This window comes from Acomys russatus, chromosome 20 (assembly GCF_903995435.1).
Source record: "Acomys russatus chromosome 20, mAcoRus1.1, whole genome shotgun sequence".
NCBI lineage: Eukaryota > Metazoa > Chordata > Mammalia > Rodentia > Muridae > Acomys > Acomys russatus.
Window position 1 is genome coordinate 23,372,408 of NC_067156.1, and position 130,152 is coordinate 23,502,559.

The 130,152-nt window shown below is 46.8% G+C and overlaps 3 protein-coding genes and 1 non-coding gene across 6 annotated transcripts; 3 read left to right on the forward strand and 1 right to left on the reverse strand.

Annotated features, from left to right (window-relative positions):
• The first annotated feature begins 3,360 nt into the window (after nucleotides 1-3,360).
• On the forward strand, nucleotides 3,361-63,782 carry Kdm3b (lysine demethylase 3B). 3 transcript variants are annotated; one of them, XM_051163772.1, is made up of 24 exons: nucleotides 3,361-3,566; nucleotides 19,200-19,367; nucleotides 20,941-21,054; nucleotides 22,238-22,343; nucleotides 23,246-23,370; nucleotides 25,857-25,931; nucleotides 30,496-31,095; nucleotides 35,564-36,809; nucleotides 37,552-37,753; nucleotides 40,598-40,812; nucleotides 42,066-42,218; nucleotides 44,538-44,645; nucleotides 46,997-47,124; nucleotides 48,355-48,634; nucleotides 49,411-49,667; nucleotides 52,881-53,147; nucleotides 53,827-53,998; nucleotides 54,325-54,415; nucleotides 54,548-54,678; nucleotides 55,509-55,628; nucleotides 56,799-56,938; nucleotides 59,124-59,300; nucleotides 59,956-60,090; nucleotides 62,650-63,782. In XM_051163772.1, exons 1-24 carry the CDS (start codon nucleotides 3,375-3,377, stop codon nucleotides 62,728-62,730), a joined length of 5,283 nt encoding a protein of 1,760 aa, XP_051019729.1. In that variant the 5' UTR covers nucleotides 3,361-3,374; the 3' UTR covers nucleotides 62,731-63,782. The 3 variants fall into 3 exon arrangements, with proteins under 3 accessions (XP_051019729.1, XP_051019730.1, XP_051019731.1); XM_051163773.1 differs by having other exon boundaries at nucleotides 56,802-56,938; XM_051163774.1 differs by lacking the exon at nucleotides 30,496-31,095.
• Nucleotides 63,783-65,689: 1,907 nt separating this feature from the next.
• Nucleotides 65,690-74,041, forward strand: Reep2 (receptor accessory protein 2). Its single transcript, XM_051163568.1, has 8 exons — nucleotides 65,690-65,900; nucleotides 67,564-67,636; nucleotides 67,982-68,058; nucleotides 72,174-72,294; nucleotides 72,480-72,593; nucleotides 72,808-72,955; nucleotides 73,058-73,188; nucleotides 73,271-74,041. The coding sequence occupies exons 1-8, from the start codon at nucleotides 65,869-65,871 to the stop codon at nucleotides 73,337-73,339; spliced, it is 765 nt and encodes a 254-aa protein (XP_051019525.1). The 5' UTR covers nucleotides 65,690-65,868; the 3' UTR covers nucleotides 73,340-74,041.
• A 20,405-nt stretch (nucleotides 74,042-94,446) lies between these two features.
• Egr1 (early growth response 1) lies at nucleotides 94,447-97,793 on the forward strand. Its single transcript, XM_051163189.1, is given in 3 exon segments — nucleotides 94,447-95,019; nucleotides 95,021-95,045; nucleotides 95,727-97,793. Coding segments are annotated over 3 exon segments (1,611 nt in total). The 5' UTR covers nucleotides 94,447-94,740; the 3' UTR covers nucleotides 97,034-97,793.
• Nucleotides 97,794-104,013: 6,220 nt separating this feature from the next.
• On the reverse strand, nucleotides 104,014-104,143 carry LOC127204885 (small nucleolar RNA SNORA33). The gene has a single exon (XR_007832569.1). It is a non-coding gene; the product is annotated as a small nucleolar RNA SNORA33 (small nucleolar RNA).
• Between the last annotated feature and the right edge of the window lie 26,009 nt (nucleotides 104,144-130,152).

The window sequence follows — 130,152 nt, forward strand, 5'->3', positions numbered from 1 at the left end:
AAAATGACATTGATGTTGCCCCTTGTTTTTACTTCGTTTTATAGCTGGTTTTAATTTTTTTCCTTATTTTGGTGTGTGTGCATGTGTGTGTGTGGTGCTGGGGACAAAAAGCAAGGGTCTTGTACACGCTAAGTGAATATTCTCACTCAGCTCTATCCCCAGTTCTAAGGTTCTGTTTTCTGTTAATTTTCTGAGGTCAGATGTGTCTATCACTTTTGTTGCTGGACTCATAGGATCGAAGTGTAGATTTTATGAGGGCAGGGATTGTTTTACTCAGTGTTGTGGACTCAATTATTTTGTTTGTGTGGTTGGTTGGTTTTTTGATTTTGTATCTTTGGTTTTTCAAGACAGGGCTTCTCTGTGTAGCAGCTCTGGATGTCCTGGGCTCATTTTGTAGATCAGGCTGGCCTCAAATTCACAGAGATCCACCTGCCTCTGCCTCCCGAGTGCTGGGGTGGCCTTAGCTGTTAAAGTGTCTTTTATTTGCCTGATGTGATTGTTAGCTTGTAGGCTTTCTGCCTCCATCTACTAACCTAGGCCTAGCCCTGGAAGCTTCTGGCCTCCATACAATGTAATCTAGGCCTAGCATGTTTTCAGCCTCTGAGACTTACTGTTGAATAAGCTCACTTTTTCTAGCTCTTTCTGAATTCTGGCTGGCTGGTTCAACTTAACTATGGCTCAAGCACTTCTCCTAGCTGACTGATTCAAACTGGCTTCTCTTGGCTTCTGACTGAATTGCTCTGCTTGGCCTCAAACTCTAGCAATCTCTACTAATCTAGCTCCGTCTTATTCTCCGGCTTGTTCTGTATTCGCCTGTGTCTAGATTGTTCTCTCTCTGCAACCTGTCTTTGTACAACTGTCCCAGTAAAACTGCCTCCTTCCCCTCTCCCTCTGCGTTGCTCCCCTGTGTCCTCTTTTCCTGTCTTTTCTGGTGTGAGTTGGACATCTCTGGCTTATTCTGTCAAATCTTTCTAATAATTTGTCACTTTGTCTGCCTCTCAATTAGACAACACTTCCCAAAATCAGTGCTTCCTTCTTCAAACTAATTTTACCTTCATTGTTTGAGATGAAAGGTGTTTACTAAGGGTGGGTATGTATTCCAGCCAGAAAGATTAAAGGTGTGTACATGTCTGCATTCCAGCTGGATCACACAGACCTATGCATGTCATCTCTTGCTGTAGCAGCCATGTTTCTGGATTAAAATTCCTCTACACTCAACACTTTGGAAATTTCCTGGCATACAAAAAAAAAAAAAAAATCTACCTATTTTACCTGTTGGATGAATTTCTCCTTTGCGTGCCCCATCCCTAAGCTTAAATATAGTTGTCAGCGGTGTTGTTGAAAACCAGCATTAGATGCTGGGGCAGTGATTAAAGCTCCATATGGGAAGGAAAACTTTTAGTTAATTTTGGTAGAAAAGATGCAAGGCAGATAGGTCCTACATGGATTCACCTGAATTCCTTCTGTGAATAATTTGTGCTCTAGAGCCATGTGCTCTAAGGGTTCTCAGCCCAAGTTTAAGGTTTGCTATGGGAGATAGAAGTTACAAGGATTAGGGGCTGGGGCATGTTTTTTTTTTTTAACCTCAGAGGCAGATTGGTCTACATAGTAAGTTCCAGGCTACCCTGGGGCACAGAGTGAGACCCTTAAAAGGTTACAAGGACTAGGAGGGAGTTTTTGTTTCCTTGGTGTTCCACTAGGGTCATCCCAGTATTTGCTTAAAAAAAAAAAGTAGGTCAAAGATATAGATAAGGTCATAGAAAGGGAAATAACTAGGTAGTCAACCTTTGGACTGATGAAAAAAAAAAAAAGCCACTTTTAGAGCAACAGTCATGGTTTACTACCAGCCAGGCCTTGCCTCTTTCTGGTTTGTGTCCCCTTAAGTCTGTGTATTCAAGAAAGTGTTAGAAACAAGGTAATCTAATATCAGCAGCATTAAATGCTTGAGGCTCTTCACTAATTATTGTGATTTAGTCTAGCCAAAATGTCAGCAGCCTTGCCCTGTACCACCTCCTTTTCTAATTGGGATTGAAGATTATCTCATACCTGAAATAGTTCTAATACATGTTACTGTACTTTCTTTGCCTGCAACCCCATTATTTCCATAGCAAAATCAAACCGTCTCTTTCCCATTTCCCAAGTTGAATAACATCTAAGCTTAATAACATTGGAAGACTGGGGCTAGAGAGGTGGCTCGGAGGTTAAGGGCACCTGCTGCTCCCTGCTTTTGCAGAGGACCAGGGTTCAGTTCTCAGCACCCAATGACAACTGTTTTCTAATTCCAGTTCCAGGGATCTGGCGCCCTCTTGTGGCCTCCACAGTGGCACATAGTCGTATACATGCAGGCAAAATTCTGAGACACATAAAAGTTTTGTTTGTGAGTTTTTTTGTTTTGGTTTCGTTTTCGTTTTTTGTTTTTGTTTTTGTTTTTTTGAGACAGGTTCTCACTATTTCACTCTGGCTGGCCTAAATCTCCCTAAATAGATTAGGTTGGCCTCAAACTCTGTCTGCCTATACCTCCAGAGTACCGAAGAGCAAGTGCCACCACACTTGGCTAAAATAAATCTTCAAAAACCAGTAACGTTGGCCCATTAGAAAAGGGAAGGAGCTCTATGGGTTCAAGGCAGAGCACTTAAGATATTAAAAGCCAATGAAAATCACCATAAGCACACCCAATGGATGTTCGCTTTGGCCAATGGGAAAGGAACCTATCAAGTACTGATGGGCCAATGAGAAGGAAGATAGTGTCCCATATGGATCAATGGGGAATGTTTTCTAACATGACAGGGGAGGGTAACTCGCTTTAGGATAGGGGAAAAACCGTTAATAGTTATAGGGTTAGTAGTCAGTCCAAAACATCCGTCTTCTATGTCCCTTGCCGCATGTCCCCGCCCTCTTAAAAGTCTTTGGTATTGTCTAAGGAGAGTAGTAAGCTTACACTCCTGAGCACCTGACTCCCTGACTAGGCCTAAGGATGGTGCTACTGGGGGGGGCGGGGTGGAGGGGATAAAGGACCCGCCCAATTCCCCGCCTCCCCACCACCCCCAGCAGAACTTGCAATTCCCCTCCAGGCCGCAGGGGGCACTGCAGGCCCCGGGGAGGTTGGGGCGGAGTGCTGCGAGGGGCGGAGAGCTGCTGCCCGGCTCCGGGGCGCTGGGGGCGCTGTGAGGCGCCCTGGCTGTGCCTCCGCTCCCGGCCACGGGGGGCGCTGTGCGGCGCCGGTGGTTGGTGGTGGCTGGTGGGGGGGTGGGGGGAGCGGCGGCCGCGGGTGGTGCGGAGGGAGGCCTTGCGGGTGGATCGGGCGCTTGGCGGCTGAGGTGGTGGGAGGCGGCGGCGGGCGGGCGGGAGCAGCGCGGGTCCGGCCGGCCCTGGCGATGGCGGACGCGGCGGCCTCCCCGGTGGGCAAGCGGCTGTTGCTTCTGTTCGCGGACCCTACGGCCTCAGCTTCGGCCTCGGCCCCCACGGCGGCGGCGGCGAGCGGAGATCCTGGGCCTGCGCTGCGCACTCGGGCCTGGCGGGCCGGCACGGTGCGGGCCATGAGCGGGGCGGTGCCCCAGGACCTAGCGGTGAGTGGCGGCCGAGGCGGGCACGCGAGGCCGGGGCTGCGGGGCCTGTGGGGGGGGGTCCTCCCCGGGGGCCTTTGTGAGGGGGTGGCGAGGCGGGGGTGACCCAGTTCCGCGCCCCAGGCTCTCCTCAGCGCCCCCCGCCGGCACCTCGTTGCCCGGGCACTCGGGCTCTGGCCGGCGTGGCTTCCGTGTCGGGGTGCGCGCCCCACATTCTCCTGGGGGGCGGCCGGGGTGCGAGGAGCTGCTGCTGTCGCTGCTGCTTCTAGCCGGCAGGCCCCGCCTCCTGGGCGACCCTGCTTCGCGCACTCCCCCCTCTACCTTCCCCCCCACCCCCACCCCCCCACGCCCTCGGAGCAGGTTCTCGAACCCTGGCTTCCAGGGATCCGCAGAATTCGGCTAGAATTCGAGGACCTGTAGTCCCCAGGCCGTCTCGGGGGACTCGTTTCTAGGTTCCCTTTCTCCCGGAGCCCTGAGTGCGGCTGGACTGTGGGCGGGAGGTACCGATGCTGCACTTGGAGCTGCTTGGGGCTTTTTTTTTTTTTTTAATCTGGCACTTACTTCCTCCTTGTTTGAGCAGTGCTGGGCCTGGCGGTCCCCAGAAAGGCCAGCTCTGTGGTCTGATTTCGAAAGCGCTTTTGGCGCTTCTAGGTGACAGGGGCTGTTGTCTGAGCAAAATTTTTTGCTGAAGTTTGAGGTCTGTGCTGGTAGCCGAAAGAGGCTACTGAGTGACCCTTTTGGCTTCTAACTGGGCTTCTCCCCTAACCTCGAGAGGGGTTTCGCTTTGAAACTTTGTTTTAGGGTTTGGCCGCTTCCCTCGGTGTGTTTTATGGTGAAAGTTGTTCGCTAAGAAGTTGACTAGCATTCGAGACCGTGAGCTTTTATTTTTGTTAGTGTGGCGGCAAAATGCTACCTTTGAGTTTTGTCAGGCCCCTTTAGTTCCGCATTCTGACAGCGGCCCTAGCTTCACTGGTGAAATAAAGCAATGAAAAATGGCGAGGGAAGGGTATTTTGGGATTATCTACTGATCAGTAAACAGAAAGTGAATATTCTCGATGAATTTGATTCTGTAGACTTTTATTCACTAAACAGGAATGTATTTTTGTGAGATTTAGGATTTAGCTGATTGCTGCTGGTTTCTTTCTAGCGATCAGGTCTGTCTGATTAGCAATCTTTGTTCGTTCGTTCGTTCGTTTGTTTGTTTGTTTGTTTATGACTCCTGACTCAAGCTTTACCTCTCCTGCTTCAGTTGCCTTGCCTTGATCATTCTCCCAGGTGTATTTACGAAGCTTTAGTGGGGGGAATTTGTAAAAAGATACCACAAACGTAAGGGGTTCCGGATGGTGAATAAGATGGGAATTTAACTCTAAATTAATCTGCCCTTTGAACGGAAGATAGCTCGGTTGGAGACTTTTGTTTCTCAATTTAAGTCACCCTTTAAAGCAAAGCATTCCCAAGATCCACCCCGTGTGCGTTCTCTGGCCCGAGGCATTGTCATTCCAGGCTTCTAGGTTGGGTTTTACTTCCCAGTTCTTTGAATAGCTGTCTGCAGGCTCCCTCCATCAGATGAGTTGATGAGCTCTGCACCTGAAATGGCTACCCATTCGCTTTGTTGTTGCTGATCTCCCAGAGGAAGGAGGTTTTTGGAGTATGCTGAGTGCTGGACACCACTAGGGCTAAATACTTAATAATTTTACCATGTGACCAGTGGGAATGGGTTTTCCAACCAACTAAAAACTTGCGGTGATTCTTTGGGAAAAAAGCAAGATGTTATTAACTGTGTTGAGGTCTTGTATGATGCGAATATAGAAGCAAAGGTGCCTCTAGGTTTGGGAATATATTTGTGCCTGTCCTGAACATATCCAGTCACAACGAAACTCCGGGCCGTTAAGGCTTTTAAAACCATCTTGCAGAACTGTTCTGGCAAGCTTTTACAGTGAGGTTCTGTTAATGACAGTGACTATCGAGGGATCGGAATTTGCATTTTGTTTTCCTTTTTCATTGAGGAGAATGCCTTTGGACTCTAGGCATGTGGACTTTTCCAATTTGCACCACACAGTGTAGTAAACACAACTATCTTCCAATCAAAAGTGTTCTTCCTGTACTGAAAGGTGGAGTTTGTCAGCAGCTGGCCTGTGATTGGGCAGATTTTCTTTCAGTTATGTGTAAAAGGTTTTCAGGCGTGCTTAGTTTTGAGTAAAGCAAAGCAGGGCGCCCCCTGGTAAGGATGAGTAATTGAGGGTTGGATGAATGAGTTTCGGAAGGGATTGAAAACACATGTCTCAATTTTAGGCTCCATTAATATCCTCTTTCTAAACACTTTTTGACCCAGAAATATATTTAAGAGTATACGAGTGATACGTTTAATGAGCTTTTTAAAATTTCATTACCAAGGTCATATGCTGCCTTAAGATGTGATGTGGAAAAAAAAATGAAAATCCTTACTCTTTTGGGGAATTTTGTTGATGAGGGTCCTAAGAGTGGGTTTGCCAGTGAACTTCTCTTTTGACAAGCAACTACTGACACAAACCCAGCTTCCCCCCTCTGCTTCTCTTGGAATAGTGGCTTTGTTGTTCGAAATCGGTCTTTTGTGTTTCTTTTTTAATTATGTTGCAAGATTAGTGCATTTTTGCATTTATTTTATTTACTAATCTAGTTGTACACGTCTGAGTTCCAACGTCATTATTGGTCCAAGTAAGTCCCAGAGTCCTTGAGACCATAACATATATAGGGGCAGTAGACACACACACATACAAATATCATGGATTTTTCTTTTGGTTATAAGTAAAAGTATTTACAGAATGTCAGGGCTATAGACCTGAGACCACAGCAATTTTGACCCTGTCAGCTTCAACTTACCAAAGAAGAATATTATTTTCTTCCTGTGTAAAATGACTTCTATATATACTATACATACATGAATGAGAACAGAGATAGGGTTGGAGCACAGTCAGTGGTGTTTGTCTAGCATGCACTGCAGAAACTGGTGGCAGTGGGTGCACACCTGGACAATTCTTCTCTACAGAAGTTTGTTCCCTCTTTTACACAAATGCCATCTTGCTAGACAATATCTGTCACCTGCTCTTAAAAATAACAAACAAGAAACTTATTTTATTTTCTGTATTTGAGTGTCTTTGCCTGCATACATGCATGTGCAACTTGTGCGTGCCTGGTTCCTGAAGTCAGAAGAGGGTGTGGCCCTCTGGGGTTAGAGTTACAGACAACTATGGGCCACCATGTGGCTCCTGGGAACAGAACCTGGTCCTCTGCAAAAGCAGCCAGTGATCCTAACCACTAAGCCATCTCTCCAGCCCTGCTTTCTTTGGCTGTCTTGGATTTGCTTTGTAGACCAGGCTGGCCTTGAACTCACAGAGATAGGCCTGCCTCTGCACCACTGCTGAGACCAGCTCTCACACTTTTGTTTTGTTTTGAGACAGGGTTTCTCTGTGTAGCCTTGGCTGTCCTGGACTCGTTTTGTAGGCCTCGAACTCACAACAATCCACCTGCCTCTGCCTCCTGAGCGCTGGGATTAAAGCCATGTGCCACCACGCCCCGGCTCTGCTTTCTTATTTTAGTTGAACGTTATATATACTGTAGACATCACATAGCTATGTATCTTGTAAACACTTCCAATTTTCAACTCTTTCACATGCTACATAAGTACATTGCCACTGAGCAACACTCCCAGATCGTCATAATTTTTTATAACTACTTCATATTTCGTGGAATGGGTGTGCCATTATTTGGTAAATTTTTTTTTCCTCTTGGTAGACATCACTTTGTTTAAAGTGTGTCATGCCCCTGCTCCCCCCCACCCCCACAGCACTGAATATGCTGATCTAACCTTGGTGTACTTGTGTTTTGTTTGTTTTGTGGTCCAGGTTTCATTTTTGTACTTTAGGCGTCCAAGAGTGAGATTGTCAGGTTCCGTGTATGTACTTTTATTTCATTAATACATGGATATTTTCCAGTCACCAACAGTCTAGTCCTTGTTTTCCTTCGTCTTTACTGTTGCCAGCTCAGGAGGTGAGAAATAGTGTCTAACATTTTCATGACTACTGCTCTTTTTCGTCCATGTGTCCTCCCCTTTCCTTCCTTCCTTCCTCTTATGCATCTCTTGCTCACTTGATAAGCTAGCTGCTGCGTTTTCATTCTGAGATCTTATGTTACTAACTTTTATTGCCCTTCTAGGACATTGTAATCATTTACACTTTTTTTTTTTCCTTCTTGAGACAGGGTTTCACTCTGTAGACCAGGCTGGCCTTGAACGCAGAGATTCTGCCTTCCAAGAGTGCTGCAATCAAAGTGTCACCTTTTGGTTTGAGCCCAAGTTTCTCTCTCTCTCTCTCTCTTTCTTTCTCTCTCTCTCTAGCTTCTTGTTGAGAAAGAGCTTTCTATGTCTTAAGATTTTATATTTTTGCCAGGTGTGGTGGCGCACGCCTTTAATTCCAGTACTCGGGAGGCAGAGGCAAGCAGATCACTGTGAGTTCAAGGCCAGCCTGGTCTACAAAGTGAGCCCTGGACAGCCAAGGCTACACAGAGAAACCCTGTCTCAAAAAACCAAAAAAAAAAAAAAAAACAAAAAACCTTTTTTTTTTCTTTTTTTTCTTTCTTTCTTTCTTTTTTTTTTTTTTTTTTTTTTCTTTTTTGGTTTTTCGAGACAGGGCTTCTCTGTGTAGCCTTGGCCGTCCTGGACTCACTTTGTAGACCAGGTTGGCCTCGAATTCACAGCGATCCGCCTGCCTCTGCCATTCCCACTATGTATGTATTCCTGGTGTGCTTGGAACTCATTATGTAGACCAGGCTGGTGAACTCAAGTACTAATTAGTATTAAGGCAGTTCTCCAGCACTCACTGCTTATTTTAATCTTTGGATCTTTTACTCACTTGACAATTTTTAAAAAAGATTTATTTATTTATTACATATACAGTGTTCTGCCTGCATGTATACCTGCACACCAGAAGAGGGAACCAGATCTTATGATAGATGGTTGTGAGCCACCATGTGGTTGCTGGGAATTGGACTCAGGACCGCTGGAAGAGCAGACAGTGCTCTTAACCACTGAGCCATCTCTCCAGCCCCCTGACAATTTTTTTTACTGCATATAATATAGGCGATCTGATCTACCCTTTTTTCTTGCTAAATAATTGTGGCATCACCAATTTTATTAACCAACTAAAGGTTTGTTGTTGCTGCAGTATGGTAGAAGTAAGTGGTGCTGTAAGTGTAGCGTTGGTTTGTTTTGGCTATCACAGCTCTCTCAGCTTTCCAGACTTGCAAAGGGATTAAAGTGTATCTGCCTAAATGTTTTGACTTTTAACCTTTCATTTCTGCTAAGAATACCTCTAATAGTATTCCCTTTGTTGTGATTTGAGATATAATAATTGTAGCATTGTTCTGATCATTCTGACTAGTACCATGTGACTTATATCTGGAAGTCTTCTGTGAGGAATGAACGTGTATCTATCCCCCCCCCCTGCAGGGTCTCACTATATATCCCTGACATGGAACTTGATATGTAGATCAAGCTGGTCTTGAACTCAGAGATCCGCCAGCCTTGGCCTTGCAAGTGTTGGGAATGCAGGTGCGACCCACCACTGCCTAGTTTAGAGCTTGAGATAAACTGGTCATGGTGGTGCATACTTCTGATTCCCAGCATGTTGGAAGACACTTTAAAAGCAATGAGATTCTGCTCATTTGATGAGAACGTATACTGTTTAGTTGGATCTCTTAAGAACACCCATCATCTTAATTCCACACCTTTTTTCTCCATATGCAACTTGATTGTGTAGATCAGGATAGCCTAGAGCTCAGAGACCCACCTGCCTCTGAGCTCTGGGATTAAGGAAGAATCATCACTCTTGGCTTCTCTTCATTTTGCCTGATGTGGTGAGTCAGTGTGAGCTACAGTGCACTGTAGGCCAGCAAAAGAAAATGAATAATAAGGCTCTTGCTATGTGCCGGGGGAGCCTGGAATTTGAGAAGCCCTTGCTTTAGCTCCCCAAGTGCTGAGATAGCAGGTGTGCCTTACCTCTGCGCCCCACCTGTTTGAGAGCTGTGCAGCATGCCGGTCCCCAGGTCCCCATCACACTGTATATGCAGCAGCTATTTCCTCTCCATTTGTTAAACAAGCACAGTCTCCTTTGCTCTGTTGAAGTTGTTGGTTATGGTTCTGGTTTGTTTTTTGAAACAGGGCCTCACTGTGTAGTCTTGACTGGTCTGGAGCTGACCTGTTTATGCCTACCCATGCCTGGCTAGGTTTTGTTTTTGTTTTTCAAGTCAGAGCCTTGGCTGGTCTGGAACTGTGTAGACCAGCCTGGCCTTGGCCTGGTGTTACAGGTGTGTGCTACCACTCCAAGCTAGAGCTTTCTCTTCATTGCTCATATCAGGGATTCCTGTCACTAACTCCTCATCTGCCGACCACTCGGACGCACTTGTATGTTCTGCCAGCTTGTTCTGGGTGATTTAGTTTCTCCTTCACAAACAGACCCGAAATGGGAGATAAGAACCGGTTTCTGTTGTTGGTGGTTTTAACAACAGCTGTGGTGGATGGGTGGGTGCCAGTAGGCTTTCCTGCTGTAAGGCCTGAGGGACACTGAACACCTGTTACTCCTCAGTGTTCCATTGCCTTTGATAGGTTGGTGATGTTTAAGCCTTTGAAACCCATCATGCCCACTTGCTAAGGTGTCTTTTACTCTTGTTCTCCAGATGGGTGAAGCCCCCACCCCTGCCCCAATTGTTCAGTAGTGACTCAAGTGGTGTGGCCTCTTAGATTTACAAGAGCATAAGCTCCATATCTTTAGAGACTTTGTAGGTAATGGGGCTCTAGGGGGCTGACTCACTAACCATATTCTCTGGAGACTGATTTGAAAATCCATACAAGGTTATTAATTTACAGTGGAGGATATACCTACAGAGATGAGAACCCTGTCATCTGCTCAGTAAGGAGGCTCTTTGCCTTGTAAAGAATTAGACAGGGAAAAGTGAGTGTGCCCTGCAGATATTTATAGCAAGCAGCCCTCATTTGGTGGTCCTCTACTTCCCCAGTGCTTTCTGTTCCATTGCTTAATCCCTGCTCCCTTTTTGAGATAGCCTTGATATGTAGCCCAGATGAACCCTTAACCAACTTCGGCTTCCTGATTGTTCGGATTGCAGGTGGGCACCTGTATATGCAGTTTTCTTTTTTCTGGGTTCCTCCCCATTCCCCCCCCCACCCCCATTAGTCACTGAGATCCACCTGCCTCTGTCTTCCAATCTGCTGGAATTGTAGGTGTGCACTACCACACCCGTTTTTTTTGTTGTTGTTGTTTTTGGTTTTTTTTGCCCAGCCTAGGCAACAGGATGTTATTTTAAAAGATAAGTAAAGTGGTGGTGCACTCCTTTAATCCCAGCACTCGGGAGGCAGAGGCAGGCAGATCACTGTGAGTTTAAGGCAAGCCTGGTGTACAAAGTGAGTCCAGGACTGCCAAGGTTACAGTGAGACCCTGTCTTGGAGAAGGGGGAAAAAAAAAAAAAGATAAGCAGACAGCCAAAAAAAGCCTATAAGTAAGTAAGTAAATAAATAAATAAAAGATAAGGCGTGTGTGGTGGTACAGCCTGTAATGTAAGCACTTGGGAGACAGAGACTAGTGGATCCCTATGAGTTCGAGGCCAGCCTGGTCTACAAAGCGAGTCTAGGATATCCAAGGCTACACAGAGAAACCCTGTCTTGGGGAAGGAAAAAAAAGATAAACAGACAGGTGGGTTTCTATTAAGTTTTAAGGCCAGCCAAGACTGCATAATTGAGATCTTGTCTTCAAAAATAAAAGGGAAAAAGAAAAGAAAATCAGGGTGTGGTGGTGCAGGCCTTTAATCCCAGCGGGAGGCAAAGGCAGGTGGATCTCTGAGCCAGCCTGGTCTACAAAGCAAGACCAGGACAGCCAGGACGATTACACAGGGAAACCCTGTCTCAAGAAACCACAAACAACCACAACAAAAAGATAACTGGGTCTGCAAAAGGATCATTTCACGTTCAGACCAGATTTCACTATATTATGAATTCAGTATCCATATATTGACCTCCCTCCATCAGAACTGGCTGGGGCTGGGGGTGTAACTCGATTGGTAGAGTGCTTGCCTAGCAACCGTGAAGCCCTGGGCTCCACCCCAACCCCACATAGGTGTGACGTAGTTCTGTAATCACAGCACCAGGGAAGACCAGACATTTAAAGTCATCTTAAGCTGCAGATTGAGTTGAAGACCATCCAGGGCTACATGAGACCCTGCCTCAAGAAAAAAAAATTTTTTTGAATATATAAGTTTTTGGCTAGGTAATTGAACTGTGTGTATCTTTTCTGTTTTGAATGTTAATGACTTTGTCAATAATTTAGTATTATCTTTTTTTTAATTTTTAATTTTTTGTATTTTGAGACAGGGTTTCTCTGTGTAGGCTTGGCTGTCCTGGACTGGCTTTGTAGACCAGGCTGGCCTCTAACTCACAGTGATCCGCCTGCCTCTGCCTTCAGAGTGCTGGGATTATAGCCATGTGCCGCCAAGCCTGGCTCATTGTTGTTTTTCGATACAGGGTTTCTCTGTAGAGACTAGGCTGGCCTCACAGAAATCCACTCTGCCTCTGCTTCTCTAGTTCTTGGATTAAAGGCATGCACCACCGGGCCCAGGTTTTTAGGTTGACTGAATTTAAACTTTTTTTAAACACAGATTTATTTATACATGAGTGCCCTGTTTGCGTGCACACCTGCAGGCCAGAAGAGGGCACCAGATCCCGTTACAGATGGTTGTGAGCACCATGTGGGTGCTGGGGATTGAACTCTGGAAGAGCAGCCATGCTCTTAACCACTGAGTCAATTCTCCAACTCTTTTTTTTTTTTAAAGAATAACAGCATTCATTATTTGTATAAAATCATATTTGGAAATCATCCTTTTCTTTTTTGAGATGGGGTGTCTCTGTAGTTCCAGGTTGTGGGAGCTTTCTGTCCTGCCTCAGCTGAGATGACAGGCATGTTCCATCATGCCCACCTTGGCTACAAGATGTTTTGAGGAGACTTCTTTGTATTTAGTGTAATCCAAACCATTGCAGGAGTGATATCACCAGATTATTTACATGTTTAAGATTTTTAGATATATTTTCTTGTTTTATTTGAGGCAGGGTCTCAACCTAAGCTGGCCTAGAACTCCTTATTAAGCTTGGAATTCACAATCCTGCTTTAATCTCCAGCTTGATAGACCTAGAGGGTTACAGGCGTATATCACCATGCCCAGCACTTCTCTTTTAAAGCTTATACCAATTTATACCATGACCTGTAAGTAATACAGCTTGTTTAGGGGAATGAATGTTAATCCTCCAGGCAATCCTTTGAGGCTTATTGTTCCTATTTATAGGCAAAGGAAGTGAGACTCAAAGAGGCTGAAGTATAAACACGGGGGAGTTGGGGTATAAATCCTTACCTAACTTTGATTTCACAGCTCCTCAGAATGGTATGCATGTTTGAATTTTATTCAGATTATCACTGTTACACCTAACTACTTACATTTAATATACTCGGTGTTAGATGGGTATGGAAAAATATCTTTTGAAAATTCAAAGAAAGTAGAAAGAGAAAATTATTTACTTAAAAATAACAGTGTGTAGACATGCTTCATCGCCCACTTTAGCTGTCCACATATCCTAGTTTTGTAAAATGGTACATAATTCATATTCAGAGGTAGGAAGAGGAATTACAAGTCAGGAATCTTTCATTTCCTTTACTCTCTGACAGTCATCATCACATCCTGTTCTGGTCTATTAATTTCTCAAGTGTACTTTACATTCACATAATCTGACTTTTTAAAAATTTATTTCTTTGTAAATTGTCTTATAGTTTCTACTAAAAGTTTATCTTTTAAGCCTAAGTTAATTTTTCCCTTTAGAGTTAATTACATAAATAAATGAATACACTTTTGGTTTGGTTTGGTTTTGGTTTTCTTCGAGACAGGGTTTCTCTGTGTAGACTTGGCTGTCCCGGATTCACTTTGTAGACCAAGCTGGCCTCGAATTCACATCCATCGATCTGCCTCTGCCTCCTGAGTGCAGGGATTAAAGGCATGTGCCACCATGCCTGGCCAATGAATACACTTCTTGAAGAAGAAGAAGAAAAATCATCTGATAAAAATCACACATATTATACCCATAAATACTATTCTCAGCCTTAATCAGGGAAACCTCTTTTCAATGAACTGCAGGGAATGTGCAGAGTGTTGTGGCTGCACAGGGTGCTCAGAATAAACAATTATGTTCACCCAAGTGACATGACACCATCGCTCTGAGGCCAGAGACCACGTGGAAGAAGGGACAGAGAGAATGTGAGAACGAATGTAACATCGGCCCAGGCAATCCTGAACTCACAGGGCCTGAGATACCTTGCACTGGGTCTGTACCAGAATAGGCCCAATCAGCAGTCAGTTGTGGATAGAGGCGGGCCTTCCCCGTGCTCCTCAGGGCTAACTATTGGAAAGGTTTTGGTGGCGGTCATTGCTTTCAGTTGTATACCCACTGGTGAGCCAACCAGTCTTCACTAGCTAGTGCCAATCCAGGGGCCACATAGCTGGCCCTGGTTAAAATAAATGGATCACAAAACAAAAGTAATGAGACTGGAAAACAGACTGCTAGGGAGAAGGAGTGTGATAGGGCTGGTGAGGAGATAGAAGAGGATGGGGAGAGTGACCAGGCTATATTATACACACGTGTGAAATACAAAGACAACCACATGTGGACCTGTTCAGTCCCAGTCTGCCTACTTGTAACTACCCACCCTCCAAGAATCTGCAACTTGCTTTAGCCCATGTCTTGGGAGTCTTTCACATTAGTCTGTTAGGTATCATTCTTTACAAGTTACCTTTCTTTGTTTATTTTGGTTTTTTGAGTCTGGGTTTCACTGTGTAGCCCTGGCTGTCCATAAACCAGGCTGACCTCAAATTCACAGAAGTCTACCTGCCCCTGCCTCCCAGTGCTGGGATTAAATGTGTCCCCCACCAAACCCGTCTATATTATTTATTCCATATTTGTTGTATTTTAGTCATCTAATTATAAGATGCTTTGTAATTTCATTTGATTTTTTTTGTTTAAACTGAGTTTATTTTGCCAGACATTTTGGCATTGTCTTTCCAAACTTATTTTGTGATGTCTCTCTTGTTCTTTGAAGCTCTATGAACAAGCAACATACCCTTAGAATCATCTAGGGACCGTGCTCCTTAGCTAGACAGTGAAAACAAAAAGAATGAATAAATTGAATAATTCATCCATCTAAAATTCAAAACAAATATAAAAGTGAAAAAAGCAAAAAAAAAAAAAAGTGAAAAAGAATAAAACATAAGGACAAATGAAGCTGAGTGTGCTGGCACATGTCCTTGTGGTAGCACTCTGTAGGTGGAGACAAGGCAATGCTCAAAGCCTGCCTCACATAGGTAGTGCGTCAAGACACACCAACTGCCATGAGTACTGACAACATTTTTAAAAACGTATTACACATACAGTGCTCTGCCTACATGTACACCTGCACACCAGATCTCATTATATATGGTTGTGAGCCACCATGTGGTTGCATGGAATTGAACTCAGGGTCTCTGGAAGAGCAGCCAGTGCTCTTAACCACTGAGCAATCTCTCCAGCCCTGGAGTACTGACAACTTTGTAAAAATGTTCAAATGTACACCAGAAACAAGGGAGGCTAATCCAGGCATGGTGGTGCACACCTTTAATCCCAGCACTCAGGAAGTAGAGACAGGTGGATCTCTTAAGTTAAAGACCAGCTTGGTCTACAGAGACAGAGTTCCATGATAGAAAGAGCTACTCTGAAAAAACTAAAAAAAGGGGGCTAGAGAGATGGCTCAGTGTTAAGGGCCTATACTGCTTCCATAGAGGACCTGGGTTCAGTTCCCAGCACCCACATCGTGCAGCTCACAGCCATCTGTGACTCTTGCTCCAGGGCATCTGTCTGATGGCCTTTCTGGCTCTGTAAGCACAGGCGGGTCCCCCCTCCCCCCCCACAGAAATTATAAATAAGAGGCTGGAGAGATGGCTCAGAGGTTAAGAGCACCGTCTGCTCTTCCGAAGGTCCCGAGTTCAATTCCCAGCAACCACATGGTAGCTCACGTCCACCTGTAATGAGATCTGGTGTCTTCTTGTGGTGGGCAGGCACACGTGTGGGCAGAATGCTGTATAAATAATAAATAAATCTTTAATAAAATAAAACTTTTATGATTTTTACTTTATATTTTTATTTGATATGCATTAGTGTTTTGCTTGTATGTATGCCTATGTGAGGGTGTCAGATTCCCCTGGAACTGGAATAGCAGACAGTTGTGTGCTGATGTGTGGGTGCTAGAAAGTAAACTCCGGAAAAGCAGCCAGTGCTCTTAACCACAGAGCTATCTTTCCAGCCCCTAAATACATCTTTTTTTTACAAAGGAAAAGAGAGGTGGTTATGAACACTTACTGCTCTTGCAGAGGATCTGAATTCATCCTCCAGCTCCAAGGGAATCTTGACAGTCCTGGCTTCTTCTGGCACCTGCACTCACGCTACTCACGCCCCCCCCCCCCCCAACCTACTGCTTGTCTTTAATTTTGTTTTCCAGATAGTTTCTGTGTACAGCATCCCTGGCTGTCCTTGAACTTGATTTGTAGATCAGGCTGGCCTTTTCCAAGAGCCAGCCAGTCTCTGTCTTCAACTGCTGGTGTGTTGCCACCACACCCTACTAACACACCTACCTTTTAAAACGTAAAATTTTGAGAGAGAGGAGAGAGAGAAATGGAGATTCTGTCTCAAAAAAAATGGGCTGATTTTTGCCTGGTGGTGGTGGCGGCGGCGGCGGCGCACACCTTTAATCCCAGTACTCGGGAGGCAGAGGCAGGCGGATCGCTGTGAGTTCGAGGCCAGCCTGGTCTACAAAGTGAGTTTAGGACAGCCAGAGATACACAGAGAAACCCTGTCTCGAAAAACAAGGGGAAAAGGGGGGAGGCAGGGATGGAGAGAACCAGTGGTTAAGCGCACTAACTACTCTTCCAGAGGACCAAGGTTCAATTCCCATCAATCATATTGGAAATCAGCCATCTGTAATTTCAGATCTAGGGGATCTGATGCCTCTTAAGGCCTCTGTGGGTACCAGACATATATGTATTGCACAGACATATTCAGGCAAGATAAAGTATATATTTTTAAAGTTAAAAAATAACCTGGACAAGCTGGGTGTGGTAGCCTACACCTGTAATTCCAGCACTCAGGAAGGCAGAAGCAGGATGGTCTTTGTGAGTTCGAGGCCAGCCTAGTCTACAAAGTGAGTCCAAGATAGCCAAGGCTACACAGAGAAACCCTGTCTCATAAACCAAAAGAGGTAGGGAGAGCCAGGGCAAGCTGGGCAGTGTGGTACACGCCTTTAATCCTAGCACTTGGGTGACAGAGGCAAGTGGATTTCTGAGTTCCAGGCCAGCTTGGTCTACAGAGTGAAGTCCAGGATAGCCAGGTTTACACAAAGAAACCCTGTCTCAAACAAACAAACAAAAAATGTGCTGGAGAAACGGCTCAGCATTTGAAAGCATGTGCTGCTCTACAGAGGGTCCAAACTTAGTCTCCACCACAGCTCCTTACAGTTCAGCTGTCTTCATGTGCACCTGTATTCATGACTGTCTTAGAAAAGGGAAACACTATCAGTTAAAGGAACGTCTTGCCAACAGATTGTATTTTGTCATTCTCCTGTGCAGTGTTTTCATCCTCCCAGAACACCAAATCTTTCATGTTTCTGTGCTGATACTCCCTGCTAGAAAGTTTCTTGTCAATGGAAGAGTGTGGCTTGTCTCTGAGGAGCAGTTTGCTTTCCCCCCTCTCTCTGAACTGACAGTGGACAGATGCCTGTCCACTCTAGCAGCGCCACAGGTCCTTCATAACTCCAGCAGGCTTTCCGTGCCTCCTGCCTTATTTACTTTGATATTCTTGGCCCTGGCAGGTGCTGCCCATGTTTTTGAGTGAGTGAATAAAGGAACAACAAAGACGTTTGGGGTGAAGGGTGGGGGATTTTGTTTGAGGTTCTCCCTGTGTGGCCCTGGCTGTCCTGGAGCTCTGTAGACCAGGCTGGCCTGGAAATCAGAGATCCATCTACCTCTGCCTCCTGAGTGCTGGGACTCAGGGCGTGTGTGGGCCACCACTGCCAGGCTATCAACCATGGTCTTGTCAGTTGTAGTAAAAGTGCTTTTCAGAGAGAGGCAGAATCCAAACTGATGATGACAGGACAGACATGAAGTCAAATTACTACTATCAAAGTTCATCAAAATTGAAGTATTTTTAAATTTTTATTTCTTCATTTATTTATGTTTGTTTTGTTTGTTTGTTGTAGCCTTGACTCTGCTGGGCTCACTTTGTAGACCAGGCTGGCCTCAAACTCACAGAGATCTGCCTACCTCTGCCTCCCTGAGCTTGTTTGTTTATTTATTTTGAGACAGGTCTCAGTACATAATTCTGTCTGGCTAGTCTGGAATTTGCTGTGTAGAGCAGGCTAGAATCCAACTTGGAGATCCACCTGTTTCTGCCTGCTAAGTGCTGAGATTAAAGGCATATATTCAGCTTTTTTTTTTCTTTAAGTTTTTAAAATTATATTTATTTTTAATTTTATTTGCAATTGGAGGGATATTTGCACATATGTCAAAATGCCTATGTAGAGGTCCAAGGACAGTTTGCTGGGATTGATTCTCTTTGTACCATACATGCCCCTAGGGATAAAACTCATCTGCCAGGTTTGCTTACCCCTTGAGCTGCCTCAGGGTTATTGATTTTTGAGTTTATAAAAATCTGATGGGGGGGGGGATGTTTCGAGACGGGTTTCGAGACAGGGCCTCTCTGTGTAGCATTAGCTGTCCTAGACTCCCTTTGTAGACCAGGCTGGCCTCCGAACTCACAGCAATCTGCCTGCCTCTGCCTCCCAAGTACTGGGATTAAAGGCGTGCAACACCATGCCTGGCTTCTTTCATTGTTGCTTTTTTTTGGGGGGGGGGGAGAGATGAGGTTTCCATATACCCACCTGGCCTTGAACCCACCTGCCTCTGCCTCCTGAGTGCTGGGATGAAATATGCCACCATGCCCTGAAGTTTTGTTGTTGTTGTTGTTTTAAGGTTCATTTTATTTTTATTTGTATGGGTGTTTACCTTTTTTTATGTCTGGTGCTGAAAGAAGCCAGGAGAGGGTGCCAGGTCCCTTGAAGCTGGAGGTGAGGCCTAGAAACTGAACTCAGGTCCTCTGCAAGTTTCTTCACCGCTGAGTGTCTCAGCCTCTCAATTTTGTTAGTTTAGAATCTTTTTTCCTGCCTAGTGTGCACAGGCTGAGTTGGACCCCAGTACTGCATAAAACCAGGTGTGATGACACAGGCTGTAATCTAGCTGGGGTAGTGTGGGACACACGGGCCCTGCCTCACAGAGCTCTGCGCCAGTGAGGTCAGTCTCTTGTGGCCCACATTGTGCAAGGAGAGAAGTAATTTTTGCAAGTTGTCCTCCATGTATTTACTCTGGCACTTGCACGCATAAGTTTATAGAAATGTTCTCAGTCTGAGCCACCTCAGGAAAATTGGTTTTATGTATTATAAAATATGACATTCAAACTGTCTTTAATACCTCTTGCAGATCTTTGTAGAGTTTGACGGCTGTAACTGGAAGCAGCACTCCTGGGTTAAGGTTCATGCTGAGGAAGTACTTGCACTTCTGTTGGAAGGCTCACTTGTTTGGGCTCCCCGGAAGGACCCAGTTCTTCTACAGGGCTCTAGAGTCTCAGTCGCACAGTGGCCAGCCCTGGTAAGTAGCTTTTATTTTGTATTTTTACTTATTTATTTTATTGGGGGCTGGGTTGTAGACAAGCTCTCATGTGCCCCAGACTGGCCTCGAGCTCCTCTCCTGCTTCTACCTTCCAGTGCTGGGATTACAGATGTGTGCACCCAGCCCTGCTTAGACTGCTGGTGATCAAACCCATGCACAAAAAGGCTTCCCTTTTTCCCTGTTGTTCTATTTCTTTGTTTTTATGGTGTTGGGTATCAAATCCAGGGCCTCCCGGGGCCTTTTGCATGCCAGGCAAGTGCTAATCCCACTAAGGCATGTCCTGCAACCCAGTGAATGAATCACTTTTATACGATAGGAACAATTTGACTTTCTTTTCTTTTTTGGTTTGGTTTGGTTTTTCGAGACAGGGTTTCTCTTGGTTGGTCTGGGTCTGGACTCTCTTTGTAGACCAGGCTGGCCTCAAACTCACAGATATCCACCCACCTCTGCCTCCCAAGTGCTGGGGTTAAAGGAGTGCACCACCACACCAGGTCCGACCTTTTTCCTTATATACTTAGAAATATTTACCTTATAGCTATTCTTCAGAAATTGCAAAATATGCATGCCCTATCCCTAACAGACTTTTATTTTTGAAGTTACCAAAGCAAAAATTAACAGATCTTTTCTTCTTGTATTAGGAAGAAAGGCTACTTTTTGTTGTTGTTGTTGTTGTTGTTGGTTGGTTGGCTGGTTGGTTTTTTAGGGCACAGTTTCTTTGTGTAGCCCTGGCTGTCCTGGAACTCACTCTGTAGACCAGGCTGGCCTTAAACTCAGAGATTGCACCCGCCTCTCAAGTGTTTGGATTAAAGGCATGCCTGGCTTGCTCTTAGCTTTTGGTCTTACACTTTGAGATAGTCTTTCTAAGTTGCCCAGGCTGGTCTCTTGGTATGTGCCTGTAATAGCAGCACTTGGCAAGCAGGCAGGTCATGAATTTGAGGACAGTGGGTTACATAGTGAGACTGTCTCAGAAAACAGATACTAGAGTGCCTGGTCATATGGTGTGTGTATTTAATTGTGTGTGTGTGTGTGTGTGTGTGTGTGTTCATTCTTCCTAACAATCTCGTAAGTGCTAGGACTATAGGCATGCACTACCACACCTCTAGTACAGCTCTTTTATTTTTGAAGCCCAGCAAGATTAGTCAGATCCCCAGTAAACGATGGCTAATTTCTTATTGCACTTGCCCTTTTTAGACATTTAGCATTAAAGCCAATTATAGGTGCCTCACACTTATAATTCCAGCATTTGAGTGGCTGAGGCAGAAGGATTACTACAAGTGTCATACTGGCCTGGTGTGTAGTGTGAGGTATGACTCCCAAACCAAACCAAAGTTAGAAAATGTTAAGGAAGCTGTTGTGTCGCTTGCTTCCTGTGGCTCTTTGAGGAGCAGAGGCTGTGCTGGCGTGTGCCCAAGGTCTTGTCCTTTAGCAGCTTCTCTCTGTTCACTGGGGTGAGAAGAGAGAGCAGAGGATGCTTTCTCTGAAGTTAGAGATTATTGAGCTGTTGGCTATTTTCATTTTCATGTTCTAATCAACTTCCTATTATACTTCACAGACTTTTACTCCCCTAGTAGATAAACTGGGTCTGGGTTCTGTCGTGCCAGTTGAATTCCTTGTGGATCGAGAGCTTCGTTTCATGTCAGATGCTAATGGGTTGCATCTGTTCCAGGTACTTGGCACTTGCTCTGTCTAGTCTTGGGCTTATGATTTACCTTCTTGCCAATTTCCTTGTCAATTCAAGTATGGGTATTTAACCTTTTCTTTTAGCATTGCTTTCCTTCCTTTAATAAATTACCCTGTACATTTTGAAGTTTTCTGCTTCTTCAAAAGTACATTTGGTGACTGAAGTGTCTTTTCTGCATATCCACCCACCCACTCTAAAGTAATCCAGAACTTAAAACTGCCACAATTTTGAGAGTTTCTTCGGGGGGGGGGGGGGGAATGGCTTCTCAGCGTTAGAAAGATGGCTCAGCGGTTTAAGAGCACTTGTTGCTCTTCCAGAGGACTTGAATTAGTTTCCCAACACCTACATCTTGAGCCTGTAACTCCAGCTGTAGAGGAGCCAATGCACTTTCCCTACACACATCTGTACACACACATAAAATAGATATGTGCATGCAGAAACAGAAAGGGGTCTGGGCCTAGTGGGGCTCACTTGTGCTTTAGTAGTAGGTGAGCATCAAGGAGTAACAGCTGGCTCGCAGCAGCATCAAGTACTAAAGGTAGATAGATAGATACTCTCTCTATATATATATGTAATATAATATATATAATCTACTTACAAAGCAAAAAAGTAAGTGGATGGTTTAAACAAACTATTATGTGAGTTGTGGATTCATTAAGAAAGAAGCTACTGGCTGGAGAAATGGTTCAGCACTTAAGAGCACTAGTTGCTCTTTTAGGGGACCTAGTCCCAGCACCCTCTGGTAGCTCACAATTATCTCTAACTCCAGTTCTTGAGGATTTGGTGCCCTCTACTGACCTCTGAGAGCACTGCATGCATTGTTGTGCAGAAACATGCGGGAAACACTCATAAAATCTAAAATAAAAAAATTTAAAGAAAGACACTTTTTTCTCATTTGTAAGGGCTATCTGAAAGCTTAAAATTGTAAAGGTTTTACTCTCTCATTGAGAGAGCAGAACAGTAGTTCCTAAACTACGTTCTACTGATGTTAGTTTTGCTGTTGTTCTTCCCTGTCAGGGTCGTCCCTCTCAGCATCCTTGCTTTATTCAGTCTTTGTGCTCCTGTGTGTATGTGTGATAGAGAACTCTTTATGTATGTGTTTTCTCATTTAGTTAAGTTTTATTGCCGTTTGTTTTAACATCCACGTGTTTGCTTTTATCTCTACCAGATGGGAACAGATGTTCAAAACCAGATTCTTTTAGAACATGCTGCATTAAGAGAAACAGTTAATGCTTTGATCAGTGACCAAAAGCTACAAGAGATATTCAGCCGAGGTAAGAACAAGTGGTCGTCTGTCGTTGGACTCTAGATCATGTGGGTGGTCAGTGTTGATGGAAAGAGTGCAGTACCATGCAGCTTTAAACATTTTCACTGGTCGTCTTTTTGTGAATAAGTTTTGAAAATCAGTGGTTAGCTAGAATTCTAGAATCAGTTGAAAACAAAGCTCCTCATTCAGACCACTATGGTCAGTGACCCTAGGAATTCTACTCTGTGACTTTCTGCCATGGGGTAGAGGATTCAATTTATAATTTTTTTTTCTGGTTTCTACTAATTAGTAGTCCCAGCAAATACAGCACCTCTAGACCTTCTTCCTGCATTTCATAGCACAAGTTTTATCGTGTTTATCAAGGAGTTAAACCACATACTAAACTAGATATTAAGATAGAGGTTACTTGTGCTGGGCATGTTGATGCACGCCTTTACTCCCAGCACTCGGGAGGCAGAGGCTTGTGGATCTCTGAGTTCAAGGCTAGCCTGGTCTACAAAGTGAGTGCCAGGACAGCAAGGCTACACAGAGAAACCTGTCTTAAAAATCAAAACACAAAACAAAAAGATAGAGGTTACTTTCTACTGGGCATGGTGGTGTACACCTTTAATCCCAGCACTCAGAAGGCAGAGGCAGACGGATAGCTGTGAGTTTGAGGCCAGCCTGGTCTACAAAGTGAGTCTAGGACAGCCAAGGCTACACAGAGAAACCCTGTCTCAAAAAACGAAAAAGAAAGAAAGAAAGAAAGAGCTTATAAAACTTATTAGAAAAAATATGTGTTTCATTTTTATACTACTGAGTATGGAAATCTAGAGTTGCTCTACACAGAAAATGCCAAGTGTTTTCTTCATGTGGTTATGAAATATAGCTCAGCCCAAAACTTTCAGTTCTAATTGATCTCTTCTTTAGGTCCCTATAGTGTTCAGGGTTACAGGGTCAAAGTATACCAACCAGAAGGAGAAGAAGTATGGCTCTATGGTGTTGTAAGCCATCAGGACTCAATCACTCGTCTCATGGAGGTGTCTCTAACTGAGGTGAGGCTCTTATTCTGTAAGAGGTACAGCCTTACTTCAAATGACATAGAGAAAGTAAGTGCTTCAACATAGAATCCAGCGAGAGTGCTGGGTTCTACTTCTGCCTCTGTTTTCTTCATGTTTGAGCCTGAGAAACGACATGTAACCCTCACTATTGCAGGGACTTTTGGGACTCGCCTTTTTCTGGGGCAGATTCTTCAGCCACAATCTAACTACACAGCTTCCCGGCCACTGTGCCCCGAAATGTTGCTCTCTTTCCGCACTGCTTCCTTCCCATCCATACTTCTGTTTCGTCCTGCCCGTCTGTTTCCCCCTTCCTTCTCCTGCCCCAGCTCAGCTGCCAGCTCTTTATTACACAAAAAGCCACATTCCAGTCTGAACCAGTCAGCAGCAGGACAAGCCTGAATCCATCTCTTTGGGTTGCCCTTTGCCAGGGATGAGGGCTACATGACCTACTTGATGGCAGCTGGCTTTGCAACATGATAGTCTCAGAGAACCATGTTTTGGGCAGGTGAAGAAGGGCAAGCATTTCTCTATAGAAAGCTGGTAATGCGTTCTTGAGAGGAGAACACAGATAGTCTGCCAGCACTTAGCTCCCTGAGGGCGTAGCAATTAGCAATTGAGCACACACGGATGCGGGCTGGAGGGATGGCTCAGAGGCTAAGAGCACTGGCTGTTCTACCAAAGGTCCTGAGTTCAATTCCCAGCAACCACATGGTGGCTCACAACCACCCATAATGAGATCTGCTGCCCTCTTCTGGCCTCCAGGCACACATTCAAGTAGAATGCTGTATAAATAATCCCAGAAAGAAAAAAATAAAGATTATGTATGTGTTTAAAAAAAAAAAGAGAGAAGAAAATACAGGGATACCCTACAAGCCACAAATGTGGGGAAAGGCCATCCCAGCACTCCCTCACTGTGAGTTAGATATTATATGTAAAACTCCCTGACTTTTAGCTTAGGAGAATGTCTTCAAAAGTACTTGTAAACTGAGTGTTGCTGAGCATGCCTGTAGTTCCAATACTCCCACTAATGAGTAAAGACCGTTGCCCAGGTTCTTTGCTCAAATTATGTAGGCTTTATTTTCTGTTAGATGGCTATCTCCCTAAGGGGGCGTTTGAGAAAACAGTATTGAACATAGGAGAAGGTAGGGTTTATAGCATCCAAACCCCCAAAACTTTGGGGTTTCCAAGGATTGGGGGCTTCCAGAGGAATTTTGTTTAGGTAGGAACTTGGCTGAAGATTTCAAATTATTTAGCGGAGCATTTTATCAGATTATGGGTCAAGAATCAACTCCATAGGGTGGGGGTAGGTCACAGTCCTGAGACAAGTTATACTTGAATGTTGCAGCTAACAGAAACGGACTTGTTATGACCAAAGACAGTGTTTTGTTTGTTTGCTTGCTTGTTTTGTTTTTAAATTTCAAATACTATACATACATGTAAAGCTGACAATGAAAACTGTCACTTCCCTAAAAAGGTATCACTCCCACAGTGGTGCCACCAGTTTGATGTTTTCCATATTCTTGTTAATATTTTCTATGTGTATGTTTATAATATGTTTTTATTTATATCAAGTATAGTTGTATAATTTATACTTCAGTGATTGGTATGATGTGTTGCATAAGCACAATTTATTTTGAACATAATTTTATGTTTCATATTTATGTATAAATGTGTAAAATACTTTTTTAAACACTTAACTCATCTTTTAAAAGTACATGTATATTTTAAATGGATATATCATAATTTAGGCTAAACATGGGGGACTTTTAAATCATGTGCAATATTTTCACTAACACAGGTATGGGCACTTAGCATACTTAAACATATTTTCAAACATGTTATTTATTAGAACGAACTCCTTAGTGTGAGGATGGAAAGATGGCTCAGCAGTAAAGAACACATGATGCTCTTTCCCCCCACCCCGCCCCCACCCCACCCCAGGCAGGGTTTATTTTTTTCTTTATAGTTGAGTGCCTCTTTTAATGATTGTTGGCCTAGAGATACAGAAAGGCTATTGCTAAAAAGACATGCTTAGATCTTGAACTCTGAGTCAGTTCTTTAATTCATTAACTTAACAAATACATTGTTTGCAAGATTCCAGATGTTATTTCCAGGACTGATATTGGAGTTTGTTTGTTTGTTTGAAGATTTATTTATTATGTATATATGCCTGCATGCCAGAAGAGGGCACCAGATCTCACTATAGATGGTTGTGAGCCACCATGTTGTTGCTGGGAATTGAGCTCAGGACCTTTGGAAGAGCAGTCAGTGTTCTTAACCGCTGAGCCATCTCTCCAGCCTGATATTAGAGATCTTAAGAACTCTTCTTAGGAAGTTTTCCATCTCATAGGGAAGTTAAAATAAACAAATGCCTATATTGTTAAGGAAAATGTGTAATACTATGTCTTTGTTGTTAAGGTGTTAAATCTCTCTCTCCCCCTCCCCTTTTCCCTATGTGTCCTGATTTCCTGCTGCCATAGACTGGTGAGATCAAGTCAGTAGATCCCAGACTCATCCATGTGATGCTGCCAGACAGCTCGGCACCACAGAGTGAGGTATAGTAACAGTCTCAGTAGATTCATGAGCTTGTAGTGATTACTCTGTGCTGTGGAGTCCTTGTTGATATATTTTCCTTGAGTTGCTCAACTCAGGCCATTCTTTTCTGTTTTCTCTATGATTTATCTAGTTAGGAGAGGACATGCTTTATGAAAGACTTAGTTTGAGCAAACCCTTTTAGTTAAAGCACTGTCCACTAGTTGTAAAATTCATGACCTCTTTCTTCTTTAATTCTCCCAGAACAAGTTAATAGATAGTTAAAACTTCAATAAACAATGAAAATAATAACAGCCTACCTAATAATAGGAAATAAAGGAAAAGCTGTCTCCGCTTTACCCTCGTCAGGTCCTAGTGAACTCCAACGTAGTCTGAAATTCTATATTCTGTAGTGGAATCAAATCAAACAAATGCCTAGCTCAGGGCTCTGCACACAGCGGTTTGCTTTATAATCACTATGAAACAGGCCAAATCTTGGTTCATTCAAAATTATTATAACAAACAAAAATGTTTATGTTAAAAATCTGCCTGAGCCAGCCAGGCATGACAGTGAACTCCAATAACCCAGCACATTGCTGGTGAGGCAAGAGTATCAGGAGTTCAAAGCAAGCCTGGTCTACTTGAAGCCCTGCCTCAAAAGATAAAACACTATTCATAGTCCTTAAAATATTAACTTCTCTCCATCTTGCTCGATAAGTATACAGCCCTTCCTTTTCTATTGAGATGGGATCTGTGTGTATCTAGTACTCACCCTCTGTAGACTGGGCTGGCCTCAAACTCAGAGATCCGCCTGCTTCTACCTGTCAAGTGTTGGGCTTAAAGGTGTGTGCCACCATGCACTGCTGTGCAGCCATTCTTGTTGAAACAAGATCAGAAGGAAAGGAAGGAACCAGATTAAATTTGATAGTTCTTTAGTTATGTTACCGTGAATAGGATAAGCCTTGCTGTATGTGCATGGCTGAGAAAGCCTATTATTTAATGATGTATTGAGCTCTGCTTTTGTTCTTTTATATATATTTCGTTTGTTGCCTTAAGTGCTTATTATATGATTGGTTGCTCAGTTGGTTAGATAAAATTGGAGAGCATGTACAGGTCTCACTGCCCTGTGCTGTCTGCTCGCGCCTGATAGCGCAGCATAAACACATAGGTTGTTTAGGGAATAGCAGGAAGCTGCTCTGAGCCAGCTTAGCATTTTGTTCAGATGAGTTAGAAACTGGATCTGTGTTTTTTAGCTGAAGATAATGGTCCTTTCCCTTTTGACTTTGTCGTGGTATGACTATATTTTTGACCAACAAAGTACAGTCACTATTGGTACTGTGCCAAGTTTCATAATGCCCCCCTTTAGACATCCAAGATCAGTCATCTCATATCCCTTAAGTGTGAGGATGAGTGAATGGACAATAAAGACTATATCTCAGTTGACCATTCTTTCGCATTTAGACTGAAAACTTGCAAAACAGATAGTTTTACATGAGGATGAAATGAAAACAGTGTTCAACAAACACTTGAATAAAGGATTTGGGAAGCTTAGATAATATTACCAGAAATATAAGTACTTAGTCATAATGAGGTAGTATTATTACTATCATCATCATCGTCGTCATCATCATTATTACACCTGTAGAACCTTGGGTAATATCAGAAGTATGGGAGAAATGGAAGTAAATCTTAAGCTTGCTTTCTTTTTCCTTTATTTACTCATTTAATTCTTATAGCCTAATCCCAGCCCCCTCCCTCCTCTCCTCCCAGTCCCACTCAGTCCCTATTCCTCTCTCCTTCTCAGAGAAGGGTATCAACTCACCCTGGCACCTAAAGTTGCAGTAGGACTAAGCATATCCTCTCCCACTGAGCCCTGACAAGGCACCACAGCTAGGAGAAAGGGATTCAGAGGCAGGCAACAGAGTCAGAGACAGCCCCTACTCCTTTTGTTAGGGGACTTACATGTTGACCAAGCTGCACCTCTTTTATATATGTGTAGGAGATCTAGGTTCATGCACGTTCTTTGGTTGGTGGTTCAGTCTCTATGAACCTCCATGGGCCCAGTTTCGCTTATTCTGTAGGTCTTGTTGTGGTGTCCTTGGCCCCTCTGGCTTCCTCAATCCTTCCTCACACTCTTCCACAAACCCCCCCCCCTCCCCCAGCTCTGCCTTTTGTTTGGCTGTGGGTCTCTGCATCTGTTTCCATCAGCTGCTGGATGAAGCCTTTCAGAAGACAGTTGTGCTTGGTTTCTGTCTGCAAGCAGAGCAGAATATCATTAATAGTGACAGGGGTTGGCTCTCTCCCATGGGGTGAGTCTCAAGTTGGGCCAGTCATTGGTTTGCCCTTCCCTCACTCTCTGCTCCATCTTTACCCCTACACTTCTTGTAGGCAAGATAAATTTTGGGTGGAAGGTTTTATGGGTGGGTTGGTGTTTCCCTCCCTCTACTGAGAGTCCCACTTGGCTACAGGAGGTGGTGACTTAAGGCTCTTTAACTGTACTCCAACTCCCGCTGCTAGGGAGGCTTCTCAGAGACTCCCAGGAGCCTCCCTTATCCTAGAGATGCACCCTCCCCCCAATTTCCATTCTCTCTCCCAGTCATGCCCTTACCCCCAGCTCTCCCCACACCTGTTCCCTACCCCTTCTCCCAACCAAATTGAGTTTTACAAGAGGACTAGAGAGATGGCTCACAAGTTAAGAGCACTGGCTATTCCTGCAAAGGTCCTAGTTCCCAGCACCCACTTGTTGGCCCATAACCACCTGTAACTCCAGTTCTAGGGATCAGATTCTTCCTTCTGACCTCCACAGGGGTAGGGGTGTGTGTGTGCGAGCAAGTGAGAGAGAGAGAGAGAGAGATACATACATACACTCAAGTATACACACATAAAATAAACCAATCTTTAAAAAAAGAAATGAGTTTTACAAGAAAATGAACAGGGAAAAATGAAGGCAGCAAAAAAGAGAAATTAGCAAGAAGAAAAAAATTGTTTTCAAGACATGGTTTCTCACTGTAGCTTTTGCCTGTCCCACCACTTGCCCTGTAGACCAAGGTAGCCTCCAACATAGAGATCCTCCTTCCTCTGCTGGGATTAAAGGTGTGTACCACTCCACATGGCTCCAAGAAAAATTTGAATATCTAAAAAGTTGACATATCAAACACCACTGCTAAAGATCTGGCTCTGTAAGTACTGAGGGTAGTGAAGGTGGATTTATTAATGGTGGTAAGTATTAATCACTAGGCACAACTAGGTGATTACCACCTCAAGACTTCTCAGAAAAGGATGAAAATTGCCCCGTCTAAGCCATAGCTTATCTCTTGGTGTCTCAGATAAGTCACAAAGAGTCATTGGCAGTACGAAACAGTAGAGAGGAGATCTGTGGTCTGGGTCCTGCTGATATGTTATTCCCCGCCCCGCCCCCATCCTTGGCCAATGGTTTGAATAAGGTCTGGAAATTAATTGAGTCTTTATGTGCAGTTCAAACCTATCAGGTTTGTTTTTCCTTGGGTCACAGTTCACATATTTTGGGCCTAGTGGTTTCTAAGTGGAGGATATTTTATATTTCAGCACTTAAAATGCAAATTCTGTTACAAATAGACAAGGTAGTGTCACATGCAATCCTCACAGTGGTGGAGCAGAGGCAGAAGCTCTGAGTTTGAACCTAACCTGGGGTCTACATATAGGGACTTGTAGGCTGTCCTGGATGATGTAGTCACAACACACACACACACACACACACACACACACACACACACCTCAAAATAAATATGAATAAAAAATTTTAACTTTTAAAAAAGGTATTTGTTTTATATGCATAGATGTTTTGCTGTATGTCTGTCTGTGAACCTGAGCGTGCCTGCTACCCTTGTGTGTCAGAAGAGTCCATCAGATTCCTTGACATGGAATTCCAGGTGGTTGAGAGCTGCCTTGTGGGTACTGGAAGTCAATCCAAGTCCTCTAGAAGAGTAGTGAGGGCTCTTCCTTGAGTCTTCTCTCCAGCTACCACCACCACTACCTGACCCTGAAAATGTCTGAAGGGGTGCTAGAAAGATGGCTTAGCACGTAGGAGCACTACTGTTCTTTCAGAGACCTGGTGTTTATCAACCAGAACCCACATCAGGCAGTTTACAGATGCCTATAGCTCCAGTACTAGGGTATCCTACTCCCACTCTGGCCTCTTGAGGGCACCTGCATACATATGGCAGATATATGGTACACACATACACATAAATGAAAAAAAGTTATTTCATTACCGGACAAATATGCTCCCAGCCTAGCTCTGACATTTTGTTTTGTAGTAGAAATTCCACAAGTTGTTAAAACTCTCAAAATAAAAATAAATCCCTGTGAAGTAGTGTGTCTTATGTGCAAGGGTTTGCCAAAGCAGCTAACCTATAGTTGCTATGATCTTGAATGTGTGTGTATATAAAATGAGCCACCGGAAGATTGGAACTGTCTGGTGTCTTAGAGCTGGCATCAGAGCTGTGCCTGCTCTATCTGCTTCTAGGGATGGGAAAGCACTAATGGCTAATGGTTTTCACAGGATGAAAGATCCCTTACAATAAACCTTTTTTGAATTTTGTTTTGTAGGGGGGTACCATAAAAGCAGTAAAATCTTCCAAAGGAAAGAAGAAGAGAGAGAGCATAGAGGGGAGAGATGGCCGGAGGAGGAAAAGTGCTTCGGACTCTGGGTGTGACCCTGCTACAAAGAAATTAAAAGGAGACAGGGGTGAAGTAGACAGTAATGGGAGTGATGGAGGTGAGGCAAGCCGAGGGCCCTGGAAAGGAGGCAATGCCAGTGGAGAGCCAGGGCTGGAGCAAAGAGCCAAGCAGCCACCGTCTACATTTGTTCCCCAGATTAACCGCAACATTCGATTTGCCACTTACACCAAAGAGAACGGCAGGACTCTGGTGGTGCAGGATGAGCCTGTGGGTGGGGACACAGCTGCACCTTTCACCCCATATTCTTCAGCCACAGGTCAGACACCTTTGGCCCCAGAGGTAGGTGGAGCTGAAAACAAAGAGGCAGGAAAAACACTGGAACAAGTTAGCCAGGGCATGGTGGCTTCAGCAACTGTAGTCACTACCGCCAGCTCCACCCCAACCACGGTGAGGATCTCAGACACTGGCCTTGCTTCAGGGACTGGGCCGGACAAACAGAAAGGCAGCTGGTCGCAGGCCTCAGGAGAGGTGAGTTGCTTCAGGGCAGACTTGGAAGATTTGGGTTAACTCTTCCACCCTCCTTCATTGTTAATACATTGAAAAAACTTATCAAATGCCCCAAGGAAGAAAGATTTCTGATTCAGACTTGAATTTACTCTGACTGGGCCATTCCTGCTCATTTGGCAAATTTGTATTTTTTAATAACTTTATCAGCTCTTAAAAGTCACCTGACAGTTGAGCTAATTCAAAACCAATAGACAATTTAATTTAATGTGATGTGAAAAAGATCTGGTGGGGGATCTTTTTCTTTCAGCAGTCTGTTTAGTTCACATTGTGGCTGAGCCTCTAACTAGGACTCTGAGAGGCAAACTTGATGAATTACAGTGTTGATGACAGTGAACCCCGTAGTGAAGGCTGTGTGTGCAAGCTACCGCTACCCTGTTTTCAGTTCTTCATTTTCTGTGATTTTTTTCCTTGTGGGTAGTCTGCTGCCTATCATTTGATGTTTATATGGCCATATTTTTTTTTTCTTGCTAATTTTGTCCTTTTAAAGAGCACTACTGTAGCCAGGCATGGTAGCTCACACCTTTAATCCCAGCACTTAAGGAGGCAGGCACAGGCAGATTTCTGTGAGTTTGAAGCCAGCCAGGTCTACAAAGCGAGTCCAGGACATCCAAACCTATGCAGAGAAACTCTGGTCTGGAAAAACAAAACAAAAACAAACAAAAAAAACTAAGGGGGAGAAAAGAGCACTACTGGAAAATCTGATAGTCACAGTAGTATCCAGTTTACTGTGTGCTTAATTTGAGATACACACACACCCTCACCACCACCACCCAAAATGGACAGCATAAAAATCAGTTTCCCAAGTTTGGTCACCAAAGTATAATTTATGATATTAGTCATATTTTTCTCTCAGATGGGCTATTAACTTATGGTAGAATATGAAATCCTTGACCTTTAAAAAACATAGCAAAAGTTGGGGCTAGAGAGATGGCTCAGCAGTTAAGAGCACTGGCTGCTCTAGCAGAGGACCTAGCTTCCATCCACGGTACCCACATGGTAGCTTATAAGTGATTGTAATTCTGGTTTTAAGGTCTTTAACACCTTCCTCTGCAGGCCTATACATGTGGTACACTGACATAATATCAGGCAAAATATCAGAGACATAAAATAAAAATAAATAAATCTTTAAAAAATATATATTAGATGGATACAGATATATTAGATGTGGTGTCGTGTTTCTGTAGACTCAGTTACTGAGGAAACTGAGGCAAAGGGTTCAGTTGAACCAAAGTTTTGAGATAATTGGCCTGGGGACGTAAAAGAAAACCCAAACAAAAAATCGTATATAGAAAACTACTGTGTGCTAAGTACTGTATATTACATATGAAAACCAGACATGGAGGTGTGTGTATACCTGTAGTCCTGACACTCTGGAGGTCAAGGTAAAGAGGGCCAGAAAGTCAAGGTTGTTCTTAACTACTTAAGGAGTTTGAGGCCAGCCTGGACTACTTGAGACCCCATCTAAAAAGAGAAATCCCTATTTGGAGGAGAAGCTCACATGCTAAATAAAATAGAATCCTTTCAAGTATAGGAGGAATACCAGATGAAAATGGCATTTGGTTGAGGGGGAAGCTCAGTGGAGAGCACCTGACTGCTACGTATAAATAAAGCCTAGAGTTGTCGCTAACTTCAACAAAACCTATGACTTACCGGTTTCATCTGGATTCTTCCCTTTCCTAGAAAATGTAATTTTTGTTTTGTTTTTAGAGACAGGATCCCCCTGTGTAGCCCTGACTGTCCTGGACTCACTTTGTAGACCAGGCTGCCCTTCAGTTCACAGAGATCCACCTGCCTCTGCCTCGTAAGTGCTGGGATTAAAGGCATGCGCCACCACTCCCAGCAGCAAATGTAATTTTTAAATGCTTAGTATTCAGGGATAGGGAGGAAAATGAAGTGTCCAGGCAGAAGAGAAGGCCTATAAATGTAAGCTGCTTGTGGTTTTCCTGTGAGGGAGCTAGTATTAGCAAAACAACCAGGTGCTCTTGTGTAGATTTCTAATGCTATACGTCATCATTGTAGTGCCTGAGTGATTTGATGTTAACCACTTTGTCAAGGGTAGTTGAGTGTAAGTGGACGTCTACAACAAACCAAATTTTTTGTGCTACAGAAGAGATATTTGTAGCAAATACTATTCTTGGAGCAGAGAAGTTGAATAAATGTAAGCCATGTGGGCTCAATGGGTATTTCTGAGGGCTAAGTCTATAGTCTAGTGGTAGCATGCTTGCCTAGTGAGTTCACAGTCCTGGTAGGTCAGTCCCTAGTCACCGCCCCCCCCCCACCCCCACTGAGAAGTCTGATGGGTTGGGAACTTCCTGGACTAACGTTTCATCCTGCCTTCTGGAATCAAGTACAGCCATGCACATTTCCCTTCCAGTGGCTAATCTGAAATAGACGTCTCCTGAAAACTGAGTTATAGCAGTTATCATCACTTTCTTATAGGGAAAGGATTTGGAATTTAATCATCTGAAGGAAAATGAAGGAACAGCCAAATTACTTGTCACTCATGTGCTATTTGCTTTAGTAGTGAGGAATGAGCTGCTTGAGCAGAGTCCTTACTGCTCTGCAGATGTCAGGCTCCTGGCCAGATGTTGCTAGTAAAACAGGGGAGCCTCCATGCTGCCAGCCTGGTTTTTTTGGGGGTAGGGGGTGGTGGCTACAGTCAGTGCTTTTATGGCTAGTGGGAAGAAATGAATGTTCTAACTCTAAAATGTCCTAAAGTAGTCTTGTTAGCAGATGCCAGCTATAGACAAGCCATCAGAATTTTAGGCTTCTGTGCTACTTGGAAGAAAACTTATTGTAACCATTAAAACATCCACAGTGTTGGCGGATCACTGTGAGTTCGAGGCCAGCCTGGTCTACAAAGCGAGTCCAGGACAGCCAAGGCTACATAGAGAAACCCTGTCTCGGGAAAAAAAAAAAAAAAAAAAAAAAAACATCCACAGTGTTACAAGGCTGCAACCCTTTCTGGCTTCAGAAATTTTCCTCACATCAAAAAATACACCATAATTCATTTATGGGATAACTTTTATTTTCTGTATTTTGAACGTATATCATCCTTTTTAAAAATAATACATGATTTGCAAGCCAGGTGACAGGATCTAAGTATTAAGTAATTTAAACTAAAAATGAGAAAGGGTTCCTATGAGTGTGTCTGTTTATATATATTGGGTCTAGGTGCCTGATGCACATAAAAGTATCCTGCACTCACTCACATACAAAGTTAAGCATTTCAAGGTAAAGGAGAACTGTCAAAATGTTTCTTTTATTCTAATTTGTTATCTTAAATGTTTGTGTTTGGCAAATATTTCAATGTACAATTTTATTTGGGGAGCCTTAATAGAAGCTGGTTATTATAAGATACAGCCTCATGTAATTTAGTATCTTTATGGTTAGTGTTAATTGAAGCATCTATTCAAGTTGACATGAGCAGGGCATGTGGTACACACCTTAAAATCCCAGCCCTTAACCAGGCGTCGTGTCACATGCCTTTAATCCCAGCACTCAGGAGGCAGAGGCAGGTGGATCTCTGTTAGTCTGAGGCCAGCCTGGTCTACAGAGTTCAGGACACCCAAGACTACACAGAGAAACCCTGTTTCATAAAAAACAAAAATAAGAACAAAAACATCCCAGCACTAGGAGGGCAGGCACGGGGATCTCTGAGTTGAAGGCCAGCCAAGGCTCTTTAGACCATGTCTCGAAAAAAATGAACTAATTAAGTTGACATCAGCATGACATTAGTTGGTGGCTGATTCCAAAAAGATCCATTTTAATAAAATTCTTTGTGTACAGGGAGTTGAAGTGAAAGGAAGTAACTTTGTAACATAATCTCTTTACAACAGCTTTAAAGATTGAGGATGAGCCATGTAGCTTGTTGGCAGAGTGCTTGCCTCACACAAAGTTGACACACACCTGTCCTGTAACCTCAGCATTTGGAAAGCAAAGGCAGAAACATTTGAAGTTGAGGATCATTCTGGACTGCATAGGAGGTTTAGGCCAGCCTGGGCTGCACAAGACCTTGTCTCAATACCTTCTATAATAACCATTGAGGAAGTAGATTGATGTTGCAAAGGTCTCTAGTTACACAACAAAGAACCCTTTTCCTTAATGGAGTCTCTGTTCAACAACTGTAGATACTAAGTTGGATACATCCTGGTATCACACTGCCTTCCAATTAGATAATATGAACTGAGTGGCAGATTGGAAACCTGCTATCTCTGGCTCACCTTGCTAAAGTAAAGATGACTTCTGTGCTCTGTGTTCAGTTTCCTTCCTACCAGTGCATGTAAAAACCAAGTGCAGGAGCTCTTGAAGGAAATAGAGGAACAAAAAATTGGTTGGCTTTTAGAAACATTGCCTTAGTGATTGCTATGACAAAGATCAGAAGGTTCTAGCCAGCAGCACTAACTGAATTTAAAAATCTTCCTTCCAGAACTCAAGAAATTCTAGTCTGGCCTCTTCTGGATTCGGAGTGTCTCTCTCAAGTTTATCACAACCACTGACTTTTGGAGGTGGAAGGAGCCAGTCCAATGGAGTTTTAGCCACAGAAAACAAGCCCTTGGGCTTCTCTTTCAGCGGTAGCTCTGCCTCAGAGTCTCAGAAGGACTCAGATCTCTCCAAGAACTTGTTTTTTCAGTGCATGTCCCAAAATTTACCCAGTAGCACCTACTTCGCCACGGTTTCAGAGGGTATGGCTGATGATTCCTCTAGCAGGGACTCGTTCAAACAAAGCCTCGAGAGCCTGAGCTCAGGCCTGTGTAAAGGCAGATCTGCTCTTGGAGCAGACACGAAGCCAGGTCCCAAGGCTGGCAGCTCTGTGGACCGAAAAGTGCCTGCAGAGTCCATGCCCACCCTTACTCCAGCCTTCCCACGGAGTCTCCTAAACACCCGCACCTCAGAGAGTCATGAAAATCTATTTTTACAGCCCCCCAAACTATCCCGAGAAGAGCCTTCTAACCCTTTCCTGGCATTTGTGGAGAAAGTTGAACATAGCCCTTTCAGCAGCTTTGCAACTCAGGCATCGGGTAGCTCTTCCTCTGCTACCACTGTCACCTCAAAGCCAACACCCAGCTGGCCTGAGTCTCACCCTGCAGATTCTGCATCTTTAGCAAAGAAAAAAACCCTCTTTATTACAACTGACTCCTCCAAGCTGGTATCTGGTGTTCTGGGCTCAGCTCTCAGCACTGGGGGCCCGAGCCTCTCTGCAATGGGGAATGGCCGTTCCAGCTCACCCACCAGCAGCCTCACCCAACCCATTGAGATGCCTACTCTCTCCTCTAGCCCCACAGAGGAGAGGCCAACTGTGGGGCCTGGCCAGCAGGACAATCCTCTCCTCAAAACCTTCAGTACCGTCTTTGGCAGGCATTCAGGCAGCTTTCTGTCCTCCCCAGCAGAGTTTTCACAGGAGAACAAAGCTCCTTTTGAAGCTGTAAAAAGGTTCTCATTGGATGAGCGAAGCTTGGCTTGCAGACAGGACTCAGACTCCAGCACCAACAGCGACCTGTCAGATCTGAGCGACTCCGAGGAGCAGCTGCAGGCCAAGAGTGGCCTAAAGGGGATTCCAGAGCACCTGATGGGAAAGCTAGGCCCCAACGGGGAGCGCAGTGCTGAGCTGCTGTTGGGCAAGGGCAAAGGGAAGCAGGCCCCAAAGGGCCGGCCTCGGACTGCTCCCCTGAAAGGTGATCCTGCTGGGGCCATAGATGGGCTCTTCTCTAGCACTAATATCAAATGCTTTGGTGGAAAATTCTTAATCATAGCATTACAAAACAAAGGGGCTTGACACATTCCCTTTGTCAAACCTGGTTCAGGGCAGTGTTGTTGGGTTGTCACTATAAGGGTCACCTGGCCACAAAGAAAAGTCTTAATCTTGTTGATATTTTTTCTAACATCAGGAACTAAGTTTCTGTGTATGTCCCATTCATTTCTACTTAACTTTAGGCCGTCTATAAGTTTACTTCAGGGAAATATGAAGAGATAGTCACTGTTGTCATAGCAACCTTTTGTAGATTTGATGAAGGAAAGAGATTCACAACCTCTGTTCCTCCCTCAAGACATTTATCACCTGCCGGAACCCAGTAACTAGGGTGGGACACTGCCCCGAGTTTAGCGTTAGAAGCAGCTCTTTCTTCCGTGACTGATATGCTTGTGGAGTCCAAGGGGCTTTGAGCAAAGGTAATGATCATTTCCTGAGGAACCAGAGCCAGCTGATGGCTGCCTTCCTCTCCACGTGTGGTTTTCACTTACCTGGTTCACTTGATCCAAGTTCCCCATGGTTCCTAGTTCCCAGCTGAAGCCTGCTTGCTTCCTGCACTCTTCTCTGGGTGCCTTCCTTAGGAGTTCCGTAGCTCAGGTCAGGATGTGTGTCTTCTCTCCAAGAGCATCAACCCGCTCATGAAGGCCTCTCCTCCCTCCTCACCGCAGTTGGCCAGTCGGTGCTGAAGGATGTGGGTAAGGTGAAGAAGCTGAAGCAGTCTGGAGAGCCCTTCCTGCAGGATGGCTCCTGCATCAACGTGGCCCCTCACCTGCACAAGTGTCGCGAGTGCCGCCTGGAGAGCTATCGCAAGTTTAAGGAACAGGAGCAAGACGACTCTACTGTAGCCTGCCGCTTCTTTCACTTCCGGAGGTACCAGGCTCTTATCTTAATTCACAGTTTGCGTTAGTTTTAAATGTCTCCAGCCCTCTTTTTTCTCTAGACTCACAAATGTGTCTTGCTATCCTCACTTTTCCCTAACCGTCGCTCTTTTGCGGGAGGGGGGGGCCGGACACGGACAGTGTTGAGACAGGGTTTCTCTGTGTAGCCTTGGCTGTCCTAGACTCGAGATCCTCCTGCCTCTGCCTCCCAGAGTGCTGGGATTACAGGCGTGCGCCAACCTTTGTTCTTAAGAGTCCATGTTGAGGCTCTGTCAGCAGTCAAGTCTCTCAGTTGGATTTTGAAATGACATGTGGCTTTGTCCTTAAACAACAGAAGTTGAACAGTTTTAGCTGTAGCCCTGTGCTGCTGCTGTTGCAAGTTATTCTCAGGTCAGCTGCATTTGAAGTTAGTATGAGCAAGACTTGGTTTCTACTGTGGACCCGCCTTACCACCTACCTTTCAGCGCTAGAGTAATCTGAGAGATGGGGAGTAAGATCAGAAGATAATGTGAGGCTTCTTTTTTCCTTCCTTTGTTCTTCTGGTTATGTGCGGTGTGGTTCTTAGACTTGGCCATGTCTGCATGGTAGCTCCGCAGCTCCTGCAGTGCCTGGGACTGGAAGAAAAGAGAAAACAAACAAACAAACAAAAAACCAAGTTTGTTTGTTTTGAGATAGTTCTCTTGTGCCCCAGAAGGGCCTTGAACTCCCTATCAAGGCAAGAATGAACTTCTGCTCTGATCCTCCTCCCTCTGCCCCCTAGATACTAGGTTGCAGGTGTGTCACACCATGCCCAGTGTATTTAGTGCTGAATCCAGAGCCTCCTGCAAGTTAGGCAGGTGCTCTACCAGCTAAGCTAAAGCTGCTGGGTCCATATTTAAAGGACTATTCCAGGAGCCTTGGCTTTTATGCTTGTAAGTGCTTGAAGGTGTGACGCATAATTCCAACACTCTGGAGACAACAAGGGAAATCATTGACTATAGAGTAAATTTGAGGCCAGCCTGAGCTACATGAGAAAGAAAGAAATCATACAACAAAAACACTCAGGACCTCTGGAAGAGGAGACAGTGCTCTTAACTGCTGAGCCATCTCCAGCCCTCAGTCCCATAAATAAATAAGTGTAAAAAACAGGAATAAGAAAAACAAAGTTTCAAGCCGGGCGTGGTGGCGAATGCCTTTAATCCTAGCACTCGGGAGGCAGAGGCGGGCGGATCAGTGTGAGTTCCAGGCCAGCCTGGTCTACAAAGTGAGTCCAGGACAGCCAAGGCTAACACAGAGAGACCCTGTCTCGAAAAAACAAAAAAAAAGAAAAACAAAGTTTCTACATAAATGTTATAAGGAAGGAGGGAAGGAAGGAAGGGTAGAAAAGTTAAGCGTTTGAGTTGGGGAAATGGACAGGATATGTAGAGGGATACTAAGCTTGATTGGGAGCTCATTGTAATAGCACAGCAGATGGAGAACCTGGGTCTGTTTGTAGGAAGCTGTGGTAGTGAGGAGGTGGGAGGAGGTTGTAGATAGTGTTCTCTAGTTTCTGTATATTCAGTATGATAATAGATAAGGAGACCAGGCGTGGTGGCACACACCTGTAATCCCAGCACTCAGGAGGCAGAGTCAGGTGGGTCTCTATGAGTTTGAGGCCAGCCTGGTCTATAGAGTGAGTTCCAGGACAGCTAGGGATGCCTAGAAAAACCCTGTCTCAAAAAACAAAGCAAAAAGCCAGGCAGTGGTGACGCACACCTGTAATCCCAGCACTTAGGAGGCAGAGGCAAAGACAGGCAGATCTCTGTGAGTTCGAGGCCAGCCTGGTCTACAAAGCGAGCCCAAGACAGGAAGGCTACACACACAGAAACCCTGTAAAGCAAAACAAAAGATGAGGGGGAGGGTACTACTGCAGCTGTGAAGAGAAGACATGAGACTAGCATGCAGCAGGCCCACTGACTGCTGTGACTGCCGGCAGTAAGAAGGGCCACCTAAGGTTTAAGTGTGGTGACAGAGCTGTCTGTTTTTCTCTGTTCACATTTAGTGGCATGGTTGCAGGTCTGGAGCAGATGGATGGGAACGCTTATGACAGTTCTTAATGGGATCTAACAGGAGCTTTTTAAAGAATGGAGACTTACTAGTGTTAAGACTTCTAGCAGAGACCACATGAGTTTGTCCTCTCTTCTGGTTCCACACACAGAGATTTAAATAACTGAATTAAATACTTACTCAGGCCTATAACATTTATATAGAAACTTTGTTTTTTCTCATTCCTGTTTTTCACACTTATTATTTATGGGGTTGGGGGCTGGAGAGATGGCTTAATTGATAATCACTGACTGCTCTTACAGAGGGTGCATGTTTGAGTCTTAGCATACACATGGCAGCTCCCTGTGAGCCCAGTCCAGGGGACCTCGTGCCTGTTCTGGCCTCTGGTTTTTTGTTTTGTTGTTTTGTTTTTTAAGAAAGTGTGTGTGTGCACGCATACACTCAGCCTTTGGCAGACACAATAACTTGCAGGAGTTGGCTGAGGGTGAAACTCAAGATTGTCAAGTTTGGTAGCGAGTGTCTTTATACGCATTGAGCCTTCTCACTGTCCTTGTCCATCCCTCCTTTCCCCTCCCCTGTCCTTAAGGGTATAGTGTAAAAACTAAGTATATTTATATTGTATTAAGTGCTATAAGTAACCTACTGGTGACTTAAAATAATATGCAAAAGTGTATAGTACAAATACAGTATCATATGAAAGACTTGATGGGCCACAGGTTTTGGTAGGCGGTGGGCAGCAGCTAGGAAGTATGATTTTTCCCTCAGATCCCAAGAACAGTTGTATTTCACTTGTCTCCCATTTTCCTCTTAGGTTGGTCTTCACTCGAAAGGGGGTGCTCCGTGTGGAGGGATTCCTAAGCCCTCAGCAGAGTGACCCTGATGCCATGAACCTGTGGATTCCCTCTTCCTCTCTAGCAGAAGGAATAGACCTAGAAACCTCAAAATACATCTTGGCCAATGTTGGGGACCAGTTCTGCCAGCTTGTAATGTCTGAGAAGGAGGCCATGATGATGGTGGAACCACACCGTAAGGCTCCCTCTGCTGTTTACAGCTGCTCCTACTTACACTCTTGATTTCCTTTCACTTATAAGAAACATTGAGAGCCTGGAGTGGTGGCACACCCCTTTAATCCCAGCACAGGGGAGGCAAAGGCAGGTAGATCCCTTTGAGTTCAAGGACAGCCAGGGCTACACGGAGAAACCCTGTCTTGGAAAACCAAGAAAGAAAGAAGAGTCGGAGGTGCAGAAAGACAAGACAGATTGGGAGAAGGCATCTGCTATGGATGAATTAAGACTAATAAGACTTTCTTTCCTAGTAGCCTGTAATCAGTTAACTGTTTCCAACAGATTCATTTTCTCAGTCTTTGACAATTAGTAAACGAGAAACTCTTATTGTTCCTGTCTTATTTTCATACATCTGTCATTAGATATCCATTTGGGAGGAAGCCATGCTGTTTACAGTTTGCTTTGAACAAATTTGCATTGGTACCAATGTTCTATGGTTGTTCAGAGACATGGTGGTCTTTAATGCTTTATTTCTCACAGAGAGACAATGAAAATATACTGCATACTATTTCTAAACCAAGGCAAACTATATACTATGAATTTATACTTTTTTTTTTTTTAACTTCTTTTGTGGTTTTGTTTTTTTTTTTAAGATTTATTTATTATTTATACAGTATTCTTCCTGCGTGTACACATGCAGGCTGGAAGAGGGCATCAGATCACATTATAGATGGTGGTGAGCCACCATGTAGTTGTTGGGAATTGAACTCAGGACTTTTAGAAAAACGGCCAGTGCTCTTAACCTCTGAGCCATCTCTCCAGCCCCTTTTGTGGTTTTTCTTGTTGTTTTGTTTTGTTTTCATTTTTCAAGACAGAGTTTCTCTGTAACAGAGCCCTGGCTGTCCTAGACTCACTTTGTAGACCAGACTGGCCCCCAACTCACAGAGAACCACCTGCCTTTGCCTCCCAGGCGCTAGTATTAAAGGTATGCACCACCACACCTGCCTATACTTTCAGTTTCAAGAGAAAAATTCTCTTTTGTCAAGTTCTCCATACTTAAAGATTTTACACGGTCTGTTTTATTTTTTGAGACAGTCTCACAGAGATCTACCTGCCTCTGCCACTCAAGTGCAGGATTAAAGGCATGCGCCATCACACCTGGCTAAACTTTAAATTTTTATTGTTGGACAAAATGCCATGCGTTCCAGTCAGCAATTCGGGGTCTTAGGTTATTAGTCCCAGGAGTCACTACTGATAGTATTCTTCTCTCACCAGAGAAAGTGGCATGGAAGCGAGCTGTGCGGGGAGTGCGAGAGATGTGTGATGTATGTGAAACTACTCTCTTCAACATCCACTGGGTTTGTCGAAAATGTGGCTTTGGTGTCTGCCTTGACTGTTACCGGCTCAGGAAAAGCCGTCCAAGGAGTGGTAAGTGAACCCTGTCTCTCCCAGAAAGTGTCTGGTAGGCATGTATTTATGAGTTTTGGAAACTGGAACAGGAGTGGCTTTATGCCCCTCCTTAAGCAGCTTCATTTGTCTTTGTCGTAACAGATTGGTTTTTATTATTTTTCATCATATAAATGTTTGTTTCTGTGTGAGGTAGGTGCACAGACAAGTGCAGGCTTTCACAGAGGCTAGAGAAAGGTATAGGGTGCCCTGGAGCTGGAGTTACAGACTGATACGGGTACTGGGAGCCAAACTCAGATCCTTTGCAAGAGCAGTATGTAATTGTGACCACTGGGCCATCATGCCAGCCCCTGTTGGAACGTCTTAAAATTCCCAACCTATTTGGGAAGCCTAAAATCAAGGATTATTCCACTAGGCAAGTACCCTGCACCCTGGTCTACAGAGTGAGTCCAGAACAGCCCAGGCAACACAGAGAAACCCTGTCTCAAAAAACAAAACAAAAAAGTACAGGCCAGTAATTTAATTAATAAAATTGTGTGGCCACCCTAGCAGATTTTATGCTGTGAGCTGTCATTTCTCATTCCTTCCTTGCCCTGGCCTTTGGATCCAACTAATTAATTTCTGTCTCTTAATTTGCATATTCTAATCATGTCATATACATAGAATCACAGTATTTGGCCTACTGTGACTGGCTTCTCTGAACATAATGCTTTATGCCCAGGTTTGTTTATTTTATAGTACATATCAGTTGATTGCCTTGTAATGTCTAGAGATGTCCTGTTGTGTGTATATTATATGTACATCTGGATTATGTTCATTTTTGCCAATATGAATAGTCTACTATGTACAGGGTTTTGTGTAGACAAAGGCTTGTTACTGTCTTGGTTATATTACTAGGAGTAGACTTGCTGGGTCAAGTAGATAGCATTTGTAGATAGCATTTGTATGGTAGATAGCATTTGTAATGCCAGTACTTGGAAGGTAGAGGGAGGAAGATTTAAGAGTTTAACACTAGCCTGAGCTACATGGTGAGTTTGATGCCAGCCTGGGTTACATGAGGTCTCATCCCTAAACAAACAAACAAACAAACAAAAACGGGTAATACAATATTTCTGTATTTAACTTTACAAGCAATGGCAAATAATTTGAATATATATCTCCAAACAAAGCAAAAACTGAAAAGATAGTCAACATCACTAGTCATGTAGTGGGGGAAAAACCCAGCTGGTATTATAAAACTAAGGCACTTTGGAGTAGGCTCTGGAAGTACCTCCAGAGGCCTTTATTTAGCCAGGGTGGTGACCCACACCTGTGATCCCAGCATTTGGGAGACAGGCGCATAGGATTAGGACCAAGGTTATCTGTTGTTCAGGGTTTAAGGCCAGCTTGGTTATATGAACCAGTCTCTAAAACAGAACAAAACAAAACAAAACAGAAAGCTTATTTTATCTAGTCATTATTTTGCCGATAGAGGGCTCACTGTGCTGCCCTGGCTGGTCTCAAAGTTGTGGACCCAAGTGAGTCCCCCCTCTGCTCCCCCCCACACAGGTGTGTAACACCACATCAGGATCCAGAAACAGAAAGAAACAGTAAGAGTCTTGTATCCTAGTTTCCCACATTTTGGCATCAGGCAACTTGGATTTGTAATCTCTGAGAAAAGGAGAGAAACAAGGGGTTTCTACAGTGGCTGGTGCACTGCCTAGAGCAGCTTCTAACTGTGGCACAGAGAAGACGACCAGATCAGTTTGGCAGCCTAACTGCCTGACAGATCAAAATCATGAGTCAGACAAAATATGTAGAGGAAAGAGCAGAGGGCCATAGCAGGAACCTGTACACATACAGCATTCATTCACAGACACATGTGAAGTCACATTTTAAAAATCTACTTGTAATCAGCCGGGCGTGGTGGCGCACGCCTTTAATCCCAGCACTCGGGAGGCAGAGGCAGGCGGATCGCTGTGAGTTTGAGGCCAGCCTGGTCTACAAAGTGAGTCCAGAATGGCCAAGGCTACACAGAGAAACCCTGCCTCGAAAAAAACAAAAAAAAAAAAATCTACTTGTAATCTTGCAGCAAACACCTCAGGAAAAGAAAGCAGGAGGATCCTAGCAAGTCTGAGGCCAGCCAGAGACATATGAGGCCCTGGGTCTGCTTTAGATAATGTGTTTATTTTCTTTTTTATAAAAGTATGGCACAGTAGAATAGATTGTATTTTTAGTATTTAAGTAAGCTGTTGTTTTCTTTAGTCATGAGAAAATTGGCCTTTATGGTTCTAAAACTTCCACTCACTGGAAGACATCCATGTGTGACCCCATAGAATAAAAATTTAATTTCTGTTTCAGAGACAGAAGAAATGGGTGATGAAGAAGTTTTCTCCTGGCTAAAGTGTGCAAAGGGGCAGTCCCATGAACCAGAAAACCTCATGCCTACACAGATCATTCCTGGCACAGGTGAAGAAATCCCTGTTTCAGATTGGGTGAAAAAGTGTTGTTGCTTACTTGTTTTGATTTTGTTGTGGTGAGTATTGAACTCTCAGCCTTTTACATGCTAGGTCAACACTTCTGCTGGCACAGAGCTTCATCCCTAGCCTGAGTGTACTGGGATGTGTGTAGGTGTGTTTGGTATGTTGTGGTGTGTGGGTGTTGACACACGTGTTACAGACAGGACCTCCCTTTGTAACCCTGGCTCACCTGAAACTCAATGTGTAAAACCAGGCAGGCTTCAACTCACAGAGAACTTCTTGGCTGTTTTGTTTTGTTTTAGTCTTTTTTAAACTTTTCTCTACTATGTGTGTGGGAGTTTCGTCTGCATGTGTGTCTGTGCCTCAGACACCCTGGTGCCCATGGAGGCTAGAAGAGGGCATCAGATCGCCTGGGACTAGAATGACGGGTTGTGAGCCACTGTGCAGGTGCTGGGAGTGGGACCCTTGAACTATGTAGAGCAGCTAGGCCTTTTAACCTCTGAGCTATCTCTTCGCCATTGTCTTACTTTTTTTCCCTTAATTTTTCAAAGATTTATTTTTATGGGCTGGAGAGATGGCTCAGAGGTTAAGAGCACTGACTGTTCTTCCAAAGGTCCTGAGTTCAATTCCCAGCAACCACATGGTGGCTCACAACCATCTATAATAAGATCCAATACCCTCTTAACCGTATAAATAATAAATTAAAATTTTTTAAATTTAATTTTTATTTTATATTATTTATATCTGTGTGGTATGTCTGTGCAGGTACCCTTAGAGCTCAGAAGACTTCTGTGAACTGAACTCAGGTCCCCTAAAAGAGCAGGAAGTACTCTTAACTGCTGATTGACCTCTGCAGGCCCTGTTTTAGCCTCAAAAGCACAGACTGGCCTGGAACTCACTATATAACTAAGCTTGAATTTAGGATCCTCTTGCCTCTTACTCCCAAGTACTGGAAATATAGAAGTAGGCCACCATACTCTGTTGTCTGCATGCTGTGATAACCCCAAGGCTTTGTGCAAGATAGGCAAGTACTCTGCCAACTCAGTTCACATCCCCAGCCCACAGAAAGTGGTTTTATGTACTAAAAGCAGGTCTTGAGCTTGGGACTGGTAAGCGACTAGCAAGGCCAGAGTGAAAGAAAGCAGTCACTAATTTGATTGCTTCTTTTCTCATTGCTATGACAACGTAGCCAGGAAAAGTCACTTAAGCACTGTGCTAAGTCAGGGTCAGAACAAAATGCTGGTGTCCTACTTACTTCTCCTTCTCAGTCAGTTTTGGGCCTCTAAGGGTGGGTCTTCCCTTTCCAGTCAAGCTGACAACCAGTGATGACAAATCATCACACTAGACATGTAGTAAGACTTCTGGTTTTAGATTTGTAAAAACCTAGCTAAGGGTTGGAGACACGTGACGGAGTGGTTAAGAACACTTGTTACTCTTGCGGAGGAACCAGGTTCAGTTCCCAGCACCCACACTGGACACTCATAACCACCTGTAACTCGAGTTACAGGGATCCAGTTCCGTCTCTGGGCTTCAGGACAACCAGGCATAGTACACATACATGCAGCCATTCAAATAAAATAAAATCAAAGCAAGTAAATAAAATGTGTTTGCCTGGAGGTGGTGATGAACACCTTTAATCCCAGCACTCAGGAGGCAGAAGCAGTTGAATTTGAGGCCGGCCTGGTCTACAGAGTGCGTCCAGAACAGCCAGGGTTACACAGAGAAACCCTGTCTTGAAAAGGAACCAAAACAAAATATAGCTGGGCACTGAAAGGCAGAAGTAGACAGGTCTCTGTGAGTTCAAGGCCAGCCTGGTCTTCAGAGCAAGTTCCAAGACAGCCAGAGCTACACAGAGAAACCTTGTCTCAAAAAAAGATATATATATTTTTTTCTTTTAATCCTACTGAGACCTACCATGATGCTTCACAACTATAATCTTACTCCTCAGGAAGCTGGGGTAGGTAGAGGATTACAGTGGGCTGGAGATCACCCTAGGTGCCATAGGATGTTCCAGGTCAAGCAAGCAACAATAAAAATAAAAATAATTTAAAAATATAAAAAGCTGAGGACTTGACATTTAGCTCAGTGCAAGGCACTGGGTTTGGTACTCAGCTTCCAAGGGAGAAATGGGATATCCAGCTCAGCATAGACAAACCCTCAGTCTGTGAAGATGGCCACTAGCTTGACAGGAATGACTGCTCATATTTGGACTCCTCCTCAGGAGTCCAAAGTCACTTGGGCCCGTGGGTCCCTGTCTCAAAACAGAGCAAGTATGTTATTTAGTGCACCATGACACACGAACATGTTCCAGTGGTACTTACTGCCCTGTTTTCCTCCTAGCGCTTTACAATATTGGAGACATGGTACATGCTGCCCGGGGAAAGTGGGGAATTAAAGCAAACTGCCCTTGTATTAGTCGGCAAAGTAAATCTGTTTTGAGACCTGCTGTCACCAATGGGATGTCACAGGTAAAGTGTGGGGGGCCACAACTGAGAGGCTTTCTTTCTTTCTTTTTCTTTTTAACTTTGAGGTTTGTTTTGTTTTGTTTTGTTTAAAAAGAATTTATCACAAAAGGAGCAACACTAGGGTAGAAGGGTAAAAGTACAGGGATGGTCCAACCAACACTTAGTGTGTATGGAAATGCCTTAGGGACCTGTTACCTTGTGTATCAATTAGAACAAAAGCAAATGCTTTCAATTTAAAAAGAAAAATTAGTCCAAACACCTCGGGATTCTGAAGTGAAAGAATTATGAGTTTTGAGGCACCTCTGAGCAATATCTCAAGACCACAGCACAAAAGTAAAACAACAAATAAGCACCCATAGTCTACAGCTTACATTTGAAACTCTCCTAGCACCGCTAATGTGGGATAGGTTACTAGAAGCCCAAGCATGGATGCTGAGGGACCTGGAGATGTGTCTTCAAGTAGCATTAGTGCACTGGAGCATTCTTTGGAAGTCAGCAGTATAGTAAAGTCATAAAATGATGAACATTTATTGTGCCAGAACTGTGCATAGACTGTCTCTTTTCATCCCCCAGAATGGGGTCACCTGTTCTTCTTTCTTTCTTTCTTTCTTTTTTTTTTTTTAAGATTTATTTATTATGTATACAGTACTCTACCTGCATGTACACCTGCAGGCCAGAAGAGGGCACCAGATCTCATTATAGATGGTTGTGAGCCACCATGTGGTTGCTGGGAATTGAACTCAAGACCTCTGGAAGAGCAGCCAGTGCTCTTAACCAACGAGCTCTCTCTTTCCAGCCCCTATGGGATTTACTTTGGTTTTTTTTTTTGAGACAGGGTTTCCCTGTCTACCGTTGGCTGCCCTGGACTCACTTTGTAGACCAGGCTGGCCTCAAACTCATATTGATCTGCCTGCCTTCCGAGTGCTGGGATTACAGGTGTGCACACCACCAGCTTAACTTTTAATAACTAGTTTTCTGCTGTAGAAATTATCTAAGACATACTTTAATTATGAATTTCAAGGCTTATTCACTTGGTTTTCCACAGAACCAAACTGCTGGCACATCGTAGACTCAATAAATGTATATGGAATTAGAGAATGGATGAAATGCCATTGTTTGAGGTAGTCCAGGTTGTTTCCTAGGCCTGTGTAGTATTGGCATGTGCAGTTTGCTCTGCCCAAGCCCAGCGCTCTGCAATCCTCCTAACTAATACTCTAACTTTCCGTGCTCTAGCTGCCCAGTATAACCCCTAGTGCCTCTTCTGGAAATGAAGCTACCTTCTCGGGCGGAGGTGGAACTGCAGCGATAGCAAATCCAGAGCCAGACCAAGTTCCCAAAGGTGCTGGCACTGACAGCAGATCTGAGGAGCCCCTAAAAGCAGAAGGTTCCGCATCAAATAGCAATAGTGAACTAAAAGCCATCAGGCCCCCATGCCCTGACACGGCCCCTCCCTCCTCTGCCCTGCATTGGTTGGCGGATTTAGCAACTCAGAAGGCTAAAGAAGAAACAAAAGGTAAGAAAAACCATCTGTGCCCTGGCTATGGAAAGTATGTCGGGCTAGTCTGTGACTTTTTTTTTTTTTTTTAAACTGACAGATTTAGAGAGGTGCTGCTTGCTTTCTCTGGCTGATTGCACACATAAAGGGTGGGTTCTCTTCCCTTTTTGTTTTGTTTTGGTTTTGGTTTGTTTTTTGGTATTTTTTTATAGAAAGTGGAGCGTTCCTGGGTCCTTACCTAGACCTCCTCAGTCAGAGTTAAGCAGTTTTGAGTGAGTTTCCCTACTTATTTGCTTCTTCAGCTAGAGTTGGCAGCTGGACTTAGAGCAGCAGTTTTATTTGGAAGCAGGGCCTCCGCTGGCCTTGGAAGGGGCAGCCATTTTAAATGGGCTGGACAGCCACCTGGGAAGTACTTCTTCAGTGCACATTCTTTCACCCCACTGAGAACCATTGCCTTAGAATTTCTTGAGAGAAGACCTGATCTCCATTTTTTTTTTAACAAGTATCACAAATGATTTCTGTCCGAGAGTTCTAGAGACCCACTTAAATCGTCTTAGAAGATAAAAAGTAGATGAGAAAAAGGCTTTTGTGATCCAAACTTAGAAAAGAAGAAAGTAGAGAATTTTTCTGTATCCTTAAAACCTGATGTTCATAGCTCCTCAGCCTTGACCCAGACCAAGCCTACATCGGGGAGGCAAGGCAGGGCAGGCTTCCCTTCTTCCTGCCCAGCTGTGCTGAGGGCTGGCACCTGCTGGCTGTTCCCCCTTGTTAAAGCTCACTCCTTTGCTTTACAGAAGCAGGATCCCTAAGGTCGGTGCTCAATAAAGAGGCTCATTCACCTTTTGGGCTGGACTCATTCAACTCCACTGCAAAGGTCTCTCCATTGACTCCAAAGCTTTTTAACAGTTTGTTGCTGGGTCCCACCGCCTCCAACAGCAAAACTGAAGGCTCTAGCCTTCGAGACCTCCTTCACTCTGGGCCTGGAAAGCTTCCTCAAACCCCCCTGGACACAGGCATACCCTTCCCCCCTGTTTTCTCTGCATCTTCAGCGGTAAGTGTCCTGTCTACAACTCTAGCCTTTAGTGTTTTTCCATGAGAAAACCATCACGGATCTAGATGTCAGAGGGTATCCTGGTATGCTCTTTACATGGTCAAGCTTACAAGATCTTTCAACATTAAATTCTTGGGGTATTGGCAGTCATTATAAATAGTAAGCCCTGGGTAATGTGTTTTGAAGTCTGTTAAAATTGAGGCTCAGCAAGTAAAAATGGTCAATGTGATTGGTGACCTGCATTAGTCCCCAGAGCCCTCAGTGAAAGGAGAGCCTAATCTGCTCCTATTAACTGTTCTCTCACCTTCACATGGTGCCATCGAAGAGCAAACCTAGCTCTTTCTGTCTCACTCACACACACTTTTCTAGTAAAGGAAGTCAGTAAAAATTGACCGTTCACTGGGCAGTGGTGACACATGCCTATAAAATCCCAGTACTCAGGAGGCAGAGGCAGGTGGATCTCTGTGAGTTCAAGGCCAGCCTGGTCTACAAAGGGAGTCCGGGACAACCAGCCAAGGCAAAACCCTGCCTCCAAAAACTTTTAAAAAGGGAGGGGGCGCGGAGAGATGGCTCAGTGGTTAAGAGCATTGCCTGTTCTTCCAATAGGACCCGGGTTCAATTCCCAGCACCCACATGGCAGCTCACAACTGTCTGTAACTCCAAGATCTGACACCCTCCCACACCAATGCACATAAATTAAAATTAAAAAAAAAAAAAGAAAGAAAGAAAGAAAAAGAAGGAAGGAAAGAAAAAAATTGAAATGTTCTATTTTTGGTCTTCAACAAAAAGGCTGTCATATTGATCTATTTGATTTTCTTTTAAACACTAGGTTTTTGTAAGCTGAGCGGTACATTCATAGCATGCAATTAGAGGCATGCGCCACCGGCTCGCACCCACTTTTTTGCTGTCCCTGGATATGGCTTCCTTTGTTGGTCTTATATTTGTTCCTTGCTGCTAGAATCCTTGTATGTCCACAAGGCTTGCTTCATCACTTCTTACACATTATACTTTGGTCTTGTTAGACAAGGTATCATGCAGTCCACACTAGCCACAGGCCTGATGTGTAACTATGGATGACTACACACCTGATTCTCCCGCCCCTGTCTCCCAATTCTGATAGTACGTGCCTGTGCCACCACACCTGGGTTTATGCCACACTCACCTACACATAATAGCTTTCCTAGCACTTATTAGAATGGCTGTTTTATGTACTATATTTCTTTTGCCTGTACTAAAGGCATTTTATTCACTAGCACATCTCTAGTACACAGTGTGCAGTAGTCATCTCTGGTAAGCACTGATGGAATCAGTACAGGAGGGAATGGAGGGGCTCAGGGGTTAAGAGCACTGGCTGCAGAGGATCTGGATTCACTTCCTAGTGCCCACATGACAGCTCATAGGCCTCTCTAACTCCAGTTCCCGGGGATTTAATGCCCTCTTCTAGCCTCTGAGGCCAACAGGCGTGCATGTGGTGCACAAACAATATGCAGGCAAAACACACATTTAAAAAAAGAGGAAATAAAAAGGTCTTCCAGATTCCCCTTTCTCTCTTTTACAAGTAACCATTTAGTGTGCATGTTGAGGGGTGGCGGGAAGCATGGGAGTCAGTTCTCTCCTTCCATTGAGTCAACAGGAATCAAATTCAGGCCATGAGATTTGAAAGCAAATGTCTTTTTACCTCTGAGCTGTCTGGCTGGCCCAGCACCACTTCTTGAGTGTCGCTTCAGAAATGTTGTATGTATATTGCTTTCTCCTGATTACACAAGTTTGCTCTACAGTGTAATTTCCTACTTTTCAGTGTATATCTTGTAAACCATTTTAAACAAGTACATAAATATGTTTCTGAGTCTATTCATGATTAATGGGTGCAGTCCGAAACCAACCATAGGTGGTTGAATGTAGGTTTTTTCTTTTTAGATAAGTAATTTCATTTCCTTTCTTGAATTTTCTTTTCAGAACATGACATGTTTTTTGGTGTGTTGAGACAGAGTCTTGCTATGTAGCTCTGGCTGGCTGGGAATGCTGGGTTGGCAAGGCTGGCCTTGAACTCACAGAGGCCTGCCTGCCCTACGCCCGGCTGTATGGCAAGCGGTTGGTAGTACTTCCCATAGAGGCTCTGTGACTTGCCCGGTGCCGCTTTCGTCTCCAGTGAACCTGAGCTTCCCATGAGCTCAGGCAGGAGCAATGCCAAGTGGGCGATAGCAAAGAGCTGAAGCAGTGTGTGGTTCTCAGTGCTTAAGACAGTGCTCTGCGGCAGAGAACTACGCTTCTCTATTGCTGAGTGGGCACTCACTTACCTCAGAGCAAGCTTGCAGGATTCGGTACTCTCCTCATACCTTGTGAGTCCCAGGATAGAATCTGGTCATTAGACTGATCTCTCTCACCGGCCCAGAAAGCCACTGCCTTGTTAAATCTGTTCATCTCCATAATTGAGTTATTTCTTGGGGACACCATCCAAAGAGAGCTTTTATGGGGGGGGGCGCCAATTTCAAGACATTGTCTCTCTGGGTAGCCTTGGCTATCCTGGACTCACATTGTAGACCAGGCTGGCCTCGAACTCAGTGATCTGTCTGCCTCCCGAGTGTTGGGATTAAAGGCGTGCACCAACACCACCCGGCTAAGAGAGCTTTTTCTAAATTAAATATTTTAAATCAACATTTTATGAACTCTGCAGTCTACATGCATATGCTTACCACAGAGTTCAGTACTGATGATGTATTTTCCAGGTTGGGAGATACATGTACACATTTCCTCGCTAGGCTTGGAGGCCCACATCTTTAATCCCAGCACTCAGAAGCAGGTGGCCAGGGCCACACAGAGAAACCCTGTCTTAAGAAAACAAAACAAAACAAAAAGATCTTTCTGAGCCAGGTGGTGGTGACTGTGGCCCACACCTTTAATCCCAGCATTTGGGAGGCAGAGGCAGGTGGATCTCTCAGGTTGAGGTCTATAGACCAAGTTCTAGGACAACCAGGACTACATAGAGAAGCCCTGTCTTGGAGGGAAAATCTTTCTGTACTTTCATAAATGTAGGAAAATACAAAAGGTTGAGAAATTTAAGATAGTAAAAACTAGTAATTTCCTGTCCCTCTGCAATTACAGAAGGCGTCTTATTAGTGTTAGTGGGATTTAATGAGATAGATTAGAACTCGGACATACTTTAATGTTCTTATGGTGCTTGAGTCGAGCTTATCTGTGGGTTTGTCTGTGAAGGGAGCGAAGAGCAAAGCCAGCCTACCCAACTTCCTCGACCACATCATTGCCTCAGTGGTAGAAAATAAGAAAACCTCAGATTCTTCAAAGCGGGCCTGCAACTTGACAGATACCCAAAAGGAAGTGAAGGAGATGGTGATGGGGTTAAACGTGCTAGACCCCCACACATCTCATTCCTGGCTCTGTGATGGGAGGCTTCTGTGTCTCCATGACCCCAGCAACAAAAACAACTGGAAGATCTTCCGAGAATGTTGGAAACAAGGCCAGGTAAGTAACACTAAGTTGTTGGGTTTTTTCTTTTCTTCAGTCTGCTGATCGCCTGGCAGGCACAGCTACCGAGATCACTCCAGACCTGTCTGGAAGGTCTTTTGCCAGGAAGACATATAGTAAATTCATTGGAGATGTCCTTGCTATTTCAAGTTGACCTGGCTTTTTAAAATTCAAGGAGATCCCTAAGAAGCCTTTGTGTGCGTTTCACTGTGTGGCCGTGCTCTGTGTCTGTAAGGCTCTTGGGTACTGAGCTGCCTGGGTGACACCTTTGGAGGAGACGCCCGAGTATAGTGTGGATAGGGAGGTGCGATCTGGACTAGCAGGGTTCTAGGTAAGCGCTGGAGTCTTTCGTGGTATGTGTGACAATGTGGTGGTGCTCCGTGATTTTTATACTTTGGCAAGTACCTGAGGAGTGCATGGAGTTTCCTTGTTTGCATTTGTATTGTGAGAAAATATTCTCAAAGTTGCATTTGCCAGCTGTGTCTCCTCAAAATACTGATAGATACCAAGTAAAAATAATTTGTTCAGTGGACGTCCCACAGAGTGAGAACGCAGTGTAACAATACAGAGTAGAGGCAGTTTCACTCTCTTTAGCTAATGTACAGGAATCTGTAGGCTATAAACTGGAGAACAGTATTTCCTAGATGGTTCTAATGAGTTATCTTTGTTTCCACAGCCAGTGCTAGTTTCAGGGGTACATAAAAAGCTCAAGTCTGAACTTTGGAAGCCAGAAGCCTTTAGCCAGGAATTTGGAGACCAGGACGTGGACTTAGTAAACTGCAGGAACTGCGCTATAATTTCTGACGTCAAAGTTCGGGATTTCTGGGATGGCTTTGAGATTATATGCAGTAAGTAACTCTGTTGCCTGGTTACATATTGACAGTGCTGCAGCTAAAATCCCAAGAAAGAGAGGCCTTCAGTCTACATGCTAGCTGCACATAGCTGCATGGCAACTCTGCTGTCCCAGAGCAGGCCTGCGTTTCATGTAAGACTTAGGTTGGATGTTGCTCTGAGGAAGGGAGCAAGAACCCTGTGAGATGGAGAGATGTGGCTCAGACTGCAATAGCAGTGGGTGGGAAAACAAAGCCCCTCTCACTTGTCCATTATGAAATAGGAGGTTGTAGTGTCCCCTGAGACTCAGGAGTAGGTTATGAGAACACTGCCTGTCTTCTAGAGAGACTGCGGTCAGAAGATGGGCAGCCAATGGTGCTCAAACTCAAAGACTGGCCCCCTGGGGAAGATTTCCGTGACATGATGCCAACAAGGTGAGTAGTTTGAGGTAGTGCCATCCTCAGAGGCTTGTGCCTGGCAGAAGTCAGCACAACACAGTCACACAGAAGTGAACTCCACTTCCTTTTTCTCCCTGCAGCTGAATCATCTTTCTTGCCCTTTCTTAGGTTTGAAGATCTAATGGAGAATCTTCCTCTGCCAGAATATACCAAACGAGATGGCAGGCTCAATCTGGCTTCGAGGCTGCCCAGCTACTTTGTAAGGCCTGACCTGGGCCCCAAGATGTACAACGCCTATGGTATGAGGGAGAGGACAGAGTCGCCCCTCTGGGGATCTGCTGTTCTCATTTTATATAGAGAGGTGATGGGACAGGTGACAGGTGGTCTTGGATAGTTCCTTTGTTAGTGTGATTTGTGTAACATTCATAAGCTTATATACCTACTCAAGCAGACACATTCTTAGTTTTATTGTTCACTTTTGCTAAGAGTAAGGAATATAAACTACTTTGTGGCCAGGTCTATACTCTGTTAACTTCGAAAAAGATGGCCTAGGACTGCCAAAGGTGAATGCCTGTAGTGCCCGTATGTTTTGAATTTGAAAAAAAGGACCGGTTCCGAGCTGGGCATGGTGGCGCACGCCTTTAATCCCAGCACTGGGTGGCAGAGGCAGGTAGATAGCTGTGAGTTCAAGGCCAGCCTGGTCTGCAAAAGCAGGTCCAGGACAGCCAAGGCTACACAGAGAGACCCTGTGTTGAAAAACCACAAGGGGGGAAGGGGCACCCTTTTAAAGAAGTGGCTTGGTGAATTCTGATGACATGTGGGCCAAGCTAGAAATTAATCTTAAACTGGATAAAGGAGAATGCTTTAGCTCGTTCCCTCCTGCCTCGCCTCCCGCCCTTTCTCCTCCTTTCTATGTGTCTCACCTCCCCATAGTGCTGGAGATTTACCCTAGGGCCTGAGCACATTAGCCAAGCATTCTACCTCAGAGCTGACTTCTTGACAGCCACAAACAGCTCACTCTCCTCCCCGGGGGTGCTTATTTAGGAATGGCCTTAGACCTATTTTCACAGTTGACGTTCGTCCGTTGGAGCATCACCCCTCACCTTTCACCTTTCCCTCCCGCCTTCAGGCTTGATAACAGCAGAAGACAGAAGAGTTGGTACAACGAATCTCCACTTAGATGTGTCGGACGCTGTTAATGTGATGGTGTACGTTGGGATCCCTATCGGGGAGGGCGCTCACGATGAAGGTATGTCTTCTAGAGAAGCTGCTGTGGTGTGGCTTGCCCGGAGACACGCAGTAGCTGGCCACTAGTCAGCAGCTGGTGGGTGTTGTTAGTCAAAGGGAAGTTCTAGCAGAGTGCTGCGTGGTGACCTTTGAATAGATCCTTGCACTTTGGAAGAGGCTTACACGCCTCCTATAATCCCAGCTCTAAGGAACTTGATGTTCTCTGGCCTCCCTAGGCATATGCATGCATGTGTACACATGAACTCACAGACACACACAGATAACAAATAAAAATAAATGCATTTTTAAGAAATAAGAAGAAAGGGCTGACCCATCTACTTGATTCATTAACTGTATAAACTGCCAAATGGCAAAGCTGGGTTATCTGCAAAAAGATGAGAGATAAAAGTTCAGTTGATGGGCTGAGTGTGGTGGCGCACATCTTTAATCCCAGCACTCCAGAGGTAGAAGCCTACATGACCACTCCTCACATTTTTTTTCCTACAAGACAGGGTTTCTCTGTGTTATCTTGGCTGTCCTGGACTTTGTAGACCAGGCTGGCGTCGAACTCATAGCAATTCACCTGCCACTGCCTCCCAAATGATGGGATTAAAGGCCTCTGCCACTGTGCTTGGCTTGAGTTTTGGCTTGTTGTTGTTTTGCTTTGTTTTTGTTTTTGTTTGTTTGTTTGTAGACCAGGCTGGCCTCAAATTCACAGAGATCTGCCTACCTCTGCCTGACTGCTGGGATTAAAGATGTGCGCCACCATGCCTAGCAACTTTTGATTCTTGATTCTTTTTGTTGTTGTTGTTGTTTTTTGTTTTTGTTTTTGTTTTTTTGGTTTTGTTTTTTGTTGTTGTTTTGTTTTTTTGGGTTTTTTGTTTTGTTTTGTTTTGTTTTTTTGGTTTTTGTTTTTGTTTTTGTTTTTGAAACAGGGTTTCTCTGTGTAGCCTTGACTATCCTGGACTCACTTTGTAGACCAGGCTGGCCTTGAACTCACAGTGATCCGCCTGTCTCTGCCTCTCAAGTGCTGGGATCAAAGGCGTGCGCCACCACCGCCTGTGATTCTTGATTCTTTGTGATATTGCTGTAGATAGAAAAGAATGGAGAGCAAACATGTTTATTAGACCTGTTTTTACTTAGAGGTACTGTCAGACTGCTTACTTTGACATCACTGCTTTATTCTTTTCAGAAGTACTCAAAACAATTGATGAGGGAGATGCTGATGAGGTGACCAAGCAGAGAATTCATGATGGGAAGGAGAAGCCAGGGGCTTTATGGCATATTTACGCAGCCAAGGATGCAGAGAAGATCCGAGAGCTGCTCCGGAAGGTATGCTTCCTGTGGGGCGGGGCTGGCTCCGGCTCCAGGCTGTGGTCTAGGTGGACACCAGGCCTTTCATATGAGGTCTCGTAGTAGTCAAGACCTATCCACATAAGGCATGGGAGTGCATGCCTGTAGTTCCAGCACTTGAGTGCTGGTGTCAGGAAGATCACAATTAGAGGCCAACCTGGAGTACATAAAAAGACCCTACTCTTTTTTTTGTGGTGGTGGTGGTGGTGGTTGTTTTTCATGACAGGGTTTCTCTGTGTAGCCTTGGCTGTCTTGGACTCACTTTGTAGACCAGGCTGGTCTCAAACTCACAGAGATCCACCTGCCTCTGCCTCCCGAGTGCTGGGATTAAAGACGTGTGCCACCACTGCCCAGTCCCCCCACCCCCTTTTTTTAAAGTTATTTATTTTCATTTTATGTGAATTTCTGTTTTTCCCACATGTATGTCTGTGTGAGGGTGTTGGGTCCCCTGGAACTGGTGTCATTAGACAGTTGTGAGCTGCCATGTGGGTACTGGGAATTGAACTTGGGTCCTCTAAAACCACTGAGCCCAGTACCCATATGGCAGCTCACAACTGTAATTCCAAAATCTGATGCTCACATGACATACATGCAGGCAAAACACCAGTGCACATAAAATAAAGGTAAATATAAAGTTTCTTTAAAAAGAGTACTTGGTGCTCTTATAAGAGACCCAGGTTTGGTTCCTAGCATCCCCATAGAAGTTCACTGTCATTTGTAAATCTTCTGAATTCTTGGGCACACAGGCTTACATCATACATGCAAGCAAAACATAAAATAAAAATAAGGGAGGCAGAGGCATGTGGATCTCTGTGAGTTCAAGGCCAGCCTGGTCTACAAAGCAAGTCCCCGACAGCCAGAGCTATATTACACAAAGAAACCCTGTCTCAGAAAAACAAACAGTAAAAAGAGCTGGTTTGTAGCTTGGTATTAGAATGCTTACCTAGCATGCCTAAGGCTCTGGGTTCAACCTTCATCACTGTGGGGAAGAAAAAAGAAAGGACCCGTTGTAAGAAACCTTTTCAAAATGCCCAAGGGGCCTGAGCTCACACTAGAACATATTCAGCAGAATAAAGAAGATATTAATATTTGTGTGTTTAAGGGGTAATGTATTTCATGACCACTAGTAAGTCCCCTACATCATTTTTTCCTATACTACCTTTTTTGGGGTTTTGTTTGCTTATGGTTTTTCACAGCAGGGTTTCTCTGTATAGCCTGGCTGTCCTGGAACTCACTCTGTAGCCCAGGCTGGCCTCAAACTTATGATCCTCCTGCCTCCATCTCCTTTCAGTGTGCTCCACCCCAACTGACTTAGACAGCTTCTGATTTGCCATCATGCTTTTTGTCTTTTGGGAGCCTGGTTTTTTTTTTTTTTTTTTTTTTTTTTTTTTTTTTTTAAATAAAGATTTATTTATTTTCTGTATATGAGTACACTGTCTTCATGCATGCCAGAAGAGGGCACCAGATCCTATTACAGACGGTTGTAAGCCACCATGTGGTTGTTGGGAATTGAACCCAGGACCTCAGGAAGAGCAGCAAGTGCTCTTAACCACTGAGCCATCCAGCCCCTATTTTTGGTTTTGAGACAGGGTTTCTCTGTGTAGCCGTGCCTGTCCTGGAACGCACAGCCATCTGCCTGCCTCTGCCACTGCACCCAGCTCTGGGAGCTGTTGTTCCATAAAGGGTTCTTGAGCACTAGGCAGAAAGGGACAGGGCGTGTGTAGTGTGAGCTGAGCTGGGTGGGCACTGGAGAGTCTTTCACACCGCCATAAGAATACCACACATTTTTGTTTTGTTTTGTTTTCAAGCCATCACACCCAGCTAATACCACATAGTGTTGTTGTTGTTGTTGTTGTTGTTTCAAGACAGAGTTTCTCTGTGTAACAGCTCTAGCTGTCCTGGAACTCGCTCTGTAGACCAGGCTGGCCTCAAACTCACAAAGAATCTGCCTGCCTCTGCCTCTCAAGTGCTGGGCTTAAAGGTGTGCACCACTACCACCTGGCTGCCACACAGTTTTAAATTTTGAACCTTTCCTACTGTCCTGTGTGGTGTTTTAGAGCAGTGACTGGCTGTGGGTAATGGAACTGCAGCGACTGTGGGTGAGTAAGGAAAGGCTCTATTATTTCATTCTTCTTCTGTTTATGGATTTTGATCACGACTTAAGGTTGGAGAAGAGCAAGGCCAAGAGAATCCCCCTGATCATGACCCAATTCATGACCAAAGCTGGTATCTGGACCAGATCCTCCGAAAGCGACTCTTTGAGGAGTATGGTGTGCAAGGCTGGGCCATTGTGCAGTTCCTGGGTGATGCTGTCTTCATACCTGCCGGAGCCCCGCACCAGGTGGGCTACGTCTCCACAGGCTCGCCGCTTTGCTTCTCTTTATAGCCGAGCTGGGCACAGCAGGGCTGTACTAGTTGCTCTAATATCATGGCTTGTTACTTTGTTACTTTTTAATTTTATTCCTTGTATCTATAAATGCTCGTGCTGTTTTTTTTTTAAGACCAGGCAAGCCTCAAAACACATAGAGATCAGCCTGCTTCTGCCTTGATAGTACTAGAATTAAAGATTAAAGGCATATGCTGTCACACTCAGCCTATTTAAAGTTGTCTGTGTAGGACAGAGGAAATCTATAATAGTTGGTTTTCTCTACCATTGGGATCTATGTATCAGACTTAGGCTACCAGGTTTGGTGGCAAACACATATAGCTGCCAAGCCATCTTCATCTTACTGGCCCTTATTTTTAAATTTGCATTCAACAGTATTTCTGTAGTATTAGCAGGGCATAGTGGCATGTGCTGTAGACAAGAGGATGCTTAAACCCGAAAGGTAAAAGCCAGTATGGGTGATAGAACAAATCTCACAAAAAAAAAAGAAAAAGAAAGAAAGGAAGAAGAAACACAGGCGATTGTGTTTGCTTTGCCGCCTTGGGCAGTTCTCATGAGTTACTACTTAGTCTAATGTGTGCATCTTCCTCCTGCGCTTCCTTAACCCCAGGTTCACAATCTGTATAGTTGCATAAAGGTAGCAGAAGACTTTGTATCTCCAGAGCACGTGAAGCACTGCTTCCGCCTGACTCAGGAATTCAGGCATCTCTCCAACACTCACACAAATCATGAGGACAAACTACAGGTAAGTAATGTCTCCTTCACACGCTGTCTTCTGTCTAATGCTCACATGCAGGCACAGAAGACACATTCTCCTCTTATGGTTTTTCTGGTAGAGAAGTGACTGGGAAACTGGGCTTAGAAAGGCTTCCTTTCAGGAACAGATTCCTAACCATTTTAGTTGGGAGCGGGGGTTGAGTTTGGGTGTTGCTTTGTTTTTGAAACACTGAAATAGCCCAGGCTGACCTTGAACTCCTGGTCCTCCAGCTCTTCTACAGGAATTTACCTACTCATCTTAACTGATGCCTATAACCTAGCTGAGGTAGGGCAAGTATCACAAGTTCCAGGCCGAACTGGGCTATTTGAGTGAGGCCCTGTGTTGTGTGTGCAGTCTCCCCCATTTCCAATGTAATTGAATCCGTGTCTCTGTCCTTGGGAATTTTTTTAATGTTCATAACTGTGTAAACTTACATTCCTGGTTAAGGGAAAATACTCTAGAAGGTTTTTATTTGGGAAGGAATGTGTGCCTGTTTGTACTTTTTTTAAAACAGTGTTGGGGCCCAAATATATGGAATATAGGGCTGTGCACATCCTAGTCAGGCACTCTACTACTGAGCTATATCAGATGAAATTCAAGACGGGTTCTTGCTAAGTTGTACAGACTAGCCTTGAACTCTCTGTATCCCACGCTGACTTAAAACTTGTGATCCTCCTGCCTCAAGTTCAGAAGTAGCTAGCCTGTACTAACAGGCCCAGCTTAGTCAAAAAGTTCTTTTTTTTTTTTTTAAGATTTATTACAAGCCGAGCGTGGTGGCACACGCCTTTAATCCCAGCATTCAAGAGGCAGAGGCAGGTGGAACACAGACCCTGTCTTGAAAAAACACAAACAAACAAAAAGATTTATTATTATAGCCAGGTGTGGTGCCGCACGCCTTTAATACCAGCACTTGGGAAGCAGAGGCAGGCAGATCGCTATGAGTTCATGGCCAACCTGGTCTACAAAGCGAGTCCAGGACAGCCAAGACTACATAGAGAAACCCTGTCTCAAAAGCAAACAAACAAAAGATTATTTATTTTAGTATTTACACAGTATTCTGCCCACATGTTTGCCTGCATGCCAGAATAGGGCACGAGATCTCATTATAGATGCCTATGAGCCACCATGTGGTTGCTGGGAATTGAACTCAGGACCTTTGAAAGAGCAGCCTGTGCTCTTAACCTCTGAGCCATCTCTCCAGCCCCTGAGCAATCTTATATAAAGCATAATCACATTTATTTATTTATTGCAGATGAGTGCTCTGTTTTCATGCACACCAGAAGAGGGATTCAGAGTCCATTACAGATGGTTGTGAGCCACTATGTGGTTGCTGGGAATTAAACTCAAGACCTCTGAAAGAACAGTCAGTACTCTTAATGCTGAGCCATCTTTCCAGCCCCTGTCTTTTTATTCTTAATGCCTTTTTTTTTTTTTTTTTTTTTAATGTCTCTGGGCTGGGCGGTGGTGGCGCACACCTTTAATCCCAGCACTTGGGAGGCAGAGGCAGGTGGATGAGTTCAAGGCCAGTCTAGTCTATAGAGGAGAAACCTGCTCTTGTAAAACAAAAACAAAAAAAAATTGTTCATTGTTTTGTGCATATGTGTGCGGTGCCTAAAGACATTTCATGGAGCTGGAATTCTAGGCAGACTCTGGTACTAAGGGCGTTCTACGTGAAACATAGTGTGCCCTTAACCACTGAGCCAACTCTACAATCCCCTTACAGCCTTTTTTATAGGGTCTGGGCTGCAGGGATGGCTCAGAGCTTAAGAGCACAAACCAGCCAGGCGTGGCCCCGCACATGTTTAGTCCCAGCACTTGGGAGGCAGAGAGAGGCAGGTGGATCTCTGTGAGTTTAAGGCCAGCGTAGTCTACAGAGCAAGTCCAGGAATAATCAAGGCTACACAGAGGAACCCTATCTCAAAAACAACAGCAACAACAAACCACATGCTGTTGTCCCAAAAACCCCAGGTTTGGTTCCCAGGGCTTACAACTGCCTGTGACTCCAGTTCCAGGAGATTTGATGCCCTCTGCAAGCACTGGCCCGTGTGTAGTATACATGCAGGCATAACAATACAATAAAATAAAACCAATAAATCTTTTTAAATAGTGAATAAATAACAGCATTGGGGTTCAGCAAGATGGCTTAGCAAGTAAAGGCACTTGTTGCCAAGCCCAGTGACCTGAGTCCACTTCCTGGGGCCCATATGGTGAAGGAGAGAGCCAGCTCCTTCAAATTTTCATCTGACCTCCACATGTGCTATGGTACTTAGTGTATGCATGCACATATGTAGGTATAATTCTAAAAACAATGTAACAGCAGCAGCATCAACTCTGCACAGGTGTAATGATGGCAGTGTAGCCCTCCCAATGATTTCATCTTTCTTGAGTGTGGACCTCATATCCTGCATGACTTGTAATCCTTGTGGGTGTGATTTGGGAAGCACACGGGAGTGTCTCCATTAGTTTTTCACTAAGTTTGCTGTTGGAGTAGAACATAGATCTACATTTGTGAGCTGCCATGAACTGACAGTGCTCATTGCTCCCCAGGTGAAGAACATCATATACCACGCAGTGAAAGATGCTGTTGGCACTCTGAAGGCCCATGAATCCAAACTGGCAAGGTCATAAAGCACAGGGAACTTCAGCTCTCCTGTGCAGCAGGCCTTTCACAGCACTTACCAGGGAACGGCAGGGTTCTCTGCAGGAGCAGAAGCCCTTCCCCACGCCAGTGTGCTCAGTATTACAAACTCTCCAGCCACTCTCTCTATGCTGCCTCAACACTGAAGGTTGACACAAGAAAGTCGCACTGTAAACACACACAGTTTCAGACTCGAAGCTGAGGGGTGCCACATTCCCATCCAGTGGCCTTCTGGGAATCCAGGTTGCTTGAACATCGCTGGGCTTTCCTGCACATTTCCTGGTTTGAGACCATGGAAACCAGGAGTGTGGGCACACCTTCCTCTTCTGTTCCTCTTGTGCCTAGCTACGTGGGGATGTGTTTGGAGGCAGGGGAGTCCATAACTGGTAAAGTGAGGTGATGACTTAATGTGCCTGGTGGACGCCTGGCAGTGTCGCTCCGCACATGACCTCTGACCTGGCCCATCCCAGGAAATCGGGGTGCAGCCATTCCCATACTCTCCATGAACACTGGAGTCTTCAGGATCCAGGGAGAGCCCACTGCTTCTCCCAGGAGGCTCCAGGATTAGGAAACGTGTGTATTTAGTGAAAAATAGGTTTGTAGTGAAATAGTTACTATTTCATGAAAGTAGATATTTTTAGAACTTTTGAAATAACACAGTTGTTTTCCTGGACTATGAGGAAAGGCACATTACATTTAGTCTTCCTTTCAATAAAACTCTTTGAAAAGAAATATGATTTTTAGAAATCAGCTGCCCCTTATAGCACAAAATCAGCCAAAGCGTAATTTAAAAGAATTGGCTTTTTATTAGAATTCTTTTAGTTTCTCTCCGTCCCTCTCAGTCTTATCTTGAGGGAGCAGTCATCTGAGAAAGAACTGTGTCATGTCTGAGCTATGGAGTGTTCCCTGCGTGCACACTGCTGACTCCAGGAGCTGTTCTCACCGATAACCAGCGTTCCCTTGGGACTCCTTGTATGTTTCCAAATGGGGTGGAAAGTTTGATTTCCAATATAAGAGGGGTTTGTTTATTTGTTTGTTTTTGTTTTTTGGAGTTTTGTCTGGAAATGCTTTCAGCAAAACTTTCCAACTCAGTGGAGTTTTTTATTAAGAATTTACTTGGGAATGATAGAATGCATTGGCCCATAGGTACATTGGGAAATGTGTCTCTTCCCAGGTGTCCTGCCCTGCAGCCTTGGTTATATGTTCACAGTTACTTACTTTTTTTAAAAATAAAAGTCATTTACTGTAGAATACTTTTAATTTCACTTTTTCTGTATTTTAATTTTATTGAAGGGCTGATTGGGATTTCCATGTTCTTATTAAAAATCTAACAAATCTTTTTGGAGTAGACAAAATTCTTTCTGTGCCAACCTTTCTAAAGTCAAGATCACACTGGGCTACAGAGGGGAGTTGATTTCAGCTTTTCTTACTGCCCTACATCTGGTCCTTAGGCTTTGCTGTTTGAATTGTGCTCAGTTGGGAGAAAGAAGACAGTGGGCAAAAGACCATGTAAGCTGGTGGGTGCGTAGAGGGGGCTTTCCATAGTTAATGCTCAGTGAATAAAACGGCATAAGTGGAGTCCTGCGTCCTCCTGGGTACAGGATGAGAGAAAAGTGCCTTAATGTGCAACCTGAACAAAGCTCCAGGCAAGGTTCTGAGACAGACAGTGCGGCTGCCTGCCATAAAATGTGTGGCCCTAGGTTGCCTCAGAAATGGTGGATGAACCCAACTGGGCTTTTGTTTATTAAGCAAAATTAAAGTGTGCTTGCTTGGTAAGGACAGACTGCATTCTGCTTAAAAGAAGCCTTTGGGGAAGGAAGTTGTAAAGAAAAGCAAAAGGGGTCATTAGAGGCCTGCTTCCCTGAAACCTGTTTGAAAACATCTTCCAAAGCATTCGAGCCCGGAAATAGAATTACCAGGCGGGAAGTAGATCACTTGTGTTTTTCAAGCATGCCAAGTTTGAATAAAGCCCTAAGTCTTTGAAATACAGGACTGGGAGCAAGTCCCTTCAGCCTGGATGGGACAGGTTAACTGTGGCCACCAAAAGGATTATACCTCAACAGAAAGGCCCCAGGATACAGCGGCTTTAAAATGGGCCAGTGGAGGAGGGGTGCTTTGCAAAGCAGTTGCTTTGGTGAAAATCGGGAGGCGGGCTAGCCTACATTCTGGATATAAATGTCTTCAGAATTAGGACATCTACTACGGATGGTACTTGCCTGTGGGGGTGGAACTGAAGTCTCTGGGCTCTTCACACTGATTTGAGACCCACTCCTCCCTCTTACCAGCAACCATATGAAGTTAAGTTTCACATCTCACTAACCCCAGCACAGCTTACCACCAGCAAGTCAAACCGAACCAGTCCTTTTAAACTGGGAACTGGCGGTTATTGATGAGGACTGGAGTGGCCAGGTGCGGCTGTGCCTGGCCTCAGGCGCCCAGGTGGGCGTCCTTAAGGAGCCTGTAATGGGGAGGAGAGTTGGATGGTCAGTGTTTGGCGGCTTTCACCTAATAAATGCATTAGGTTCATATCGTCACAAGCTTGATGTAGTAGTTTTGTGATCATCAATCAGCAAAATAATGAAACCAATAACCCCCATCTTCAAGATGAGGATAGTTATAACTTCTGCCTTATAGGGTAGTCGTGAAGAAATAACAGTGAAGTAACACGAAGCTCTAAGCACAGGGCCTTGCTCACAGTTAAGCAATAAGGCAGCCCTTGCTCCTCGTGGGATACTTAAGCCTTCAACCTGATGTGGGCAGGGCCGGAGGTGGGCCCAAGCTGATGTCAAAGAATGGCCCCGAAGGGATCCCCGCCAGGCCCCTGGCCTCCAGCTTGAAGCCCAAGTAAAGTGAACATGCGGTTTAGAGGAAGGTTGGGCACAGGGTGAAGGCGCATGCCCAGGCACAGCAGGTGCTTGGGGTGGGGGTGGCACCGACACCGCGGCCTCCCCTTTAAGAGCCGCCACCGCCCACGGCCCGCCGCTGCGGCAGGGACCTCCCCTTTAACGGCGGCAACTCTACGCTCCGCTGACCCCACGGCGGCTGCCGCGGCTAACTGCAGCTTCTGCTGCCTTCGCCGCCGGCCTCGGGCAGCCGCATCCTCACCCGGGCTGGGTCCCCGCCCCGCCATGGTGTCCTGGATCATCTCTCGCCTGGTGGTGTGAGTGCGAAGGCAGCAGCAGGGCTCGCCCGGGTGGGGGGGTGAAGGGGGCCAGTGATGGAGGGCGCGGTATTCAAGCCTGGGATGGAGTAGCCTAGGGTCCCTATGTGGTGTCCCCAGAGACAGAGATGTGGGACCGAAGACTGGAAGGGAAGCATGGCAGGCCTGGTCTCCTAGAGACCTCACCCATATTATTTTTAAAGCACGTTTATTCTTAATTGGCTTGCTCCTGCGCCCTCCCCCATCCTAGAGGCTGAGCAGCTACTGATTTATAGGGGGGCACATCCCCTCCCCCACTGAGCAGATCTAGGATGGTGAAGCCCAGCATACAAGACTGTCCGCCTGTCCTTTCCCTCCAGGAAGAGATTAAGAGTGGGGAGCATGACAGGGGCCTCTTTCCAGAGCTCAGATACACGGCCCATTCCCTAAGGCCTCCCCAAAGATCTCAGGCCTATCTCCTGCTTCTGACTAGAGGGTACCTGTCCTAAGGCATCCTGGGTGTGGAAGCTGAGGTGCTGGGAGGACAAAGTGGGGCGGTAACAACAGAATGGATGTATATTATCTCCCTGGGATTGTGAAAGGCACTGGGAGAACATTTAGTGGCCTTGATTTCAGACACATTGTCACAGTCACACTGTGGAGTTGCAGCCCTGGCACCTCCCCTGGATACCTCCCTCCCCGCAAACATACAAGCCTAGATTTTTGGCCCTGAGGATTCTGCCCCGTTATCCAACAGCAGCCCAGGCATGAGTGTCCTGCCTTGGCGAGGCAACACCCACACTTGAAGGTGCTGGCCTCAGAGCCAGCCAACTCTTCCTTTAGTTTAGGGCTCTACCCCTCAGCATCCCAGCAGCCCCGCCCGTCTTCCCATTGAATGCTGTCACATGCTTGTGTCTGGTTTCCTCTCAACCCACTGGACTTTCCTCTTCCCACCCCCTAGACTAGGCCTAATCTCTCCATGTGGTATTTAGGGTGGCTGCTTCTCTTCTGCCCTGAGCAAACTCCCTACGGGATATATGGCTCTTCCACCCCCACCTGTATCTTTTCTATAAACAGTCATGGATCAGGGTCTTAAACCCAGGTCTTCTGTACCTGACACTGGGCCACGTTGACACTGGGGGTTTATAAATCTTGTCTTTTCCAGGGGCCCCCACACTTGTGCCCTCTGGTCGCAGAACCACAATAGTTCTCCAACTGCAAATTAACGCGCCCTGTTCAGTGATGTTAGGTTCCCCCCTGGCCCTACCCAGCCTGTCTCTGAGACAAGGAGATGGAGAGTGTAAAGAGATGGATTGGGTAGGCATTAGGGCAAGAAGGAAGACATCGCATGGCAGTGACCAGCCCTCTCAACTCCCATAACATGCTTGTGGATAGCCAAGGATTCTGGCTGGGGGGACCTCACTCTGGGTCCTCTTCTGGCCTCTGGGTCTTTTCCTATGTCAAGGGCTAAAAGGGATGAACAATGAACAGGGACAGGGCCTTGCTAACCCAGGCTGGCCCAGGCCCCCGGCAGGTGTGTAACTGTCTCCAAAGGCTTTGACCTTAATCCTTGGCCCGAGCTCCTCAGCCAGCTTGGAGTTCTGTCCCTCTGCCCCCTAGCCACGCAGCGGCTGGTGCAGAGCCGGGAGGGAGAATGGCCCAGTAACCACATCTGCTTTCCTAGGCTCATCTTTGGCACCCTGTACCCTGCCTATTCTTCCTACAAGGCCGTGAAAACCAAAAATGTGAAGGAATATGTGAGTGGATGACTGTACCCCCGGTTTAACATGTGGGGGTGTGCTTTCTGTCGTAGTACAGATGGGGGTGGGGTGTGGCTTTGTGCCAAACTATCCACCAAGACCCTGGGCAAAAAGAGGGTCTGGGATGTTCCCATCCCCCACTCAGGCTTGGCATGATTGTCAAGTGTAAAGTCCTGGGTATCTCTTTCTCCCAGGACTTCCAGTATGGAGCTGGTGGCGATATGGGGTCCTGTGTTTTCCTCTCCTTAGCCCTGGGATGAGGAGCCGACAGACTGGGGGCCTTGGGTGTTTATAGCTTCTCAGCCTGAAGCCCCCATTTAAGTGCTGCCCTTTGTCCCTCAGGTAAAATGGATGATGTACTGGATCGTCTTTGCCTTCTTCACCACAGCTGAGACTCTCACGGATATCATTCTGTCCTGGTGAGGGCCAGTGTCCCCTCCTTGCATCTCAGGACCCAGGCTAGGGTCACCCCCCCAACTCCCAAACAGCCATCAGTACCCTTAACGCTGCTTTTCCCACCCAATCAGTACAGTGTGGACAGACAGCAAGCCGGGGCGTGTGGTGCACGCCTTTAATCCCAGCCCCCTGGGAGGCAGGGAGGGGCAGGTGGATCTGCATAGCGAGTTCCAGGACAGCTGGGGCTACCCTGGCTCAAACAGACAGAACTGCCACATCTCTCTGGTGACATCCACAGCACCACAGTGGAATTCAGTGAGTGTGCACCTGTTCCTGAGTCCTTGCTATGACAGTAGACAGATGATCACCAGTCCCTAAGCCTTGTCTTCCCTGTTTGCGGCACAGTCATGGTGTACTTCAGTTGTGTGGACACTGGATGCTTCTATTTCCGAGGCACTGCAGGCACTTACAGAGACAGGGAGTCTGAATCTGCTCAGAAATGTTTGCTGGATCAGCAAATACCTCTTGAAGAGTAAAGTACATTGGAATGTAAACCACCTGTAATCCCGGCACTAGGGACGATAAGGTAGGGAGTATCACTGCAGTTTGGCGGCCAACCTGGGCTACATGACCTCAGGGCAGGGGGCAGCGAGGGGGCTCATCAGCCAAGCTCTTGCTTTACAAGAGATCTGAGTTTGATCCCTGAAAGCCACATAAGGGCAGGAGGAGGGAACCAGCTCCAGATACTGTCATCTGACCCCCCCACGTGCACTGTGGCATGTGCCTGCACCCAACACACGTGCACACATCATATACAGGCTTACGGTTTTTAAGAAAAAACAGTAGCATCTGGGCCTTTAATCCTAGCACTCAGGAGGCAGAGGCAGTCAGATCTCTATGAGTTCCAGGCCAGCCTTGTCTACAAAGAGAGTCCAGGACAGCCAAGGGTATCAGAGAAACCTTGTCTTAAAAAAAGGGGGGGAGTAAGAGGGGGCCAGTAGCTTACTGACCACAGCTATGCACCTTCGTAAGTCTGCTTGCTTTTTATTTTTATTTATTTATTTATTTCTTCCCCAAAACAGGGTTTTTCTCTGTGTAGCCTTGGCTGTCCTGGACTCTTGTGGACCAGGATGGCCTTGAACTCACAGAGATAGGCCTGCCTCTGCCTCCCAAGTGCTAGGATTAAAGACATTGCACCACCACCGCCTGGCAGAGCTCTCTTTTCTAAACATGCTTTCCTTAAAACTTAGGGCCTCCCCAACATTCTTGGCTTCCTTACTCTTTCTCCACCATGTGACGCTTGTCAGTTACTTGTCTGACTGCCATAATGGTTTCAATGCCATGGCTTTCTTCTCTCTTCCGTTTTCTTCTAGGAAACGCTGAGTTTAAAATTTTCCTATCCTGGGGATTGTTTGTATATTTCTTTTTTAAGCTCAAATAATAAATTATCCTTGACTTCAAAAACCATTTTTACATGAGAGATAAAAGAATTTAAAGATTGTAGGGCTGGAGAAATGGCTCAGAGGTTAAGACCACTGTCTGCTCCTCCAGAGGTCCTGAGTTCAATTCTCAGCAACCACATGGTGGCTCACAACCATCTATAATGAGGTCTGATGCCCTCTTCTGGTGTGCAGGTGTACATGCAGACAGAGTACTCATATACATAAAAGAAAGAAAGAAAGAAAGAAAGAAAGATCTTTTTAAAGAGAATTTAAAGTTTGGGGAAAATATCATTTCACTTATAGATAAAGCCCTTGTGTTTTCCAGCTATCCTTTTGGTAGAGAGAACAATTCAGAGATTTGTTAAGAGATTAGGGTGCAGCTGGGTGCCGCACACACCTTTAATCCCAGCACTTGGGAGGCAGAGGTAGGCGGATCTATGTGAGTTTGAGGCCAGCTTGGTCTACAAAAGTGGGTACAGGACAGCCAGAGCTATTAAACAGAGAAACCCTGTCTTGGAAAACTTAAAAAAAAAAAAAAAAAAGTGAGTCCAGACAGCCAAGGCTACAGAGAAACCGCTGGGGGGGTGAGGGGGAGAGTTGGGTGTGGTGGCGCATGCCTGTAATCCCAGTACTCAGGAGGCAGAGGCAGGTGGATCACTGTGAGTTGAAGGCCAGCCTGGTCTACGCAGTAAGTCCAGGACAGCCAAGGCTACACAGAGAAACCCTGTCTCGAAAAAGATTGAGGTGCTAATTCTAGATTCCCTGGGTACAAGTGAAGGAGAGAACTTTGATATGGACGACTTGAAGGAGGTTGTGGCCTGAAAAATAAAAGCCTGCGGGAAATGGAGAGCAGTCATCAAAAGCCAAGGATGCCAATTGCCTGCCACTGAAGCAGGAGGCTCGCCTGACTCCAGTGCTAGTGTAGGTGGCACAGTGAGACTACAGCTCAAGGGAAAAAATATTATTTTTGTTTGTTTGTTTTCAGACAACTGGGTTTTTCTGTGTAGCCCTGGCTGTCCTGGAGCTCATCTACCTCTGCCTCCTGAGTACTGGTATTAAAGGCTGGCCCATAAGAAAAAAAAATTATTTTATTTATTTATTTAGAGACAGGGTTTCTCTCTGTAGCCTTGGCAGTAGACCAGATTGGCCTGAAACTCAGAGCTCCACCTGCCTCCGCCTCCCTGAGTGCTGGGATTACAGGTGTGCACCACCTCTTCTAGCTCTCAAGAAAAAAAAATACTAATTAAAAAATATTGTAGGGAACTCTGGGTGTGGTAGCACATGTACTGGGGAAGCAGAGGCAGGTGGATCACTATGAGTTCAAGGCCAGCCTGGTCTACACAGTGAGTCCAGGATTGAAGGCCCAGGGAGATAGCTCAAGTGTTTGCTATGCAAACATGAGGCCCCAACTTCAGTGCCCAGAGCTCATGTTTAAAAGGAATGATGGCATATGCTTGTCGTCCCATGGCTGGGAAGCAGGGACAGGTGGCTGAGGGGGGATTGTGGACTCCAAGCCAGTGAGCGAATAATACCCAGGCCTGACCTCTGGTCTCAATACTCACGTCCATGCATGCACGCCCACACACATGAAGCAAAGCATGGCAGTTCATACCCATGGGTTGTGCACAGTAGTAAACACAGCTATTTGTTGGGGCCCAAGGAAAGAAGATTACAAATCTAAAATCCCTGCCTAGGCAATTTAGTGAAAAATAAAAAGTCAAAAGACTAAGAATATCGGGAGGCAGAGGCAGGCGGATTGCTGTGAGTTCGAGGCCAGCCTGGTCTACAAAGTGAGTCCAGGATGGCCAAGGCTACACAGAGAAACCCTGTCTCGAAAAACCAAAAAAAAAAAAAAAAAAAGACTAAGAATATAGCTCAGTGGTAGAGAGATTGCCAAGCGTGTCTGAGGCCAGTACTGGGGCGTGGGGGAAGTGAGGGGCATTGTCATGGCAACCAGGATCAAGATCCAGGCTTCATCCAGGTCCTCTTCATGAAGGAGGGCAGAACCCTGGAAGATAGGGAGATCACCGTGGACTTGGCCTCAGCACAGAGGACTTGGAAAGATAGCCGCTCTCTGGGGAAGGTCCTCCTGGCATCTCTTTTCACTTTTGTTTTTTATTTTATTTTATTTTATTTTTTTTTTTCCTTTTTGGTTGGTTGGTTGTTTTTCTTTTTGTTCTTCAAGACAGAGTTTTTTCTGTGTAGCCTTGGCTGTCCTGGACTCACTTTGTAGACCAGGCTGGCCTCAAACTCACAGAGATCCACTCTGCCTCCCAAGTGCTGGGATCAAAGGCGTGTGGTACCACCACCTGGCTGCTTTGTTTTGTTTTGTTGTTGCTATTCGTTTGTTTGAGATAGGTCTGATGTACCCTAGGCTGGCCCTTGAACTCCTGGTCCTCCTGCCTCCACTTCCCAGGCACCTGAGATTCAGGGTCTTAGGTAGCCCAGAGTGGCCACAAATTTGTCATCAGTCTCCCAACTCCTAGGATTATGGACATGTACCCCAATTAGGGGCTCACTTCTTCCCTTCCCACATGGAGTTTTAGTTCAGTGGTCCCTACCCCCACCCCCACCCCAGTCCTCCTGGAAGCCATATAGCTCCAGAGCACTAAGGGGTGGGAGCTGTCTAGGATCAGCGCTGCGAAGTCCACTGTGTCCCTTAACCCTCTCTGCCTGCACCCCTGTCCTCCCAACAGGTTTCCCTTCTACTTTGAGCTCAAGATCGCTTTTGTGATATGGCTATTGTCCCCTTACACCAAGGGCTCCAGCGTGCTCTACCGAAAGTTTGTGCATCCAACACTGTCCAACAAGGAAAAGGTTTGCCCCAACCCTCAGCTCTTTCCCAGCCTGGCCCGGCTGAGACAGCCCCATGCCTGCAGCCACATAAAGCCTGCAGTAATCTGGAGGAGCCCAGCCCCCTTGGGGCTGACATGTCTTTGCATGGGTGCAAACAGAGGATACCTGCCCGAAGCCTCACCTCTCGGGTCTCTCATGCCCCCTAGGAGATTGACGAATACATCACGCAAGCCCGAGACAAGAGCTATGAGACCATGATGAGGGTGGGCAAGAGGGGCCTAAACCTGGCGGCCAACGCTGCCGTCACAGCTGCTGCCAAGGTGAGAAGGAGATGGGTCCGGGCCCCTTGGCATCCAACCCTGCCTTCATGCCTTGGAGATTTGGGCTGTGCAGCTCCAGGTCCCAGCCCTGTTTCTCCTAGCGTCCGGTCAGTTTCCTCATCCAACCAAAGGGAAAATATCCCAACACCATGGTAACCTTTATTTCCACCCCGCCCCTCCCTCCTGTTCTCTTGGTGCGTGGTGGTGACCCTAGGGCCAGGGGGTGCTATCCGAAAAGCTCCGGAGCTTCAGCATGCAAGACCTGACTCTCATTCGGGATGAGGATGCTCTGCCGCTGCAGGGGCCAGACGGCCGCCTCCGACCTGGCCCCGGGGGTCTCCTAGACACTATTGAGGACTTAGGTACTTGCAACAAGCCCTGGGCTGTGGGAAGGATGCCTGAGCTGAAAAGAGCAGACAGAGAGACCCCTGGGCCCTTATTCTCGTTTCCTTTCCTCAAACCAGGAGATGACCCTGCCCTGAGTCTAAGGTCTAGCACAAGCCAGGCAGATCCCCGGACAGAGACCTCAGAAGACGATCTGGGAGACAAGGCACCCAAGAGGACCAAACCTATCAAAAAAGTGCCCAAAGCTGAGGTGAGAATACAGGCCCGTGGCCTAGGGAAATGGGGAAGATGTAGTGGGACCAGGCTGATCCCCAAACATCCTCTCTACATAGCCGCTGGCTTCCAAGACGCTGAAGACCCGACCCAAGAAGAAGAGTTCTGGAGGCGGTGACTCAGCTTGAGGTCCTGAGCTCCCCCCACCCCTCCATCTCTAGGACAGTGGCACTGGGAGGAACTGCAGCCCTAGCCCCTCAACAGTGGGCCACTAGCCCAAGTGTTTCAGACCCGCAAACCCCCTAGATGGCCATTTCCGGTGCCCCCTCCCCGTGGGTACTCCTCCGGAGGGGGCTCAACAAAGAGGGGGAGGCAGGCCCAGTGGTAAGGCTGAGGACAGAGCCTACTGACTAAGCCCTTCAGGAGGTGGGGGCTCCTCGGCCAGCGTTGGCTCTTCTCGATGCTCTAGCCCCCACCCTGCCCACCCAGTGCCTTGCTGAAGACCATGGCCATCTTCTTCTCGGAGGCCTGGCATGCCTCCACTGCTCTTCCTTGAATGGAGGCAGTAGCCACAGTCCAGAAAGACCAGGGGAGAGGGGGCCTTGAGAAGATGAAGAGGTGGGGCAGGTCTGTCTGAGAGGGGGGAGTATTCCTCTAGCACAACTCTTGAGTAGAAGACACCGGCTTTAGATGACCAGCCCAGTCATGCCAGAACTGCAGTTGGTAGGGCCATGCCCTGTATACCACCCCCAAAAGAGAGGCAGGCTTCCAAGGGTGTGCATGCTGGGGAGGTTGTGTGAAAGTGGTCCCCTCCTCCCCACTTCTTCCTTTTTCACCCACCCCTGCTGGTCTCAGCCTCAGAGGACTCAAGCCCTTGACAGAATGAGACTCAAAGGGACGTCTCCCTACCCTTCTGTCCTTGATCACTTTCACACATCCGCGCCCCTAGGCTGGACTCCTCTACCCCCAGGGCCCACTGTAGAGGCCCTGCCAAGCCCGCTCCTTCCCTTTCGTGTAAAGGGGACCCATCCTATCTTGCCATGGGGTCCCCTTTCCTGTGCCAAGCAAACCCCCATCCCCTGCTGCCTGTCAGAACCAACCTGGACCCCACCCACCCCTGGCCCCAGTTCTGACAGCTTCATTTAGGGCCAAATGGAACCTGTGAAGAAGAGGAAGAAAGGCAGGAGCCGAGGGGCTCCTGATTCCGAGGTGCCCACTGGACCTTGGCACTGGATGAACCAATAAATGAAATTCTGGCACCTCCTTTATTGTTGTCTCTTGGTTTTTTTTGTTTTTGTTTTTGTTTTTGTTTTTTTTTTTTGAGACAGGGTTTCTCTGTGTAGCCTTGGCTGTCCCAGACTCACTTTGTAGACCAGGCTGGCCTTGAACGCACATCAGTCCTCCTGCCTCTGCCTCCCAAGTTCTGGGATTAAAGGCGTGTGCCACCGCCACCCAGCTTTGTCTCTTGTCGTTGCTCCTGCCAAGCCAATAAGTGGGAGGGACCTCACTGAGAGGCATGACCCAGCTGGGAGGGGGATAGAAAAGGACCACATAGAACACAGGAGAGTTGACCCGTATGGGGAAAAATGGTTTCAGGGTCCTTACCGCCATAAATTGTTTTTACACCCAGAATCCTGTTCCCAAGACCTCAGTAGATTCTTTAATAGCACATGGAAGATGGCAGATGTAAACTCTAGGGACACAGACCCCAGGGAGGTACCCAGGGGAGAGAGTGAAGTAGGGGGCTATTGAACAGAGCTGGAGATGAGGCAGAAAAGCCCAGGACTGCTGGAGTGGGTTAAGGGAGGAGATGGGGGGGGGGGATCAAAGGAAGGTTTGTGGGCAAACCAGTCCTGTAGGTCTAGGGGACAGGCAAATGAGACAGGGAACCAAAGCCTGGGAGCAGAGGTAGGTTTAGTGTGGAACCAGAAAAGGTGGAGGCCTGACTGCTGGCCTGGGCTAGGAGAGGTGGAATCTGAGACACAGTAGGGGTTTGACTGAGGAGGTGGCTCTGGAGGACTGGAACCCAGGAGGAGGGACTGAAGATAGCAGAACAGCCGAGGGAGCAAGAGAGAAGGGAAAAGGAGCAGAGAAACAGCATCTCAGTCTGCAAGGAAAACAGATTGTGGTGGGAGTGGGTGGGGCAGTAGCCCAGACTCTAGTCCCAAAGCTGGGCAAATATCCCTTAGACTTCCTTCCCTGGTGTCACAGGGCAAGTGTGCCTGCCATACTTGAGCCAAACTATCAGAACCCCAAGAACTGAGGTGTGAGAATGTGAGAGGTCCCTTGTGGGTGATGGTGCATGCCTTTAATCCCAGCACTCAGGAGCCAGAGGCTGCCTCTCTGAGTTGAAGGCCAGAACGGACTACAGAGTGAGTTCCAGGACAGCCAGGCCTGTACAGAGAAACCCTGTCTTGAAAAACCCAAATGGGGGCTGGAGAGATGGCTCAGTGGTTAAGAGCACCACCTCCTCTTCCAGAGGTCCTGAGTTCAATTCCCAGCAACCACATGGTGGCTCACAACCATCTATAATGTAATCTGATACCCTCTTCTGCAGATAAAGAACTCATATGCACTAAATAAAATAAATCTTTAAAAGAAAAAGAAAAACCCAAATAGATGGATAGGAGGGGCATTTTGCCCACCCTGGAATTCTCTAGGCAAGCAACACTCTGAAGGCATACCTGTAGGCTCCGGCCTTTTCCAAACCTACTTTGAGGTTCTTTAATGCTTATACCTCCCAATGTACCTACCCTGGATAGGAGATAAAAGAGGCTAATGGGAACAGGAGAAGTAGACCTTTTTGGACTCAGTTCCTGAGAGCAATCCCCCTGGCATAGTCAGCAGAATTTCAGCAGACCAGCAATTCAACCAAAGTTGGTACTGGGACCTGGAACAGCAGCTGGAACCCGAAGCCCTGAAGCATTCTCTGGAGCAGTTCTCTCTAGGAACATCTCAAAATGGAGTGATGAACAGCCAAACAATACTGAGACCCAAAATATATATATATATACTTATAGTGTCCAAAATTTTCCAAAAATTTACTTTTTTTGTTTTGTTTTTGTTTTTGTTTTTGTTTTTTGAGACATGGTTTCTCTGTGTAGTCTTGGCTTTGTAGTCCAGGCTGGCCTCGAACTTACAGAGATCCACCTGCCTTTGCCTCCCAAGTGCTGGGATTAAGGGCGTGCACTACCATGGCCGGCTATAATTTACACTTATCAACCTCTAAACATGTTTTTAGCTCTTAAACTAATGCTTTTAGTAATACTATGGCTCTCTAATCTTCAACCGCATCAGAGATTTAAGAAGGAAATTATCTAATGTGAAGGAAGTGCAGGCAAACAACTTCCAAAAGTATAGACAGGACAGAGAGTTGACAGGCACAGGCTTGGTTTGTTTTTTCTATTGTTGGAGCATCCAGTCTTCAGCCTTCCAGCCCAAAATACCTGACAGACTGTTCTATGAAGCAAGAATGTTGAAGGACTGGCTCATCTAGTCTCTGCAAAGCTGGACACCAGTTTCTCAGTGTCATGCTTGGTCACAGTTTGGACAGTCAGTCTGCTATCAGCAGTAGAGTTAAGAACAGTTCCTCAGTCCAGGGCTGTTCTGCCACACTTGTTTCTTTGATGCCCATCATCTTCATTGAAGTAGGCTGGAGGTGCTGCCAGGGGCGAATGTGTCTCTGTCAGGACAGCCCTTTGTTATTAAATGCCATATTCTGTAGATCTCTACGGCGCTTGAAGACCATCTATCTCTTCACTATAGTGCATCATCGTAGCCACATTGTTTTAAAGATTTATTATTTATTATGTATACAGTGTTCTGTGTGCATGTAATGCCTACACACCAGAAGAGAAAACCAGATTGCGTCATAGACGGTTGTGAACCACCATGTGGTTGCTGGGACTTGAACTCATGACCTTTGGAAGAGCAGCCACTGCTCTTTACCTCTGAGCCATCTCTCCAGCCCCCATACATCACATTTTTAAAAAGATGTTTTTATTATGTATACAATAATCTGCCCGTATGTGTGCCTGCCTGCCACAAGAAGGCACTGGATCTCATTATAGATGGTTGTGAGCCACCATGTGGGTGCTGGGAATTGAACTCAGGACCTTTGGAAGAGAAGGCGGTGCTCTTAACTGCTGAGGCATCTCTCTAGGCCTATGTCACATTTTTAAATGAGTTGCATATATACAATGCATTAAGCAAACATTAAACAATCTATCAATATACAATATATACAATAAAGAAAGCAAAAGTTGAACAAAATAATTTTCAATTTAATAATTTAATAATACTGTAAAAATCTTAAATTTCTATCAATTTACAATACCAATGTAAAATATTTGAGGCTAATAGATTCAATAATCTACCTTTTTGTTTGTTTGTTTTGTTTTGTTTTGTTTTTCAAGACAGGGTTTCTCTGTGCAACAGCTCTGGCTGTCCTGGACCTCTCTCTGTAGACCAGGCTGGCCTCGAACTCACAGAGATCCTCCTACCTCTGCTTCCCAAGTGCTGGGATTAAAGCATGTGTCACCACCGCCCTGGCTTCAATGATCTACTTTTTATCTGATAGTTCTATATCCTCCCCTTTTATCCTTCCCTTCTTCCCCCCCTTTCCCCTAACACTAGATAGGACAGAAACATAAGAGAGGAAGAATATAACCACTCCCCTAGACAATAACAAACATCGGGAACCCACCAAAATACCCACCCCACCTACTGGGAATGGGGGTGTCGGGTTCTCAAAATTACTTTTTGCTCTCGGGGGGGGGTAACAACATCTTTTGGGTACCCTTAGAAAAATAAGATATTAGCCAACCACTGGAAAAGCTAGCTGTATCTGTTTCTGTCTAGTCTTTTTGGGATCAATCCTTTGGGCTAGCCCTTTTAAAGTTGATATGCATGCAAATTCTTGAGGAAACAGTAGCTGAGACAGTCCTCAAGGTTGAATCACTTGGGCCACCTGCTTTGTCTTCATTAATATCTGTTATTTTGCTCTGAAAATAAGCAAACTTTTAAAAGTATTAGTATAGGCACATTTCTACATATATATGGAATATGAAAGGTGTACAAATTATCTAACAATAAGTGTCTGCTCTATTTTTAAGCAGGTGTAAGGCATCAACTTTATAAGTCTGTTTGAGCCATACTGTCCATGCTGTATGAAAGAATGGCATGTCATAAAGACTCTCCCTTTTCACTGGTTTTGGTTTGTTTGTTTGTTGTTTTTGTTTTTCGAGACACGGTTTCTCTATGTTATCTTGCTATCCTGGACTCACTTTGTAGACCAGGCTGGCCTCGTGCTCACAGCGATCCGCCTGCCTCTGCCTCCCGAGTGCTGGGATTAAAGGCGTGAGCCACGACGTCCGGCTCCTTTTCACTGGCTTTGGGACTCCCCTTTCTCTAACCCCCTGATTGCCACCTTTCTGCACCCAACACCAGATAAATTCTCCCTTCCTAGTCGCATAAACACTTCCCTTTGTCCAAGAGACTGTGGGCACCTCTCTGGTTCACTGGGGGCAGAGGTGTCCGACCTCTTTGCTGACCTCCGCCTAGCTCGTTCCCATTGGGTGAGTTTCCTGATGTCTCTTTTCCGCTGCCCTGTGGCAGCCGCTGTCTGATTTGAAATCCTGGTGCACCAGGGAGCTGCATACTTGAGGCCAGCTCATCTGTTGGGCTACGCTGTTGGTCACTGATTAGTGCTGACGAGCTACTAACCAGTCTGCACCTGTCCCTTGGGCTAGTATCCATTTTGGGGGATGCCCTACAGCTTACTGACCTCATCTCCCCATGGGAAACGTCCAGACACCTGCTCCTCTTGACAAGCCTTTGGGAATGTCTTTCAGAGAATCTCAAATCCCTACACCCACATTAAGGGCTTCTAAGCTTACATGCCTCTGCAACCAAACTTGGATGAATCCAAAACTAAACTGTTTTAATCACTGTCTGCTATCAGGTAAATGGAAGGAAGCTCCCACATCCAGACCTTTTCTTTGCTCTCCCATGTTCAAGCCTTTCCTCGGGGAAAATGGAAGGAAGCCCAGATCTTTTCTTTGCTTCTCCCAAAACTTTCACACCATTGTCAGCATTGTCTTGTGCCTTTTGTCTTTTATTTATTTATTTTTTTTTAAGATTTATTTATTTATTATGTATACAGTATTCTGCCTGCAACCCAGAAGAGGGCATCAGGTCACATTATAGATGGCTGTGAGCCACCATGTGGTTGCTGGGAATTGAACTCCTGACCTTTGGAAGAGCAGTCAGTGCTCTTAACCTCTGAGCCATCTCTCCAGCCCTCAAGCCTTTTGTCTTTGCTCTTCCAAGAGTTTCAAATGCACACCTAAAGGGAATTTTCTCCCTAACCTACTAATTTTGTCTTCTGCCCACATATATATTCCAGTATCCTGCCAGACCTCCTACATCGGCAAAGCAGCTACCCACAAGTGCTCCTGTCTAACCTCAGAAATCGTGCCAGCTGGAGCTGCATTGTTCCTCCTAGCTGGACCTCCATTGCCCTTCCCAGATACAGATTTTCTCAGACCCTGGACAGCAAATGCAACAGCCTGTTCTTCCCGAATCTGGTCAACATTTCTGCCTTTTAAATTCCCTATGGCCACCCTACTCTCAGCAGGAAGTAGTTAAGATGATTACTTCGCCCCTTATTCATTTGCAAAAGGCTGAAATGGTGTGCTCCAGGTTCCCAGACAGACAGCTCCAGGTTCCCCCAGCATCCCTCAGTCCCTATCTGCTGCAGGACACGGCTGGCATAGCTTGCTCCTCACCTTAAACTTTCAGGACAGAACTTTTCCTTCCCCTTCACTATATAATCTGGACATTTTGTTGCTATTGCTTTTTTCTGTCTCTTTTCTTCCTTTATATGGCAGCCAAAAGCTGCTTCCAATGAACCTACATTTATATACGTTAACTTGCCTTATATAAAAACAATCCAACATTCCTCATTTTTTAATTATAGGAAAAGGTAGGAATGTTAGGATTCTGCTTCAGTCTGCCTACCCGTGATGTGTGATGTCATCGCCTACCTGCCACGGGGGTGTGACCATTCCCAGGGCTGTATAAAAGGTCAAACCTCGCATGGTCTCCCTCTCTCCCTCTCTTTCTCTCTACCCACCCCTCTCTACTTCCTCTCTCTGGGGTACCCCCTCCCCCTTTCCCTTCTCCCCCTATGCTCATTTAATAAACTCCTTATAACATAATATCTGCTGCCTGGTACCTTATCTTAACAAATATAAAAATAACCATCTATAATGAGATCTAGTGCCCTCTTCTGGTGTGCAAGTGTACATGCAGGCAGAACATTGTATAAATAATAAATAAACCTTAAAAAAAAAAAAGAAAATGTAAAATCAACAAAGCATTATTTAATCTGTCCCTGGGGGTCTTTACACTTCCTTTTTGTTTAATAAGCATCTCTTTTAAGGTATGATTAGCTCTTTCTACAACTGCTTGTCCTGTAGGATTGCGTGGTATACCAGTAATGTGTTTTATATTATAATATGTAAAACATTTCTTCATCTTATTCGATACATATGCAGGAGCATTGTCAGGCTTAATTTGTGCAGGTATTCCCATAATTGCCATCATTTCCAATAAGTGTATAATTACGCAACCACCCTTTTCAGAACTTAAAGCAGATGCCCATCAAAAGCCCAAGTATGAGATGCAGATGGATCACTGTGAGTTCAAGGCCAGCCTGGTCTACAAAGCGACTCCAGGACAGCCAAGGCTACTCGGAGAAACCCTGTCTTGAAAAGCCAACCAAATTAAAGAAAACAAACAAACAAACAGAAGAATTTCCTCTTCTCAGATGACCCTAGGCTGTGGCCAGCTGGCATAAGAACTAGCCAGCACAGCCTTGAGGAATTTGCCTCCTTTTTTTTTAAATCGGAAAGGAGAGAACAATGAGGAAGAGACTCATTCTAGTGGATCCTCTCCTCAGAACACAAGATGCTGTAGTGCCATGCCAGCCCGTACCAGATAGCCAGGAAAACAAGTCAGGCATTCTGTATAAACTTCATTTGCTACACACACACACACACACACACACACACACACACACACACACACACGTGCCTAGGACCACCACTGCCAGATTCCACATGAACTATTCTCTAGATATATAGATATATACCTCTGGGGGTTTTTTGTGTGTCAAAAGGAGTATGTTCAGATTCCCAAGCTCTTTGTTCTGTTGCTATGGAAACAGTCAGGCTTCCAGAACTCTGGGCACAGGCCCTGCCCCCTGTGGCGCAGGGGAGGAGAGGAGAGATGGAAGGTGACAAAAATAATGGTTGGATATCCTTTTAGGAGAAGGTTAGCTGGTGGGATACACTGGGTCTGGGTGACCTCTCGTTCTGTAGGTCCACCTGCCCTCTCTCCTTTGCCTCGGATCCTCTCAGGCTAGAGGAAAAGAAGTCTGTCAAATCAAATGGCCCTCAGGGGCCTTTCAGAGATACGAGCTTCAGGACTAGGGTCTAGTGTTATGTCACGTGTCCAGGTCCCCTGCGAACAGTAGGCAACCCTCCAGGCCTATGTTCCAGACTAGGATGGCCTCGAGCCTGAAGCTGCTTCATCTGCCTTCTCCTTTCTCGTGGGTGTTCCAACCTCCCAAGAACCTGCTTAAAATGGGATTTCCAGGCCCTGACGTCAGAGGAAAGCCAGCAGCTCCCTCTAGCCTGTGCCAGCTCTACCGTGATTAGCAGAGCTAAGTTCAGCCTTGCTCAGCCAGCAAGAAAGCTAACAAAGAAGAGAGGAACTTAGGGCCCTAAGCAGTGGTCTCTCTATCTGCTGCATCCTGGATGACAGGAACAAGCTGTTTCCGGGTCAAAAGACCCTGCTGGCTTTCCTATTAAATTTCACCTGGCGCGTGATATTTCTCTCCTATATGCCATAGTTGTTTCCCCTTGGTTCTCACGCCTGACTTGAGGGAGGAAAAAAGGGCATCTCCAGTCCTGAGAGCTGGACAGCGGCTTCCGTTTGGGTCCCACCCACGCGTATGCTTGGAGGTGGCGGCTGTGGGAGCTCTACCTGCAGGATGCTGAAAATTCCACTAGGAGGCGCAGCTCATTCCCAGTGTGGGGAGTCCACACAGGCTCAGGGCCGGAAGACCAGACTGCCTCATACTCTGGTCCATGGAATGGGAGACTAAAGCGTGGGCCCCCCCCACCCCCCCGGGAAGGCGGCAGGGGGCGGGCGGGGATGCATATTTGAGGGTAGAAAGAATAGCTGAGATTTCTTCAGAAACCCCTGTCTGAGCTCAGCCTGTATGCACTCCCACCACTCTGAACAGGAATTGGATGGACAGATTTGGAAAAAGAATCTGGGAAAATGTGCACAGTTCTGGGTGCAGGGTAAATGTCAGGCTTCCTCCGGGAGGGTCCAAAACAGGTCCAAAGCAGTATCTAAAAGGCATCTACCAGCTAGGCATGGTAGCGCACACACTTAATCCCAGGGGAGGCAGAGGCAGGCGGATCTCTGTGAGTTCGAGGCCAGCCTGGTCTACAAAGTGAATCCAGGACTGCCAGGCCTCTATTTAACAAAGAAACCCTGTCTTGAAGAACCAAATAAATAAAGGAACCTACTGAGGTGAATTTTCAGGGTTGGGAGAGGAGAGGGGCAGAGTTGGGGGTTGTGGGGAAAGATTTCCCATAGTTGTTACAGGTCTGGACCAGGTCACAGGGGCATCTCAGGCCTGTGCTCCAGGCTGCCCTAGCCCTAGCCTTTTTTTTTTTTCATCCAGAAGATTGTGGAGTTGGGAGAGAGAGCAACTACCCTCCCCAGCAGGCCTGTATCCCCGGTGAACTACCTTCTCCTTTTGTCTCAGCCAGATAAGTGATCAATAAATAATGTTGCTTGAAATATTAATGGGATTTTTACACTTGCATCCCTTAGCTGTGCCTGGCAGGGTCATGACCCTCCAGACAGCCTTTTTTCTTTGGCCAAGATTTCCACGTGATCCTGTCTAAACCAAAATCATGACTCAGTTTCAAAAAGAGGAAGAGTGTGAGAGATTTAGTTCTGCCCTTGGCTTAAACAAGCAAAGACGCTTTTTTGTTTTGTTTTGTTTGAGACAGGGTTTCTCTGTATATCCTTGGCTGTTCTGAACTCATTTTGTAGACTAGAGTGGCCTGGAACTCACAGAGTTCTGCCTGCCTCTGCCACCCAAGTGCTGTGTGTGCCACCATGCCTGTCTACAAAGACCATTTTAAATGATGTCCCATGATACCCTCCAGATCCTACTGTTTCCTGTCCACTTCCGGCCTGCCAGGTCCACTGTCTGAGTGGCTTGAGCAGAAGGTGCTCTTGGGTTGGGCATCATAGAGAACACCTGTAATCCCAGCCCTCAGGAGGATGAGGCAGAAGAAACACTCCAAGTTCCAGGCCAGCCCGGTCTACATAAGTTCCAGGCCAGCCTGGTCTACATAAGTTCCAGGCCAGGCAGGACAGCATAGGAGACTCTGTCACAACAAAACAAAACAGGCAAACCAAATAAAATTGACCATGTGGCGGCTGGAGAGATGGCTCACCATCAAAAGCAAGAAGAGGCTGGACACAGGGGGATGCTCTCAAGTCAACTCATCCCCCCTCCCTGCTTTGTGCTCAGCAGAAGCCATGTCAGCTCAAATCTTTGCACAACACTTCCTTCTGCCCAAGTGCCCCAGCCCTCCCACATCACGAGGTCAGCGCCTGCAAGTGCACAAGTCTCAGATCCCCGGAGCTGTCAGGTGTCCCCTCCAGGCCCTGTCACACTTGTCCTTCCTGCTGTCAGCCCATCAGCCCACTCCCTTAGTGCCTGTCTCCCCGTCAGAGCGCAAGCCTTCTCTCTCTCTCTCTCACACACACACACAGATGGGAGTCAGCATTCCAGCCACATTCAGTTCTCGCTTTAATTCAAATGCTAAATTGGGAAGGAGAGCAGTTTCACACTCCATATTTAGCCTGGGAGAGAAAAAGTGAGACAGCATGGATGTTACCAGGGAAAGAAGGCTGGGGCTGAGCTCGGGAGATGGTGGAAAAACCTACCCAGCCCAGCGGGGCGGGGTTGGGGGAAGCAGGGCTGGGGGGGGGGGGACAAGGGAGGAGGCACGGAACCCTTGTCAACTCACTCCTAAACAGAATCACGAAAAGCCCCAGCCACTGAAAAACCCAAGTCCTTCCCTCCACCAGCCCACTCAGCTTTCCTTCGGTATGTGGGCAATGGCTCGGGGAGCAGAGACTTTATATAAAAGCTACCCAGAACAGTGGGTGTGGCCATGTACACCTCTAACAGCAAACAGCACTCAGCAGTTAGAAGCAGGGGGATTGTGGACCCAAAGCTAAGCTGGACTATATAGTGAGACCCTGTCTCAAGAAAACAAAACTGCGTGGGGGGGTTGGGGTTGGGGGTGGCACACGCCTTTAATCCTAGCACTCGGGAGGCAGAGGCAGGTGGATCGTTGTGGGTTCAAGGACAGACTGGTCTACAAAGTGAGTCCAGGACATGGAAAAAGCCTGTCTCAAAAAAAAAAAAAAAAAAAAAAAAAAAAAGGAGGAGGAGGAGGAGGAGGAGGAGGAAAGAAAACAAAGCTGCAACATCAGAAAGCCTATCCAGGGCTGGAGAGATGGCTCTCAGTGGTTAAGAGTGCCACCTGCTCTTCCAGAGGTCCTGAGTTCAATTCCCAGCAACCACATGGTGGCTCACAACCATCTATAATGTGATCTGATGCCATCTTCTGCAGATAAAGCACTCATATACAATAAATAGTTTTCTTTAAAGAACACTTAAAAAAAAAAAGAAAAGAAAGCTGATCCAGAGAGGCACATGCTCATAGGCATAAGCTATTGCCTACACCATACAGCTATCACCATAGAATAAGAAAATTCTGCATCCACCACACTTGCACACCAATGTTCTCAGCAGCCTTATTCACAGCAGTAAAAAAAAAAAAAAAAAAAAAAACAAAAAAAAACAAGCTAGGGAGAGAGAGGGCTCAGTGCTTAAGAGCACCTGTTGCTCTTGTAGCGGATGTGAGTTCAAGTCCCAGCATGCACACGGTGGCTCACAGCTATCTGTAACTCCACTCCCAGTGTATCTGAGATCTCTCCTCTGACCTCCACAGGCACCATGCACACACATGCCACAATGACATGCATGCAGCCAAAATGTTCACACACACAAGACAAAAATGATATTTCAATGGAAACCTCCCTTCATCTGTGTTAAAATAAGTAGACATAGAAAATATACATGACATGGCACATGCCCTTCGTATAGGAATGCTACAATAGGAGAAGCCCATGATAGCCGAGGTCAGTGGCGCATTTCGATCCCAGCACTTGGGAGGCATCTCTCGGGCCTACAGATGGAGTTCCTGGATAGCCAGAGCCACACAGAGAACCCCTGTCTGGACAAAAGAGAATGAAAGAAAAAGAAAGAGAGAAAAGTCCATGAAAACATCATATCAAGTGAAATAAATCAGACACTAAAGACTACACAGTGTGTGTTTGCCTTATATGAGATTCCAAGAGGAGTCAAGGCCATAAAAACAGAGGCTACGAGGGCTGGGAGAAGGGGCTAGAAGGCCATTGTTCTGGAAGTGGATAGTGTTGGCAGTGAACGTAATTAATGTCCCTGAGCATACATATAAATTAAATAGTTAAAATGGTAAATTTTGTGAATACGGTATTTTACCACTTTTTTTTTTCTTTTTCTTTTTTCTTTTTGAGACACACTCTCTCTACATAGCCTTGGCTGTCTTGGCACTCACTATGTAAACCAGGCTGGCCTTGAACTCACAGAGATCTGCTTACCTCTGCCTCCCAGACAAGTTTTGACAGCATTAGAAATCAATCATACGCAGGACCTCATGTGTTCTATGTAGGCAAGCATTTCCCTCTGAGTCCAATGTCCGCTTCAAGGCACGCACACTGCCACGATGACCCTGTGCACCTGGGATGGAGGGAAACCGAGTCCTCTAACCTCAAAAGGCCCTCTCCATCTGCCTGCTGGCAGGAGCAGCAATGCTGTCTGTGCACAGAATGAGGCAGAGAGCCCTCCATGCTGCAAGGCAGCAGCGGCCTTCCCGCCATGGGCCGGCTTTCAGTGTGATCACTTGCAGGAAGCTCTTTTCCTGGGGGGAGGTGCCACTACCCCTGTTCAGCTTGAGGATACAAGGAATCTGCATAGGAGGATGGCTGAGGAGGGAAAAGGGGCAGACCCCTCCCACAGGCCCCTCCCACGCAGTTTCCCATAGTGCCGCCATGCCAAGAGGAATGCATGGCCATATGGACTAGGCTGACTCTCATTCAACTTGGCCGTCCATCTTTCTCAGTATCTTTCTGCCTTGGAGCTGGTGCTGCCTGTGGGAGCCTCAGGGATACCAGGCACTGATGTTTCCAGATGCTCTGGCCTGGACCACAGTGCTCTCTCCCTCTATCCCTCCCCACTCACCTCTTTGCACTTATAATTATTTTTTTCTTTGTTTACTTAGAATATTTTGTTTTGTTTCTGAGACAGAGAGCCCCCTGGCCTCTGACTCCCAAGCGCTGGGATTATGGGCCTGTGTCATCACATCCTGATTTTTCTTGTCATTTTTTTTCCTTGTGATTTTTATAAACAGCATCTTGACTCTGGCCGTATGTGAGGTGTGCCTGAGGAGGTAGGAGCTAGGTCCAGGACCCGCTGTGTGTCCCCCATGAGAGAATGTGTCATGGCGCTGCCACTGCCACTTTTCAGTCTTTTTAAATTTTGAGTCATCAAAAGCCAGGTGGATCGCCAATGTCAGCTTCAAGCCATGCATGCTGCCATGATGATCCTCCGCACCTGGACTGGGGGAACACTGAGTTCTGAGTTTCCCTGGACTAGCCTTAAATTCCTTATGTAGTTGAGGATGACTTCCCGAATGCTGGGATTACACTGCAGGCAGGGGCCGCCACACACAGCCTGCCACTGCTTCTCTGATACCCGTCTACACTAGGCTATAGAGCAGCAAGACCAGGGTAGGAGGGTGGTCTCCTTACCTCTTTATAGCATAGAGCGGACATGACGTTTGATCAGTAAATAGGACACGAACAAAAGTGATCTGTTTGCCTGTCTGTCTCCTAGTTCCAACTTCCTCCACAGAGAAAGCTTGAGACACCCACCCCACCCCACCCCCACCCCCAGAGAACAGATCATGGTCTAAGGCGAGGTTTAGGCCAAGGGTTCTGAGGCCGGACCAGCTAGAATAGAATCCTGGTTCTACCTGTGACCAGCTCTGTGACCTTGAACAAGTCACTTGTGCTCCTCTCTCTGCATCTTTCCCCCATCAATGAGATGAGGCTGAGAAGGAGGCCTGCCTCACAACTCATGGAGAGGGATGACGCTGGGGAAGCAAGCGCTTCGCCCAGAGCCTGTCACAGAGTGTGCTGGGAGAGGGTGGGGTGGGGGTGGGGGTGCTGAAAACACACCCAGAGATTAAGGAAAGACCGCTGAAGCTAGCACCGTGACACCATTGCTTCCTTGGTATTCTCCAGTTTCGGTTTGTTAGGATGGGGGGTAGCTGAGGACAGATCTGAATCAGGTAACCCCAGAAGGTGCCTGCCTCCACCCCGCTTCCCCCTTCCTGCCAGATCTGCAGAAGCCATGCTTACCCACCAAGAAGCTGAGCAGCCAGGTGCTGGGTGGTGGTGAGGGGCCAGAAATAACCCGTTTCTATTCCTGCCTTTCTGGGCTGGGTGGAAACACTGCTTTTTGAATCTAAAGGCTGCTTTCGACTTCCTGCACATCACTGGGGCTCTTATGTAACATTCCCCTCCCTCTCCTGCCCAGGGAGCTTCCAGAGCTTTCTGCAGCAGGCTGGCTTTGCTGCACGCTCAGCTGGGGGTGGGGAGAGCAGAGAAAACACCAAAGGATGGGTTGTCCTCTGAGCCCCGTGTCCTCGCAGCCTCAGATACAGGAAAGGGGCTGGGCAGCGCAGACCAGAGGGACTGAGGTCCAAGGACAGCAGCCCCATTAGGCCCCTGCATGGCACCCCGGGCAAGAAAGATCCTGAGAGCCTATCCAGATAGGCAGCTACCTCCTCCTTTTACAGACTGAGATGCTTCTTCCAACTCTGTGTGCCTCAGTGGCTTCCATTTTAAGCCTAGCCTAACTCTGTCTGGCTTAACCCTTCATAGGGCTCTGAGGACTTGAGTCAAGCCACCTAGACCACAACTGCCTTAGGCAACCCTGCATCTAGTGCGAATTTCCCTATGGTCTCTTTTCTACAAGACCTGGATGGTGTTGGGGGTAGGCAAGACACTCTCTACATCTGTTTGCCTGTTTGAGTGCATGTGTGTGTGTGTGTGTGTGTGTGTGTGTGTGTGTGTGTGTGTGTGTGTGCGCGCGCGCGTGTGCACATGTATTGGTGGGAATCTAACCTAGAACATGGAACATACTAGGAAAGCACCCTACCACTGAGCTACACCAGATCATTAGGGGTCTCTCAGACCACCATCCCATCTGCTTTCAGCCTCAGCACCACTCTGTAATGGCCCTTCCCACCCAGCCTAGATCTCAGAGTTATCAAAGAGGGAGTGGCTTTGAACCTCCACACTGGGATTACCCTCTCTCTCAAGTCCCTGTCTTTTCCTTGACTATCCCTTAGGCACTCTGCTCCGCCCCCCCCCCCCCCACACACACACTGCTTTTCCACCTCACGTGTGGCCTCTTAGGTGTCTTTTCAACTCTCAAAGCCCTCCACGGGGTGGGAGTGAAGCCGTACCCCCCGAAGCATTCCAGGCCAAGCTGTCTAGGCTTCGTTGGGGCCCCTCAGCCATCGGAAAGTGTGACGGGCAACCCAGAGAGAACCCAAAAAAGAGTCACTTCCTGAGCCCTAGGCTAGCCACAGAAGTGGCAAACCACTGAGCAGCACGTGTGGGGGTGCTGACGCAGCCGAGCTCTGAGAGGAGGAAGTGGCAATGGAAAAGGAGGCTTAGCTTTTCTCAGAGCTGCAGTTAAGTGAAGGGGTCAAAATGGCCCATCCCACTTCCTCGACTGGAGACTGGAACAGCCTGGTTCTCCCTCCTGTCTGCCTCCTCCTCTCCACTTTTCAGAGAGTGAGTGCAGGCAGCAGCTCTGGTTGCTCAGGGTCTCTGGCATCAGTCGCCTGGCCAGCAAGACCCTAGAGTCCTAGGTCATCCCTGAGGAGGCCTTGGGGCCCAGCGGCTTACCTTCCTGAAGGCCTCAGGACATTTTTCCCATCTGAGTTGGTAGATCTACATTGGGTATTCCTCACAGGCCCAAATTGTGACTTGGCTCCTTGGGAGGGACCAGTTTCTTCCGCTGTGTCATCATCATCTAGGTGTGAAACAGTCTCTCAATTCCCCACTATAAAGTGCAGTCCCCAGGATGCTCTTGCTCCTCCAAGATCTTTTCACTGTCTCTGTCTAACTGACTTCATGGAATCTCCTCCCCCCACCCTCTTTTTTTTGTTTTTTTGTTTTTGTTTTTGTTTTTTTGTTTGTTTTTTCGAGACAGGGTTTCTCTGTGTAGCCTTGGCCATCCTGGACTCACTTTGTAGACCAGGCTGGCCTCGAACTCACAGCAATCCGCCTGCCTCTGCCTCCCGAGTGCTGGGATTAAAGGCGTGCGCCACCACGCCCGGCTCCTCCTTCCCTTTTAAAAATCTTGTTTTCCTATTTTAAGACAGTCTGATGTTGCCCACTTTAGTGACCTGAATTTGCAGCAATCCTCCTGTCTCTGTCTTCCAAGTGCCAGACTCACCAAGTTACAAGAGGCTCTCCATACCCAACTCCTTTTTATCCCTTTTTTTACCCCTAAGACAGGGTTTCTCTGTGTAGCCTTGGCTGTCCTGGACTCACTTTGTAGACCAGGCTGGCCTCAAACTCACAAACATCCACCTGCCTCTGCCTCCTTGAGTGCTGGGATTACAGGCTGCACCCAGCTTCCTTTTTACCTCTTTTTTTAAAAAAAGATTTATTTATTTATTGTTGTATATACAGTGCTCTGCCTGCAGGTATGTCTGCACTGCAGAAGAGGGCATTAGACCACATTATAGATGGTTGTGAGCCACCATGTGGTTGCTGGGAATTGAACTCAGGACCTCTGGAAGAACAATCAGTGCTCTTAACCTCTGAGCCATCTCTCCAACTGCTCCTTTTTACCTCTTAAGTCCGTAGCTGCTGCTGACATTTGGTGGCTAAGGGCTTCCTTCCTTCTTATTTTTAATTCTCTTATAACTGAGTCCAAGCTTGCTCCTACCCAACCGTAAGCTCCTTCAAGGGAGTAGGCGGGAGCTCCACCATAGGCCTTACCCACAGCATCTCTTCAGAGCAGTTTGGAACTGCCTTTGAGGAGGTGTGTTAATTAGAATCTCTTATGTTACAGAAAAGGAACTGACAGTGCCTTGGTCTTACTTACCAAATGAGAAGGGACTGCATTGACTTGCATAACAGAAGAGCCCAGACCAAATCTAAAACCCAACTCTGGGTATGAAAATCTCTTTTCTCTCACTGGCTTCCACTGGCTTCACTCTCAAGCAGGCTCTCCAGAGCTGAGAGCAAACCAGCCTCCAGGCTCACATTCTGTTGGCTTTGCATCTCTCAAGAATTCAAGAGAAAGTCCCAGAAATGATCTTCATTGGCTGATTTGGGTCATGTGCCCATCTCGATTTAGTCACTATTAAAAAACCTGAATGTTTAGCCGATTAGAGGGTCCTATATGAACGGCCAGGCCTGGGTTACAGATCTGCACTTAGATTTTGGGGTGGAGTTGTCTTCCCAGCCCTAACCTCGGGAGTGGTAATAACTCCTCAGAAGAAACTGCTGGCTGAGGAGTATTCCAAAAATAAATGATGCTGGATGCACAAAAGACGCAGACATGCAGATGTCTCAGGCAGACTTGCACCTTAGACTCTGGGGGCTTTGTCCTGGCATGGAGGTGGGGTGGGTCGCTGTTCTTTGAAGTCCTTCAGGGATATGACAATGGTCCTCGGCTTAGTTGCCTTTTTGCCTTTTCAGTTCCATGGCTCAGTTGCTTTCTTTTCCAGAGCCCCACAAGTGATTCCTTGATGGGTTGAGCATTTTCTGCTCTGGTGACATAGGGAATAAAAAGTCCCACTACAGCCAGGCATGGTGGCACATGCCTTTAATCCCAGCATTCAGGAGGCAGAGGCAGGCAGACGTCTGTGAGTTCGAGGCCAGCCTGGTCTACAACATGAGTCTAGGACAGCCAGGGCTACACAGAGAAAACATGTTTTGAAAAAAACAAAAAACAAAACAAAAACCAACCAACCAACCAAACTGGAACAAGGAGGATGCAGATTATGGGCTGGAGAGATGGCTGCATGTTAAGAACACAGGCTGCTCTTGGAGAGAGGACCCTGGTTTGGTTTCCAGTGACCACATGGAAGCTCACAATGGCCTGTAAGCAGTTTCAGGGCATCTGGTGCCTGCTTTCAGACTCCATGGGCTCTGCACAGAGATGGTGCACTTACATAAAACGGGACACTGATCAGCTGTTAGGGACAGTACCTCTTGTGTTAAGACTGGGATGCCTCTCTCTCTTTTTAATTTATTTTTTAAAATTTATTTATTTATTGTATATGAGTGCTCTATCTGCAGAAGAGGGTATCAGATCACATTACAGATGGCTGTGAGCCACCATGCGCTTGCTGGGAATTGAACTCAAGACCTTTGGAAGAGCAGGTGGTGCTCTTAACCACTGAGCCATCTCTCCAGCCCCCTTTTTAATTTATTTAATTTTATTTTATGTGCATTGCTGTGAGGGTGTCAGAACCATTGAAACCAGAGTTACAGGCAGTGGTGAGCCACTACATGGGTGCAGGGAATTGAACCTGGATCTTCTGGAAGAGCAGCCAGTGCTCTTAACTGCTGAGTCATTTCTCCAAGCCAGAATGCTTCCTCTCTGCACCATTTTTTGTTGCTTTTGGATTTTATTGTTTTACTTCTTTCTTTTTTAAAAAAGATGGAGTGCTCACATAGCCCAAGCTGCCTTCAAAAATGCAGTGTAGCCAAGGATAACCTCGGATGTGTGATCATCTTACCTGAACTTCTTAAGTATTGGGATTGTCAACATAGGGCTGGTTCATGACAAGAACCCAGTTTATCCCCCCGCATACTAAGCTCCTTGTCAACTGAGTCACATTCCCAGGCCCAATTGGGTCTTCTTGAAGGCTGAATGAAGTTGGGTGGGCCAAAGTAACAATAACCCCCGTTTATTTGGTGCTTGGTAAATGCGATGTAAGTGCTATATTTGGTAGCCACAGGTAGCAGGCTGTGTACAAACAACCCTTCCTCATGAACATCGCTAACATAAGCTTTATTTTGCAACCAGAGAGTGAGACACAGAAACTTTGGTCAGACCCCCATGAAAGTGGCCAAAAAAATGGGCATTCTCACACAGGAAGCCTCTGACCCTGCCTGTCCTGGCCAGGAGGCTATGGAAGGCACACTGATGACACCCAGGAGAATATCAACACCTGGCCAAAGAACAGGGGAACCCTGGCTCATTTCTAGACTCATTAAGCTGATTTTTATAAAGCGGGGGGGGGGGGGGGGGGGGGGTGTTCGGGGAGAGACTGTAGAAAAGTAACACACACACAACCCGTTAAACTCTTACAACCCTGTCTCACACTCTCCTTCCATAGGTACTATTTGCTTTCTTTAAAAAAAAAAAAAATTTAAAAAGCAGCACCTTCCATGGACTCAAAGTGGAAACAAGAGCCTTCCTCTCCTCGAATTCCTCCTTCTCCCTTTGGGGTACCTGGTGTTGGGGGAGAAGGGCTTCATTGCTTGCGTCAGAGTCCCGAGTCCCGGGAGACCAGCGGGAATCACTCTGCCATCACCCTCCCCGCGTTCCCCGCTCTTGGCCGGGCTCTGAGAGGGAAGTGTTACCCTGAAGTCTGGGCGCCTTGGCAGTGGCGGTTCCCTCGAGACTGCGGGGAAGGCCCCTGCCGCCGCGCCTGCTCAGTCCTCGCTCACTGCGTCTAAGGCTCTCCCGACCTGGCTCGGCGCCCAGCACAGACTACGGGAGGCGGGGGAACATGGAGGCGGCGGAAGAGCCCGCCGCGCCTGGGGCCCCGGGAATACAGCTAGAGACCTCCAGAGGGCAGCACCGAGTCGTAAGCGCGTCCTCAGCACGCCAAGCCTGGGGTCGCCTGGCAACCCAAAGGAAAGTCCCCTCTTTAGAACAGGGCAGGGTCCGCCCGACCAGTCCCTGGACTGGATAAAGGTCAGGAAGTGCCCAATCATTACAAGAACCAACAGCTCCTGGCGGGGACTCAGGACTGTCCTAGGGCAATCAAGTTCCGCAATCCAGGTCCCGAAAGGTGGGTTCCTCAGCCGCGGGGAGGAGGGAATAGCCTTTCAATTCTGGGTGGCGCACTGGAAGCCCGAGGTTCTAACACCCCCAACCTACTGACGACGGGTGGCCGAGTACGCGCCCGACTGCTAGGTAGTGTCCCAAGAACCAGGGGCCAAATTTCTTGGCCTCCTTCCCTCCCCACCCCGCCCCGCCCCCCGTGACACCTGGAAAGTGACCCTGTCATTAGTGAAGGCTCGGGTCAGGGCCCCGCCTCTCCTGGGCGGCCTCTGCCCCAGCCCGCCCAGCCGCTCCTCCTCTTCGCAGGCTCGCTCCCACGGTCCCCGAGGTGGGCGGGTGAGCCCAGGATGACGGCTGTAGAACCCGGGCCCGACTCGCCCTCGCCCCCGCGTCGGGCCTGGGCTTCCCCAGCCCAGCTCGCACCCGGGAGCCGTCGGAGCCGCCGCGCTCCCAGCTCTGCGCGCCCGGCGCCCTCCCTACGCGGGTGTCCCCAGCTCCTGCGCGCGCCTTGGCTCCCGGCTGGGAACCAAGAGGGGGTGGGGTGGGGAAGAGTGCGCCGACCCGGAAACGCCATATATGGAGCAGGAAGGATCCCCCGCCGGAACAGACCTTATTTGGGCAGCGCCTTATTTGGAGTGGCCCAATATGGCCCTGCCGCTTCCGGCTCTGGGAGGAGGGGCGAACGGGGGTTGGGGCGGGGGCAAGCTGGGAACTCCAGGCGCCTGGCCCAAGAGGCCACTGCTGCTGTTTCAATACTAGGCTTTCCCGGGGCTTGGGGGCTCCAGATGCTGGAGCGGGTCGCAGAATGGAGGTGCCCACAGCTCTTGGATCGGGGGGGCTTCACGTCACTCCGGGTCCCCCCCGGCCGGTCCTTCCATATTAGGGCTTCCTGCTTCCCATATATGGCCATGTACGTCACGGCGGAGGCGGGCCCGTACTGTTCCAGACCCTTGAAATAGAGGCCGATTCGGGGAGTCGCGAGAGATCCCAGCGCGCAGAACTTGGGGAGCCGCCGCCGCGATTCGCCGCCGCCGCCAGCTTCCGCCGCCGCAAGATCGGCCCCTGCCCTAGCCTCCGCGGCAACCTCGCGTCCACCACGGGCCGCGGGCCACCGCCAGTCTGGGGGCCCACCTACACTCCCCGTTGTGTGCCCTGAACCCCGCATGTGACCCAGCCAACCCCTGGCGAGGAGTGTGCCCTCAGTAGCTTCGGCCCGGGCAGCGCCCACCGCCCAACATCAGCTCTCCAGCTCTCTCGTCCGGGATGGCAGCGGCCAAGGCCGAAATGCAATTGATGTCTCCGCTGCAGATCTCTGACCCATTCGGCTCTTTTCCTCACTCACCCACCATGGACAACTACCCCAAACTGGAGGAGATGATGCTGTTGAGCAACGGGGCTCCCCAGTTCCTCGGTGCTGCTGGAGCCCCAGAGGGCAGCGGCGGGAACAGCAGCAACAGCAGCAGCAGCAGCAGCGGGGGCGGTAGTGGGGGCGGCAGCAACAGTGGCAGCAGCGCATTCAATCCTCAGGGGGAGCCAGGCGAAACAACCCTATGAGCACCTGACCACAGGTAAGCGGTGGTCTGCGTCGAGGCTGAATCCCCTTCAGGACTATCCTAACGTCCAGTCCTTTGATGGGGGGACCTGCCCCTAGACCTTAGGGATGGACCTGGGATTTCCCTATAGTCCACACAGCCCTAGGGGCTTGGGTTACAGAGATGTCTGGGGACACCCCCCCCCCCATCCTTGCGGTGCCCAGAGGATAGAGCATTTGTTTTGGATGGAGAGCTCAAGCTGCGTGGGTGGCTGGAGCGGGTCGGGGGGGGGGAGGGGTTGTTTTGATGAGCCGGGTTGCCCCCTCCCCCGCGCTCGCGGGGCGCAGCATGCCTTGCTTGCCGCCTGTCCCCAAGGAGGGGCTGAAATCCGTGACCAGGGATGTCCCTGCCGCCCAGGGTAGGGGGCGCGTCTTAGCAGCGGCCACTAGGGTGCTGGCGGGATTCCCTCGCCCGCGCAGCCTCGCTGCGGAGCGCTCTCGGAGCTGCAGTAGAGGGGGGATTCTCTGTTTGCGTCAGCTGTTGAAACGGGCTCTGCCGCTGGAGCAGGTCCAGGAACATTGCAATCTGCCGCTATCAATTATTAACCACACCGGGAGTCCGTGGTAGCCGGGCGACCTCTTGCCTGGCCGCTTCGGTTCTCATCGGTCAGTGATTGCCTTCCACTAACCAGGCCTCTCTCCTCTCTTTTCCTGCCAGAGTCTTTTTCTGACATCGCTCTGAATAATGAGAAGACCATGGTGGAGACAAGTTATCCCAGCCAAACCACTCGGTTGCCTCCCATCACGTACACTGGCCGTTTCTCCCTGGAGCCTGCACCCAACAGTGGCAACACTTTGTGGCCTGAACCCCTTTTCAGCCTAGTCAGTGGCCTTGTGAGCATGAGCAACCCTCCCGCCTCTTCATCCTCAGCGCCTTCCCCAGCGGCTTCATCGTCTTCCTCAGCCTCCCAGAGCCCACCCCTGAGCTGTGCCGTGCCATCCAACGACAGCAGTCCCATTTACTCAGCTGCACCCACCTTCCCCACTCCCAACACTGACATTTTTCCTGAGCCCCAAAGCCAGGCCTTTCCTGGCTCAGCAGGTACGGCCCTACAGTACCCGCCTCCTGCTTACCCTGCTACCAAGGGTGGCTTCCAGGTTCCCATGATCCCTGACTATCTGTTCCCACAACAACAGGGAGACCTGGGCCTGGGCACCCCAGACCAGAAGCCGTTCCAGGGTCTGGAGAACCGTACCCAGCAGCCTTCGCTTACTCCACTATCCACTATTAAAGCCTTCGCCACTCAGTCTGGCTCCCAGGACTTAAAGGCTCTTAATACCACCTACCAGTCCCAGCTCATCAAACCCAGCCGCATGCGCAAGTACCCTAACCGGCCCAGCAAGACACCCCCCCACGAACGTCCCTATGCCTGTCCAGTTGAGTCCTGCGATCGCCGTTTTTCTCGCTCAGACGAGCTGACCCGCCACATCCGCATCCACACAGGCCAGAAGCCGTTCCAATGTCGGATCTGCATGCGCAACTTCAGTCGCAGTGACCACCTCACCACCCACATCCGCACCCACACGGGCGAGAAGCCTTTTGCCTGTGACATTTGTGGGAGAAAGTTTGCCAGGAGCGATGAACGCAAGAGGCATACCAAAATCCACTTACGGCAGAAGGACAAGAAAGCAGACAAAAGTGCTGTGGCCTCTTCAGCCCCCTCTTCTCTCTCTTCCTACCCGTCCCCAGCAGCTACCTCCTACCCATCCCCCGCCACCACCTCCTTTCCCTCCCCCGTGCCCACCTCCTACTCTTCTCCTGGCTCCTCGACCTACCCTTCTCCTGCGCACAGTGGTTTCCCCTCACCTTCAGTGGCCACCACCTACGCTGCCTCGGTTCCGCCAGCTTTCCCTGCCCAGGTGAGCAGCTTCCCATCGGCTGCTGTCACCAACTCCTTCAGCACCTCAACTGGGCTTTCGGACATGACAGCAACCTTTTCTCCCAGGACAATTGAGATCTGCTAAAGGGAATAAAAGAAAGCTAGGGGCGGGGCAACAACCATGAAAGACAATTAAGGACAGGAGGAGGAGATGGCTGTAAGAGGGGGATCCTCTTAGGTCAGATGGAAGCCAAGCCCTTCTCTCTAGGCAAGAGTAGAAGGTCTGTTGGCCAACAGCCCCTTTCATTTATTGTCCTTGCCTCCCTGTCCCTAGTCCCCTTGTCTTCAGCTGCCTGAAACAGCCATGTCCAAGTTCTTCACCTCTATCCAAAGAACTTGATTTGCATGGTATTGGATAAATCATTTCAGTATCATCGTCATCATATGCCTGGCCCTTGCTCTCTTCAGTGCTAGAACATCAAGTTGGCAAAAAAATGGGTTTGGGCCCTCGGAACCCTGCCCTGTATCTTTGTACAGTGTCTGTGCCATGGATTCTGTTTTCCTTGGGGTATTCTTGATGTGAAGATAATTTGCATACTCTATTGTATTATTTGGAGTTAAGTCCTCACTTTGGGGGGGGAGGGGGAGCAAAGCCAAGCAAACCAATGGTGATCCTCTATTTCGTGACGACGCTGCCGTGACAATAGGTTTGAAGCATTTTTTTTTTTTTTTTAAAGCAGCAGTCCTAGGTAGTAACCAAGAGCATGTGGCAGAGTGTTCCGTTAACTTTGTAAATACTGCTTGACTGTGCTCTCACATGTGACAAAAGTATGGTTTGTTTGGTTTGGTTTATTTTTATTCTTTTGGGTTTTTTGTTTTTGGTTTTTTTTTTGTTTTGTTTTGTTTTGTTTTTTTGAAAAAAAATTTTGCCCGTCCCTTTGGTTTCAAAAGTTTCACGTCTTGGTGCCTTTTGTGTGACACGCCTTGCCGATGGCTTGACATGTGCAATTGTGAAGGACATGCTCACCTCTAGCCTTAAGGAGGTGGGAGTGGTGGTTGGGGGAGGCTTTGAGAGCAAAATGAGAAAGAGGGCTGAGCTGAGCTTTGGTTCTCCAGAATGTAAGAAAGAAAAAAAAATTAAAACAAAGTCTGAACTCTCAAAAGTCTATTTTTATAACTGAAAATGTAAATTTATACATATATTCAGGAGTTGGAATGTTGTAGTTACCTACTGAGTAGGCGGCATTTTTTTGTATGTTATGAACATGAAGTTCATAATTTTGTGGTTTTATTTTACTTTGTACTTGTGTTTGCTTAAACAAAGTGACTTGTTTGGCTTATAAACACATTGAATGCGCTTTATTGCCCATGGGATATGTGGTGTATATCCTTCAGAAAATTAAAATTAAAAGAAAAATAAAGAAGCCATAAGTGGTTATGTGTCTCCTGGGGTAGTGGGAGGGAGGGCTGTGCAGTAGCCATTCTTGTGTAAAAGGGGGTCTGAGGCTTTTTCAGACTGGGACCTTACAGAGGAGTGTGTACGCGTTCTCGTGTGTGTGTGTGTGTGTGTGTGTGTGTGTGTGTGTGTGTGTGTGTGTGTTGGTGCTGGGAGCTGGCCATGCACGTACTAAGCAGGCATTCTTCTTTATACCAGACCTGTATGTGTTCTGCTTCTGTTCGGTCAACTGTATGTAGCTTTGTGTTGGTTAGCTGGAACCAAAGGTGGCCGTGTGGCCAGAGGCAGTGGCCAACCGCATCCCACAACCCTACCCAGGATTGGAGAAATCTAGCCCCTGCCAGATGTTCTTGGGGGAGATGAGAGGTGGACAGCACAAGCTTTGGGAAACAGTTACGAGGCTAGGGCTGGCTCAACTTCTCCCTCCTTGCATGTTCCCAGCAACTTAGAAACAAGGGCTAGCTCTCCAGCCAAGAGTCCTTCCAGGAAGGAAAGCTCTCATGCCTTTGCCAGTTGGAACGGCCATTTTTGGCGGCTTCCTGGGAGACAGGACAGAGGGGGTAGGAGGGTGGCAAAGTGTGCTCCCATTGGGTAGGAAGTGCACACTACGAGGTTCTCCTGACCCTGCTCCCCAAGGGTCCTGCTCACTGCCCAGTGATCTTTGTGGGTATGTGAGCATCTGTCTGCTCAGTGAGAGCCTTTGACCTGGCCGTGACAGACAGCAAGAACAGTTCCTGTTCCAGGAATGCAGATGGTTGGGGAGATGGAGATGTTGAGCCAAAAATGACAACAGGATGGTGTGTTACGCAGTGAGGACAGCACGTGGCTCGCTCTGGAAGCACAGAGACAGTCACTCAATCCAGCTGGGGACTTCTTAAGTTAAACTGGGATGCCTAAGTAAGGGTGGACCTCAATGCCCGTGGGTTGCCAAGACAGGGAAGACGGTGGCCGGTAGTGTGGATGGAGTACTGGGAACGTGCTTCCTCCAACCCTAGTGTGTTCAGATCCACAACCTTTGGGCAGATGGTAATGAATTTGATGTGCTGAAATTCTCTCTCTCTCTCTCTCTCTCTCTCTTTCTCTCTCTCTCTCTCTCTCTCTCTCTCTCCTCCGCTCTCTCTCCTACTTCCCTCGATCCCTCTCTCTCTCTCTTTCTCTCTCTCTCCTCTCCCCCTCCTCTCCCTTTGGAGTTTTTTTTGTTTCACGAACAGGTTTCTCTGTGTAGCCCTGGCTGTCCTGGACTCGCTTTGTAGACCAGGAACTGAGTACAGTTAAGGTAAACTCAGCCCCACCCCTTCCTTTCCCTGCGATGGCCTGCAGGGTCCGTCTCAAGCCTTACCTCCATGTGGGAAATTCCAGTAGTCCCTTGGCATTCCTTTGCATTCTAGTCCTTCCCTGCCAACACATTTCCCTGCCCTTTCCCATGACTCCAGATTCCTCGGCCCAGAGCATGGGGAACCAACCATCTTCCCTAGACAAGGGCACATCCCTGCCAGCCTCCTGGCAAAACTGCCAAGTCCCCATAGGATGTTTGTGTTGGCAGACCTCTTCCTAGCCCCGCCCACCGCTCCCCATCTCACCCTAGGCTCAGGAACACAGGTCTGTGCCTGCTGCACATTCCTTAGAGTGCCTCACCCCCAGATTCCCAGGAAACAAAGCACATCAGAGTCCGGCTGTGTGGGGACGCAGAAGCAGCAATGGCTCCTTTACACTGAGCATCTCCTGGTTGGAGGCTCTAGGGTGAGATTATCAGGCTTATTTCCCAGAGGGTTCCACTGCTGCCTTGCACCCCAGGGTGGCTTTTGGTATTGGCCTCAATAACAAGGTCATTCCTAGGCAGATGGCTGGCTGAGAAATTCTGCCAAGCTTGCTAGCCAATTTTTGCCAGTCTTGGCACCAAGGTTTCATTAGAGTCTAACGCTCCAGACTCAAGATGGGTTTTTTTTGTTTGTTTGTTTTGTTTTGTTTGTTTTTTACATGATTGAAATAAGGCACCATTCAAAGAAATTATAGAGCAGGAATATGGGTGTGTTGGCAGGGTCCAAGGATCTAGCTCTTCAACAGAGTTCTTTGAAGGCATGCACCAAAACCTGTGTTCAAGAAGCAGCACCCAAAATAACAACAGTCTTTATTTGCTATCTTGCTCCTTAGGAGGGGCAACTGCAACCAAAGGCTCAAGACAGTACTGATAAGAGCTGTGATCATAGTAAAAGTTGAGATCTGGAAAGAGTGTTGAACAGTGGATTCCTACCCAGGAATATGCGAAAGACCGGAACCATAGCATAGAAGAAAAGAGGAGAGAGAGAGAGAAACAGATTCAGACCTGAAGTATTCAGATCTAGCATTCCTCCAAGACCATTTCTTTCAGAGGGGGATGGGGGGCACTGTTTCCAGACAGGGTTCCTCTATGTAGCCTTGGCTGTCCTGGAACTCACTCTGTAGACCAGGCTGGCCTCAAACTCAGAGATCTGCCTGCCTCTGCCTCCTGAGTGCCAGGATTAAAGGCCTGTGCCACCACACCTGGCTCCCTTGAAGTTCTTGCCAGCTCTTTTTCTCTTAAATTTCCTGACTGTTCAGCTGCAGGCATTTTGAAAGGTTCAACTCAGAAGGAGAGAACTTGGCCTCGTTGTCACACTCAGTTTTCCCCGTGAGCTCCGTGAGCTTCCTTCTCTCACAGGAGAGACAGCGCTATGTTAGAATGCCATAGGCTGGGTATTTTCTGCTGTGTCTCCACCCCATTCCCAACTACTGTCCTAGCTTCATGCTAATAGTATGAATGGGGAGGGGGTGGGGAGAATGGGCAAATGGAGACCCCCCCCCCCAGTGTCCTAACGAAAATGAGACTAGTTCTTGAAGAATGAGATGACAAAAACATTTGATTTCAACATTTTACCCAGAAACCTTTGGATACCACGGCCGGTGGTGATTTCCTCCAATTGAAACATTCCTTCCTGGACTCAGGAAAGTCAACAAGCTTCCCAAGTTCGAGAATGCTGAAACTCACAAGTGTTACCAGACCCCTCCCTAAGGGTATAGAAGTGTAAACTATGCTAGGGAGAGGAGGCTCTGTGCTCCCATCCCCAGAGTCCAGAGGCTAGTCTAATCGGGCAGCTGCCTACAGGTTGTGCAGGGAGACGCTGGGAAGCAGAGTTCATGAGGCCTGACCCATGCTGGGGTGAGCTTTGAGCCACTCATGTGCCTGTATGCCAAGTAACTCCAACGAGCTCACTGGCTCACCAAGCTAGACTTTGCGGGGTCCATTGCTTTGATCCATCACCAGTGCCCTATGGGTGAGGGGCCACCTGCTCCAGTCACTGCCAGAAAGCATCATGCAACAAATGCTAGTAAGGATTTTGCATTCAGGGGCTAGAGAGGTGGAACCGCATGCACACGGGATTTAAAAAAGATTAATTAATTTATTATTATGTATACAGAGCTCTGCACGCATGTACACCTTCCGGTCAGAAGAGGGTGTCGGATCACATTATAGATGGTTGTGAGCCATGTGGTTGCTGGGTACTGAACTCAGGACCTCTGGAAGAGCAGTCAGTGCTCTTAAACTCTGAGCCATCTCTCTAGTCCTCTGAAGAGAAAAGTCCCCCCCCCCCCCCCCCCGACAGGGTTTCTATATGTAGCCTTGGCTATCCTGGACTCCCCTTGTAGACCAGGCTGGCCTCGAACTCACATTGATCCACCTGCCTCTGCCTCCCGAGTGCTGGGATTAAAGGCGTGCGCCACCACACCCAGCTGAGAACAAGTTTTGAAGGATGCCTTTTCCCCTTTATTGTGGGTTCTGGGGATCAAACTCAGGTTGTCAAGTTTACTCGGCAAGCTCTTTTACCCACTGAGCCATCTCAACTGCTTTGGTTTTTCCATCTATCTACCTATCTATCTATCTATTTATTTATTTTTGGGTTTTGGTTTGGTTTGGTTTTTCGAGACAGGGTTTTTCTGTGTATCATTGGCTGTCTTGGACTCACTTTGTAGACCAGGCTGGCCTCGAACTCAGCGATCCACCTGCCTCTGCCTCCCAAGTGCTGGCATTAAAGGCGTGTGCCATCACGCTCGGCTCTCCATTTATTTTTTAATTAATTAATTATTTCGAGGCAAGGTCTCACTGTGTAGCTCTGACTGGCTTGAAATTTACTATGCAGACCATGCTGGCCATGAGCTCATAGCCACCCTCTTACCTCAGCTTTCCAAGTGTTGAGGTTACCGATGTGAGATACCACACCTGGCTAGCACTAAAGGTTTGTTGTTGTTTATATGAGATATGTAGCTCTGGCTGTCCTAAAAGAGTTTTAGAAACTATTGAGACAGGCTTTGTAGTACACACTTTTAATCTCAACACTTAGTGGCAAAGGCAGGCAGATCTGTGAGTTTGAAGCCAGCATGGTCTACATAGAGACCAGACCACCTAAGGCTATACAGCCAGACCTTGCCTCAAAAACAAACGATCTTATTACAACAACTTTGTGGAAGTATAGCTAGCATATAAGAAATTATATATATATATATGTATATATGCATATCTTAATGTGTTATCGTATATTTTTTGTTTGTTTTTTGAGACAAGGTTTCTCTGTGTCACCTTTGCTGTCCTGGACTCACTTTGTAGACCAGGCTGGCCTCGAACTCACAGCAATCCGTCTGCGTCTGCCTCCCGAGTGCTGGGATTAAAGATGTGTGCCACCACACCTGGCTTTTTTTTTTTTTATAATTTTATATAATATGTTTTGATCATATTCTTTCTCTTCCTCCAAACTCCTCACAGCCCCCCCCCCCCATTTCCCTACCTGCCAAAATTCATATTCTCTCTCTCTAACTTTTCCCAAAACAAAAGAACAGGGGAAAACAACAACAAACAAACAAACAAACAAAAAACCAATAAACCAAAAACACCAAACCAAACAAAAAAATGCTTGCAAAATCCCTACCCTGAAATGTAGTTGATAAACACAGTGACACTCTATGGAAAAATACTGATTTTTCCTTTTCTGTCAAGTATCAATTGCACATAGCTTCTTGGTTAGGAGTGGAATTTTGTGCTCACTTCCCCTTCTCTGTGCTGGGGTTTTGTCTGGTTAGAACCTCTGTGGGTCTTGTGTGTGCTGTCAGCCGCTGTGAGTTCATATGTGCATCAGTCCTGATGTGTCTGGAAGATGCTGTTGCCTTGGAGTCGTTCACCACCTCTCGCTCTTACACTCTTTTCTGCCTCCTCTTCTTCATAGATTCCTGAGCCTTGAGGGGAGTAGTTTGACATCCCATTTTAGGGCTGAGTGCTCCAACGTCTCTGCAGGTTGTGCAGCTGTGGGTCTCATTGTTAATTACCATGTACTGTGAGGAGAAGCATCTCTGGTGAGCGATGTGCTGATCTATGTGTTTAGCAGTATGTCATTAGATTCATTTTGTTGTTAGGTTCCGTTAGCAGAATAATAGCTTTAAGTTATCCCCTTGGCCCATGACTTATCTAGTCTCAGGTTCCTGGCCACTTTTACAGTATCAGCTATGAATTCCATCTCACACAGTGGGCTATAAATCCAATTTTTAAAAGGGGGTCTTAGCTATTGTCGTAACATTTGTGCCACTATTGTACCAGTATCTTGCAGGCAGGTCACTTTCTTTCTTTTTTCCTTTTTTCTTTCTTTCTTTCTTTTTTTTTTTTTTAATACTGTAGCCATTTTCAGGGACTTTAAAGACTGCGGCTGTCCTTAAGGCTCATAACATGGCATTACTATTGCCAACCTTTTCTAATTTCTGCGTAAACACATTGAGATAAGCAGACTAATTGGCTGGCTTGCAGGTCACTTTCATAGGTTGGAGGCTTTGTATCTATGTGAAATCTATTTATTTATTTATTTATCTATCTATTTATTTATTTATTGGTTTTTTGAGACAGGGCTTCTCTGTGTAGCCTTGGCTGTCCTGGACTCCCTTTGTTGACCAGGCTGGCCTTGAACTCACAGATATCTGCCTGCCTCTGCCTCCCAAGTGCTGGCATTAAAGGCGTGTCCAACTTCATATGGCTTTTCAAAAGGCTATATGATATACAATTCAGAGCTGGAGGGTGTAGCTTAGTCATAGCATACTTGCCCACAATGTCCAAGGTCCTGGGTTTAATGAGTCCCAACATACATGTTATACAGGCAAAACCATTACCACAAGATAATAAACATACCCATCCATTTCCAAAGGTCCCTCATGACCCTTGGCAATCTTTCCTTTTCAGGCAACTTCTATTGTTCTTTCTGTTGCTATCAATCACTTGACATTTCTAGACTTCCCTATAAATGGACTTCTTACCTTAGCATCATCATTTTAATTAATTAGTTAATTAAGTTTGGTCTTTTGCGACAGGGTTTCTCTGTGTAGGCTTGGCTGTCCTGGACTCCCTTTGTAGACCAGGCTGGCCTCGAACTCACAGCGATCTGCCTGCCTCTGCCTTCCGAACACTGGGATTAAAGGCGTGGGCCACCACGCCCTGCTGGTTTTTATGGCTGGAGCCTAGGGCTTCACTTAAGCTTTCAGGGTGTGCTTTCTGCCACTGAGCTGCATCCTGAGCCTGCACCGTTGTTTTGAGTGAGTCATGTTGTATTATGCATCTGACTTTTCCCTGCTGAGTAGGAATCTACCATATGGCTATCCTACAGTATGACTACCCTGTCATCCGAAGACGAATATTTGGGTTGGCTGTTTTGGAACTATAGTGAAGAAGAATGGCCAGCAAACATTTAAATACAGAAGTTTGTGGAGATGTGTGCCTTTTAATCCAAAAATTCCCTCAGACCTTCTAGTGCCTTCTTTCCATCCCCTGCCTATGATCAGAGTCAGGATTTGGCTCCTAAAAGATTTACTTCTTGCTGGGTGGTGGTCGCCCATGCCTTTAATCCCAGCACTCTGGAGGCAGAGGCAGGTGGATCCCTATGAGTTCAAGACCAGCCTGGTCTACAATGCAAGTCCAGGACAGTCAAGGCTACACAGAAAAACCCTGTCTCGAAAAACCAAAACAGAGATTTTCTTCTTGTAACCTTTTCCTAAAGAAAACAGAGCCAGCTCTTTCATCATTTTTATTGCTATATTCCAGACTTATTCCCATTTTTTTTAAAGATTTATTTATTATTTATACAGCATTCTGCCCACCACAAGAAGGCACCAGATCTCCTTACAGGTGGTTGCTGGGAATTGAACTCAGGACCTTCAGAAGAGCAGATGGTGCTCTTAACCTGTGAGCCATCTCTCCAGCCCCTCCCATTGGTTTTTATTTTCCTGTTAATCAGATGCCGGGCTAAGCAAAGTATATTGTCATTATCTAGTTGGCTCAGCAGGCATGCATAAGTCCTTCGGAATGTTCTGCACGGTGGGGGAGGGGGAGTCGGGGGGCAGGGGGAGGCACAGGGCAGAGACTGGGCCTGAGATCCATGGGGCATTGCTAAGGCGCTAAGGATCACATGATTGTTTTACTTTCCTATTGCTGTGATAAGACACCACGACCAAAGGAAGCATTGATCTGGGCCTTGCGGTCTCCAAGGGCTAATCCGTGATCATCACTGTGGAGTGCATGGCAGCAGGCAGGCAGGCGAGGTGCTGGAGCAGTAGTTGAGAGTGCACCTCTCTCTGATGGGCTTTCCAAAGCCCTATTCCAGTGACATGGCTTCCCTAATAGGCCACACCTCCTAATCCTTCCCAAACAGTTGCTCTGTTCCACCAGCACTGCCTTCCCTCCATTCAAATAGGAACCTATGGGACAGTTGACATTCAAACCAGCATAGTGATGTAGGAAGTTGGCTCCGGAACTTGGTCCCGAGAGAGGCCACTTCTATACTTTGTTCCCCAGTTCATGTTCCAAAATACTGACCCCACACACTAGTCAGGGCACTGGTTACTGCATTTCTGCCTCATTCTGAGATGGTATATGTAACTAAACGGTCCTTACCCAGGCAGGATGGATGCTCTGCTCTTCAGAGCACAGGCTGCCTTCCCTAGCAGAGGATTTAGGCTTGGCTCCCAGCACTCACATGGTGGCTCACAAGTGTCTGTAACTCCCATTCCAGGCCATCAGGTCCCTCCTTTAGTCTCTGTGGACACCGGGTGCACATGTAGTAAAACAGAGAACAAATGCCCATACACATAAAATAAAATAAAATCGACCAGCCAATCTGACCTTTACATGCCCACTGGCATGTAAGTTAAAAATGAGTGGTGCTACAGCCAGGTATGGTGGTGCACGACTTTAATCCCAGCACTCGGGAGGCAGAGGCAGGTGGATCAATGTGAGTTCGAGGCCAGCCTGGTCTACAAAGTGAGTCCAGGAAAACCAAGGCTACACAGAGAAACCCTGTCTCGAAAAAAAAATCCAGTGAGTGAGCTGGGCATGGTGGCATATGCCTTTAATCCCAGCACTCAGGAGCAGAGGCTGGATCGCTGTGAGTTCGAGGCTAGCCTGGTCTACAAAGTGAGTCCAGGACAGCTTGGACTACACAAAGAAACCGTGTCTTGAAAAACAACAACAACAACAACAAAAACCAAAACAAACCAAGTAAAACAAAAAGATGGTTCAGTGGGTAAAGGGGCTCTGCTGCTAAGCCTGGCAATCTGAGTTCAATCCCCAGAACCTACGTGGTAGAAGGAGAGAACTGACTCCTTGAAGTTGTCTTCTGGCCCCGCAGCCACACCATAATGCATGCATGCACACATACAAGTAAATAAATACTTGCAATAGACAATACATTATTCTGAAATAATTATTCATCTGAAGAAGACTTAGAATATAATACTAAGTAAGGAGCTGGGCACAGTGTTCCAGCACTCAGAAGGTAGAGGAAGCTCATCTGCATAGTTAATCTAGGCTAGCCAGGGCTGTGCAGTAAGACCATATGTCTAAAAAATAAAATAAAACTAGTTCCCAGCACTCGAGAGGCAGAGGCAGGTGGATCTCTGTGAGTTCGAGCCCAGCCTGGTCTACAAAGAGAGTCCAGGACCGCCAAGGCTAACACAGAGAGAGACCCTGCCTCGAAAAACCAATAAATAAATAAATAATAAAACTAGTACCAACTATAAAACCAGCTGGATGTGGTGGCACACGCCTTTAATCCCAGCACAAAGGAGGCAGAGGCAGACGGATCTCTGTGAGTTCAAGGCCAGCCTGGTCTACAAAGTGAGTTGCAGGACAGGTAGGGCTACACAGAGAAACCCTGTCTCGAAGGAAAAAAAAGATAAACAATAAAACCTACATTCAGCCATGCATGGTGTTGTATGCCTGTAATTTCAGCACTCAAGAAACGGATCCAGGACTATCATGAGTTTGAGGCCAACCTGGGCCACTTGAAAGTTCTAGTCCAGCCTGGGTTATATAGTGAGACCTTATCTAAAAAACAAACCAAAATACATATACCTGCATAACGTCACCTTAAGCTCAATATGTTTTGTTTTGTTTGTTTGTTTTATTGTTGTTGTTTTTGAGACAGGATTTCTCTGTGTTACCCTTGGCTGTTGTGGACTCACTTTGTAGACCAGGCTGGCCTCGAACTCACAGAGACCTGCCTGCCTCTGCTTCTGCCTCTGGAGTGCTGGGATTAAAGGCATGCGCCACTACCCCCAGCTTTGAACTCAGTATGTAAAACAGGCTGGCTTTGAACACACAGAGATCAACCTGCCTCTACTGGTGTGTCAACTGCATGTGTTACTATCCCCATCATCATCATCATTTGACTTTTTGAGACAGGGTTTTTCTGTGTAACTTTGGTTGTTCTGGAACTTGATTTGTTGAACAAGGTGGCCTCGAACTCAAAGATCTGCCTGCCCTTGCCTCCCGAGCACTGGGATTAAAGGTGTGCACCACCACATCTGGCTTATAAGTAATCTTTAAAAAAAAAAAAGAATAGATAAGTCATAATCGTGTCTAGAAGCTGGCAGAGCGTGGAATGGTTATGAGGGAGGACTCTGATGGAGGATTTCTTCTCTTTCCAGTAATGAAGAGCATTGAAGATATAAACGGGGCATCTTTTAGGGACTCGGGACTTTAGGCTGGTTACTGTAGCTTAGCTCTCTAGTGTTCCCTGTAGACCGATGCTCTGTTAAATGCTGACGGGACAGTAGTGCCAGACAGACAGCTGCTACTAGTTTCTAAATCTCTAGACTATAAAGTTTTCAAAAATCAGAAGGACCTGGGCACAGTGGTACACCCCTTTAACTCCAGGAGGAAGAGGCAGGTGGATCTCTGTGAGTTTGGGACGAGCATGGTCTACAGAGTGAGTTCTAGCCTAGCCAGAATTACACAGTGAGACCCTGTGAAAAGCATCAACTACAACCACAAAGCAAAACCGCGAAGCAGCTGGGCCCGGTAGCGCAGGCCTGGAGTCCCAGGTCTTAGGGAAGCTACGGCAGAAGGAGTCAGCCTGAGTGACATAGCAAGCATCTGCCTCAACTACACAGTGGGACCCCGTCTCACACGAAGAACACTGGTTTAGCAGGCCCAGGGCACTGAGCTTGATTTCTAGCACAAATGGGAAAAACAAACAAAGCAGAGCTATTTTAGTAATCTTCCGAGCTGTCTCCTCTACCTATCCTGTCTGTCTACCCATCTGTCTGTTTAGCTTATATATACCTGCCTACTTACCTGTCAATTACCCAGGCTTGCTCCAAACTCCTAGGTTCTAGCCATCCTCCTGCCTCAGCCTCTTGAGGAACTCGGCTTACAGGATCTCTCTCTCTCTCTCTCTCTCTCTCTCTCTCTCTCTCTCTCTCTCTCTCTGTGTGTGTGTGTGTGTGTGTGTGTATGTGTGTGTGTTTGCCATAGTGCTTGTGTGGAAGTTAGAGGACAATTGTCAGGTTCTCCCTGTCCACTATATGGGTCCTGGGGATTGACCTCAGGTCATCAGATTTGGTGGCAAGTTACCAGCTGAGCCGTCTCACTGTCCCTCCCTCAACTATTAGAAAACCTGTGAGATCTTGCCAGTCACCAAACCGTGTTTTCATCCTTGTTTCCCACCGTGACTCACAGGTAGCATAGGTCAAATGCCTTCTCTGCAATTTCTTCTATCTGCTACTGAGTAGGTGAGCCAGTGGTCCCTGTGATTCACAGGTCAGCCTGCTCGATTCAGAGCACCCTGATTTAGAGCTCTCTAAAGAAGGAGGCCAATGCGGGACACAGTGGCGCGCGCCTTTAATCCCAGCACTCGGGAGGCAGAGGCTGGCGGGTCTCTGAGTGTGAGGCCAGCCTGGTCTACATAGCGAGTCCAGGACAGCTAAGGCTACACAGAGAAACCCTGTCTCAAAAAACAAAGCAACAAAAACAAACAAAAAGAAAGAAGAAAAGAAAAAGAAAAAGCCTAAGTGTAACCTTCTGGAGGGCAGGGAGAAACACTGGGCCATCCGGACTCTATTAGTTTTTTTCGCTATTCAGTCAAAAATTATTCCGAAAACATTTAGCAAATAGCAGTTTCGTGTCCAGCCCTGAGCACAGAAACAGAAACAGGATAAAGAGACTGGAGAAGGGCAGATTTGGGTGGGTGGGGGATATTTGGAAAGAAATAATTACCAGACAGTGTGTATATGAAAGGTGTGTTCAGGACAGGGAATGACTAACTCTGTCCGGGAGGAGGGGTGCAGGAGCAGGGTGGAGAAGGAAGCCTGGGCAGCTTGCAGGAGAAGGTCGCAGGCCAGGGCAACAATAAGCACACAGCAGAGGTTCCTCAGACTGTGGTGTTCAGAACCGGTGTGTTAATGGGGGTGTGGCCAGGAAACAAGAGGAGGGGCAGGGAATAGAGCTGGAAAGGCAGGTTGGGGCCACATTTGGAAGAGCTTTAGTGACGGCCCAATAGGTTGAACTAGGAGCAGGCTTTGTGTATGTGTGTGTGTGTGTGTGTATGTGTGTGTGTGTGTAAGGCTGTGTGCTTCCGGCCTTCTCAGAAGAACCTAAGTGTCCGCCCTTGACCCAGTTGTTAGAATAATGGCAATAATTTAGACTAATCCTCCAGATTTCATGCATGCCTTTCATGTTATGAGTTCCAGGCCCGCCGTGCTTAGGCTTAGGCTGGTCTTAACCCCACTATAATCCTCCTGCCTTAGTGTCTCAAGTGCTAGGATCTGAGCATGAACCACTTTCTTAGTTGCTTTCTATAATGAGATAAAAACGCCAAGACTGAAAGCAACCTGGGGAAGACAGAGGTTATCTCCTCACCCACAGATATCAGGGCAGGCCCTCAGGACAGGCGCTTGGAGGCAGGAACTGAAGCGAGGAGGTGGGAGATCACTGCTTACCAGCTTGCTCCCTGTCACTTACTCAGTCTGCTGCCTCATAGCACCCAGGAGCCCCTGCCCAGGGGTGACATTACCACAGTGTACTGGTCAACCACAGCAATCCCACACTAGCCATCAATAGAGAAGATGCCCTGCAGGCCAGGCTGATCGAGTCATTTTCTCAGTTGAGGTTCCTTTTTGAAAAGAACTCTAGCTTTGGTCAAGTTGATAAAGAGCTAAGCAGGACAGCTGCCATTCCTTTTAATATTAGGTTTGGGTCAATAAGAGACACTTTAGACCCAACTTATACAACTTTTAACTCAATTTTCTCTAAGTAAGTTATAATATTTAGGGGGCTGGAGAGATGGCTCAGAGGTTAAGAACACTGACTGCTCTTCCAGAGGTCCTGAGTTCGATTCCCAGCAACCACATGATGGATCACAGCCATCTATAATGAGATCTGGTGTCCTCTTCTGGCCTGCAAGCAGAGCACGGTATATATAACAAATAAAAATCTTTTTAAAAAAAAGTTATAATATTTATGTATCTAACAAGCCATGAGTGGTGGCACATGCCTTTTATTTCCGCACGTAAGAGGAGACAGAGGCAGGTGAATCTCTGTAGTGGATATAAACATGTTTTTGTTTTGATCTCAAGTGTGGGGTGGCCAACAGACTTGTGAGAGATCAGGTGATGTTTATCCACTAAAAGACGAACCACCTCATGCAGGACTTGGTTTTTGCCAGCTGAAACACATCTTAGTACAGACTCTGAGAGGAGATTATATATATATCTGAGATGATATATATATGAGCCCAAAACAGGAGGCGGGGCTTTTTGGGTCTTGGTATTTTTTGGCTGTTCATTGCTTCACTTTGAGACGCTCCTAGAGAGACTGCACCAGAAAACGCTTTGGGACTCTGGGTTCCGGATACTATTCCAGGTTCCAGCGACAACTTTGGTTGACTTGCTGGTCTGCTGAAATCCTGCCGACTATGCCAGGGGAATCACTCCCAGGAATTGAGTCCAAAAAGGTCTACTTCTCCTGTTCCCATTAACCTCTTTTCTCTCCTATCTAGGGTAGGTGGGTTGGAAGGGAGGTATAACCTCAAATAAAGTAGGTTTGGAAAAGATCGAAGCCTACAGATCTCTGTAAATTTGAAGCCAGCCTAGTCTACATAGGTGAGTTCAGGACATCAAGGTCTATATAGGAAAACCCTGTCTCGAGCCAGGTGGGGTGGCACATGTCTCTAATCCCAGCACTTGGGAGGCAGAGGCAGGTGGATCGCTGTGAGTTCGAGGCCAGCCCTGGTCTACAAAGTGAGTCCAGGACAGCCAAGGCTACACAGAGAAACCCTGTCTCATAAAAAAAAAAAAAAAAAAAAAAAACAAAAAAAAAAAAAAAAAAAAAAAGAAAAGAAAAACAAACCAAAAAACACACTCTAACTTATTTTTGTTTGGAGGTTTTTCCCCCCAAGACAGGGTTTCTCTCTTGTAGTCCTGGCTGTCCTAGACTTGCTTTGTAGACCAGGCTAGTCTCGAACTCACAAAGATCCACCTGTCTCTGCCTCCCGAATGCTGGGATTACAGGTGTATGCTACCACTGCCCAGCGCAATACACTCTAATTTCACGGACGGGTCAAGTCTCATATAACACACACACACAGACACACACTCATACACAGGCACACCAACACAGACAAACATACAGAGACACATCAACAAACACGCACTGACACACACATAGACACACATACATAAACAAACACACTAACACACAGATATAGACACACACACAGAGAGACACACAGACACACACTGTTCTCCTCAATGCTGGGGATGGAATCATCAAATGACAACCTCAGCCCAAAGTTTCTTTTTTTTTTTTCTTTTTTTTTTTTTTTTTTTTTTTTGGTTTTTCGAGACAGGGTTTCTCTGTGTAGCCTTGGCCATCCTGGACTCACTTTGTAGACCAGGCTGGCCTCAAACTCACAGCGATCCGCCTGCCTCTGCCTCCCGAGTGCTGGGATTAAAGGCATGCACCACCACGCCCGGCAAGTTTCATATTTTTTATTATGGAAATTTTAAAACAGCCACGGAACCAGGCGGGGATAGCATAATGAGCCCATCGCTGCGAATCAAGCAGTTCACAAGTTCCCAGTTCCCAGCCAGCCTTAGTTTCCCAGCACCCTCCTCCCTCCCCTCACCAGCAAGAGCACACTGAAGCAAACCCCACACTTCACACAGTCTCAGTCTATAAATACCTCAGTGGACACCTTTATAAACTTACAAAACACTCTTGTTTGACTCAGAACCCCAAAGACACACTTTGCATTTGGTCAGTATGTCTAAAGTTTCTTTTCAGCCATGCTAGTTCTTGCTATTTATTTATCTTAGCATTTTATTTATTACATGTGGTGTGGGGGTCGTGCCTGTAGAGGTCAGAGGATAACCTGCTGGAGCAGGGTCTTTCCACCATATGGTAAAAGAGGTTCCTGCTTTTAGAACGTGACAGATTGCATTTATTCCTAAGGTTTGCTTTATATGTCTTTTCATCTCATAACTTTCCTCTGTACTGGCCATAAGACCCAGAGGCTGGGTCAGACCCAAGTGTTTGGTGATGTGTGTGCTTTCTTGTGCAACATAAGGAGTACACAATTTCTGCTTTTTTTTGGCGGGAGGAGGTTTCAAGATAGGGTTTCTCTGTATAGCCTTGGCTGTCCTGAACTTGCTTTGTAGACCAGGCTGGCCTCAAACTCACAGAGATTCACCTGCCTCTGCCTCCCAAGTGCTGGGATTAAAGGCATGTGCTAGCATGCCCGGCTCTTCTTCTTCTTCTTCTTCTTCTTCTTCTTCTTCTTCTTCTTCTTCTTCTTCTTCTTCTTCTTCTTCTTCTTCTTCTTCTTCTTCTTCTTCTTCTTCTTCTTCTTCTTCTTCTTCTTCTTCTTCTTCTTCTTCTTCTTCTTCTACAAGTTATTTTTAATTTTATGTGCATTGGTGTTTTGCCTGCATGTATGTGTGAGGGTGGAGTTACAGACAGTTGTGAGCTGTCAAGTGGGTGCTGGGAACTGAACCCGGGTCCTTTGGAAGAACAGTTAGTACTCTTAACCACTGAGCCATCTCTCCAGCCCAGTTTCTGCTTCTTTTTCTTCCTTCCTTCCTTCCTTTCTTTCTTTCTTCCTTTTTGTTTTTGTTTTGTTTTTTGTTTTTCTGTTTTTTTGTTTTGTTTTTTGGTTCTTTAAGACAGGGGTTTCTCTATGTACCCTTGGCTGTCCTGGACTTGCTTTTGTAGACCAGGCTGGTCTCGAACTCAGAGAGTCACCTGCCTCTACCCTCCCGAGTGCTGGTATTATAGGTGTGCACCACTGAGCCTGGCTTGCTAACCTTACTTTCTGTCTCTCTGGATTTCCTTGTTCTGGGAGGTTCCTACAAAAGGCATCATATAGTGTGTCGTGTTTTGTGACTGGTTTCTTTCACTTAGCATGAGGTTTTTAAGGCACACCCATGTTGTAGCATCGGTGCTTACTTCAATTCCTTCTATGGCTGAGTGACATTTCAGTAAATGGCCGGGCCACATTTCATTTATCCCATTGGCAGTTGGTGGGCATTTGTCTTGGTGTCACTTTGGGCTGTCTTGAATAATACTGATACGGTGAACATTGTGTCCATGCTCTCACGAACATTTGTATGTGTAACAATTCTCTTGCTGGCTGTGTATTTTTGCGATGTTACAGTTGTTGGGTTGAAACATCGGCATATTCTAAAGCTATGAAGAGCCCTTCTGCTCCCTGCTGAAGGCTGCAGGAACCTGCCCCACCCCTGCCCCTGGCTTTCCTTGTTGTTTTGTTTTGTTTTTAAGGTTGGCTCTTCCTGTGTTGCCGAGGCTGAGCTGAAGTGACAACCGCACCTCAGTTGACTGAGTGCAGATGCTGGCTCTGTCACCATCGATGCTTCTTGTCTCACCATTAGGTGTTGCAATGGCTTTTGTAGTTCTACCACCCCACTTGCATTAATTGATCGGGATTGTTCTAGACTGAATCATAGGTATGAGAAAAGGTAAACTAAATGCTTTAAAAACATCTCATTCTAGCCGGGCGTGGTGGCGCACGCCTTTAATCCCAGCACTCAGGAGGCAGAGGCAGGCGGATCGCTGTGAGTTCGAGGCCAGCCTGGTCTACAAAGTGAGTCCAGGATGGCCAAGGCTACATAGAGAGACCCTGTCTCGCGAAACCAAAACAAACAAACAAAAAAACCAAAAAACATTTCATTCTTTTCACTTATATTTACTGTGTGGCTTTTTGGGGTTGGGGGTGGTTTGAGACAAGGTTGCTGTCCTGGACTCCTTTTGTAGACCAGGCTGGCCTCAAACTCACAGAGGTCTGCCTGCCTCTGCTTCCAGAGTGCTGGGATGTGTGACTATTTTTAATTTGTTCTTTGAGGATTTCATTAAGTGTATACAATGTATTTTGATCATATTCGTTCTCCTTTCAGTTCCTCCTGTATTCCCCTGCAACCCAATTTAAAATTTTTTAAATTTATTCTTCAATTAATTAATTTGATTTGCATTGATGTTTTACCTGCATGTATGTCTGTGTGAGGGTGTCAGTTTCCCTGGAATTGGAGTTACAGACAGTTGTGGGCTGTGGGTGCTGGGAACTGAACCCGGGACCTTTGGAAGAGCAGCTGGTGCTCTTAATTGCTGAGCCACCTCTCCAGCCCCTCTATACCCCACTTCTTTTTAAAGACAGGGTCTCCCAAAGCCCAGGCTTTGGACTGGCAGTATAGTGGAGGTTGGCCTTGAATTCCTGGTCCTCCTGCCTCAGCATCTCAGGTGTTGGGATTACTAGCACACAAGACCAATCCTCAGGAAGAGAAATATCTGACTGTATTTTTTTCATTTGTCAGATAGTGATAATTTTTAGGTGCTTAAATGGTCAAGGCTCTCACTCCGGGGAGTTGCAAACAAAAAGTGATGGGCTTTTGCTGACAGCATTCTAGCTCTGGCTCGGCTAACCATCTCTTGTAGTAGACTCAATAACTGTTTTGTTTCTCTCTCTCTCTCTCTCTCTCTCTCTCTCTCTCTCTCTCTCTCTGGTTTTTCGGGACAGGGGTTCTCTGTGTAGCCTTGGCTGTCCTGGACTTGTTTTGTAGACCAGGCTGGCCTCGAACTCACAGAGATCCACCTGTCTCTGCCTCTCTGAGTGCTGGGATCACAGGCATGTGCCACCATGCCCAGATAAGCCTGTTTTCTTTTAAAAAAAAAAAAAAAAAAAGGATGATCCTGGAGTGAGAAAAAAAATTCCAATCTTTTACTTGGGGGAATAAAAGGACAGCTTCTCAACACCTGCAGCAAAGGCTCCTGCTTGAAAAGGTTCAGCAGCTGCCTTTGCAGACAGAAGACCAGAATTTGGTTCCCAGCACCCACATCAGGTGGCTCACAGCCACCTGTAGCCCTGGCTGTAGAGGGATCTGACAACCCTGCCTGGCCTCTGTGGGCACCTGATCATGAATACACATACCTACACACAGACACACATATGTAATTAAAAAAATTTTTTTATAAAAGTTTTTTTTTTTTCTGAGACAAGGTTTCTCTGTGTAACAGCTCTGACTGTCCTAGCACTCGCTCTGTAGACCAGGCTGGCCTCGAACAGAGATCCTTCCGCCTCTGCTGGGATTAAAGGCGTGCACCACTGTTGCGCAGCTAAAAATAAAATCTTAAAAGAAGGAAGGAATTCCTCCTTTCCTCTCTTCACCCCTTTCACATTTTCTGTTTTATGGGTGACTGCAGTTTCTCTGCAGAAGCTGCCGTCTTTTCTTCTGCCCTCTCAGCTTCCAGATATCATTTTTTCAAACTGTACCACAAGCTTTATTCTGCATTAGTAAAGATCCAGGACTGGGGCTCTGAAAGCTAAACTCCAAGTGGGTAAGAGGGCATGACTTGAGCTGGACATTTTTTTGGTGGATAGGTGAGGGGAAAAAATTTTTTTTAAAATAAAGAAACACTCATATTCCCAGCACTCGTATTGTCTGCAGTGAGCATGCGCTACCCACGATGGAACAAAGTTAAGTGTTTAAAAACTAAACAAAGGAGACAGCCAGGAAGGAAGAACGCATTGTGCTCTCCTCGCTTTCCAGTTCCCTTTCCTTCCTCTCCACAGCCTAGGCATCCTTGACTTTCTGTTTCAGGACGACTGGAACCTTTCCTCTGACTCAGAGTTTCAAGTGTTCCCCACCCCCACAGGCTGCCGCTCGCTCGGGTGGGAGCCCTGGAGTCTGGTGCTGCAAGGAGTTCTGGGAGCCGATCCGATCCCGAGGAGACGCATGGCAGGGAGAAAGGAGTGTAGCTAGCAGGTGTGGCTACCCTGTCTCTGCCCTAAGAAACACCACTGTCTTGTTATCTCTCAGGGAGCTCTCTAGGGTGGGAGAGGTAGCGGAACCCTCTTTCCTGCCTCAGGAATCTATGATTGGATAGAGGCTCGCTGAAGGTAGCTCCTAAGACCCTTAACTTGCCCCTACAGGCACATGTGTCCAATAAGGACTCCTGATGGTTTGTCTGAATGAAGTCAAGTGTGATAAACATTATAAACAGATTTTTGTGGTCTCAGCCTTTCTGTGCAGGCGCCTTAAAGGAGAGCAGCCAAAGCCTCATTGAGCCAGGAGGCAGCCAGGCAAAGTGGGCACACGCAGATGTGCCTCTTTTGGTTTACTCAGTGGCAGGCATACTCCCTGAGACCTGCACATGAAAGGCAGTTCTCTTACCCTGCACAGCATCCTCACCCCTAGGCCTCGTTTGAAAAAGTTTTTTTTTTTTTAATTAAAAAAAAATTTTTTTTTGTTTTTTGGGACAGGGTTTCTCTGTGTAGCCTTGACTGTCCTGGACCCATTTTGTAGACCAGGCTGGCCTCGAACTCATAGCAATCCGCCTGCCTCTGCCTCCCGAGTGCTAGGATTAAAGGCGTGTGCCACCGCCTGGCTTGAAAAAAATTTTAAAGTCACATTTATTTATTTAGTGTGGGTAGGTATGCCACAGTGTACGTTTGAAGGTCAATTTATGGGAACCACTTCTGTCACTAGGGTCCTCGGGACCAAACTCAGGTTGTCAGGCTTGGTAGCAAGCTTGTCCCTTTTGGAGGAAGACAGTCTGACAGTTGAATGACATCAGGAAAAGGCAGGAGAGGGAAGGAGAAGGCGATCTGGGGCCTCCTCTTCCTGAGATCTGCCTCTCCACTCTTCACCCCAGGGCCCAGCTCTGCCCAGGGTTCGTTTTAGAGATGTCTGAAATACCAGGAGGGTCTGCATGGCATCCATTTTCCCACCTACACTGGTGGCAGCTTGACACCAAATTCTTCCTGGCCATGTGGAAGTTTCCTCCTTTTCCCAGTCTCTCCTCTCCTCCCTTTCTGCCAGGGAGCTGACTGCTCTCTGGAGGGACTGAGGGAAGCCTGGCTGGCTCTAATGTGATTTTGCCTAGATGGAGCTGGCAGCTGGGAACCACTTACCCTCAGCTTGCTCTCTGCTGGGAAAACTCCATGACAGAGATGGAGACGAGGCAGCTGACTTGAAGGGCCAGAAAGGGCCATACAGGAACATTCAGACCCAAGACAGATGCTGGGGCCACCTTTCTATCCTGAGCAATCCCTATAAAGACAATGTTTTGGGGGCTGGAGAGATGGCTTGGCGGTTAAGAGCACTGACTGTTCTTCCAGAGGTCCTGAGTTCAATTCCCAGCAACCACATGGTGGCTCACAACCATCCATAATGTGATATGATGCCCTCTTCTGAATAAATAAATAAATCTTAAAAAAAAAAAAGTCAATGTTTTGGGGGGACGGTTCACTTGCTTGGAGCCCAAAAGCAAATTCAAAGAAGAAACAATAGAAAAGAAGCAAACACAACAGCGTGTGACCCTAGGACTCTTGTGGGGCAGGAGCTCTGAAGGTCACAGTCCTGATGCTGGTGCTTAGAGCCATGTGATTTTTGGTCACACCATGTAAGGTGTTTGCCCAAATTCTAACTCCTCGATTGGTAAAAAAAAAAACTTTTCTAAGAACTCATAGATCTGAGCAGGGCGATTGAAGTAGTGTATGGGAATTCTACTGTATGGCGTATGGGAAATTGGGACATAGAAGATAGCCAATATTCATTTATCCCACAGATGCAGCCTTGACTGTCCTGGACTTGCTTTGTAGACCAGGTTGGCCTTGAATTCACAGCGATCTGCCTGCCTCTGCCTCCCAAGTGGGGGTATTACAGGCATGCGCCACCACGCCCGGCTCCCCCACAGATTTTTTTGTTTTGTTTTTCGAGACAGGGTTTCTCTGCGTCGCCTTGGCCATCCTGGACTCACTTTGTAGACCAGGCTGGCCTCGAACTCACAGCGATCGCCTGCCTCTGCCTCCCGAGTGCTGGGATTAAAGGCGTGTGCCACCACGCCCGGCTTCCCCACAGATGTTTAAAGGGAAAACTTACTGAATTCTGGAGACTTTGTGATCTACCAGCTTTATTAAACTGCATTAGTGGAAGCCACAAGCGCAATTTGTTGGGTGCCTGATTGAATAATAAGATGTTTATCATTCACCAGCAACGTCCCCAACAATGGCCTCAGAACTAGTTTCTCTGGGTGGTTGAGAACTGACACACAGGGGCAGAGATTCAATCTGCATCTTCCTTGAGCCTGTGGCTCTCTGGGAACCAGGCCCTCCTTTCTGCCACCAGCACCACATTTCTGTTCCTGGGGAGGCCCCGGATGACACAGCTACATGTCACTCGGTGGCCCACAGAAGGAGCCGTGTCCCTGGTAGAATTGAAAAACATCCTTGAAAGCTGCAACTTTTACAGGGAAGGTTACCATGCCAACCACGGCCTCCCTGGCCAACAGGGATGAAAGGAAACAAGGCCCCCGGGTGACAGGCAGCCACTGAGTGTTCACAGACTTCTCTGGAGTCATCAGCGGCTGCTCACTGCTGCTCTGCAGAACAGCAGGGAAATTCAGGTTAGATTTCAATGGGACTCCGGGACGGGCCGGACTGACCAGGTTGGGTTGGGAAAGGCTCTTCTGAGAGCGATACCTATCTCTTGGTGAAATGTGTGGGCGTGGTACTGACAGCAGGTGTGGGAAGGGAGGCTGTCCTACATACCAGGTTCTGGATGTGATGAGAACGCAACCTCTTCGGGGTTCTTCTTTTTTTTTTTTTTTTTTTTTGGTCCCTGCTGCCCTTATCCACTGGGCAGCAGGTCACTAAAGTAATAGCCAAAATGACAAAGGAGTGTCGGGGCCACACATACCTCAGGAGAAGGCAATAAACTCTTAACTGGGTCTGGTGTCACAGGCCTGTAACCTCAGCTACTCTGGAGACTGAGGCAGGAGGATGGCAAACTCAAGGTCTGCCTGCACTAGGGAAGGAGTTCCAGGCCAGCCTGTGCAACTTAGTTATAAAAAAAAGCCGGACGGCGGTGGCGCACGCTTTTAGTCCTAGCACTACGGAGGCAGAGGCAGGTGGATTTCTGAGTTCCAGGCCAGCCTGGTCTACAGAGTAAGTTCCAGGATAGCCAGGGCTACACAGAGAAACCCTGTCTTGAAAAACAAACAAGCAAAGCCAAAAGGGCTGGGGTTGTAGGTCAGTGGGAGAGCCTAGCATGCACAAGACCGAGTCCCAGCTCAATTTTAAAGGGATATTGTAAAGTATGCCAGAGCGCTGTAGCCTCTCCTCACTGAGACAGGCCTTCCAGAAGAATGCCCACGCTCTCAAGGCAGGCACTATTTCATGTCAGACACCGCACCACCATCATACACACATTTATTTTCTATTTAATATGATCACCACAGACCTGCAAAGCAGGAACTGTTAGCCCCTTTACACCAAACACCTGGAGCCTCTGAGAAGGCATCTTTTCCTACATTAGCCAGCTGGTACGGGAAGCAGCTGGGATTAGGCTTCCTTTGAGCCCTGCAAGGGGAAACCCCACACCTTCGGGACGCCTATTTTCTTCGAGGCGTGTCTTCCAAAGCGGCTCCGCGATCCATCCTTTAACCGGAGGAAGTTAAGGGGACTCAGTGAGGAGAAAGCTGTGAAAGCCGCCGGCTCACAACAACCGGGTGTCCACTCTGGGTTGTGCCCGCGCTCAGGCGTGCTTCAGCCGCAGCAGAGAGAAAGCGGGTCACACTCAAGGTTGCAGCGCGCGAGCGCGCGCACGCGGCCGAGCTCGGATTCTTGGCCGGCTGCAGCATTCCAACCCCCCCCCCCGCCCCGCCCCACTACCCCTGCCCCCCAAGCCCTGCATCCCGAGGCGAGGTGCGTGCAGCTCCCGCGGGGCCCCGCGTCCCGACGCCGGGAACGCGGCGCGAGCTCGGTGGCCCCGGGGCGGCGGAAGCTCCTCGCTCCCGCGCTCCCCGCCCCCGGCCCGCCCCCGGCCGCCCCGCGCCATGTATGGCGCTTCCTTCCCGAGCCCTACAAGGAGTTTCCTTCTCTGCCACCGGCCCATACATGGCGCTTCCTTCCCGGCGCAGCTGGCAGGCTGCCCGCGGGTTTGAGCACGGCCTCCGAGAGCAGCCCGCGGCGCCATGACCCTGCCAAGGAAGGGAAACGCCGGACAGGCGGGTCTCCAGAGCCCCTCGGGAGAGCGCCACCTTCCACTGCAAGGTCAGAGGAGCCCATCGTCGCCACCCATTTCCTCTGTTCCATTTTCTCCCTCTCCGCGCACTGAGCACCCCCTGCCCAACTCCTAAACCGTGACCACCCCTCCGTCCCCTCCCTTTGCGCTATTTGAGCTTTTAGGAACACCCAGCTGCTTCTCGTCACTCTTGCCTTTATTCTAATGCCTTCTCCACACCCCTAGTAGAACGAATGCTTCTAGTTTTCCCTAACGTAGTTCAGACTAATGGCCCGAGGGAAACCTTTCTTACCCTCATCCCGTAGGTCGACCTACGATGCACCTAGCCCTCTGTTCTGTGCACCTTGGGTTGTCCAGGCTGCAGCCTTGGCCTTCACACGGTTACATTCCCAGGTCCCACCTCAGATAATGTTACTATCTTTGTTTTTCTTCTTCTTCTTCTTCTTCTTTTTTTTTTTTTTTTTTTTTTTTTTTGGTTTTTCGAGACAGGGTTTCTCTGTGTAGCCTTGGCCATCCTCGACTCACTTTGTAGACCAGGCTGGCCTCGAACTCACAGCGATCCGCCTGCCTCTGCCGCCCGAGTGCTGGGATTAAAGGCGTGCGCCACCACGCCTGGCAATGATACTATTTTTGAATGAAAGTAAAGCAGGAAAGGGCCCTGTTATCAGTCTTCCACAGCCCTCTTAGGTTTCCTGTGGCGTGGAAGTTCAGGAGCCCCAGAACCCAACAAGAGTAATTCAATTTTGTAAGGGAAGATGGAGAAGGGGGTGGGGTGGGGAAGCAGCAACAGCTAGGCCAGGCCAGGAGTACAGCTAAAGTGAGCAACAGTACGCACGGGGTGCCCCACCATCCCGAATGGCCTCTCTTGCTCTGCCTGGCAGCTTTTAATCCATCCCAGCAAGGACCGACAAGCCCCTACAGCCCTGATACAGCAGTTGCAGGGTCTTAAACCTGGGTACCCTGAGGTGATCTGCCCTAAGAAAGGGTCAGAGAGAGGGACAGGCAACACAGTCATTCAGGTTCAGACTTAACTGCTGGTGGTGACAAGCGAGCCACCATGTTGCCAGGTAACCATCTGGCGGGTCTTGCTGCCAGAAAAGGGGTTTCTAGTGCCAGGCAGCCTGTGGGTCATTGTTGCTGTGTTTATTTTTATACTACATACTTCTCCCTCCCTTCCTCCCCCCCCCCCCGTGTGTACATGTGCCACAACTACCATGTGTGTGCCAGGGCTTAACCTCAGGTCATTGTGCTTGGAGGCAGGTGACTTCTGCAGAACCATCTCATCGTCGATCTTTCTCTTCGTCTTTCCAGACTTCCTTTCTTCCTCCCGTTTTCTGGCTTTAATCTAGAATAAATAGACCTACAGGCTTCCAGTCTCTACCAGCGACCAAGCAGGTGCTGTGGCTACAACTAAGGTCTTTCAGGAGTTGAGTTTTGTGTGTGCCAGGGAATAGGGTGCACAGAGAGGCTGTCTCAGGAGTTAGGTCCCTCTCTGTCCTGGGAGCCTCTTGTCTGAGCCTTGTCTGGGACGCTCCTGCGGTCCTTCTACCGTCTCTCCCCGCTACCTTCCGCCCTCTGCTGGCCGTCGCCTCCTCTCGGTGGAGGGCAGTTCAGTGTGGAGGCGGTGACTGCTGTTGAGGCTGGGAGATTCCGGGCTGGAAACCAGAGAGCTATTTATAACTGAGCCAGGTGGAGGAAGAAGGCACTGGAGGTGTTGAACTCCACTAGGATGCTACAGAATTCACGGGAACCCCAGGTTTCGGTTGGCAGGCCTTCTCTTTCTCGGTGAGGGAGCTTTGAGACGCAGAAAGCATTATGAATTCTCTCATGAAAGCTCTGAGTCAGCATTTCTGTTCCTTTCGAAGGCTGTATATTGATTTGACAAATCTCTGTCAGTCTGCCTCCCTCTTTCTCCCCCCCCCCATCTCTCTATCTATCTCTCTCACCCGAGACAAGGTCTCTTTGTGTAGCCTTGGCTTTCCTGGACTCGCTTTGTAGATCAGGCTGATCTCGAACAAACAGCGATCTGCCTGCCTCTGCCTCCTGAATGCTAGGATTAGTGCCACTACGCCTAGCTCTCTGTCTTTGTCTGTCTCTTTCTGTCCTTCTCTTTCTCTCAGTGCCTTTAATCCATTTAGCTATCTCAACAGCCCTTGTTAACATTTTTTTTGGCTTTTTGAGACAGGGTTTCTCTGTGTAGCCTTGGCTGTCCTGGACTCGCTTTGTAGACCAGGCTGGGCTCAAACTCACAGAGATCCACCCTTGTTAACTTTAATATACATTTTTCCCCCTGCTTTCTGAGACATAATTTCCCTGTGTAGCCTTGGCTGTCCTGGACTTCCTTTGTAGACCAGCTTGGCCTTGAACTCACAGCGATCCTCCTGCCTCTGCCTCTGGAGTGCTGGGACTACAGGCATGCGCCACCACGCTCGGCCCTTAATATACATTTTTAAATGAGAATGAGTATTTGCCTGCATGTATCATGTGTCACTGGGGGTCACAAGTGAGTTTTGGAGTCCCTGGAACTGGAGTTATGGACAATCGTAAGCTATTCATGGGGGTGCAGGGAGCTGAATCTTGGTTAAGAGCAGTGAGTGCTTTTAACTGCTGAGTCATCGCTCCAGCCCCCTAATACAGAGTTTTAAGAACATTAAAAAAAATTGTTGACGTGTTTGTGTGGGTGTGTGAACATGTGAGTGCAGGTGCCTGCAGAGTCCAGAAGAGACTATCATAGCCCCTGCAGCTGGAGATACTGCTATGTGGATGCTGGGAACTGAACTTGGCTTCCCTCCAAGTATAGTACATGCTCCTAACTGCCAAGCCCCCCCGCCCCCCAGTTCTTCCTATAGATTTTTAATCACTAGGGTTAGGAGAAAGAAGGGTGCTCAGGAAGAGAGTGTGGGTGCTGCTTTTGACCCCCTCATGACTCCTCTGCCCAGTGCCTGTCATCTGCCTGGGTTTTGCTTCTAGACCAGGTGTTCTTATTGACATGTCTGCCGAGTTGACTTTGATAGTCACATTATCAAATGAATAAACTGCATCCATTGTTGCCAGCTATGCTTGTGGAATGACCACTCAACACATCGTCATGGTATTTGATGGTTTGGATAGCAGCTACCGGCATTCAGGTACCTTTCCCCCAGAGCTGTGATAAGCTGTGGTGTGCTTATACTCAAGCATTCATAACTATCTTAATTCTAATAGGAGTAGCATCTAACATTCCTAATCAGGGTTATACGACCTGATGGAGAGTCGTGTCAGCGACGACAGGTCCAGAGCTGCGACTTCTGATTACAGCAGTAGGGTGCTAGGAGCTTGAGCCGTCATTCGTGTTTGGGTATTTGGGCAGAGTCTCGGTCTGTTCGGTAGATCTCGTTCCAGGCAGTCGGGATTTATGCAGCCATGGTGGGAGTGAGATACTGAATGGCTTTCGACCGCGGTTTATATACTTTTCACCGAGTTTCTTTACTCTTTATCACATCACACACTCAGGTCTGCTTATCTATTACTATACGCCACTCATGTTTACTAGCTCAGCTGGCTACAGCTGTCCTTATCACTTCATAACACACTTATTATGGTTTTCTACACTGAGCAGTTGACATTGCTCTTACATGCTCATTACACGGGCTTCATAGTGTTCAGCCCTCACAGAATGAAGCAAAACAGAAGACAGTCTGGCTAGCTGGAAACTCCACAGCGTAGACCAGGCTGGCTTTAAACTTGGGGCCATCTCAAGCCTAAGTGCTTTTATCTCTTCTTCCTTGTCCTCTTCACATCCCCCGCACTGCCCGCATTCCTCCCCCACCAGTCAAACCCAGTCCTTCCCATGCTAGGCAATTGTTCTGTAATGGAGTCACTCACTAGTCTTGAAGCCAGTTGGGACAGGGGTTGTCTCCTCTTGTTCACGAGGTATTCCTGGGTCTGGCCCTTTGCTTGTCTATAGTACGGGCTAAACAACTTAGTGTAAAAGAAAAGGTAAATAATATGTCCCAAGCCACAGAGCTCCCCCCGCCCCCAGACAGGGGTTCACTATGTCACCCTGCTGTCCTGGACTCACTTTGTAGACCAGGCTGTCCTTGAACTCACAGTGATCCACTGCCTGTTTCCCAAGTGCTGTGATTAAAGGTGTGCACCACCACACCCAGCTCACCACAGAGCCTTTTGTTTTTGTTTTTGTTTTGTTTTGTTTTTTGTTTTGTGAGACAGGGTCTCTCTGTGTTAGCCTTGGCTGTTCTGGACTCACTTGTAGACCAGGCTGGCCTTGAACTCACAGTGATCCACCTGTCTCTGGGTGGATCCCAAGTGCTGGGATTAAAGGTGTGCCACCACACCCGGCTACCACAGAGCGTTTAAGTGGACCGCTACTATTGTCCTGGACAGCTGTCTCCTATGTCCACCCCACATCTGTTAAGTGCTTTTTGAAAGTAAAACAGCAAAGAAGGCGCTAGAGTGATGGCTTAGAGGTTAAGAGCACTGGTTGTCCTTCCAGAGGACCCAGGTTTGAATCCCAGCACCCATATACGTGGCCATTTACAACTTGTCTGTAACTCCAGTTACATTTCATTATAATGAAATCCCAATGGTGGACCGATCAATGTGAGTTCGTAGGCCAACCTGGTCTACAAAGCTAGTCCAGGACAGCCAAGGCTACACAGAGAAACCCTGTCTCAAAGCAAAAACAAAAACAAACAAACAAAAAAGGCAGAGAAGAAGGGAGGGGAAGAACAGTGTTAGGGAAGCAGGGAACTGTTCTTTGTAGGCATGGAAGTGCGGATCCAATAGAAAGATCCCTTCACCACCACTGGAAGTGTTTGGATGGCTGATAAGCATGTGAAAAGATGCTGCCACCAATCACCAGAAAAATGCAAATCAAAACCATAGTGGCACCAGCAAGGAACAAGAACTTCAGATAAAAAGATTTATACAATGGAAATTATAAAACATTGTTGAAAGAAAAACCTACACAAATGGAAAGTCATTCTGTGTTCTTGGACTGCAAGAATTTTATTTGTCTATTTGTTTATTTAAAAGATAGGGTTTCACCATGTAGCCTTGACCAGCCTAGAGCTCACTATGTAGACCTTGCTAGACTCTAACCTATAGAGATCCACCTGCCCCTGCCTGCCCAGTGCTGGTATCACAGGTGTGCACCTGTGTGCCTGGCTTTATCTTTTTAATATCGCAATGCTGCTTAAAAGAACCTACAATTCAATGGAATCTGTCAAAATTCAGATGCCTCACCTGCAAGCAGAAAACCTAGTCTCAAAATTCATGTAGAATTCTAAGACCGCAAAGTAGGAGAAAACCCTGAAAGCCAGAAAAATTTTGGATTCATACTTCATGATTTAAAAATGAAATTAGAAAGCTGTATAAATCTAAATAACATGGAATGTGGCTTTACTATGTAGCCAGGTTGACCTGGATTTTTGTTTGTTTGTTTTTTGAGACAGGGTTTCTCTGTGTAGCCTTGGCTGTCCTGGACTTGCTTTGTAGACCAGGCTGGCCTTGAACTCAGAGACCTACCTTCCTCTGTTTCCCTGAGTCCTGGGATTACATGCGTGTGCCACCACACCTGCCTGGCCTGGAATATTTATTTATTTAATAATCTATGTGTAGGAATGTTTTGTCACCATATATGTCAGTTCACCACTTGTGTGCCTGGTGCCCTTGGAGGCCAGAGGAAGGAATTGGGTCCCCTGGGACTAGAGTGACAGGCAGTGAGTTGCCATGTGGGCGCTGAGAATCAAAGTTGAGTCTTCTGGAAGAGCAAGTGGTGCTCTTAAGCGCTGAGCCATCTCTCCAGCTTCTGGCCTAGAATTCTTGATCCTCCCAGGTGCTGTGATCACAGGTGCACCACCACACCTGCCACATCTGGATTTTGAGAAACTAGACTCCATCCGAATTAAAAGGTTGTGAGGAGAGGGAAGCTCGGTGGTTAGGAGCTGTTACTCATGTTCAAGAGTGCCCTGGAACTCGGGTGACAGCTTGCGCCTTTAACCCCAGCGCTTGGTGGCAGAGGCAGGGAGACGCCTGTGAATTTGAGGTCAGTCTGGTCTAAATAGCAAGTTCTAGGACAGCCTGAGATACTGTCTCAAACAAGTAAGAAGAGAGGGAGAGTGATGGGACGAACCAGTTTGGTTCCCAGTACCCGTGTTGGGTAGTTCACAACTACCTGGAATTCTAGTTCCAGGCGGTCTGACACCTTCTGGCTTCTGTAGGTAGCCACATGCATGTGTGCACACACATGCACACAGGACTTTTAAGAAATCAAATCTAAGGGTGCTGGAGCGATGGCTCAGAGGTTGAGAGCACTGACTGGTCTTCCAGAGATCCTGAGTTCAATTCCCTTGCTCATAACCATCTGTAATGAGATCTGGTGCCCTCTTCTGGCTTGCAGGTATACATGCAGGCAGAAGACTGTATATATAATAATAAATATATAAATCTTAAAAAAAAAAAAAAAAAAAGAAATCAAATCTATGTTCAGGAGGCAGAGTCAGGTGGATATTTGTGAGTTCGAGGCCAGCCTGGTCTACAAAGTGAGTCTAAGACAGCCAAGACTGCACAGAGAAACCCTGTCTTGAAAAACCAAAACATAAATAAATAAACTGGGCAGTGGTGGCACACGCCTTTAATCCCAGCACTTGGGAGGCAGAGGCAGGTGGATCTCTGTGAGTTTGAGCCAGCCTGGTCTACAATGCGAGTCCAGGACAGCGAAGGCTATGCAGAGAAACCCTGTCTTGAAAAACAAAACAAAACAAAACAAAACAACAAAAAACCAACAAAAATAAATACATAAAAATCTATAAAATATTTGGGGGAGAGATGCAGAGATAGCTCGGCTGTTAAAGGCTAAGGCTCACAACCCAGTCTTCAAAAAGTCTGGGTGGATGTAGCTCAGTGACAGAATGCCTAGCATGTATGAGGCCGCTAGCATTGCAACAACAAAATACAGTGTTGCACATGAAAGAGCATCACAAAAGTGAAAAATAAGGCTCACGAGATGGCCCAGTGAGTAAAGGTGATTGCCTCCAAGCCTGACAACTCTTGTTTTTTGTTCCCAAGGACTCACATAAAAGGAGAGCACTAATGTATATGTAAGTCACTCTCTGACCTCCACATATGCACTGTGACATACATGTGTGTGCACATATATACCCATGAGCAAATGATTTTGGGGTTTTCGTTGGTGTGTGTGTGTGTGTGTGTGTGTGTGTGTGAAAATGAACAGAGGACAGGAACAAACTGCTAAATAAATGGGCGACAGTCATATGGAAATGCATTTGAAACAAGATTAGTCCTTAAGGACATGCAAATGAAAACAAAGGTGAGTTAGTGCTTCTCATACACTCAGGAGATAGAACAAAGAAGTCAGAACAAGGGCTGGCAAGGAGGTGGAGAGCCTGGACCCTTCTGCCCTGCTGGTGGCAGTGCAAAATGAGGCAACTGAGGAAATCTTTTTGGAGGTTAAACATTCCAGCACAACGGTGCATGCATGTAATCCATTCAGGAGATGGAGACAGGAGGATCACCACCAGCCTGAGCCTTGACTGACATTCTAAACCCAAAGTATACTATGTAACCTATAGAATTTTGTTTTGTTTTGTGAGACAGGGTTTCTCTGTCCTGGACTCGCTTCCTAGTCCAGGCTGGCCTTGAACTCACAGAGATCTGCCTGCCTCTGCCTCCCACATGCTGGGGTTAAAGGTGTACACCACCACCACACAGCTTTTCTTTCTTTCTTTCTTTTTTAAAGCCCGGTCATCTATTCTGAGATAATATCTACCTGTGGAGGCTTCAATGAGAATGGCTCCCAGAGGCTCATGTGTTTGCATGGCTGGCCCCAGTTTATGGACCTGTTTGGGAAGGACTAGGGGGTGTGGCCTTTGTTGGAGGTATGGTACTGGGGGTGAGCTTTGAGGTTCCAAAAGCCTCATGTCATTCTTAGTGTGCTGTTTTCTGTTCATGGATCAAGATCTCAGTTGCTGCTCTAGCACCATGCCAGTTACCTGCTGCCATGCTCCCAACATGATGGATGGACTCCCGTCTCTCTGGAACTGTAAGTCCCAAATAAACTTTCTTCTGCAAGTCACCTTCATCATGGTGTTTTGAAATAGCACTAGAAAAAATAACTACATCGGGCATGGTGGCGCACGCCTTTAATCCCAGCACTCGGGAGGCAGAGGCAGGCGGATCGCTGCAAATTCGAGGCCAGCCTGGTCTACAATTCGAGTCCAGGACAGCCAAGGCTACACAGAGAAACCCTGTCTCAAAAAAAAAAAAAAAAAAAAAAGAGAAGAAAGAAAGAAAGAAAAATAACTATGTCACTGAGAAGCCAAAACTGCGTGCGCGCGCGTGTGTGTGTTCACATGTGCACACCTCAGGGGTTGTTTCGCATGTTTGTGCTTTTCTGTGGATGGCCAAGGTTGATGTATCTAGTGTCTTCCTGGATTGCTCTCCATCTTTTACACAGAGACAGGGTCTCTCACTGAGCTAAAAGTGCTCCATTTGGGCCAGCCTGGCTAGCCAACTTGCTCCGGACATTGCCTGTCTCCTCCATCTCCCAGGTGCCGGGATTACAGATGGGCTGCCATGCTCAGCCATCTTTTTTCTTCTTTTAAATTTATTATGTATATAGTGCTCTGCCTGCATATACACCTGCAGTCCAGAAGATCTCATTATAGATGCTTGTGAGCCACCATGTGGTTGCTGGGAATTGAACTCAGGACCTCTGGAAGAGCACGCGGCGCTCTTAACAGCTGAGCCATCTCTCCAGCCTCACCCATCTTTTATATGGATTCTCGGGATTGGAATTCGATTCTTCACCTTCTTGCATGGCATGGCAACTGTTTCACCTGCTGTGGCATCTTCCTAGTTACTTTGTGGCCTTTTTTTTTTTTTTAAGTCAGAGTCTCATTTTGTAGCCCTGGATGGCCTGGACTTGCTCTGTAGCA

Excerpts from the sequence above, each read along its gene's own strand:
- Reep2 (XM_051163568.1), top strand. The coding sequence starts at position 65,869 with ATGGTGTCCTGGATCATCTCTCGCCTGGTGGT. Across the intron at positions 65,901-67,563 it reads ATCATCTCTCGCCTGGTGGT|GCTCATCTTTGGCACCCTGT; the intron begins GTGAGTGCGAAG and ends CTGCTTTCCTAG. Across the intron at positions 73,189-73,270 it reads AAAAAGTGCCCAAAGCTGAG|CCGCTGGCTTCCAAGACGCT; the intron begins GTGAGAATACAG and ends CTCTCTACATAG.
- Kdm3b (XM_051163772.1), top strand. The coding sequence starts at position 3,375 with ATGGCGGACGCGGCGGCCTCCCCGGTGGGCAAGCGGCTGTTGCTTCTG. Across the intron at positions 19,368-20,940 it reads TCGCACAGTGGCCAGCCCTG|ACTTTTACTCCCCTAGTAGA; the intron begins GTAAGTAGCTTT and ends TATACTTCACAG. Across the intron at positions 36,810-37,551 it reads TCGGACTGCTCCCCTGAAAG|TTGGCCAGTCGGTGCTGAAG; the intron begins GTGATCCTGCTG and ends TCCTCACCGCAG.